The 121931-nt window shown below is 44.9% G+C and overlaps 1 protein-coding gene across 7 annotated transcripts; it reads left to right on the top strand.

Annotated features, from left to right (window-relative positions):
• The first annotated feature begins 464 nt into the window (after window positions 1-464).
• On the top strand, window positions 465-79074 carry BEND7 (BEN domain containing 7). Of its 7 annotated transcripts, none has more exons than XM_032425774.1 (9): window positions 465-539; window positions 2803-2886; window positions 26215-26517; window positions 29033-29155; window positions 32970-33235; window positions 44354-44579; window positions 65144-65263; window positions 73382-73432; window positions 75071-79074. In XM_032425774.1, the coding sequence occupies exons 1-9, from the start codon at window positions 479-481 to the stop codon at window positions 75082-75084; spliced, it is 1248 nt and encodes a 415-aa protein (XP_032281665.1). In that variant the 5' UTR covers window positions 465-478; the 3' UTR covers window positions 75085-79074. The 7 variants fall into 7 exon arrangements, with proteins under 7 accessions (XP_032281665.1, XP_032281664.1, XP_032281663.1 ...); XM_032425773.1 differs by having other exon boundaries at window positions 73379-73432; XM_032425772.1 differs by lacking the exon at window positions 75071-79074 and adding an exon at window positions 74914-75045.
• The last annotated feature ends 42857 nt before the right edge of the window (window positions 79075-121931 follow it).

Genomic DNA, 121931 nt, shown 5'->3' with positions numbered 1-121931 from the left:
AACGTCCCCGGGGCCGCGCTCGCCGCCGCCGCCGCCGGCGCGCCCGGAGCAGCGCCCAGGCCGGCCCGCGGCCAGCGCGCAGGGCGCCGGCAGCACCCGGCCCGCCGCGCCGCGCCCTCCCCGCCCCCAACTCGCTCCCCAACGGAAAGTTCGGCTCCGGCTGCGTGTGGCACAGAGACCGGGAATGAGAAGGGGTCGGGGGGCGTGCTGAGGGGACCGGGCGGCGGCGGCGAGGCGGGGGCAACTTCTCCCGGGAAAGCGCCTCCTGCCGACCCCGCGAGCCGCAGCCCCCGAGTGGGCTCGAGGTGGTTTTTCCCTTGCCTTTGCCTCCCCCTGCGGATTCAAGACACGGACCTTGGTCCTGGTGCTCCCGCTGCCGGGTGGCAGGAGCCAGCGCCGCCGCCGCCGCCGCCTCGGCCGCCGCTCCCTCCGCCCGCCGGCCGCCCCCCGGCCGCAGCCCCTGCCTCCTGCCAGCACCATGGAGTTCTCCGAGAGGAAAAGGAGCAGGAAATCCCAGAGCTTCAAACTGGTGAGCCGAGGTAAGCGGCGGGCCGCGCCGGGCCGGGCGGGGGGCGTGCGGGCGGCGGAGGGAGGACTTGGCGCCGCGTAAACATCCCCGCGCCCGGCCCGCCGCCCCTCGCCCCGCGCCGCGGCCGCGCGTCCCACGCCGGGGGTCCGGGCTTCCGGGACCCCCGAATCTCCTCCCTCGGGGGCCGCGGCCGCACACGCCGCGCGGCGGGGAAAGTTGTGCGGTGGGGAGGCAGGATGTTATTCAGCGTAAACAAGTCGGAGGGCACATCAGGAAATTAGCAAACAATGACACTTGGGGAGCCGAGAGCCTTCTTTGGTATTCCACTCCTGTGGCTAGGTTGGGGGTTGGGGGAGAACTGCCTCTCCGGCAGGCCGTGCACACACGGATCCCGACCAATGGTTGTGGGTTTGCTTTTTTTCCCCCAAACAGTAGCAAAAAAGGTGGTGGTTCTTTTAAGAACCAGAAAGAAGCTCATTAGGTGTACGAGGCCAAATGAGAATTGTTGACCTCCGGCATCTTTTCTAGAGACGTTATTTGGGTTGGAAAGGTGTTTTGGAATAGATCCCTTATCGGTCAGAAAAGTATCCCTATTTAAAAAAAAAAAAAAATTCCAGCCGGTTGCTGACGATTTAACAGGTGTACACCGCGGTTTTCTGGCTTGGGTCTATTTTATCAGGGGAGGGGAAAGTTGAATCGCCTTGCCTGTGTTCAGTTACTTGTCAGAGGCTTTATTTTCCTTACTGGACTTTGTCAGAGACGATGAGAACTTAAGAGCAGACATTAAAATATGTCTCTTAAAATGCATTGTGTCACCTTAAATGAGAGGCAGGTGACTTTTTTCGTCCTAATGTCACAAATCCTGATATTGAGTTTAGAATCACCCTGTTTAAGTATCTTCTTTGAGTCAACTTGAGGTCAAAACCAAACCACAGAACCTGTCCTTTTTCTTCTGTTTTATCTAGCGTTGGCATCAGAGAGCAAGGCGATTGTTTCAACAACCTGGGGAAGTCACATGTGAGGTGATGAAAATTAGAGGGGGATTCCAAGTAATAGAGCTTTTCAAACTAAGCTGAGCTAACTATGATGTAGATTGAATAAAGCCTGCTTTTGGCTAGCCTGAAAATGGTTTGACTATAGACATTTTGAAGATCTGCACATATCTGTTTCCCCTGATTTAGTTTGGATACTGTTTAATGAAAGAGGCCTGAAATAGTTTTACGTATTCAAAATATATGGCTCTTCCCTCTTTCTCCATGTGGATTACTCAGTCATTTGTACTTTAAAAATCTTCCATACGTGACTGGCCTGTTGGTCTATTGATTCATTCAGGAATGTAGGCTGCTTTCTTATTTATGACCTCAGGGAACTTAACTACTTTATCCGAAAAGTGAGAGTAGTTTTGTAGACCTTGTCCTGTCAGGTCTCCTGCCACAAAAAAGGGAATGGCTGTTAAGAAGGAACCTCTATTTTCTTACCTAGACGATCCTACTTTTTAGAAATAGACCATTGGCAAGCCCAGCAGCCTCCGTAGAGAATAAGGAAGCTCATAAAGTACTGTATTTTAAAGTTTGACTGACATAGCAAGTTTTTCATTTTCCTTTTCTTTAAATTATGGGTTTGATTCTTCTCTCTGCTCTGCAGGTGCATTTTTCGCAAATAAACTATTGCATATTAAAGTGCAGTAGTTGAATGCAAAAGATTGTGTGAAAGACAAGAATCTTGCTTTCTTATCTAGACTATACTATATTTGAAATAACAAATCAGTATTTTTCGTGTGTGCTTTCCGGTAAGCTGCTTAAAGGCTGGGATTTTGCTGGGTAAACTGAGAAAACTGAGTGTTGGATTGCCCTAAAGCATGCTATTGATATACTGTACTCATGGAAATGAGTTGTGGAGATAATTTTGGAATCACCCCCTGGCCTATGATTGGGCAAGGTTTTTCTTTCCCTTATAAACATACTTGTCATTTGAAAGCAAAAAGGCCTAGTAATTGGCATCTCTGGGCCAAATTTACTGTGAAAACCATGTGATCAGCAAAGCTGTTTTCTAAAGTCAAGGTAATATTTCAAGTTTGTGTACTTCTTCAGAGTAAGCAAAGTTTTAGGGATTATTAGTGACTACGAATTCGGTGGTTAATCGAGTTATTGGAAATTATAATTTATTTAAGTATAGATTCTACATCTTATATATAATGAGAGTCTAGTTTTTATTGTTTATTCATAACTTGCAGGTCATTAGAATTTTAATTTTTGGTTGTTTTCTCATCCCAGATTATCACCATGAGGTATATAAGATCTCAGAATTCAGCAACGATGTTAATGGGGAGGCCAAAGAGACCCAACCCATTTATTTAGGTAGGTTCCTATGTCAGTTAATTTCTCAGCAAAACAGTGTGGCCATTTGCAATTAGGGGGAAGGGGAAAAAAAAAAAGATTGTGCCAGAACGGGAAATGTCTGCCATTGCTTAATGTATGACATTCTTTTCAAGACCTTTTATTTTACAGATTGCCAATATATCCCTTATTAACATTGCTAAAAGTTGTAATTTCAGACATAAATGTTTATTAGTGTCTACACACAGCGCTAATTATCACTCACTCCCAGAGCCAGCTGCTGACGGTGCAGGTTTGTCGCTCTGTGCTCACCCCATTTACATTGCATATTCGCTGGCATGCTTCACTAGCAATAGTCTGTGTAATTGGGGTATTACATCTTTGACATCTGGATAACAGAAATTCAGTTTCCAGGAAGCTGCTATTTGTTTGGTTTTGCTTCTGCCTTGGGTGGGACAGAGGATTAATATGCTGTCTTATTATAATGTCCCTTCACCTCTGTGGCCTGGTTGCTAATCCTGCCATGACAAAATTAAATTAAATCTACAGTCAAAAAGCGTAAGGAAAATCAAAGTGTGATTGTCCGCCCAACCACCTCTTGAGAGTACTAGCTATCATTTTCCTGGCCTTGTGTGCATCTCCCCCCAATATCTGTGGGCAGAGAGACTAGCCATGCTTTGCTCTTACCCTCCTCATTCCCAGCTCACCTCAGGGACAGGCTGAGCAAAAGCAGTGTCTGGGAGACCATCCGACAAGGGTAGCTGCATGATGAATAAGGAGGTAGTCAGAAGCATTGCCAGTCTCTCCAAGTGCAGCTTTTGGTACAAATGCCGTACATGAGGGATCTTGCATGTGCAGTTTGTTATTTGCAGACCATGAACTCAAAATCAAACAACCTGCGATTTTGCCACTAAGAGTGAAGTACCCATAAAGTAGGAGAAGTAGGAGAAGTAGGAGTAGAGAGTAAACGGTGGCATGTGGCTTCCACCTTGCCCATCCTGCACACTTCCCCACCCCCGGTAGTAGGGTGAGAGCTGGGTGCTGCGCGGCAAGGCAGCAGAAAGTGGGAGACAGGGCAGGAGTGATGAAAAGCAAGGGCCAGCTTTGCCAGCTCTCTGGGGAGTATCGAGGGCTGAAGGAAGTAGGATTGCTGCTCAGACCCAGTGTGCGTAGTACTGCAAATCCCAACAACGTGAAAGCCAGATGGTGGAGTACTCTGTCACCAGGATCTCTCTTTTTGGCTTTGAGGGAGAGAAACGGTGGGTTGCGAAGGACTGAGAAATCAAAACGGATACTTGATAGAGGTGAAACAGGAGGGAAGGCTCAGCATTTCTTACATAAGCGACCACTGAAGGCACGTAGATCTTTGCATCGAGCAGACTGTCACTGAGGCCGGCAACTATGCTCAGCACCTGTTTACGGTTAAGAGAACTAAAAACCAAAAAGTGAATCATCAAGTGAAATGCTACAACCCAGAAGAATATTCTTGGATTGTACTCTCTTCAGTTCCTTAAACTGAATCAATTGGAATTCTGTAGTTTCAGTTCCCTAAACTTGATTGGTTGGAATTCTGTATCTAAGTACCCCTCGTCTTAGTCATTGGAAATGAGGAATTTGCCTATTAGTAGAAAATTTACATTTATCATAAAAATGGAACATCATGTCCTTGGTTGAGTTATTCTTCAACAAAGCAGGCTTTTTTCCCCGCCGTTCTGCTGTGTATTTGGAAAACAGTAAGGATGCTATACAGTGAAGGTAATTCTGGATATGACAGAGTAGGGGGATGAAGAACAGGAAGATGCTGGTGCTCAGAATTCAGTAAAATGCAAACTCTTGAAGGGGGCACACGTTGCTGCTTTCAGTTTTCCCAGCTTGAGTCCAGGAAGATAAGAGAACATTAGCCAAAGACCAGGGTCAGGATAAGCTTTTCAAGTTGCTGGTTAAGACGGCCTCAGACATCAAGAGACCAAAGATTGAACAGTGCAAACGTGTGCCTAGCTTACTTCTCAGTCTTGCTCATTCTGGGGGAAGTGGGATATGGTTCCCAGAGAACATTTGTGTTTTGTGATTTCCAGGTCAATTTTTTTAAAAACTGGAAGAGCAAATGATTACGCTAACGTAATTTCTAGAGCAGTTGGGAATAGTTACTGAAAACATAGCAAATTAAGAATTTGGTTGTTGACAATGTTCTAAAACAGGCATTTTTAGTTTATAGGTACTCTTCCCAAAACATAGATTTAAAGCATGTTTGTTTTATAAATTGCTAGAGTCTATCCATAATGTTACTTGCTAGGGTGTAGAATTCAGTGTGAGGTTTATGACATCCAAGGGAGTTTGTTAGCAAAACGCCAGAAGAACTGTTTCAACTATAATCTGAGTCCTAAAACATGGCCCCTAGGGTGTTGTATAAGATTTTCTGGGTTCAAACATATGTATTATCTTTAATATTATCTGCACCTATAAGATTAAAGTTCATGTCTCGGGAAAAGAGAGTGAGTGCTCTGGGTTTTGGCAGAGTTCCCACATGAAATCTATTTCTCTGGAATATTTTTAGGCTGTTGACTAATGTAGCACATCCAACATGGTAGGATAGCTCAATAGTGTGAATGGCTTGGCTGAGTGCTTTGGGAGTTACTCACACATTTTTAAGGTGATAATAGGGCCAGAGGAGGTTACTTTGCCCTGTGGATGTTGACATTGTCAGGATGGCTGTGACGGGCTACCATAAAAATTTGAGCCCTGTTTGGAGAAAAACAAAAAATTGTTTTAATCAATCCAACAGATGTTTTCTGAGAAAAGCACCCAGCGCTTTTCTGGAATGGGAGTGGGGCTGGGGTAACCAAAGAAATGGAAAGGACAGAGACCTTGTTCTCAAAGATTAAGTCCAGTTGGGGAGATGGGACAAGTTCAGAACACAGTTAAGAAGCAATATTCAATAATCATAACAGCTCCAGTCATTGGGCACTCTCCACGTGCACGGTGTTGACTTGAGTACCTCACATGAGTTATCTCATTTACCTCTCAGGGCAAATCTGTAAGTCATTGTCATCCCCACTTTGTACATGAGACTTGGATGTTTGGTAGCCTGCCAGGGCCTCTCAAGTAGCAAGTGCCATAGCTGGGATCCTAGTGCACATTGCCTGTGCTGGAAACACCCCACTGCATGCCTCTCTGTGTGAATGATAATTAACTGACAAATAGGAACCACTAGGGCAATGAGCAAAAGCTGCGTTGGAAGGGAAGGATCAAATGTAGGGTCAAGTGGAGAGCTCTGGAAAGGCTAGACCTCGAACTTGGGGACGATTTGGATAGGCAGAGGGGAGCTGGAGAAGATCCAGGTGGGAAGGGTGCCAGAAACTACAGCAGAGAGGGAAGGGTCCTCAGAATCAGACGTTAAGTGAGCATCGCCCGTTTAAAAACTGCTTCCACGCCTGTCATCCTGTGGTTTTTACTGTATTCCTGTAAGGTCACTGGGGCAGATGTCCTTATTCCCATTACCTAGAGGACAGAACTGAGGCTCAGAGTAAAGCAACTTGCTCATAAATAGTGGAACCTGGAGTAGACCCATGGCTCCTGTCCAGAGATCTTTCCCCTCTACCATGTCGGGCCAGACAGTTCAGGGATCATCAGGAGACCTTACCTGGTATAGCAAGGCACTTTTGGAAAATATTTTAGTGAGATGGTGAGTTTATTACTTGTAACAATAACACAGACATTTGATAAAATCTCTTTTGAGACATTGGGTTTTGTTTTAGATTTACTGTCATTATATATAAATTTGGAACATGTCTGATTTTCAGGCGTTCGGTCTCACTCATTTATTCACTCGACAAATATTTATTGAGCTCCAATTACATGCCAGGCCCTGGCCCTGTTCTAGTTCCTTTTGATCCTCAGTTCTGTTACACAGCTTTCAGAAGACAAAGCACAGCGTATCATAGCCATGCCAGTTGAGCAGGGTCGAGATGTCTGAATTTTGAAATCTTCTTCAGTGGCTTTGCTGATGACAGCTGCCCCCACCAGGGTCCCCAGAGTCTCCTCAAAGATGACACACTCAGATAATCCCTACCCACTTTTCCAGGCTAGGGAGTCAGCCTCTCATGGCAATATAAGTCTCCTTCCCAGAGAAGTGGGCAGGTGCATGTGTTAAATGGGGGTGCTCTTTACCTAGAGTCAGGAGGCCTGGGTCCCGCCTGCTTCCTGTTTCCTCCAAGAGGGAAGGGGCCCCGATGTGTCACCTCACCTGTGGCTGGAGTTCCATGAGTGAGAAGCACCCTCAAATAACACGAAGGTCCAAGTGGGCCTGAGTGTTTCTTGGGGTTAGAAACATGGCCAATAATGGTAGGTATCATTTTGGGAGAGCTGGCTGTGTGCCAGGCACTATGGTAAGAACTTTGCATGTTATCCCAGGTGACACGTCCCACCTCTGCCTCCCCACCTCTGCGGGCGTCTTGCACCTTTTAGGGTGTCCTCGTCCCCATGGAAAAACCTCTGGTCTGAATGGTTTCTAAGGTTTCCTACAGCACTAAAAGTAGGCCTGCTCATCCTCTAGGTCCACAAATGGCTTCAAAACAATTGCAAGTAAAGTCAAGGTTGAGAGAGACTCTTGAACACTGATGGCTTCCTTGAATAGAAGCGCACGTGTAAATATGCTTCTGTAGCCGTAGATGCAGACTTAGACGCTATTAGATGTCACTCACTGCCTAAAGTTCAGGAGGTGTTTGCAGTTAGGCCGGTTGCGTACTTGGATTAATCATTTAGCTAATATCTCAACTACACTGTGAGGCAGGTGTTATATCTGTTATGGAGACAGGAAGCTGAGCTCGGAGGTGAAAGTGATTTGCGCAAGGGCTCACGGTAATTAGTAGTTGAGCATGCTTTAAAACCAGGTCCCTCGACGTCCAGTTCTGCGCTCTCTCACCATGTCAGGGCTGCTTGCTGTCCTGCCTTCCTCTGCCCTTCTGGTCACACAGCCTGAGCAGGGTGTGTGACTCCTCAGCCTGTCCGCGGCAGAGCGGGGCTCCAAATGTGACAGGGGGCACCGTCTGGCGGCAGAAGGGAGGGGCGGACAGAAGCTTCGACTGGGCAGAGCCTAGCACCCACTTGGGAAGAAAGGAAGTAACGTGGCTTGAACATCTGCTGTGCGCGGGGCACTTCCTGTACTGGAGGAGTAGTGTTATTTCCATTTTTAAATGAAAAAGAGATGTCTTTGGAAATGTCAGTTTGCCCAGGGTCAGAGAGCACGCAGAGGAGAGCCTGGCGTTTCTGCTCTGCCATAGCCTCTGAGAAAGCCAGGCCCCCTGTCCTCCTCCTTTTGCTGTTCGTTGTCTGCTCCTAGTTCACCTTTCTAGTCTTATCTCCTTCTTCTTCCTACTAAAAACATGTGCTTATGTCAGCCTGGTCTCTTAGCAATCCTTCTGGGAGCACCTTGCCCTGCCCACGTGTGTGCCTCTCACCAGCCTGCTCTCTCCAGGCACTCCCATGTCTTCGCCCTTTTCCAGACTCCATCTATTACAGTCCTATCTCCTATTGGTTTCTAAAGCCCAATTCAAACATTACCTAGGCCTGGAGGCCTTCTCAGTTTGTCTAGCACAGTAGAGAGAAGTCAGGTTTAAAGTCAGAAAACCTTGGTCTAAATCTCAGGTTAACAGTTAATAAATAATACCTTGCCCAAAACTCTTGAGGGGTTTTCTTTATCTTCTGTAATAGAAAAGTAATGTTGGCCCTGACCTCCCCAGCAGGTTCCCCTACGGTATATAGGAACCCCAAATGACAAAACACTTTTTCAAAGTAGGAAATGCTGTATTCTTATTTTTATTATCCCTTTGTCCCTTCTCCTTCTGGAAATAGAATTTAAATGTTCTTCTGAACGTCTTAGCACTAAATAATAACATCATTCTTTTATGGCACTTACCACGTACTACCTAATACCTACTTATTTTGTACACGGCTTTATTGTGCTCCAAGTTACCCTGCAGACACCCCCATTTGCCCCCAAACCTGAACAATTACCACATTGAATTGTGGTTGTTTATTTGCACCATCTCTCCTCGTGTAAATTGTAAGATCACAGAGCAAGTGTGACCTGGATTCTTTTTCGTATCCTTTGAAGCACACAGCACAGTGTAATGTTCATAATAGGTACCCAGATGATAGGTACTCAAATATCTAAGTGCGTGAATATGTTGGACACTGTCGTACAGACCAATGAAGAGTTGCTTTAATTTATTTTTTAAAAAATTTTATTTATTTATTTGAGAGAGAGAGCACGCACAAGTGGGGGGAGAGGGAGAGGGAGAAGCAGGCTCCCGTTGAGCAGGGAGCCCGACTCGGGACTCGATCCCAGGACCCTGAGATCATGACCTGAGCCGCAGGCAGATGCTTAACCGACTGAGCCACCCAGGCGCCCCTGAAGAGTTGCTTTCAAATACACCACTCTGTTGAGATTTTGGAGACATTTAGTGAGCCAAACTAAAATATGCCACATTTAACTGGAAGAATCTTTTATAATATATTCAACTAGCACAGAAATTTGGGATTTCTGATGTTGATTTGTGAGATACAACTTGAAATCTTTTTTTTTTCCCTTCAAGTCTAGAAAAGACCAAAAAGGAGAGGCCCTCATGTACGAAAGCCAGCGACATGTTGAAAATCAAAACAAAAATGGTCTGTGCTCTCCTGGCTCCGTATTGTGCTGTAACATTGGTGTACCCTCTTAAGGGTGCTTAAGAGAGGACTGACCTGTTTATCAACTGCTTTTTGGCATTGTCTGGTTCTCAGGTTCCAGAGGAAGCGATTTTCCCTACCTAAATTTCAGGAAAACCAAAAGCCAAGCATTCAAGAGGCCTTGGTGCGGGTCACACCGTGAGGGAGCGCACACGCTATGCCCGCTCACCAACCCCCTTACGTGTCCCGAGAAAAAGTTGCTTCTTTCTTTTTCTCTTCAAGACTTGGTGTGGTTCAGGAACCACCCTCGGGGTAAAATGTACCATACGTTGTGATCGTTTGCTGTTCCTACTCTGATCATGACCAAATCATTAGGAAAAAAAAAACAAAACAAACAACCCTCCAAGAAGGACAGGCTCAAAGGAGATGTATTAACAATTTAGCCTCTCTGTTCCCATGGGAATATGGATTTTTACTTTTGGAAGAAAATAACATGGCCATCTATAAGATAAAATAAAGATTTTGGAACAGTATGTTTTGCATCTCCAAGTTAAAAATAGATCTAGGACATTTACAAAGGAACTCTGTTATTCTCATAAGTCACAGATTACTGGAGAGAACGCTACCTGGAATCGAATGTGCCCGAATGCGTGTCTGCAGTAGTAGGGGGTGTGGACCCCGCAAGGAGCAGATGCCCAAATCTGCAGGGATTTATCCAGGGACTAGGCCACTTGGGTTGCTCCTTGCCTGGATGTCTTCATTGTCTGCGGCTTTCAGGTTAGGACTGAGACCCCTAAGCCTGACAGATAAGACTCTGCATGAACTGCCACCTGTATCCTTGGAGCTTATTGCTGATGCTGTCCTTCCAGCTCCCAGGCGTCAGCCATACCAGACCGCTTTCATTCCTGCAACAGGAATCCGTCCTCGCCTTTGAAGCCAGGCACTTTCTCACCCTGGTGGCTGCACGGAAGCCACAGAAATTCCTCTGCTTGGAATTTCACACTTGCATCATCCTCCCTCTTCTTTGCTTGGCTTTCTCTTTTCCCTAAAGACTCCAAGTTGATGTAACTTCCTCCAGGCAGTCTTCTCTGATTCCCCTCACCTCTCCCTCCGCAGCCTCCACAGTGTGGTGCCATCAAAGCAAAGGCATTGCTGGTTTACTTCTCTCTCTCTCTCCCGACCGGGGTGTAAACTCCCCGAGAATCATCTCTGTGTCCCCACTGCCTGGCACCACGCTGGTCACGTAATAATCATCAGTACACGCTCAGGGAATGAGTGAGATGTCCACTTTTAAATTCAAAGTCAAGTGGTGGAATCAGCCACTTGGAAACTTTATTATTCAACTCTCACCTCTAAGTTCCGCCCTGGCTTCAAGGGGTGAAAATTTACACTTCCTTCTTAGTAGCTAACTGGACCTCACATATCAGGAGTAAAATTTGTCAACACTGACTGACCATAGAAGCTTTATTTTTCATTTCCTATTTTTGTTCCTTTTTGATTAGGTTAATGGCAGGACCCCCTCTTAAAGTTTAACCCTGAAAGAGGACGAACCTCTATGCCTGTGGGTGTATACCAGCCCCCAGCCCCCAGCGCCCCACCGATAGACCATGCTGTGTGGGCATCTCCGGGACCTGCAGTCCTGTGGGCCTGGCGTCTGCCCTTGCTGGGTTCTGCCTGGTATGACCTCTACCGCCCTGTCTCTCTGAGCCTTCATTTGTCCAGTCTCAGCTTGAATTCCTGCAGGGCAAGACTCCGTTGACCGTGTTCCTAGTACACGATACTTGACAAAGTCGATTCTCGGTAACTATTTTTGAACAAACAAATGAGTACCATGTTTAAAACATGTTAAAAATACAACTTGCTGCCAATTATCAGCTGATCTGAGTGGGACCGTCTATTGCAGCGAGACGGTTTTCTTGTGCAGGACTGTCCCGCATGTTACAAGAGGACTGAATGTTGGCAGCATCAATGTATATAAATGTCAGGAGCACCCGCCCCCTACACATGTCGGCTGGCACGTGGTCCTCTGCAGGCCAAGGCTGTGGAGTCAGTTAGCTTTGAGCAGAGAAACGCTATTGCTTGCTCTAGACTAGACACCCCTTCACCTGGCTCTCTCCCAGATGCCCGTGTGAAGGGGGTAGAAACAAGGGGCCAAGGTGGACCCACTCAGCCGCATCACCATACCCAGGGCGAGATCAAAGGGCACATTCCATTCATGGTCAGGTTACTGAGCCTCCTTTCTATACAAAGGACAGCTTATTACATGCATATTCGATCATACATTTTAAAATCATTAAGAAGTTTAGACAGATTTCCTTTCAGTATTTCAGACAATCAGTATCCTTGTAAATAAGAATCCATACAATTGTTTTCTTAGTATTGGATTTTTTTCCAAACATGTCCAGATATACTGTATCATTTGAATTGCAAGGGTTTTACAATGTTTTTTTACTTAGAAATCAAATTTTATATCTGAAAGGTTAATGGAGAAAACTAATTATGCTATCTGGTAACCAAATGGGTGATGAGACATTTGTCTCTGTAATTAACAGCAAGGAACTTTTATAGTTTCATAAAATCGAATGCTACATAGAAGTATTCTGTGAGCATTTGTTTGGATGAGGTGTCCAAAACAGAGATGTTTATGGATGATATAAAGTTGAACTGAAATGTAACACAGGTGTCTCTGTATCTCACGGCATTTCTCATTGTTGAAATGGAAGCCAGAAGATTAATAACTTTCCTTTGTCATGATAAAATAAGTAATGTGTTCTTGGAACAGTGGTACAGTACATAAGTTACTCAGTAATTCCAAGAATTTATTCTGTTCCAGGAATAATATCCTTAATTTATTTTTACAGAAAAAGTTGATGCAACATAATAGCCTTATGAAATTGCTTGTATGGCTAACAGAATTATATCTCAAATGTGACTTTACACCTCCATATAAAATGTAAAGAACCCCACAAAAATGCAAGGTTAAGGTACAAGCCAAAAGTAAAAAGTCAGGAGATGCAAAAGTTAAGGTTCTTCTGTTAACATTAACTCATGTTCATTGTACATATATAATTTTTTCAATTACTAGCAAGACTTTAATGAGTACTGTTATAAGCATCGTGTGAAATACGGTTGAAAAGGAGTTGCTGCAGGAATGTTAGCCTTAGCTTTCTCCGTACGTTCGTTGTTCTGCTGTTTAGCTCTACTCTGGAAGACAGAGCCTGCTGCCTTGAGCAACACGGACATGCGCGGCCCAGATCTGACTTGCCTTCCTCTGGTCTGCTTTGGTCATTCTGGGCACGCAACTTAGTCTTATCCTTCGTTAAGTGGGGCACGTGAGTCCCTGTGTGTCACCTCTGATGAACTAGGAACACGATGAGGATGAGCTGTGTTCCTTTGGGAAAGCTTTCATAGGAAGACACGATTGAATTTAGGCACCAAGTGGCCTCTGCTTCCAACCCTACACACTCCATGGAAATGAGAATCTAAGACAACACAGATGTTGATCTACGTCTTGACCCGTCAGTGGTATTTTCCTCAACTGCAGCTTCTCGGCATATCTGATCCCAGAATTGACTTATTCTTGTGTTCATTTTGTGGGTGTTTGGTGAGTAGCTAAGAGATTTTGAAGCTCACTAGGTTGCGATAGGGGGATGAAGGATTATATGGGAACACAGAATGGGGAGGGCCTGGCCAGGCCTGGGGGATTAGGGGATATGGGCCTTGAGACATGACATTTCAGCTGAGACCTGAAGGATAAGTGTGGGGTGGGGCTGGAGCTGAGGCTGTGTGAAGGCCAGGAAGTGAGAGCGCTTCCAGACCACTGAGAGACCTTCCTTCTAAACGAAAGCAGAGAGCCCTCCGGCTATCCATTACAGCCACTAATTGGATTGGTATTTAATTGTCCTGAAGTGAGGCCTGGGCGCCGGTATTTTTACAAAGTTGTCTAGGTGATCCTAATGTGCAGCCAGACCTGAGAGCCACCAGTTTAGAATAAGGGAGGTGGGGGTCAGGGAGGGAACGTGGCAAGAGCTGACTGGAGAAATAGGCCAGGAGATGCAGAGCCGGGCTCCTTCCGGAGGTGGCTGGCATCCAGTGAGGTGTGTCATGTAATGAGGTTTGCATGTTTGAGAGGTCACACTGCCTTCCGGGTGGAAGAGGGATTGGAGGGAGGGGCGCGACACTGGAGGCTTTTGGCAGTAGCCCCATCAAGAGACCATGGGAACCGGCGGATGGAGAGAAGTGGAAGGATTCAGAATTCACAATCAGCAGGACTCTGTGATTAATTGGCTGTGGGAGGGCAGGGAGAGAGAGAAGTCCCAGGTTTCTGACTTGGATGGCCGGGTTGGTGCTCACGGAGAGTCAGCATTAAATACAGTTTTGGACATGGATTTAAGGTTGCTGTTGCAAGTGGGGCTGTCCAGTGGGCAACTGGGTGTGTGGGTCTGGAGCCCCAAAGTAGGATCAGGGCTGGAATCCTCACATACAGATGGTCACTGGAGCCAGAGAGAGGATCGAGGGTCCAGAAAGGGTGTGGGGAGTGAGAAGGCTGCCCAGGCAACATCCTGAAAACCTTCGACATTTAAGGCAGGGCTTTTCAGACCAGTGGTTGTGACCTGTAAGTGGGTCATGAAATCAATTTAGCAGATTGTCACCCACATGAGCTAACAACAATAACAGTAATAATAATAACAAAGATAGAGTAGAATAGAAAATGTCAGAGTGCATTGCTCGCAGGAAGGATAAATTCATGTATCTTTTTTTTAAAGCTTTTTTTTTTTTTAAGATTTTATTTATTTATTTGAGAGAGAGAATGAGATAGAGAGATAGCATGAGAGGGGGGAGGGTCAGAGGGAGAAGCAGACTCCCTGCCGAGCAGGGAGCCCGATGCGGGACTTGATCCAGGGACTCCAGGATCATGACCTGAGCTGAAGGCAGTCGCTTAACCAACTGAGCCACCCAGGCGCCCTTCATGTATCTTTTTTAGTTACGTATGTAGTGTGCATGTGTGTTTGTGTGTGTGTGTGTATGGAAGTGTGTGAAATCATCATGAAAAATGTATTTCTTGCTATGAACTATGGTCAAAAAAGTTTGGAACCCACTGACTTAAGCCATGATTGCCTTACCCCTGAAGATTTGTCATTAGTCTCACTCGAGAAAGACTACACTCTCCAGGTGCTTTTGGACCCAGACTTAGCGGAGTTCCCTGAAATCCTTGGAAGAAAAAGGTGCTGTGAATATGATCCATTTCTCATCATCAGTAACACTATTTACTTTGAAGATGAGACTATACAACAGCATGTATATTTAACTTGGAATATTTTAAAATTTTAAATGGCTGAAGAAATACAGTATGGCCAGTACTTAATCACGTTCATATTTAACTGATGCGTGATGTGGATGTGTAAATTGACGGCTCAGTGAGGGGAGATTTGCACGTCTGTATTAGCATTCTTTTAGAAATTTTCTGTACAGGAAGGCAGAGGATCAGCATTTCAAATTCTATCAAAAAGGACTGTCTCTTTCCAGACAGTAAATTATGAACATTTTATCCCTTATTGAATGAAGGCAAGATTTTGGTTATGCTACTATAGGAATATGGAAGCAGCTCTTAATCTACAGTCTTGTTATATTTAACCTATGTGTATTGCCACATTCAAAGACTTTTGCTGTGTTTCACAGAATCATGAACATAAATAAATTGATTGCATGTCTTCTAAGTGTTAATATTTGGCTTCTGTAGAACTCACAGGATTCACGTGAACCGTGCTGCCAATTTAAAAAGAAATATCTGAACCTTATTCTCCTTCGTTAGAAACTAAGTTGAAATCCATTGTTTCTACCGTATGTTTGTTAACCTAGCTGGGTGGTTAAGGTGCTAACTAGTTCAAACAGCACCCAGTGTGCGTCTGACAGCTTCCTGGATACCATGCGGCTGGATTATTTTGTGAATGGCCTCCTTCCTGCCAGTCAGCCAGTTCCTTGAGCACTTTAGTAGGGTAGCTCATGGACCTTGGCGCCTGATCTACCCAGTTTAAAACTCTAATCTCAAAGTCTCTGTTATTTCCTGGGTAAAATGTATTCATCAACATTCGAACCTCTTAGCTTGTCATCAGGATTGAAAGTTGGCAGAGTTTGCCGGAGGGCCTGGTATATAGTGCGTGCTCCGTGAATGGTGGCTGTAACACTTCCCCCCAAATACTGCCAAATTACTTTAAAAAAATACATGGGTTGGGGCGCCTGGCTGGCTCAGTTGGAAGAGCGTGTGACTCTTGATCTCAGGGTCGTGAGTTCGAGCCCCACCTTGGGTGTAGAGATTACTTATGTACATACACACATACATAAACAAACTTGAAAAAAAATAAAGAATACATGGCTTGTATGAGCTTCAAGGAAAAGTAATCTTAGGCCTGTACACCAAGAGTTGCAAAATAGACCGCACCCCAGCACCCTCTTTCCTTGACTTGCTTCCAGTGCTCTCTCTAGCTACCTATTGCTCATTCCTGTCCGACTTCGTCTTTCCGGGTGACATTGTAAGCTTTCACGTCCAAAGCTGCCACTCTACCCAGCATATCATAGGGACAAGATTGTATATAATTCTCCTAGGTCATTTTTTCTTACAAAGAAATAATACGTATTAATTTCAAAACCATTTTTAAAGTTAAAATTGAGAAAGGTGAAAAAAAGGTATCAAGTAAAAAGGAAAACATCCCGTCCCCATCACACTCTCCAGTAACAACCACTGTTAACAGTAGAGTTGTTTTTGCGTGCGTTACAATGCAAGGAAGATGGGATCATGCTATATAATGTTTTGTAACTTTTTTGCTTAACCGAGTCTCCACTCCAAGAATTGAGTGGCTAGTTTGAGACAGGCAGTCAGCCCTGGATATAAAGTAGTGAGTGAAGTCACTGTGATATCAACTGTCACGAGTTTACAGTTTATCTTGTGCATACCTCCAAATGCCTATAAAAAGGGCTATTTCGTTCTTTACAAGATATGTAAACATACACCATAATTTCATTACACCGACATGCCATGACTCACTTATGTCATGCTCCATTGATAAATGTTTGGATGGTTCCCAGAGCTTCACGAGTACAATGATGCCCTTGTGAATATTTGTATATATGTCATGGGTACTCACTGTGATATTTCTATAGGATCAGTTCCTGGAAGTGGAATTGCTGAATTTCCCTCCAGAAAGGTTCCCTACCAACAGCATATGAGAGTGACTGTAACCCTACACCTTCACCAAAAATGGGTTTTATGAATCTACAGTCTTTGCCAAATTAATAGACAAAGAATTTCACATTATTTAATTTTCATTACATTAATAATTATGGAGATTAAGGGATTTAAACTCTTCCTCTTGTGAATTACTTGTTTATGTCCTTTGCCCAGTTTTCTATTTTTGGTGTTTGTCTTCCTCACTATTTGCAAGACCTTTCTCTTGTATTTGGGATTTTAACTCTTCGGCTCAATTATTCTTGAACATTGCTTAAAGTGATGGCTTCTGACCTACTCACTTAATGATGGCTGGAATTACACATCCAAGGAGCATTCAGTTGGGCAGCCATGTTATGTTTATTATAAAATAAAAGTTCATTTTCCATCATATAAGAACGTTTGAGGGAGAGATAAGCAGGCCCTCTCTTGGAATTGGTTGGGGAATTCCAGCTACTTTTTATATATCCTGGTCTCGTGGAAAACCTTTGTTGACTTCCTATCATTTGCAGGATGAAGTAAAAGCATCAAGGTCCTTCTGTTCATTTTACCCACTCAGTGCCTCAACTCCAGCTAAGTTAGCTTATTTACCATTACCCATTTTGTTTTTCTCTGCGTTCAGTCTTTGCTCGATACCGTTCCCTCCTTTCTCTTCCCAGAAGGGCCCGTGGAAATGCTAGCCATCTTTGTTCACCAACTCACATCTCACCATCTTCATGACACGGGCCATAGTCCTCCCAGTTTAAAATGGTCTCTTCCTCTCAATTCCTGAACACTTGTAATTCATGCAATGTCCAAGGCATGTCCCATGTAATCTCTTGGTTTTGTCTGTTCGGCCGTGGACACTAGATGTGTACTCCTAGAAAGTCGCTGGGGGCATTCAAAAGCCGGACTTAAAAAGCTGAGCCGTTGGCCTTCTGTAACCATCCAGCCCTCCTCCCTCTGGCCAGTGCATTTTAAACTACGGACTTGTAACTAGTGCCCAGCGTTGTTCCACAGGTTCCAGGAACCTGTACATCTTGGTGGGTAGAGAGCAAAGTATAGTATTGGCATTCATTTTTTAAGGTAAAATATGAAGACATCAAATAAAATTATTCCTTTTTTTTTTTTAAAGATTGTATTTATTTATTTGACAGAGAGAGACAGCGAGAGCAGAAACACAAGCAGGGGGAGTGGCAGAGGGAGAAGCAGGCTTCCCGCTGAGCAGGGAGCCCGATGCGGGGCTCGATCCCAGGACCTTGGGATCATGACCTGAGCCGAAGGCAGACGCTTAACCAACTGAGTCACTGAGGCGCCCCCGCTATAAGACTCTTTTTTTTTTTTTTAAGATTTTATTTATTTGACAGAGAGAGCGAGAGAGGGAACACAAGCAGGGGGAGTGGGAGAGGGAGAAGCAGGCTCTCCGCCGAGCAGGGAGCCTGATATGGGGCTCGATCCCAGGACCCTGGGATCATGACCTGAGCCAAAGGCAGACGCTTAACAACTGAGCCACCCAGGCGCCCCAAATAAAATTATTCCTTACTCCCCTTTTAGGACTTTGCCCCCGAACTTCATATAGGTGTTTATTCTCCTTTGTAGGTGTTCTTTGAGGGACACATTTGAGAAGCAGCATGACAGCCCATTTTTTATAGCTGTCCAATTGGTTTTATTTATTTTTTTGAAGTATAGTTGACATACAACATTATGGTAGATTCAGGTGTACAGCATCGCGAACAGACAATTCTATACATTACACGGTGCTCACCGTGGTAACTGTAGTCACCATCTGTCACCATACAACGTGATTACAATATGATTGACTAGATTCCCTATGTTATACTTTTCATCCCCTTGACTTATTTTACAATTAGACATTTGTACCTCTTAATCCCCTTTATCTATTTTGCTCATCCTCCTACTCCTCTCCTCTTGGGCAACCCCCAGTTCTCCGTGTTTAAGAGTATGTTTCAGTTTTGTTTGGGTGTCTTGTTTTTTAGATTCCACAGATAAGTGAAAACCTATGGTATCTATCTTTCTTCGTCTGATTTATTTCACTTAACATGATACCCTCTGGGTCCATCCATGTTGTTGTGAATGGCAAGATCTCATTCTTTTTTGCTTTGAAGGCCTGTTTTCCATCTAGGATCCATGGCATTCTTTCTCGGTACCCGTCCTGGCTTCACATGCTCAGTCTTAGGTAAAAAGAGCTCCAGCCTCCCACCCTGGCTTCAGGTGGCTTATCCTGGGTAAGCCTGCCATTCGTTAGAAGAGGGGCATCGTGTTTTTAAAATCATTCATACATTCACGTGTCTCCCTTGCTGGACTGCACACTCCTGACGGGGAGCCACTGGAGCTTCTATCTTTTTTCTTTTCCTTTTTTTAGTCACACGGTATCTCATATTTAGTAGTAGTACAGTAAATATTTATTGAATGGATGAATGAACCTGATATTCTCTAAATAGATTTGAAAGGAACTTAGTTGCCCTTTAAATGGAAATGCCATGTATATACTGAGCTGCTTCATTATTTGCACTTCTAACTTTCAGTTTAACAGGGTCCTCGCACACGTGCCAACACACACGCAGTTGGCTACTCCTTACCATAGTGCTTGATTTGAACAATTAAATGATTCTGTAGATGCTCTTTGCCTCCTTCCATCTCAGTGGCATATAGACTCTGTTGTGTGGTGCCCACAGAGTTCCTGAATGCACTCCAGGGACTGGTCCAGGAATGTGGGTTCTGGCATGCTCTCTAAAGCAGGATTTACTCTGCTTTATTTATTGGGGTTCCACTGAAGTTTGCATCAGAGAGAAGGGCTCACTTGGAAACCATTGCTCTACAAACTAATGCTTTCCAGACCATTTTTGCTGAGGTAGAATCCCAGTCTTGTCTGTCCCTTGTCAACATGGCTCTCAGCCCTGAGGGTGGCCAGGTGGGGACCTTGATAGCATCTGCATGTCAGGATGGGCTTGGACTGAGGGTGTCGACCTCAGGCCTCCCCACAGCACGGAGTCTGCTTCACATTCCTCTGCTCTGAGACCCGTTTGTTGAGATCTGTGCTGAAGAAAGCTGTAGCATTGGCAGGAAGGACCCTGTCCCCTTTTCCTGTTCTCTCTCTCACTGCTGTCATTTGACCAGCTGTGGGTGAGTCTTTTCTACAGCATGGCTCTATGCTGCTTCTACTGGTGTTTGAGAAGAGAGAGTTGGACAATTTAGTATCAGTCCGGGTCATCTTAGTATTTCTTACTGATGCTCTCAACTTTTTTCTCTTTTAACATGTCATTACCTGAAAAATGCAAAGAGTTTTAAAACATTATTTTTTAAGTATATTCAGTGTTGTGCAACCACCACCACTATCAGTTTCCAGAATTTTTTCATCATCCCAAACAGAAAAGCATTCTTGTCCCTCCTTCTGCACATGTTCTCAGATGCGTCTTTGCTGTGTGGTTGGCGTGTATGAGCTGGAAGGGTCAGCTCTTGAAGACCATATGTTGCCCAGCCTCCTGCCTGGAAGCTACAGTTCGATCCATTTCTCCTTTGGTCATAAAGAACAACGTCCTACCTGTAACAACCCATAGTATAGTCGAAGACAAGTCACTTGATAACCATTTATTTCTCAGTGAGACACCCAACTCCTGGAGCCTGTCCTTGTCCCTTTAACCTTTCCTGTTGGCTTTTCATGACCTCCTAAAGACTCTCAACAACCTCTTTAAAATAGTACAAAACTGGACATGATAGTATAACGAAGGTCAACCAATACCGAATATGGTGGAAGTGTCCCTCGGTTCTTTAAGATTCTGTCAGTCCTCCAGGTGAGGCGTGTTTCCACGGGTGGTGGCACCCCTGCGGTGGGCTTGATGTTGGGGGCGGGGGGAGCGAGGGCTTGCAGATGACTCACTTCTGACCAAGGTGACCGCTGCTTGCCCCAGGGGTAGGGAGCCCAGGAGGAATGGGGTGACCCACTTTGCCAGCTTGGAAACAGATGAGCTCATGGCTCTTTTCCTGTTGAGATGGGGGTTTTGCACTGTCTTCACGCTAGATTGATGGGAAACCTGGCATCTCTGTATAAGGTGCCCTTCCGCCCCTGGAATTGTTAGTGAACCCCAGGGGCTTACTCAGTCCAGAGGGCCCGTGACTACTGGTAGTGGTAGCAACTACTAACAGGATGGCTCTGGAGTCGGCTCTATGTCCCAGCCATGAACGCGGCTGCATTCCCACTCAGTCGCCTGCTTATTACGGAATTTTCTTTGTCAGAACTAGGCTCATTATGACCTCACTCCGCAGCAACCTTTTTTTCTAATTCCCTGACTGGTGTTAGTATCCATCAGTCACCCAAGCTAGAAACCTTGGCGTTCTCTTTCCTGGGTTCCCGTCCTTCACCACCCCCACCGTCCCCATGTCCAGCCCAGCACCAGGTCTATCTGCTGAAGCTTCTTCGGGGTCTCTCTCCAGCTGCACCCCCCCCCAAGTCCTGGCACAGACTGTCAGGTCCTTCACTCAGCCTTCAGCAATGACACTGTAACTAGTTTTCTCTCCCCATGCCACGTTCCCCATAGTTTTGCCAGAATTATTTTTCTACAGGATAGACCTGATTATTTACTATCCTTCTACTGAAAGAGATATGAATCTAAAATTACCCGGAGTAATAACCCAGTATCTCCAGTGTAAAATTATTCTTCCTTCGCCTGGCGTGTATGGCCCTTAATGGGATGACCTCGCTCTACATTTCAACTTCATCACCTGTCCTTCCCCTTAGAGAGCTTGAACCCCTGGCACACAGAACTGCCATTGAGGAAGAAGGGGGAAGAGGCGATAGCTCTGGGGCATCAACTCAGACAAGACTGAGCTTTCTCCTGGGGCCGGGAGTGTGATGTTTTGGGGAGCCACCATCCCCAGCCCCAATGGGAGGTGAACAACTTTCATGCTGGGGCTTCAGGAAAGCAGGACTGTCAGGGAAGGTCTTTAGCTCTAACAGGAAGCAGAATCATCGGCAAATAGTAGGACAGTTTGCTCACTGAAGTCCTGGGGCACACAGTCAACAGAGTTGGGGTCAACAGGCCAGGAAAAATCAGGACTATTTTTCAGAACAACAATCAGTATAAAGCAATCTGGGTAAAAAATGTCAAGAGATTTGGAGAGGGGCTATCTTTTAATTGGTACCAGATGAGACCCAGAAAGTGCTTGATAATGTTTGTTGAGCAATTTATTTCTGCTACTTTTTCACTCCACTCTATTAATATATTGTTTGCTTATAACGTTAATATTACATTTAATTCTACTGGATTCATTCTGGTTTCAAAAAGCCATTTCTTTCATCCACTTAGGAAAGTTTTATGGAATACCTACCATACATCTACATTAGAACATTTGTGGGGCAAAGATATGATGACTGTTCTTCACGAATCTTCATAGTAAGACATTTAGAGATAGACATAAGATGTTTACATACGATCTCTCACTATATGTTTGTACGTTACCATCTTTTTCTTTTATCATCCCAGACTATGAGTAATCATGGTCTGTGTAGCATATTCTTCTCTCCTGGCTAAGTTAAGAGAGATCGTGTATGATGACTTACTTCTGTGTTGCAAGACTTTGTATGTATTATTATGCATAACCATCATATGTATAATAGTTATTATTATATACCTGTATATTGTTTATGTAAAAAAAATGATCTGGTAGAGTCTGGAAATTTAGCCAAAGTTAGATTTCATTCTGCGGTTTTTTTTAGACCTTGTCCAAACTCTCAAAAGGATTTCAGTTAAGGTTGTTTTACCTTTTAGTAAGATTTCTTTTTGTCTTTCCTAAAAAGATTCAGCCTCTTGGAGTTGAGTGTAAGTAAAGACATAGATAGATTTGGAAAGAAATGAGGAAAGTGCACACATTTCCATATGGAATCATGTTTGTGGAGCTTCCTCTTCCTGGCGTTAAACATGGCGAAGACATTGATCCCAACTGGAAAGACAAGTAGAAGTCAACTAACTCTTCCCATCTCAATCTCTTACACACTTTTCACCATTTCTTTTTAAGTCAAAGAACTTGTGTCCCTTCAATTAAAAGAAACAAAAGAACAAAAAACAATGGGCTCCCCTGGGAGGACAGATTAAGCCCACTTTTTCTGAGAAGGATACCTGTGACTTTCACTCTGTTAACCTCTTGTAAACCAGCATCCCTCTGCAGCTGCGTCTGTGTGCCCCTGGCTCAGACCTTCAGTGTATGATTCAGGAAGCTGAAGTCTGGGAGTTGGACGTTAGCACAGTTGGGAAGGGGGTCCAGTGCGGGCCTGTCCACTGAACCACACCAGCACCTGCTGGCCGAGCCTCCGCCCACCCTCCCCCCGCTCACCCTGCTTGCTGCGTTCAGCACCCACTCCATCCCAGTTTATGTCTGTTCATTTGGATGCTTTTGTAATCCCTGCTTTTGGTCTCCAGCTCTCATTTCTGACGCTCTGTCCCCTCTGCCCCCACCGGGCAAGGCAGCGTTTCCCCTCCCTCTGCCCAAGACCCCCATCGCCTGCATGTGTAGCGGGGCTCCAGGACTTCTTCCCAGGTGGCATTTTCAGGGCTGCCCCCGGCTTCTCTGGCCAAAGGAAGGACAAGTTCAGTTACCCCGACACCATTTGCACGCATCCCTGGTTGTCATCTAGGGACGCCCGGCCTGTCTCTTCTGAGGAGCTTTCTGAGATCAGCCTTCCTCAGCCTTGCCCTTTGATTTCCCCTCATTGACTCCTACAGCTCTGACTTCTGCAGTTCTCTGTCTTCTGTCCTTTGAGATCCCTCGCAGGCAGATAGACTGTGCATGGTCTCCTGAGTGAAGCCCGTCGGGGCTGCCGTGGCCCCGGCTATCCTCCTTCCTTGGGCCCCACCGGGTCCTCATTTGTTGTAGTTTGGTGGGTTTTTGTTTTGACTTTGGAAGAAATGTTTCTAAACATTGCTGGGATGACCCTCAACCAGAGGCTCCCTTTATACTCTCACCTCCTCTTCTGGACTCAGGTCAGATGCTGGTCCTCCACACAAACGTAGAAAGCATGTGAAACTCAAGTGGCCTGTTCATTCTGGTAATTTTCAGAACTAAGAGACTCAGGTCGTGACAAAGCACATTTGCTTTTAGCAGGTTCCCGAATCCTGTGACTTTCTTTCTCTCCCCCTGAAGACAGCCCTTTATCGTAGAGCTCGATCTCCAGAGCAGAGGGGGAGCCTTTAGCTGGAGGTGTCAGGGTCCGTGTGGAGAAGTGGGTTGGCACTGGCTGGAGAAGCAGGCTGAAGGCGGCCGAGCGGGCGCCCGGTGGAGGGGATGTGGCAGCCACCAGCCGTGCCCGCTGAGATCAGCGCGCTGCAGCCTCTGATGCGTGCACAGCTTCCCGCAGGGAGAACATGGAGGATGAAAACCCCACAGGAAAGAAGCTTCTTGCCCAGACTGGGCTGTTCCCCAGCCGGGAAAGTGTGTGTTTGGGTGCTGAAACTGACAGCACATTTGCGTGCAGCTTGCCTTCGGGATCCCTCCCCGAGCGCTTCCAGACACAGCCCGTGCCATAGACCTCCTGAGGAGGTCGTCGATTCTGCTGGCTCTGCGTTATTTAAATCGTGCTTAGTCATTCATTCTCATAAAATCTGGACTATCACTTACTGTATCTGTGTTGTCATTTTCACAGGTGTTTGATGTAAAAATAGTTTCATTACGAATGAAAATATTTCTCCTCTCAGGCAGATACCAACATATAACAATATTGTAAAGTTGGAAATCTGTGTCATTTGTGTTCACCCGTGTGAGATATTAAAGGCAGAAGTAATATTTTTATTACCTTTTTAAAAATTGGAGATACTTATTTCAAAGCAGTATATAAAAGTTTCCTTATCTTCAATAATATATCCGTGTATTAATTAGCTAAATATCTAGCTGGGCAACACAAAATACCTAGATTCATTATACAGTTACCAATTCTACAGAGAAATCTGGCTTTGTACGATGCTAAGTGCATTAAAACATCATTATATTAAATGTGCTGTATTTATTTGCAGGAGCTGTGCTTTTCCTGATAGATACTTTCTGTAGGCCTTTTCTTTTTATCATAGTTTAAATTTCAAGCATTTAATGGCGTGACTGCGTGAGTCTTTTATTTTAACACCCAGATTAGAGAGAAAAAAATTCTGGCATAACACTTTCCCTTTAACACCCAGGTTAGAGGAAAAAAAATCCACTCCTCTCAATCTTTGGGAAGACACCAGCTGACGCATAGTGTAAAAAGATAGGATGTTCAAAATAGCTCCTAATAGCATCCTCTAATGTTATTATTTATGGAAAATATTTTATATCTGTATAATTTTAGAGTTTTCTTTAAGTAATATTTATTAAGTACTCCCAGTGCAGTACAGAGATACTTTAGTTCAAAAACAAAATCCCCTTAGGGAAAAGGAATCTTAAAGTCATTGTAAAGGTTCTGGAGATCTGTTGCACAACAATGCAAATATCATTAACTGAACTGTGCACTTAAAAATGATTAAGATGGTGAGGTGCCTAGTGGCTCAGTTGGTTAAGCGTCTAACTCTTGGTTTTGGTTCAGGTCATGATCTCAGGGTCGTGAGATCAAGCAAGCCCTTCATCGGGCTGCCCGCTCAGTGGGGAGTCTGCTTGAAGATTCTCTCCCTCTGCCCCTCCCCCCACTTGTTCAAGTGTGTGTGTGCATGCACTCTCTCTCTCAAATAAACCTTTTTAAAAAAATGATTAAGATGGTAAATTTTATGTTACGTGTTTTTTAACCATAATTGGAAAAAAAAAAAGAAGGCACGTAGTTACAAGGTGGAGATGGCAGTGGCTTTGGTCTGGGCAGTTCCAGGGATGCATAGTTGCAGGGACATCTCCCCCGTGAGTCAAGGCTGGAGAAAGACAAAGCCCTCTCCTCCACCGCCTTGGATGTCTCTCTGCTCCTACACTGTCATTTCTGAAGTCGGTGCCTCCTGTGCCAGCAGCCCATCCTCAGAAAGCTCTGCATCCCACCCGTGCCACATGTTCTTCCTGGTACTTGCATCTGCCGGCCAGGTTGGTGAGCAGGCCAGCTGGCCTCCACGTCCCTCCCAAGTGAACGTCTGCGGCAGATCCAAGCCCAGGCTTTCGGCCCTGTAGTCCCATCATGGGGGGTCTTTTGCCTCAGCTCATTTTCTTAGGACACCCTCACTCAGAGGGAATTTAAGGTGTGTTCTTCACACCTTAAGAGATGAAACCCGCTCAGAAAAGTTCTTTTTTCTTAAGAGAATTTAGCCAGAAAGAAAGTTAAAATGAGATGCACCAGGAATATGATGGGTTTCTTCAGACCATAGCCAGTTTTCTTGCCTTTAATTTTTATAGATTACTTAAGTTTCTGAAAGCTTGCATTTGGACTCAGGAATCTTTCCCATTTCCAAAGAAGGGGTGTGTTTTTTTGGCAGTGGATTATTTTTTCTTCTGCTCATGCACAGTGATCTCTTTGGCCCTGTTTCCATTAGGAGATGAAAGCATGGAAATTAAAAAACAAATCACAGGAATGAGAAGATTACTGAATGACAGCACTGGGAGGATCTATCAGCGTGTGGGCAAAGAAGGAGAAAAATTAAAGGAAGAACCCCAGGATTTGGATTCAGTCTGGCCTCCACGTTTGAACTCCTCTGCTGAGGCCCCACAGAGCCTCCACCCTTCTTCACGTGGTGCGTGGAATGAGTTACCACCCCCCAGCGGGCAGTTCTCAGGGCAGTATGGCACCCGCTCTAGAACCTTCCAGAGTCAGCCCCACAGCACTGGGAGCTCCAACGGTATGGTCATGATGAGACATTGAGAATGCTCGTGGGGGCGGTGGTGGGGGGGGTGTCCAAATGTGTTCTACTTCTAAGTGTCCACCATGGTTTTGAGTTCAAACCCAAACATTAAACCCTCCCCTAGTCCCCTGCCTTGGCTGAGTAACACAAAGAGTATAAAAACCAGAATTGAGAAGCAAGACTAAGGCTCTATATTAGAAATAATGATTTCTTAGAGGGATTTTAGCCCTTTAGAAAGTGAAAGCTATCATTTGCCAACACACCGATACTTTTGTCACAAGAGACTGAACATTAGGGCAGAAGATTTGTCATCAAAGGGAGCTTCTGGTCATATGTGTATCATTAATACATCCTCTTGCTTACTTTTTTGCTTTTCTTCATGATCACAAGGGTTGTGGTGAACGGGGGGCAGGGTGGGGAGACACATATCCCAGCATCCTAGTGACACCTTTGCTTTTATGGCACATTCCAGTAACTGCAGCAGATGATCCTTGTTGTAGGGCTTCCTTCATTAGGGCTGAAAATTATCCCTTTAGAGTAAAATTTCCTTAATTTAAATTCCTAACTGTTCAGGGAAAAAAATTAAAAGGTAATTTTTTTTTTCAAAGCTTAAAAAAAAATTGATAATTTTTTTCTGGACATGTTAACTTACCATCCAGGAAGCTTGGATGTTAGTTGTCCCATAAATTTTATATGGATGTGCAGATCTGTAGTTTTCAGAAAGAGAACAAGAAAAAGCAAGACTGCATTTTCAGTTTCCTTGAAAAGTTAAGGATTTTCTTTTTCCATTCATTATTCCTTCAAGAGGAAGAGAACTGTTTTGATTTTTTTTTTAACACAATTTGCAGTAACCAGTTCAGAGGCATGAAAAGCCATCCCGAGACACTGCTGATGAGACAGGAGGGACCCCAAGAGACGTACGGGAGTCTTCTCTTTCTCTCAATATTGCATAAGCCAGATCACATTCATGTGCTGGCATGCTTCCAGGTTAGGGGGACATGGCTCTTTAAAGACTCCTCCATAAAAATGAGAAGTCAGTTCTCCTTAAAATTAGAAAATGATTTATAACAAGTTGGAAAGGGTTGGTTTTGTCCTCTAAAAATGACAAAGACAGTACTTACAATAGTGACTAGGAATATTCTTTAAGGCCCTCCTAATTCGACTGCCATGGAAGAAACGGTAAGAGAAATAGGACACCCTCAGGTGTGTATGAAGTTAATTCACCCCACATCAATAAGTTTTGGGTGAAGAGCATTCTGTTTTCCAGGATGCAACAAGGATGGTGGATTTACTTGGGAAAATGTTATTAACGTTAAAAGTTACAAACATAAATTCCCCCATATTGGTTTGAAACACATTTTTTGTGTTTATTGTTTGCTTATTTTCAGTAGAAATTCATCATATACAACTGTGACTACTTCGAATTTCATTGAAATTATTTGCAGTTTTAAAAGTTGTAACATCTCAGTTTGCTGCAACTTTGAGTGTAAATAATTACGCTACTCCAAGCATTAAGTTGTCCGTACGTATTTTGTGATTTTGCTGTGGTGAAGTTTTTTATAGTATCCACAAACAATGCATACTGTGGAATTAAAATTACACTTAATGTATAACAAAAGATGCAATTGGATCCATGCCTTCGAACTTTCCCCTTGTGCCTGGGGACACCCTGAGTGACAGCACATTCCAGTTCCCAGTGGTCGGGTTGGACACAGACACCAGAGGGAACGCTGCAGGGAGAGGGATTTTCCAAATGTTCCACTGTATCCCAAGGACAAGGGGACAACCTATGTTTAATAGGATGGTTTTACTAAGGAAAAGATACTAAATTGAAACAGAGATAAGGAGGCTAAAGCGAGGGAAACGTAAGACATGGGGAGGGGGAAAAGAGGTGTGAGGGTCTCCTTCACTAAGGTGGAGAAAAGCCAGCACCGAATATAGCCTCCCACGTACACTCTGCCCCCCCGGCTCTTCCCCACCCCAGACGTCCCACTCCCAGAGTGTTCTAAAAGTTTTAATGTCTTGACAGTTCTTAATTTGGGGAAATACTAGAAAAACTATTTTTTTAATAGTTAGACACATTTGATTTTTAACGTGAGATTTTAGAACGTGCAGCTACCGGGTTTTTCTAGAAGGCCGTTCTTCTCAGAGTTCGTGTTTTTCTGCAACAGAGTGTATGTTTCTAGTGAATTTTTATGGTGCTGTCACCTGAGATGCACTGGTGTGACACTAGGGAGGCCTGCCGTGACCGCGAGCGTGGGCACACGTCCGTGCGGGCTCCAGCGTCCCGCGAGACGCACGCACCTTACGGCGCAGAAGCCTGGATAATTAGATCAAGTCGGCCCCCGACATTCAGGTGGTAACAGATATCGGGTACATTTTCCTTAGGCACTGTTTCATAATAACCGCACGTGCTTCAAAATGCTCTCAGGATACCTTCCTTTCCCCCCCACCCCCTTTATAATTTTGTTGTTGACATTTGGAGTGTGCCATTCTTTTCTTTGATGCTTAGGAGAACTTCCCACCGTGAATTCGTCCGTTGGATCCAACTGCTGTACTTGCAACTGCCAGTCAACGTTGCAAGCCATCCTCCAAGAACTCAGGACCATGCGGAAATTAATGCAAATTCAAGCAGGTACTGACCCCAGGCCCCTGACTTTTAATGCCTTTGACCTCTTCAGTTGGGCCGTTTATTGTGCTCTTGGTATTTGGTTCTTCTCACCTTGCTGTCTCGCTGTGCTTTTTCAACACGTTTTTCCTTTAGCAAATCTAACAGGTTTCTCATTGCTGATACTACTACTCATACACTCGTGTGCGCGAGCCACAGAAGTGTGGCTGACTCCTCTTACCTCCCGAGGTGCTCCATTTGGGGGCTGCCTGCATGTCAACAACCCCTACACCCGTCCCTGCCCCTTGTGGGGCGCAGCGTGACAGTAGGGAAGCCGCGCATTGTCGTACAGGTGTTGCAGGGCCCTCTCGGGAGCGTGGGCTGTCCTGGCGGAGACTTTCAAGAGCGTAAGCACATGAGGTGCTGCCTCTTAGGCCCTGCTTGCGGCTTGTCTCCCTAATATTCAGCATATAGAAGCCCGAAGACACCTCGTGTCCTGTCTTCCTTAGTTACATGACGCCTCTTTTGTTCTCACTCGTGTTAGTCAAGTGGAAGGATGGAAGAGCCGTGAGTCTGCAGGTTGGGGTCAGCGTCCCTGTTGTCCTCATGAGGCTGTGTGACTTCTCTGTGCTCAGATTTCTCATCTGGAGCTGGAGCATTAATATCTAACTCACAGGATGGTTTTCTTTTTTTTTTTTTTTTTTTTAAAGATTTTTTTATTTATTTATTTGAGAGAGAATGAGAGACAGAGAGCACGAGAGGGAAGAGGGTCAGAGGGAGAAGCAGACCCCCTGCTGAGCAGGGAGCCCGATGTGGGACTCGATCCCGGGACTCCAGGATCACGACCTGAGCTGAAGGCAGTCGCTTAACCAACTGAGCCACCCAGGCGCCCAGGATGGTTTTCAAAATAGAATGAGTTAGTAAATGTAAATGAACTCTGTAAAGCATGATACAGGCAGAAACTATTTCGTTAGTGTTGTTCTAAAGACCAGGAGCGGGTTCATAGAAGTCTGGGTCACCACCACAGCGAGTGTGGTGTCTAATCTCAACTCAAAAATGCAACTTTTTGGTCACAGATCCAGAAAATAATAAATCATTTCATTAAGGCCTCCTCTGGTGAGGGAAGACTGCTCCTTGAGCAGGAAATAGCATAGTCATATGTGGCCAGCATTCCCATCCCTGCACTGTAAAGAGATTCAGGAAGGTCATCGTTCAGAAATCGTACTTGGTGCCATTTAGTGAATTCTAGCAAAATTGTAATATACAGTGATGTGGTTTTGATATAAAAAGCTTAATACGTAAACACACCATCACCCAAGAGCGCAGGAAAGGAAGGTGAACAAAAGGCCCTCTGAAAAGCAACATCTAATTGTATGTGCTGAATTTGGTTTTAGCCCAAGGAAACAATAAGCATTTTGGTGAGGCCAGTAAGCGTTCACTCATCTTGTTCCACCACAACAACCCATGTTCTTATTGACCTGGCAAAAGTTAACATCTCTTAAATGAGGAGCACAGAAAGAAAGTCTCCTTCATGATGTACAGATTCTTTTCCTGGAGGAAGAATTTGTTAGCACTTAAGAAAATATGCATATGAAATTCTAATGATTTATTTTGTTACTTAAGCTCCTTACTACCGAAATGGCAAACTACAAATTGCAACCATTTAAATCTTTGACTGAAGCCCTTTTGGAATCTATTAAGTAAATGCCACTTTGTCACCGTGTTTTCTTTTCTGAACCTTTGCAGATTAGGGCGGTAAATGATTCCAGAGTTTGTAGGAGAGCAGAAAGGATAAACCAAAAAAATTACTCTTCTTTAATTTCCTTAAACTTAAGAATCTGTGTTGTGTGGGTAGATTGACTTAAGGCTTATTGCCTATAACATGTAGATTTAAATTATATTTAGAAAGTTTCACCTTTACTTGAGGAAGAAGACAAGGAATACGATGAAGCCCTAAGATCTGGAAGCAAGAGAGGACTGCTGTGTCTAGACTTGCCAATGGAGGAGAAAAAGTCAGATAGTCCCTGTGTTCTTTAAACCCAAAGCATTTTCACTTTTACTTTAGAATAGCGAAGCTTGGAGAGGCGTGAGTCCTAGACCATTGAAAACTGCTTCCCTTGTCTGTTTGACTTCGGGCGTGGAGACCTGGCCTTGTGTGAAAATCCAGAGAAGAAAAATTCTCCACTCAGGCTTGTACACTGGAATCACTTGAGGAGCTTTGAAAAAGATCTCAGTGCCTGGGCGCCACCCCTACAAATTCCAATTCAGTTAGTCTGGGGTAAGGCTGAGGCACAGACTTTTCTTTTTTTTAAAGCTCCCGGGTGATTCTAACGTGCAGCCAAGGTCAAGCACCAATAAACTAGACTAGTACTGCACAGGTGGTTAAAAACCTTTTCAGTGCTCCTATGCAGTGCAAGGAGTTGTTTTCTTTTTTTTTTTTTAAGTAATCTCTGCACCCAACGTAGGGCTCGAATGTACAACCCCAAGATGAAGAGTCACATGCTCCTCCAGCTGAGCCAGCCAGGCACCCCAAGTAGTTCGTTTCTAATACTTGTAAATTTCTTGCCAGTCTAGAGATGCAAATACCAAGTTCAAAGTATAAATAGCCTTTATTTGCAAACTGATAGGAAATGATCCATATTTATATGCATTTAAAGATCTTTAGTTTTCATTTGGCTTCTTTCTATAAAAAAGCAGGCATATCCAATGATCATATTTAGTAAGCCATATTGATACATGAAGATTTAAATAATGATGCCATATTTTTCTCTAACACTTTCCATCAGAATATTTCTAAATGGTTAACAAACATGACTTGCCAAAGTACATCTGTGAAAACTATACTTACTATCCTTGATTTCCTTAAGTGTAGATTCAGTACTGATACTTGGTCTTTGTTCAGTGCTTTTCATCTTTGGAACTCCACCTGTTTCCAGATTTTGCTGGTCTTCTTGACTTGCACAGAACTATGTCATTCCTATTTTTCAGCTACCTAAAACCAAGGTATGGAGGACAGCCTGGTCAGAATGCAGTACTGAGTGCAGTGCTGCAGAGATGGTTTGTGTGTGGACAATATGGGTTTGTGAGGAAGGAGTAACTGGCCCTGATAAATGAGCAGCAGGCTTTGCCCACGGGTGTGCTATCATTCCAGACTCATTCTTTAAAAAATGATCATCATTGCTCAGTCTTAGTCCATTTTGGTGCCTGTAGCTTGCTAGCAGCTGATCAGCTTACCCTCAAAGGATGATTAGATAATGAGGAATAGTGGATAAGAATCAGGTGTAAGAAAATATGACACAGAACGCTGCTGATTTCATTATATGTTTTGTTCTGTCTTTTTAACCATTCATTTATACTGGTTTGATAAAAATACAAATTAAATTAAAAACATAAAACCAAAAAAAAAAAAAAAAAAAAAAAAAGGATGATTAGAATATTCCTGAGTTTGGCTTACCAGGAAGCACGGACAGCTACACCTGAACTTAAGTTCCAAGTTCCCATTTATATAAAAATGTCCTGCGACTTGTAAGAAGACCCTCAGATGTTCTTCTGTGGCTCAAAATCGCTTTCTTCCACAGAACCCAGTGGTAGCAGTAAGTGTGATGATTTACCAGCATCGGGCACAGAGTTTTGTCTGGGTTGCTCTTCTGCATGTAGAACTCGAAAGCACTCCAGAGACGACATTGGTGTCCTACAGGTCCCACAGGAGATTGACTTTGGTCTCCTTCCTTGACTGAACCCCATTTCAGTCTCAGCTTGTGGAACGTGTAGATGGACGGGTGATAACTTCTCCCAAGTAAGACTCAGGTGCCTGTACCCTATTTTTGTTCATTTTTCACAGTTGGAACCCCAAACAGACAACAACCCCCGATTTCCCTTATATGCTCCCAGCGAACTGCTGTCTCACGCAAGAGAAATAAAAAGAAAAAAGTGCCCCCAAAGACTGTTGAACCTCTGACTGTGAGGCAGAAGCCTGGCGTGTTAGAAACGGAGAAGAAGACAGCCGGGGCCTCAGAGCAGCCTGGCTCCCAGGCGGCCGAGGCCCCCTCGGCTGGGGAGAACCGCGTGCTGGGATTTGGCATCGTCCTGGAGTCGCCTGCCTCCGATGTAAGTCCATGTTCTCTGGCTACTGACACAAAACTGATGTCACTTGCAGGAATTTTATAGCACTAATACACTTTCCCCTTAGCTCGTTCCTCCCACGAACACTAGGGGAACTTGCAAAAGACATGTGAGAATGAGGAAAGGAAGACCATTAATAATTTCCTTGCCTAGAATTTTCACTTCCCAAAATCTTCTACCTTCTTTATTTGAACGTGCCTCCATTCTTTATCCCTGCACGAAGAAGGGTGATGGAGTAAATAATCTGCTCACTAATTTCTTTAACAGTTTTAATTCTGAAGTGGCCATTTTCAATTTCCTCAGTGTAGAGAGCTAAAAGAACGTAATTAAATCCTTTGTAAATGGGCATAAATGAACAGAACCTTACAGATAAGGTCACACTTTCTAGAAACACAAACTAATAATAAAAAAAGAGCAGTAGTGCTAATTCTGTTTTATAGATGCAAGCCACACTGCAATTAGGTTGCAGTGCCATGCCACTTACTCTGTGTAATGATAGGTTAATGCTCTGCAACGGTTTTTCTATTTTAATATCATAGCTAGAAAGTTGGTGCAGTCCCAGATGTTGGATGACATCTAAGATACCCATCCAACTAGCCATTTTATAGCCATATGACTATAAACTGATGTCTTTAAGAATATGCTATCTTTGTAACTGCGTACTCTATTTACAATATCTTTAAGTACATTGATGCGAACCCCTCTTGTTGGGGGAGTTCTTAAAATAAACAGGAGTGAGTGATCTATTATTATCAGTTTGCATAGGATGAGAATCCTGCTGAGAACACCCACAGGCCTATATGGGATTGGAGTTTGGCCCTACCTTTTAAACTTTAAATAAAAAATAATTGCTATTTTTTAAAAAAAGTGTTCCCTTTCAAATTGCAGAAAGGCAGTTTGCTAGCATGTATCCATGTTGGGTCTTTACCAAAGGGAGGCGACATTTTTAGGCTAGAAAGTCATTTGAACTTTTATCCAGTCCTTAGTGTGAAAGGGTTTTCTTGGTTTTTTTTACCTTTGAACACATGCTAAAATTATGAAGCAGTTCTTCTCGACTCAAAACTTAATTTTAAAAAAATCATTAATGATGATAATGTTCTACCCCAGGCCAGTCCGCTGACTTGATTACATCATATGCTTATTGCAACTAAGGCCCTGGTTTCAAAACCCAGGTAGATCACATATTTGGAAACAGAGGTGAATTATTCCACAACACAAAGTACATTCAATCTTAAGCAGTTTTCATAATACTTTTATATTTTTCTTGAACTTTCTAAGGGTTCTTTTCTGATAGACATTAATGTATCAGGAGCAATCATTTGAATTGTGTAAATCATCTCCTAAATGGGTCACTCTAGTGCTAATAACTGAACTTTCTCCTTTATTTTTAAACTCCAAATATACTTCAGAGATAAACTGAGGAAGATCTGATAAAGGCCTTATGTACATTAATAAAACAGAATAGAATTTTACTGATATCAGCATTATAATTTTGTTTATATGCCAAATAAAAATAAATTGCTTTTTATTCATGATTATTTTTGCTAACAAGAGCTGTTAAATGTAACAAAGCACATTCAGAATTGTCCATGAAAACTCAATTAGGTGCTGATTATCTTTGACGGAAGAATAACGTGCTTCTAAAAGCAAAAAATAAAGATAATTATCTTTACCTTATCCAGCTGATACGCCATTTGATTCACCTGTTCAACAGAAACTGTAACCGCACCTAGAGGGCTGTGCAATGAACCCCTTCGTTGGGTGAGGCAGTTGTGTCCACACGTAGTGCTCACTGGCATTAATGAGCCCGCTTCCAAGGTCCCTGGGCAGGGAAGGAGGGGTGTGTGGACTGACTCCCTTAGGTGATGGAACCGTCAGTGCAAAGGCATCCAAATTTAGGTGCCCTTCTATTCTTTATTATTTCTTAGCCACAGTCCTTTTAAAATTTGGTGGAAGTCCAGAGGAGAAAACAGGAAATATTATAATAATCTTGTAGGAATTGTTCTATAAAATGGATTTGAGAAAACATAATATAACTGGATACATATAAGTGGATGGGAATTCTGCACTTGTGTATTTGAAGATGGGCCCTGGGAAGTACCCAGCATTGGGAGGATTAGGTCCAAAGCTGTAGGACTGGGCAAGTGGTCCAAGGCCGCTGGAACAGCCGTCTGGCCAGCATTGGTAGCTGATGATGATACAAAGGTAGGATGGGGCCAGGTAATGAAAGCCCAAATATGCCGAGCTGATGCCCTTGACCTTCATCTGTGGACACTAGGGAGCCATTGCAAGTTTGAAGTAGAGGAATGATCATACTTGTGTCTTAACAGAGTGGCAAGTGGCATTGCCTTGTGGCTGGTAGAGAGATGGAGAGAAAAAAGTAGAGACAAAGAGACCAGGAGGAAGACAGTTACAGTCGGTCGGGTGTGGGAGGGTCTACACGAGCAGTGAGCCTGCAGAAAGAGAAAGGAGCCATTTAGGAAGTGCCCACACAGAGGACTTGGTGGCTCAGTCGAAAGCAACCCCCCACATTTCTCTCTTGGAAAACCAGGTTAGGCGCTCGGTTAACTGCGGGGGCGAAGCAAGGGCAGAAGCAGGCCTTCAGTTCCGGATGGGAAGCACAAGTAAGTTTAGGATCGCAAAATGGTCCTTAGATGTTTGGAGGGCGAGAGAGATCAGAGCTAGAAGCAATGAGAAAAAGACATGTAAAACCTATGCTTTGTCAGGTGTAAAAATTCACATTAATTTCTTCTAATTCACAGTGTATTAAGTCTTTGTTTTGCACCGTGACTTTTAGGGTCACCCGAATACAGATTTGTCTAGGGGCCATGCAGGGCCTTGCAGGGAGACCACCTGTCATCTGAGCGACAATGATTACCCCTACTCAGATGTGGAAAAATACTGCGCTCTCGTCAAAACCAATTGCACTGACCCTCAGAGTGTTGTAAACACTAAATGATAGAGAGCAGGTGAGACTGTCCTCCTGCAGTGCCTGGCACATAAAAGGTACTCAATAAATGTGATTGAGTCTGCAGATGACAAAGCGTCTGCATTTGCATGAAGCACAATATACAAAATAAACTTTTGAAACTTTAGGTCTAGGGCTCAGCTTTAATTAGAAACCTCTCTTCACCTTAACTCCCCATTTCCTCATTCTCTCCTCATTACCTCTCTCAGTACCCCTGCCCCCCGGGCTCCAACGTAATTCTTTTTTTTTTTTTTAAGATTTATTTATTTGAGAGAGAGAGCACATGTGCTTGCATGGGAGTGGGGGGCAGGGCACAGGGAGAGAGAGGGAGAGAATCTCAAGTAGACTCCCCACTGAGCGCAGAGCCCAACGTGGGGCTCAATCTCACGACCCTGAGATCATGACCTGAGCCGAGACCAAGGGTTGGACGCTCAACCGACTGAGCGCCCAAGGTGCTCCCAACATAACTGTCTTTTATAGAACTTTCTATACTTGTAATTATTTATATGATTTTCTTCCTTCCAGGAAGGAATGCCAGTTTCTCCAGAGCAGGGGCTATATGAAAATAGTGGTATTTGTGTGCCACACTCTGCTCCATAATTTTATATTGCTTTCATCCTCACTCTCTGAGGTGTCATTACTGTCCTCGTAGATGAGGACACTGTGGCATAAACGGCTTACGTAGCCTGCTCAGGTTCACAGCCAGAAAGGTAGAGCTGATTCTCACACCCAGGTCTGCAGTTGCCCTTATCCACCGAGTGACACACTTGGGCGTCCGTTCTAGCTCCGTTCCTGTACATGAGCCACGCTCAGTAACCAGTCACAGGATGATCGTTGTATGAGGAGAACCGAAAGGTTGGACTAAGGCAGTTCACTCTGTTTACTTGGAAGGTTCTAGGAGAGAAGTGAATGGTTAAATGTGCAGGCTCTGAAATCAGGCTGCCTGGGTGAGAAGCTCAGCTGGGTAACCCCTTGCCTCAGTTTTCTGTCCATAAAATGGGAATAACAGTAATGCTGACCTCCTAGAACTGGCCTGCGGAAGAGTTAAATGAAGTAATCTACATGAAGCACTTAGAATAGCTCCTGGTGCATTCTATTTATTTATCTATTTTTTTTTTAAGATTTATTTATTTGACAGAGAGAGACACAGCGAGAGAGGGAACACAAGCAGGGGGAGTGGGAGAGGGAGAAGCAGGCTTCCCGAGGAGCAGGGAGCCCGATGCGGGGCTCGATCCCAGGACCCTGGGATCATGACCTGAGCCGAAGGCAGACGCTTAACGACTGAGCCACCCAGGCGCCCCCCTGGTACATTTTAAACACTCAATAAATATTGGTTCTTTTTTAAACTGTAGCAGTCCTAGCTAAGTACCTTATAGGGACAAATCTCAATGTTAAATAAACTGAAGTGTACATATGAATGAACAAATACACATGAATAAATAGTGTTTACAAAAATAGAGTGGCCAGAAATATTTCTACTTTGGGGCAAGATTATTTGACCCACTTTAAATTAGCACATTAAATAAAATTCAAGCCTAAATTCCACAGAAGCCAAACCAGGAGCCCAAAACCCAAAACCGAATTTCAAATTTAAATATAATGTTTCCTTCTTTCTTTCACAACTCCATGCTCTCCCCTCACTCAGACAAGGCAGCCATGAATTTTTTGCAGTCAGTTTTTTCCTACTTAGTTGGACATACTAAATTGTGGTTTTCAGGGTAGATGTATGTGGCTTAAGCTTGTTTCATTGTTGTTGCTTTTGGATTTGGCTTGTTTTTTGGCTTTGGTGAAACACTCATCAATTTTTAAAAATATATTTGTGAGGGGCACCAGGGTGGCTCAGTCAGCTGAGCGTCCAACTCTGATCTCTGCTCAGGTCTTGATCTCATCAGCGTCATGAGTTTGAGCCCTGCATTGGGCTCCAAGCTGGGTATGGAGCCTACTTAAAAAACAAATATATATATATATGATACGTATGATAATTATTAATAGTAGGACACTTTTTTCTCTTTATTGGAATTATTGTGAATATTTTCCAGTAATCCTAGATTATCCAAATTTAAAAGTTATCAGAAGATAAATCTATGGCTACCCATCACCTGAAGATAATTTCATTAATGTTTATACTAAGTCATTCTTCTAAAAATAAATAAAATGTATTGCTCTCAACATAAGTAACTTCTGAAATCAGAATCTGTTTTCTTAACACCTTCTTAGCCCAATAAATACATCATCCACTGGGAACTAGTAAAGCAAATCAGCGGAGCAGGCGACTCTTTATTCGCTGACCCGCTGAACTTAAGGCAGTATATGCTTGAGAGAGGAGGTTCCAGTGCAGACTGATTGGGTTCAAATCCTTACTTCGTCTCTAATTAGCTGGATAATCTTAAACAAGTTACCTGACCTTTCCAAGCCTTAGGTTTTGCATCTGCAAACTGGGGATAATAAAATAGTCACTTCGCAGGGTGAGGGTGAAGTTAGAAAAACCCACTTCACCTAGGTTAGCCTAGAGCCTGGAATATGGAGTATCAAGTAAATGTTAATGACATCACCATTTTCCGGGGTGTACCTAAATGAACAAAATAGTCCTTGCCCTGCAAGAAGCATAGGAGGAAAACACATAAGCAATAGTAACAGTATAATAGGACGTTAGCTCTAGTTGTGGCAGTCAGAAGATGGCAGGGGAGCCTGGAAGAGCAGGACTGGCCCTCTGCCAGGAGGGTCAAAGACAGGAGCTCCGAGGAGCAGGTGCACTGGAGTTAGGATGGAAAAAGCTGGATGGCAGTGGCTAAAATCTTACGTCTTCAACATTTGGGCTCAAATATCTTTAGCATAAATCAAGCCATAGTGCTTAGAGCCATTAATTTACCACCTGAGGAAGGAAAAAGCTAAAAACATCTCTAAATGACTTTGGAGTATCTCATTATGCAAGTGCATGGAGAAATTTCAAGGGGTCGAGTTGTATTGTATTTTCTAGTTAAATGCTTAGTTCTACCAAAATTTTGTCAAATAAAAAATCTATAAAGGCTTGGCCCTTTAATGACTTCTTGTCATGTTTATCCAATTCAACCTTAAATATATGCTAGTATATAGACTGTAATAGAACTTTTGCCCAAGCATTTTTTACTTACTACAGAACATCCACCTTACAATCGAGTCTTGATGGGGGCACCTGGGTGGCTCAGTCGGTTAAGCGTCTGCCTTCGGCTCCTGTCATGATTTCAGGGCTCTGGGATCAAGCCCCACATGGGGCTCCCTGCTCAGTGGGGAGTCTGCTTCTCCCTCTCCCTCTGCTGCTCCCCCTGCTCATGCTCTCTCTCTATCTCAAATAAATAAATAAAATCTTTAAAAAAAAAAATCAAGTCTTGATATAGTGCATCCAAGGTGGAGACTCTGCCCCATCAACACTGAGATCCTCAGCTCCCAGCGAGACCTGCTACAGCAGGCCTGCCTTGTGATCTGGTATATTCTTACGAGTACCCACCTCCCTGGCCATGATTGTGGCATTGCATTTAATAAATAGTAATAGTGGTTCCTGCTATATCTACCTGGAACAGACCTGAGTTATAGGAAATGATTTCAGTTCTTCCCAAACAGAACCAAGAGCATGTTTGTGAGCAAAACAAAATCCATTGTGAAGGGGTTTTGTGGTTTTTTAAAATTTCTTTTCATAAACTAAAGCTCATTTTCCTAGAAACACATCTAACATACTGCAAAATAAATACTAAATGAGAATAAAGGATCACTGTATATGAAAGTATTAGGAGCAGAAAGACTAAATTCATAGTCTTTAAACAGTCTTTAAAATTCCGTTATGTGTTTTCAGCCCCAAATCAGTTAGTCTTATTCCACAGAATCCTGCCTCTTCATGCACGGTTTTTCTCTTGAGCCAACTAGCTAGCCAGTGGAGTATACCAACTATTGTGTGTAATTTATTAATTTGCAATTGAAAATTTGAGGTTAATTCCAGTATGAATATTCATGCAGGTTTTTTTTTACTCTTTTAACCAGGAACCACATTTAGCTATTTGCATGTTTTACTATAATTTGGCATTGATAGTACCTTCTGGAAAATAGCCTCTATCAGATTTGTTCCCTCTGTGATTAATTGATATGATCTCTTTAAAATTGTTTTACATGTTTTTCTTTAGATTATACAGGGAATCAAATGATACGCTTGCTCATAGGGACTGAGGGGGAAATCTTTTAATTTACCTGGTTAGGGGATTTCCCCACCCATACTGGATCTTGACCCCAGCTTCTACTAAGCAAAGGAAGGCCTTGACTGAAATGCAAAGGGGAACAGGAGAGTTAATGCCCACAGGCCTGAGTCCGTGAACATTTTTAAGGGTCATTATGGCTACACGTGGTTTTTGCCTCCAGAGCTTCCCTGGGTGTAAGACATGATGCCACTGCATAAGGAAAATTCAACGTTTGATATACTCTGGTGCTAAGTAGCTGCAGTTCCGAAAATGGGCAAGACATTCATGAAAATCCAAATTTATAGCACGAATTCAGACTCTTAACTCGTAAGATGAGGACTCTAAGTGTCGTAAATTCCGCCCCACACTTTGGATGTTGTCCTTTAAAGATCGAACTACCTCAGTAAACAATAGAATCTGTCAGTGTATTAGCGATCTGTCTTTGCTTGAAGAGCAGAGAATGATGCTGTCAAAGAAAGTCTGGTTTGTAAAATGATATTCATTTGGAATAGTGTGGTTTCTATCACAGGCATCCTTAGTAAGCAGAGAGAGCTCATTTAAACTAGCACTAGTAAACAAAAAGAGGAGATTCAACGATACAATTGGAGTTTTAACCTGTTTTTAAATATACGTGCAGATTATAGCTCATTACATGGTAGTAATGCACGGTGATTTTATTTACAAAATGGAGGAAATCCGAAGGTTTCATAGTGGAAATTTGAGATTAGTTTTCTCTATGTTTCAGAAAATAAAGCGACCCTCTTTTTGTTTTTAAGGAATTAGTTTGTTGCTTTGTGGCACCTGGTAGATAGAGCATTAGCGCTGCGCTAGGAGGAGCTAAGGAATCTGCATAAGAAAAAGGGCCTGGAGAGCAGGAAGGGGGCAAATATGAGTCACCTTTGCTCTTACTGCTATTGCCTCAAGTCCTAAAACCGACTCCTTTGTAAGAGGCTCATAACTGGGCAAGTTCACGTTCCTTGATCTGGTAAGAACACTTCAAAACAACAGTATTTGTCCGTCGGTAGAAAGTGGGCCAGGAAGTACTGACAGTTTCTGCATTAGGAGAGCGTCTCAGAAATCAAGACACTCTATGATCCCATAGGGAGTCTCCTGGCTCCACAGACACCTCCCGATATTTAGTTTTAGGAGTCGCAGCAAATGCTAGAAACACCAACTGCCTCTCTTGTCTCCTAAATCCTGCCGTAAGGCCCTCATAAAATGCTGTCCTGACCCCTCCCCAACCCCTCTCGCCCCTCACCCGCCAAATGCTGCCTAGTGCCCTGAACCTCTCTTGTAGCATTATCGCTTTGTACTTTATATATAGATATTTGTGTCTATATCTCATCCAGGGAGCCCGCCCTGAAACTCCTTGCGCATGGAGTTACACACACAGTAAATACGTCTGGACTCAGTCAGTTCAGTGGTCCCCGAGCAGTCTGCTCCTTGAGTGAGCGTGAGTGCTGCCCCAGGAGGACTGGCACGCTGAGCCACCGCATGGCAGACTCTCAAACACACTCCCTTTACATTGGGCCAAAAGGTCTCTAAATCAATATTGTCTTTGAATGAATGAATTTTGAACAAATTCTTACATAGTGTTTTGCTTATTCTGACAAATACCTATTGGGCAGTGACTGGGCATTTGGCTGAGTACAAAAGAGCGCATATTCTCATGAGAAACACAAACTCCCAACCAAATAAATGCAGTGCGGAAAGTGCTGGAAATATAGTTGGTAGAAAAGACTGAGTCTGTGAAGAAAGGAGGGGCTCATTTTTGCCTGATGTTTAGATGAGGTCCGTAGTCCTCAAACCAGGGTGAAGTCCTCCAGGGTGGGTCCTGGGCAGGTTCTGGAGTCTCAGGTCAGGTGGCTGAATCTGAAGCACCTGGTTGATGGCACCAGAATTCAGCAGGGATATATAAACGAGAGCAGTTGGTGTCTTCCCCTTTTGACCCCTGAACATTTAAAAGCTTCTATACCCCTTAGCGCCTCATACAGCTACAAGCAGCTGCTTCTATAAAGTAAATTGAGATTACTTTTTTTAATGGCTTTTTGAGTGATACAGGAACACTTAGCAAAAATCTGAGATCAGTAGATTTAGAATAAGGTCAGAATTCAGCCATTGATATGCATAGCAAAATTCTGGTTATGAATGAAACTTCATCTTAGATGATGATGGTAAAATCTCTCCATCTACTATTTCCACATCGAATCATTCAACAAATATGCATTGAGCACCCGGTGTGGGACAGGAGACGAGGGCACAGCCTCTGGCTCCCAGCAACGCCCCTACACACCCTTTACCAGCAGCATGACCCAAAACTCAGCAACCAATCTGACAGCACTCTTCGGTGAGCAATGTTTACCAAGCATCCAGGGACCAAAAGTTGAAAGGCAAAGTGAAGCAGAGAAATGCAATGACTTCGTGGATAATCCAGTCAAGAATAGCATTTGGCAAGGGCAGGGCCCAAACTTCCTGCATCATCTGAATCATTTACACCCTCTTTACTCTGACCGCAGTGTGCTAGGCATTTTGAGAAGCACTAGGACAAACAAAAGTAAAAATTCCTATTCTCCAGGAGAAAAACTAATCCCAGATCCTCTTTTCTAATGTGGTTTTAAAAATCTAAAGTAGCACCAGGTTTGCAAAGTGGTAAGTATGATTATCCAAGAATCAACTTTTATAATACATCTTACTTAAGTGAGATTTTCTTCTTTTTTTCCTAATGAAAGTTTACCGACTACGTTTCTTCATATTAAAGTTATTATTTTAGAGTTATGTTATAATCAACAGTAAATGACTTAATAGTTTAGATTATGACTAATGAACTTCTATCTATTCAAGAATTTATTGAGTACTTACTATGTGCCAAGCCTGAGAGATACAAAGTCTGAGTTGCGGGCATCAGGAAGGGCCACAATCTAATAAATAATTATACAGTATAATAAATGCAGCCATACGAGTATGTCACATTAAGAGCAGTGACAGAGTGCGTGGCCGCCTCCACAGGAAGGAAGGAGTTCGCAAAGGCTTGGAAATGCAAGTGTTCACTGGGTTGCCGGAGGAAAAGACAAGCTAAGTGTCCACAGAGTGCTAAGAGTCTATTATTACCATCTGAGCTCATATTCTACTACGTAGAGTCCAAGTTGAACGGTACCTTCCAGGTCTTCTGCTCCAGCATCCCAGGCAGAAAATCCCTGATGGGGAAGCAGGGTGACCAGTGCGTTGGTTTTCGGGTGCTCTGGGACATGGCTTCAGATTCTCCTCCCCAAAATAGGGGCGAAAGATAGAGTTAAACTGCCTGGGGCACCTACTCATCCTTTCTACTTATTTTATGGGTTAGTTTCCATAAGTTTTCACTGGAGGAAAAAAAATGCAGTCCCACAGCTGAAAATCACAGGCAGAGTGAAAAGAGCCATGGGCCTCTGTGGGTAGCCCCGTATTCGTGTGCTTAGGCAAATGAAGTGAAATTATGTCATGTAGGAGAAAGTAATCTGTCAAGTGTAATGCACTGAGTACATTCAGATTATTTTTAAGTCATTTTGTTAGGATCTCTTTGGACCTTAGTTCCTTCATTTCAAAAAAAAAAAATGAGGGTATTTCACCCAGAAATCTCAAGTTCCCTGTAGCCCCACAGTTAACATGCGTTTGTGATGACCTGCCTTCTCTTGACTGTTTCTGAGGACAAGAATGCGTTTGCAGCGTGCTCCTGCTCGTTGCTTTTGGAGAGACTTAATGCTGGAATTAGAGCGTCTTATTTTGTAAGAACCAGTCACTGGTTTTATAAACTGCAAATACTGGCGCACAAAGCTGAAACCACATCGTTTGTAGGATAAGGACATTGCAGTAGCTAGTGATGGTTTTTTGTTGCACATATGCCCAAAGTCAAATGCTTCAAATGTTGCTTTTAATGAAATATTTATGTTCTTTTGGTAGCCAGAAGTGCAACTTGCTGAAGGCTTTGATGTGTTCATGCCTAAATCACAGCTGGACTCTATATTGTCAAACTACACTCGCTCAGGAAGCCTTCTGTTTAGAAAGCTGGTGTGTGCATTTTTTGATGACAAGACTTTGGCTAACTCCTTACCCAATGGGAAGAGGAAAAGAGGACTCAATGACAACCGAAAAGGACTAGACCAAAATATTGTGGGTGCAATAAAAGGTTGGTCTGCATCATTTCATTTTATGGGTTCTTTGTTGAGCTTTGCCTTCGTTGCATAAAGATGCAGCTGAAACTGTGGTCACCTAACGAGAGGCTAATTGAATTTGCCCTTGGCAGTTTACCCATTGGTGTGGCTTTGGGGCATGAGCTCTGTAACTCAGCACCCCAAATATCACTAGAATTTGGTATTTCAAGGTGACGTTGGCTTGTTAAAATCATGATTTCAGAGCCAGTTTGTTCTGCTGCAGAGCCAAAAAGTTTTTCCTTAATTGTCTCTTAAGAAAAAAAGTATCTTTCCTCTTAGTAATTTCTAACTAAGAACTTCAGCAAAATATGATCTTGACTTAAATTTTTAGTTGTCAATAAGAATAAAGCTATGATGCTTTTTGGAAAATAAAGGAAAACAGTTCTCTCCAAAGTTTGGAAGCTGCTTTACGTAGGTCATGGCTTCTAGAGACATTTTAAATGTTAGTGAGCCCACTGTGAAGCCAAACCCTGCGCATCTCCACCCATTCCTGGCCTGTTCTGCTCCCTCTGTTTCTGTGTGCGGAGTCACGCGAGTTACGTGCAGAGAAAACCGTGAGTCTCTCCCACTCAGCCCTGTGAACACATACCCGAGCTCCACTGCATTACAATAGCCGTGCAGGTGCACGTATGAGTAGCTGTTCATTTATATCCAGTTCCACATCCTTAACCTATTTCTTCACTTTAAAATGTCCTTATGTAGAACTCTGATAAACATAATTTCAGGTAATAGAAGTCCTTATATGTTATTTTCAAAAAAGAACATAAATGAATTCTCAAATATAAACACAACTACCATGAAAATGGAATTTGAGATCAGGCCTTAATTTACACTCGAATTGCTCGTAAGGACGTTCTTCACTGCCTCAGTCCCTGCCTTGCTTGGGTTGCGGCCTGGGACTGGACGCGGAGAGCCTTCCCTCCCCACTCCTGCTCCCCGTTATCTTGCAAAATGAGTAAATGAATTTAATAGCGCTTAAAGGATACTTGGAAACCCACAATTAACTTTACAAAATAATGTGACTTTTAAATGGAATTAGCAAGTACCAAACAGCCTTTGTTCGTGGCCAAAAGGACATAAGCCTTCACTAACAGAACATTTCTCATTCTCCAACAGAATTTTTTCACTTAAAGGGACAGTTGAGTTGTATTAAATAGGAAAAGCTACAGAGATACCACAATCTGTGTCATTTCTGAAAAGAATGATTCACCCTGAAGTGACACTAAAAACTAGATTACTGAATTTGAAAAATGGTCAGTGATGTAACTGAGACCAGCGAAAGTCAGGAAGGGTCCCATTTCGATTTAATGTGGCTGGAGCCTTCTAGAAACACAAAGGTCAAGGTTGACGATGCTTTTCATGCTGAAGCTTTTAAACACATTGAAATGTCGCCAGGAATTGTTTTAATTTTCTTTTTTCAGGACAGTGTATTAACAGTATGAAAGTATTTGGAAATTAGGGAACCCATGTTCCATTTTAATGACAGTAAAGGAGTTACTTTAATAATAGATGGTAATGAAATATGTCATTACAAGTAGAGTGATAGGGATTTATTCTACCATTTTCAGTTGAGACTGGTCATCATACGATAGTTTGAAAAAGTATATTACACGGAGAAATAGAGAATATGCCTTCATTTCCTTCATGGCCCTCCTCTTTAGTTAGAAGTAAAAATGGTAACAAGTCTTCTGCTCCTAATACCCAATAAAGCAGATTATTCAAATCAAAGAAATTAAATTTTCCATATACTTCTTTTTTAAATCTGGCATTAAAATTCTGTTAAAACAACAAAAACACTTTAAAACGGAGGGAAATCCAACCATAAGCCACCAACTTAAGTCAACAAATACCATATATTCACTTGTTTCCTTGCAGTATTTACTCATAAACGTGTATATTTCGATCTAGATTTTTCCCCTAGTTACAAAACTAGCACATGCTTGTAAAAATTCCAAACCATAGAAATGTATAGAAAGCTAAAAGGCCTCCATAATCACACTCTTCAGAAGTTACTATCTACATTCCTATATTTTTTCCCCCTGAAATCTTTATTCAGAGTTTGACTGTGGTATCAGATTTGTCTTTCTTACAAGGACATTCTGTTTGTAATGGTCAGCCAACATTTTTACCTGGTTTATTCTGATAATTTCTCATAAGCACCCTGAGGACAAGCTCTGTCTTAAATATTTTTTATTACCTTTTGTGCTTCACTAAGAGCTTTACATATAGTAGGGTTTCCCATCAGTACATGTTGGGTGAGTGAACAGACATGGGTTTTTATTTTTATTTTTTTTTTAAAGATTTTATTTATTTATTTGACAGAGAGAGACACAGTGAGAGAGGGAACACAAGCAGGGGGAGTGGGAGAGGGAGAAGCAGGCTTCCTGCCAAGCAGGAAGCCCGATGTGGGGCTCGATCCCAGGACCCTGGGATCATGACCCTAGCCGAAGGCAGACGCTTAATGACCAAGCCACCCAGGTGCCCCTTGGGTTTTTATTTTTTATCTTTGACTTTGGCCTTCATTTATTGACAAATGGCTCTTATACTAAATACCCATCCTTATGTCTTTTCCCAACCAATTTGAAATAATTGTGAATAATGTTGTGAATTTCTACCAGTTAATAAAATGCCAATGAAAGCAAAAAAAAAAAAAAAAAAAAGGAAGCCAAAATTCAGTATAAATTTGGGTACAACTCTCTTAATTCCCTAAAACCTTTTTCCTTTACATACATAACCATACTTCCACCAGCTAAAAGTTCATTAACCCACACATTACAATATAAAGTGGTCTTTGAAAGGAGCTAGTAATTGAAGGTCTTATAATAGAACTCTCCCAGTTTTTCATGCTGTTTATTGGTAGAGATAAAAAGGGAAGTTTACTTCCCTAACCCAAGTCTTTTGAATCAGAGTCATCTGGGAAAGTGATAAAATGGCTTCTTGTACATAATGGAGGCAGAACCACTCATGTCATTGCTGGTGTCTGCCACGTACTTTGACAAGATTTTACAAGTATTAAATACTTTCTTCCTCTATCCTTTCAGTGATAATACACCAAATACCGTATTAATTTCAAGAGTCCTACAACCTAGGAATTTACAAAGACTGGTCAATTTTATAAAATATTAAAATTAAAAGTAACAGCAGGGGCTGAATTTTGTTTCAAATGAAGTGATTAGGTTGCTTAAAACAGGAGTGGGGGGGGGGAAGATGAACGAAAGTCTGTAAAATGCTTATAAACAAGAACAGACATGGACTGAAAAAGAGTTTATTGTGCGATTATTAACAAGGCTCTTTGTAGTGATAATTAATATTCCCCATGAGAGTATCTTGAAACTAAAATATAAGTCTCTTCGTAGAGATCACACTTTTCGCATATTTTCATCTGTTTCCTGGTGGTTAACACTTATTGGTAATAATTCATTAAAAATTCATTTATAAATATGACACAAAGTATTGATGATGAAAGGATCTTTAATTAGAAGCAGTCACCTGAGCACTTTGAGTTTAATTCTGGAAAGAAGCAACTTAACGATCTTATTAAGCGGAGCCGTAGATTTTAGGGCTGAGGATAGTTTAGTATCTTGGATTGAATTCAGAATTGATTTCATGGCCAGAACATAGAGTGGAGGTCAGTACCCAGGTACGCTTTCCTCGCATCATGCTATACCTGCTGAAGATCAGCTAATTCTTGATATCATAGGCCAGGAGACCGTACAGTTTGCCTCAGTGAGAGTTATCTGAATACTGATGTAATCCTCGGATCTCCAACGCTTCTCAGAAAATGGAGTTGCTATAAAGCAATTTTTAGGACCTGGGTTCTAGTTTTTAATTCAGCTTCATGGTGATTAGTTGGGAAAGTTTTATTACTATCAAACTATACTAGATTCTCAAATCTTCTTGCATTCAATGGAAATTCTATACGCCTGTCCAATGAAAGACCCGACTGACTGCTCTCAGTTTACTCCATGCAAATACAAACACACGTAAACCCAAACTGCGGCTCCCCGGCGGGCAGTCAGCGCTGATGGTAGCCGTGGGGGTCACAGCCTGCCTGTGAGGGAACTCTCCTTGGCTGGTGGTCCTCCAAAAACTTAACTATGCCCCTAGCAAGACTAGAAAGCCTGACCAGAGTCAGCAAAGCCCTCTCAGAGACTCTGCCAAGGTGACCACCAAAACCTCATATGTTATCCCAGCCACTCTGGAGACTTGTAGGGTCTGTAGGAGTCCTTTCAAAATACTTCGATTTTCCATTTTTTTGCAGATCATTCTGCTTTCGATTTGACCCCACAGAGACGTAAATTAATATAGTTGGGGTGGGATTTACCTCCGATTTGTTATTTATTTCTTGATACTTTTGTGTATCCTGAGAACTCTCTGTAAGATCAAGGATGGGCCATCAGCTTGGGTTTGAACACCCTCACTGTGTCGGTGATTTCATCTTCACTTACAGGAGAGGAAACTGAAGCTCTGAGAAATTGAGTAACTTAAGGATAAACCTGTAGTAGGTGGTAGAGCCAGGATTTGGCCCTAGGCCTGTCTGGCTCCAAAGTCACCGTCTAGCACAGTTCTTTCCTTCTCTGAGGAATATCTGAAGGGAAAGAAGGAAGGTGTCCCAATTTTAAATTTCTGTCTGAAAATTTAGCATTTTTGGATTCTTTATAAATTCCACTAGGAAGGTGGCTATACTAGTTATTTAAAATGGCCAGTCGGTTACTGTGTATGCAAAGCATATTCAAAGTGAATTTCTGGGTAAAGGGTTAACTATAGCTCAGTTTACTCAGCAACTTCAAGGGCAGGTCCTCCCTTGAAGCTAGTGAGAATCGGTCCCATCGTTGCTAGGGAGAATCGAAGTGTGATCCCCTCCCTAAGGAAAAGAGACACTTCTGAGACTCTTCCAATACATGGAGCTTGGAAGTCACACTGCATGTAAGTAATTTTTCAAAGTTGTCTGTAAATTAAATTCTAGCGGAACTGTTTGGCAATTGAAACCAATTGATGAATGCTTTAATTCAAGAATCCTTTTGGAAGATGCATAATCATTTGTTAATTTATCTGTTCATATTTTTACATAACAGATCAGCTTAAAACAGGATAAACTGCATAATATATAACAGCAAAATAATGTGTAACAACTCTATAATTATATCATATACATAGCTGTCTCTCGGCTCGGGAACTCTTACGTAGTTGTTGTTGTGGTTGTGGTTGTGTTGTTGTGTGTATTTTCCCACTTTTTATGGAGGCCCAGTGACAGATGGGCAATATTGAATCTTGGCCATTTGATGTGTAGAGCCCTGTATGTTCAACCCCTTCCATAGCGAGTCTCATATTTTAGTATGCATCAGGATTACCTGAGGTATTGGTTCAAAATTCAGATTTCTGGGTCCCATCCTCAGGGACTGATTCAGTAGATGTAGGGTAGTCCCAGAAATCTGACTTTGGACAAGCAACAGCAGGTGACTGACTGTTGTAGGTGGTCTCATACCACCCTTGGGAAGCCACGCCATGGAGCTTCTGATGCTGATGGCTGATTCTAACATACGACAGCCCTTCTGTGAAACTCTGCCTCCTTCCTCTGTTCCTTTTTCTGAAGGTTGCCCTACTTCTCTCTTGGAACAAATGAGAGGAAGATAGCATGTGTCAAAGGCTCTCATCCTTTGAACCTCCGGGGCTGGAAACTATTCGTATCTGTTGTGTGACGTAAGGGTCCCGGTTTCAGATACGCCGGCAATGCCTCCACAGGACTTCCCTGAATAACGGCCTCGTTTACCAAGCTGGCAGAAAGGCCTTTCCAGACTTCAGCACGACTCTCACATCTGGATCACTAAACAAAGCTGTATAGTTTTCCAGATGGCCTTCTCGTTAAGGGCTTGAAGAAAGCGTGGTCTCCGTTCTTGGCAAGCTCGTGGCCCGTCTCCTCGATCACAGGTTTGGCGCACTTGTGTAGCCAACTTCTTTACCATGTGTGACACCGTGGTCCTTGCTGCTTCTCCAGCACCGCATAAGTCACGAGGACACCAGAACCTCTGCAGTATCATTGACCTCACAAACGCAGAAATCATCAGCAGGCATGACATTTCCATTAACAGCACCAGCTTGGGTACCCACCCGCCAGGCGCCAGGAACCGGTGACTTAGACAGGAGTAAGGCATGGCCTCGGACCCTAAGAAACGTGCAGGGCAGTGGAGCTTCAGACACATGAACGGTGAGCCATAGCACAGAACCATGCTCCAGGACAGAACAAAATAAATGTCACAGCACCCACTACTGAACGGAGAGAGAAAGCACAGAGGAGGGACAGCCCTGGAAGAGAAGGCCTCGCCGAATAGGTGACTCTGAACTAGACCATGAAGGATGAGAAGTGTATCAAATGCAAAGGGGATGGAAAGGGTTAACTACAGGATAAGTTTAATGAGGCCGAAATTAAATAAAACATTGGGTGGAAGCCTTCTGCCCCCAGAACTGTTTGAAGTCTGTTCTGAGTTGATGGGCCTTGAGTCCTCACCGACCTGTTTTCCTTAAAGTGTTTAACTCCGTGAATGTAGATGCCAGGGAAACACACCCCAGGAGTTTTCAGCCAGAGCTGCGCTTCTTGAAGTTTCTTCCTGAGCTTCTGAAGGCCTCACCCCAGGCCTGATGAATCAGAATTTGGGGCGCTGGGGCCACGGCAAGTCAGAAGTCTGTCCTTGCTTTGTCACCAGTCTTCCATAAGCTCAAAAAAGGAATCTCTCCTTCCTCAAAATTCCAGATCCATCGGCTTGCTACATGTGGAGCAAGCGGAAATGGGGAGAGATTTGCTAAGAAGGTTGCGGCTTCTCGTGGCTTCATTCAGCCTCTCACAGAATGGACGGGAACTAGTTGTGGGCTAACCTGCAAGGATTCAACTCTTAACTCCCAGTCACTGGATTCTTAAAAACCTGCATTTTAACACCGCTGCCTGGGTTGACAAAACCAGCCTCCTGTCAAAAGAGATAAGTTTCTGTAGCCCAAACAGGGCCACTCCAGCGTGACTGTGCATTGCACAATGTTACGGGCACCCTTCCCGTTGTTGACATTGCTGATTTGTCTCTTTATTATGACAGTTTTCTGGCAGGCGCAAGTGAAATGTCCCGAGGAAGGGGCGCCTTCCTGGTTTGCACGGCGGCACCATACGGGCCAGCCGTGGCCCCGGAAATAGAAAGCGGTGTTTTCGGCGTGGCCCATCACCTTTTTGTGTGGATTCCTCAATAGCATGGCTGATCCACGATGCTCACCAGCATCATAAGGCAATAATGCCACATCTCTGTTTTCTTTCCCACTGTAGGGGAGAGGACTTGTACGAGAAGCCCACAGTTGGTCAAATTACATTCCTTGTAGCTTTCCTCCTGGACCTGTCGTGGGTGCCAGTAATCTGACACGAGTTCCAATTCCGTTCCATAAACAGTTATTGAGTATCTCATACAAGCTATACCTCAAAAATCTGAGAGACGCAGGAATTGAGACTCGCTTGAATTTCTGCCCTAAAGGTGCGTATGCAAATGATCATGGAGTACTTCTGGTCCCTGTAGTACCACACAAAAAAACTAAGGGTGTATGTCAGCTTCCATTAAGAAAACCCCTTGAAAATCCATAGACTTTCATTTAAAATTGAACTGAAAGCTGTCATCGATTTTGGCCGCCTTTAAGACATCTTTGACTAAAAGCAAGCATGGCTGTGTCTATCCTGTTAAAAGCACCCTTAGAAGAGAGAGAGGCTGCCTCTTGGACTAGTCCGGTCTTCCCACGGGCTGCTCCTGACACTCGAGTCTCCTCTTACACTGACTGTGTTTCCAAGTTCTTCTTTCTTGCATCCGGCTCTTGGTGAGATTTTGACGCCTCTCCATGGCCAGCTCCTGGTATTTCTCAGAACCTTCACCTCTCCTCATCAACCATGTGCCTTTGATCACAGAACAAATCCAGTATTCGTTATTTTAAGTACATCCTTCCCACTCCTCTTCATCACCAGCCAGACCATCAGTTTAGCCATGTGCAGCTAAGTGGGGGCCAGTCCTAATTAGAAATGTGCACAGAAGCCAGGAGCAGGTGAGATAGTTGAGAGTGAGGACGAAGATATGCAGAACATTCCAGCTTACTCGCAGGGCTTGGGGCCTGGCCTGGCCTCTCTTGAAAGAGTCAGGTGTGTCCTTCTTACCCGCACAGCACACCCCCGAACAGTGGCATGGGGCTTCTGACATAACACCCCCTCACAACCACATTGCTGGCAGAGGCATCAACATTCTGCTTTTTATGTTTGAACGCTCAGAATCCTCCTCGGTGCCTTTTTGCCTTTGCCCCTAGTCCTGCCTACTCACCCAGCCCTGTGAGTTCTTTTTGTCCTCGCTCCCTCGTCACTGGTCTCTAGCTTCTCTGACAGCATCCTAATCCAGCCGTGCATCACCTTGTCCTTGATGGTCTGGAAAAATCTCTGTGAATATCCTCCCTGCCCTGCGTTTCCGCCTCGAGTTTCTGCTGTTTTAGCATGTGGCGAAGTAACACTTACTTGTAAACCAAAATGTCCTGCCATTTCCCCACCTGACCCATCTTTGCCCATTAAATCAAGTCCAAACTCGGGCCTCTTCCAGACTCGCCGTTACTGGATTTCTCTCTCCTCGCAACTACATGTCCCAGTGCTCCTTCCTACCAGGTGAGCCAGCCCAGCATTGACACTGTTCCTCAGGCATCACATTCTCATCATGGACTCTTGAGTTACGCTGTGTTCCGGAGCTGCAACACTCTTCTCTCTTCTCTCTAAACAAATCCAACTCTTAGTGGTCTGGCCACATCTCATGACCTCTACTGTGAGACTTTCCCCAGTGTCCCAGCCTGCCCTGATTTCTCCTTTCTCTGCATTCCTATAGCACACACTACCTTTGTGTAGTTTACCGATAAATAACCCTTTGCTTTGCTACTCATGGTTTATGTGGAAGATGACAGTATCATTTATTTCCCAAACTATGACACTTTGGAGAGTGAAGATGGTGCTCTTGATCATTTCCCCAGGAAAACAGGCATTTTGAACCATCCTGGACAAATCAGGATATGTGGTCATCCTATTTACGGTTGGAAATCCTGTCTTCTCAACAAGACTGCAAGCCCCTGTGGGGCGGAGACCACCTTCTAAATTTGCTTTGCATGGTCCTCGGCGTGTGACATGGTGCCACACACATAATCAGTGATAAATAAATACAGGAAGGAAGGAAAGAGGAATGGAAGGAACAAGGCAGTCAACGTATCTTCATGGAAAAAGGTGGTTTCTTAAAAATGCCAACACAGCTCTGCTACATTGGATGTACACGGAGCACAAATAATGGGATAACTACACCACTTCTCCATGACACCTCAGAGGAGGGCAGCTGAAATTCCAGAAGGCAGAATATAAGACTGAAGATGAGAAGAAACAACACCAACAGACGAGTCAGATGGTGCACAATAGTCGAGGCTGGGAGAAATCTCGTCAGTCAGAAGCATCATGGGGATCCCGAATATCAAACCCGCTTTGTCCAGTGGAGGCCCAGAAAGCTCTGACTTGTTGAGTGTCACAGAGCAGCCTCCTCAGTCCGCAGTGTGGAAGCATGTTGTACTTTCATTCATACCAGAGAGCAATCCTCTTCCAGTGTTACGTATAATAATGATATTGTGGGACTGTGATTTAAATAAACCCCACAATGGAACCCATCAGCAGGCTCAAGATGCCGGTTCCTGTTTTTGCCATCTCAGAGCTTCTTGAAACCTCAGTATGCTTATCCACCCGTGTGTCTTTTCAGCACTCATCATCATGGCGACATGGTGCCTCAAAGACAGTACCAAAGAGGAGAGCACTTCTATACTGTCAGCCTCAAAACTCCCCTGTAGCCGATCTCAATTAGAGGGGGTCGTCACCATTAAGAAAGAACGGGAAACAAAAGCCTCTGAGGCATCAGCCTGTCCTGACACCCGGGGTCATCACCCTGATGTCACACCACCACACAACGCCCACAGGCCGGGAGCGGCAGGGATGGTGGCAAGCGTACTGATCCAATGACCTGAGCCCCGTAGGGGAGGCCCTGTCACTACCACTGCCCTCCTAGCTCATCGCTCTTGTTCTTCTGACCTTAGCCATCTCTGAGTATAGGTGGTGGTGAGGAACAGGATGGTACCTGAACTTCCAGAATGTTCCCTAACTTACTCTGGTACTGTGGGTACAGCTTCCGAATTTACTGGCCAGGGTGTGAAGTCAGCACCTCATGGAATGACTTCGAAAGTTCATATTGCATGAAACCTTAGCTTTGTTTATTTTTTTAAGATTTTATTTATTTATTTGAGAGAGAGCAAGCGAGAGAGCATGAGCTGGGGGAGAGGCAGACAGAGCAGGAGAAGCAGACTCCCCACCGAGCAGGGAGCCTGATGCAGGACTCAATATCCCAGGATCCTGGGATCATGACCTGAGCCGAAGTCAGATGCCTAACTGACTGAGCCACACTGGCGCCCCAGAAACCCTAGCTTTAAAAATTGAGAGAAAAACACAGTACATTGCCCTCATCATTTATATGCAGAGCAAACAAACACCGCAGTGCCCCGTGCAGCAGAGCTTGGGTAGAGGGAGGATCTGTCACTTGCCTGACTTCTTGAACCAATGGTTCTCTCAGGTCTGATCTAGAAAATACTTAAGTGAGTTATACTATTTCCAAGATGCCTTCCAAGTAGAATTTCTATAAATCTGTGATTTTTGAAACATTTTTCTTTGCCCAAAAAAGGGAGTAAATAGTAAAACACCATGACATCAAAACTGGTTATTATCCAGACCTTAATATTTCGCAGATACAATTTATTCCCTTGAAATATACCAAACACATTAAACAAACATGTGTTGTAGCAGCGAGCCAAAGGAAAGTGTTAATCATATCTCCCACTAAGTTGTGTTATAGATGAGCTCTGCTGAGGGTTCTCTTGAATCGAAGTAAATTTAAAATTAACTTTAATTTGAGAAACCACTAAAGGCACTTTCTTTTAGACAGAGATGCCATTGTAGCAAAAGGAAGACAAGGGATATTGTTCTTTTCCCCCAGACTGCTCTGGCCTCAGATCTTTGAGGATCGCTGTGATTAAACAAGATTGCCCAGACCTCAAAGTCCCACCAGTTTGGGGATCATGAAAGGAGCATTGTGGGTGTAGACTCACTCCTGACACTGCCATTAAGGTCTTGAAACACTACCTTCTCTTGGGGTTGGGGGGAGGTGTGGGTTGGCTAATTTTTAAAGTCTCTGCCAGTTCTGAAATTCTATGGTTCAGTAATTTTAGTCCAGATTCTCAGAAGTAATCCTAAAGAATTAAATAAATATGACTGGGAATCAATTTTATGGATACCTAAGGCCCTTTTCCTTACAACAGCCAACTGAAAATTACAGCCCTGCACAGGGATCAGCACTAGGGGACAAAGAATTCGGTGGTCATTATGGTAACCCTTCACTCCGCTTGACCAGCTGACTGCCCTGCAGTCTCCTGCATAGATAATTCGGGAGGATCTTCTCATTTCATCAATGAATGCATTATTGTTTGCATTACTGTATTTTCTTGTTAACTTTAAAGATTTCATCTTTAGGTGCATTAGTCGATGAACTGTGCTGAATCTTTTGGTTAAATGAAATCCCAAATGAACTTGAGGGCTTGGTGTGATCTCAAGACCTGTGGCTATTTACTGAAGAAATTCTCTAGTTCTTTGAAGTGAAGTCACAGACCAGAGAAAACCGTTTCTCAGGTTTATTCTTTCACGAACTGCTGCCTGACATGGGCCAGCCACCGTGCGTGAGGGAGCCACCATCTCTGGCCTTGCCAAGTGCAGTCTTAGTGATCGCTACATGCTGTTATTTTGAAAACCACTGGTTAAGGAGTTCAGGGGGGCCTTGCCTGAGAAGGTCGCGTTTATTTCAGCTGAGAGCGGGGGAGGGGGCAGGTGATGGACTGATGCCTTCCCCCTGCTGCTCTTGGCAGGCAAAGTACTGGCGTCTTGTCGGGGGCTCCCCCCCAACCCCCGAGAGTGGATGTAAGCAGCAGACTTGAGATCAGTCAGAATTGACGTCCCAGCATCGTTCTGGGAGAAACTCTCTGACTGGTTCATAGGCTGACGGAAGAATGGCATTTGTCCTTTGTCCCCATTAGCAGTGGTTGTTAGGCCAGAAGGGGACATAGAATTCCTCTCCATCTTGAATGCGTTGAAGACATTTTCCAAGATTCATTTTCTCTCCACCTTACCACTGAGGTTTAAAACAGATGTTATATTTACTTCATACCCCCCCTTTTATTTTTTAAGAATCAAAATATTCGGGGCGCCTGGGGTTGGGGGGGGGCTCAGTCGGTTAAGCGTCCAAATCTTGATTCTGGCTCAGGTCATGACCTGTGTCTGGCTCTGCTTTGGGCGTGGAGCCAGTTAAGATCCTCTCTCTCCCTTCCCTCCCTCTCTCTCTGCTCCTCCCCCTCCTTAAAAAAAAGTGAAAATGTTCTTCTACCATCTCCTTTCTTTCTCCCTCCCACTCCAGAGTAACCTGAAGTTGGTGTGAATCTTTCTCCCTTATGTTTTTCTACATTACTGCTTAAGTGTGTGTCCATAAATCACCTGTACTACTGTCTTGTGAATTTATGAATCTACACGCACAGCCTCATACTGTACTTTTGCAACGTTGCGACCTTTTTTTTCAAGATTTATCCATATCAATACATTATAAATCTTGTTTATTCACTTTAACTGCTAACCACCCTATAAACACAGCGATTTCTTTCTGCAGTCTTCTGTTAAGGGACAGTTGGGTGGTTCTTCTGCACGGTTATCGATGGCGACAGTCACTTCTGCGTTTCCTGCGGCTCGTGTAGGAGTTTCTCTGGGGGATGCACCGGGGAACTGAGGATATGAGCATCGTCAGCTTCATTAAGCATTTTGCCAAATGGCTCTCTCATGTGACACATCACTTACCTATCCACCAGCAACGAATAAGAAATCCTATTTTTCCTCATTCTTGCCAACATGTGATTGGTGTTAACAAACTTCAATTTTTGCACATCTGATTGGTCTCAAGCGGCACCCCAGTGGTGGATTCCCTGATTATTAAGAAGGTTGACCATCATTTCATATTTACTACTATTTGGTTATTGTCCTCTGTGAATTTCCATCCTTTTCCTATCTCTCCAATAGGCTGCTGTAGTCTTATTGACATCTATGAATTCTTTTGTCAGTTGCATCTGTAACAAATGTTTTATTTTCTCACCTGTGAATACTCTGCATATGACCTCTTTTATCACACCAAAGTTTAGATTTAACAACCAGATAGACTACCTTATGCTTTCTTTTTTTTTTTTTTTTTTTTGGTGCCCGTTTTAAGAAATTCTCCCTACCATGATGATATATAATGGTATTCCTGATTTTTTTTCCCCCAACAAAGTTTTAAAGTTTTATCTTTTATATTCAGATCTTTCATCCCCTTGGAATTTCCTTTTGCCTAAAATGTGAGGGAAGGATTTAATTTGTTTTTCTCTCTGGGCACTCAATCATTTTAACACCATCCTCTTTTTTTACATGAATTGTAATTCCCTCTCAGTGCTATATTGAGCTCGCACTTTCCCTGTTCACACTTGGTCTTTTGTCCCCCTCTTAGCCAGTGCTACAGTTTTCATTAGTTTGGCATTGCAGGAGTTCCTAGTATCTCCTCCCCTCCTCCCCTCTGTGCTCAGTGCTCTTCTTCCTTAGCTATGACCTATAGTAATTATTTGACTGAGGGTCTGTGTGGTGTGTTATTTCAGTCTCTGTTCTGATCATTTCTCTATTTCACCTTCACTGATGAATGATGAGGAGTCCAGTGGGGTACTGTGTTCTAGACTGAGGGTTGTTTTTGCAGAGCAATTTGAAAACATCCCACTGTCTTCGAGATTTTGTTGCTGTTTTCAGTCTGTGGTTCTTTTGTAGATAACCTGTCTTTTCTGTCTAGTTGCTTTTAAGATCTCTTTGCCTTTGGTATTCTCTGTTTTCTTTATTATAAGTCTAGGTATATATTTTTATTAATTTGCTTGGTTGCCTAATTTGTAATTGTGATAGTAGGGCTTGGTAGTCATTCATGTATGATCGATAGTGGATTAAGAATCAGGCTTTGCTTGAGGCACCTGGGTGGCAGTAGTCGGTTGGGCGTCCGACTCTAGATTTCAGCTCAGGTCTTGATCTCAGGGTCGTGAGATCAAGCTCTGCATTGGGCTTCACGGTGGAGCTTACTTAAAAAAGAAGAAGAAGAAGAAGAAGAAGAAGAAGAAGAATCAGGCTTTATTCCAGTGTGTATAAAATGTTCTCTGCAAGAAGGCTCTTTTGGTCTCAAAACACAGTGTCACTAACACTCCTTTAGGAAGAAGCTGTTTTGCGAGGCTGCAAAATAGAAACGCTCTTGACCTGCCTGCTCTGCCTCCCTTCCTCCCAAGCGACACTTGCCAGTCTCTCTGACTCCCTTCTCTCTGCACATCTGTTCCGTCTCCTTACCAGCTGGCTTCCTCCACTTGGTTTCTGCCCCCCACAATTCTGGCTTGCAAGGTGTGTCGGGTCCACTCACGCCGTGAGGTCTCAGCTTTGCCCACTACTGCTCAAGCCTCATCCTCTCATTGCTTGCTATTCTGAGAAGCTCATCCTTTTGTGTAGTCCGTGGCCTGGCTTCCCTTAGGCCAAGTGCCCATCACTGCTGTGGCCGAGCTGAGGGCACAGGTATGAAACATTCCTGCCCGCTTTGGCAGTAGGGGCTGGGTCGGGGGGGCGGTTTCCCAGAGGCATCCTTGAGCTTGGCCAGCCCCACACCATCCAGGTGCCTTTGCTTCAACTCAAACCTTCTGTTGAGTTTTTCATTCTAGCACCTTGATTCCAAAAAGTGAGAGTACTGAGTTATGACATCAGATGTTTCAGATACTAGAAAGATAATCCCCCCTTACACATTAATTAATTGCATCGTAGCTTATTGATCAGCCCCTTGTAGGTTTAGTTATTGTGAGCAGGTGTCTCAGGCATGAACCCCTGGGTGGTCTGATACAATCAGAGTTTTGAAGCTACACAGCCGAGAGCCCATTCCTACACCAGTAGAACTTGCCCAAGATCTGGAGCATCAGAACACCATGCACTATCCGCCCAGCCCTTCTTCTAGCTCTTTCTCTTTCTCTCCTACTACCTTAACTTTCCCATTTCTTGTGACTTTAATAAATTAATGAAATGGGTATCAAGCCTATGACTTGTGGATTTCAGCTGTCCCCAGGAATTTGGGAAATGAAGCACTATATTATCATCAAAGAAAATATATTCTCTATTAGATCCATATAAAATTTGGACCAAAGTCCTCAGTCTCAGAGTTGAAAATACCTGTAGACCCATCCTCCCCAAGGCCCACTCTCCTTCTCCCTTCCTTGCCTCAGGCCAACCGATCCCTTTGATCTGGAGGGGAGGTGATCTCACAGACCTGCCTTGTCCTCTCCCTTCTTGTCCCCGTGCTTCTGTTTTGTGTAGATGAAAGTAAGACCAATGTTCACAACATTAACTTAGTTATTGATTTGCTTATATTTAGAATTCAATCATTATTCTTCTACAAAATCTATGTGCTCATATATAACTTTAAATTAAAAATTAAATAATTTATGTGGAAAATAATCCCTATTAGCCGTGTGGTCTGGGACCGGTTACTTAACCCGCCTGTACTTTGATTTTGTCTCTAAGGCAGGATCACAACACCTGCACCATCAGGTTACGGCGACCATTAAATGAAATAGATCTATAACGTGCTTAGCTCATGGGAAGCTCCACATAATAGTTTTAAAAGAGTAAAGGGAAGAGGGGGCCGTGGGAGGGTGCTGGTGGTCTTCGGGTTGCTCACATGTGAGGAGGGGGGACGTGGGCAGCCTGCAGGGAAACCTCATCCGCTCCCCCTGCAGGCTGGCCCCAGGGTTCCCTTTCCTTGGCACAGCCCCAAGACCCGACCACAGAGAGAGCTCTTTCCACTCATCCCTGGCCCCTCTCGTGCTCTGGGAGATGGGCGGGGGCCGGGAGGACCTGGCGCCTTCAGTTTGGCTTGACAGCCACCTTGATGGCCACTTGTCTGTTTGACCATAACTTAAAACTGCGTCATCAGATCAGAACTTGGGCTCTCTCTGCTGGCAGCTGTAGCCTCGTCTGAAGGTGCCACAGAGAAACTGAAGCTCTGCAGGTCTCCTGCTTCTCCAAGTATCTGTGCGATCCAGTGACTTCCTTTAAAAGTCCACCCCATGTTCTGCTTTTCCCAGCATAGGGAGCCAGAAAAATCCAAAGGAAAGGTCCTCTAGGAACCACCGCGTGAACAGATAGCTGTTTGGGGAACGCGGCCAATCTACTGTGTTCTCAGCATGGCACATTCAGACACGCCATACACCCGCTTGTTCATTGGTGATTACATTAAATGCTGCGTTTCCCAGGGAAGGATCTGCTCAGCCACCACCAGCTTATTCATTATTTATATACAATTAAAGGGCACGGTTCACATGAACACAAGCATATGAGAAAAGTCATTATTCATGTACAGATCAAATTGAACATTTGTCATTTCCCTAGTGACTTAACATACTCTTTGTACCTTGGGACCTCAAATTATATTAAGCACAAGAGATGCTTTAACTCTTTTATTTAGTCTAATTGTTGGCTTTAATCCGCTTGCTCGGATTATTCAGACTTGTTTAAAATTAGTCCTTGCTTCTCCTTAATATATGAAAATAGAAAAAGAGGGAAATTTCTTCTTAGTACCTATTGCATCCTAAGAATGAATGCAAATTGTTCTATGATTCTTAATGACCCACCATTAACATAGTAGGAAGCCCAGTGCATTAATGCAATGCCTCTTTTCACATCATTACTCCTAATGGAACTGTTACCAGGATAATAGCTTGACCTTTAGCTGTAGATTCAGACAGCAAAATATATTCTGCTTACTCGATACCTCTATTCACATAGCATATTGAGCATTTTCGGATCAATACAATGACAATCTTTTGGCCTTGTTCTAAGGTCTCATCTGCGCATGTAACAGAGAATAGGATTTCATCTTCAGTAGATAGATCCAAGTTAAAAGTCTCTTTTAAATTTGAATGTAATCCATGAAATAGAATGTCAGTAATACGCCCAGTGGAAATATTTGTTGGTATAGGTATTTTCCGAGAAGCCTAATGCTGTGCCTTCAAAGGTCTTAGACACAGACCCAGAAGACAAAGATTTCCCTGGCTTCTTTTTATTGTAACCGGATAAATTTTAACTGAAAGGAGAAAGAAGAAATAGAAATTATTGCCTTTTTAGCGGGTGACAGAATATTTGAGCCCAAGATAAGCTTAGAAGGATCTGCTTGCAAGTCCCTCACAGAGTGGGAGAAAACATTCCAGAGCCTTCCCTTTGGTTCTCCTAAACTTGGTCATTGACATGCGTGGTTGCTGGGAGTCATTTTGATGTTGGCATAACCCACAGTGACTTTGTAATTTCGAACCACTGTTTTCCAGTGTGTGCTAATTTAGACACATGCATTTCACAATCTAAGAAAAGAGGGGTTGCTATGGAAATTAATTATACAAATAAGGTCACAGGGAGGGAAATGTTTACCTGGTAAGATGATATATTCAGTCATTTTTGTGGTACACATTTTCATATAAACTAACAGTGTGCTAAATACAATTATTTTCTTTCTGTTAAAATAGAACTTCCAGAACCTTTTGGCAGTTCTCTGATCAGCAAATGTTATTGTGGGCATTTGGATGTAATATAGCCTTTTTTAACTGTATTCCATGAATTAAAACTTTCTAAGTAGTCTAAATTCATGAGCTATTGTATCTGCTGCCATTAGAAACAAAACTGGAAAATATGTGTGTTCATCAAATATTTATTGACTTCTTGCTTAGTACAGGCCCTGTGGTCGGTGCTTTGAGGGAGACAAGATAAATGAGGACGCTTGAAGTAGTCTCTGATCTGGTGTAGGAGATTCAAGAGCACACCTGCCCCTGGGGATATCACTTCGTCTGCCTCCCTCCTGAGTAGAGACCGCCAGCTTGCTCATGCCCACAGGCCATATACTGGACAGCCAGGTTGACATTCTCCCCGATCCTCAGTTCTGCTTCCTAATCACCTCCCTTCCTCTGCTCGGCTGGGGCTGGGGTGGACCCTTTCCACCAAGGCTCTTATCACAGCTGCACGCTTTCCTCTCCCTCCCAGGTCCTGCTGGCACCTTGAGTGACTTCGCTGTCCTCAGGAAAGATCCTGACCCCCTAGCCGCCTCACGTCCAGACCTCATCCACAGTGGCCACACCGTAGCATCCTCAGACAGAGCTGCTGTGCCGCTGATGCCTTCCGCTCCAGCGTGATACTCTCAATTGCCCTCACTCTATGACACCTCCTTGCCAACCTCACTGATACTCCATTCCCTGATCCCCTTAAGTTTTTCCAAGCGTCTGGGCCTTTTTCTGGCTTTGCTTCCTTCCCAGATTTGGGTAGGGACGGGGAGTGAAGAAAGCAGAGGTAATGAAGGCCAGCTGGCATCTGCAAGCACTTTATGTCCCTGTCCTCCTGCCAGAACCGTCCAGCAGAACCCTGACCTGGACCAGTCCTACCATCCAGTGGCGCCACTCCTAGCTCAGAGCTGCAAGGCGCCACGGGCCTGTTGCCACCACAGGCGCGTAGGCTTCTCTTCTGCTCGGCATCCTCACGTCCTCAGTCTGCTGCTCTCCTCTTCCTCTTCTTCTCAGAGGCAATCCCAGACATTGCCCACACTCTCCCTACCCCTTGCCACTGAGTCACTGAGGTCCCAGGAGTGACTGCTCCAACCTAGACCACTTCTAAATCCACCCCAGCTCCCATTCCCTCTGGGCACAGAGGGGGAAGTCTTCCTCTTGTTCAAGGGCAGCCCCATTTCCAGATCCTACCACCTCGGTTCTTCCGGCGTGGTTCCTGTGACTGTCTCCTTCCTTCTCCTGGATCCTGCCTTCTCCAGAATGTAAACCATGCTCACGTCTCCCCAGCCTGCAGCGCCCCCCACGGGCCCCTCTTCTCTTCCTTCCCCCAACTGAACCCGGTTTTTCTGGAATGTCATGTGTGGCCGCCCCACTTCTCCCTTGAGGAGCTCCAGTGACACTTGGCAAACGGCTGGGCCTGACCCTCTCTTCTGTGCTTCAGACTGTTGTCCCTTGTCTTCGTTAGGCCACTCACTGGTCCTTACGAGACCGCACTTCCCGGTTCTCCTGACCTCGCCAGTCCTGTGTCTTCTTCACTTTCCGGCTGGGGTTCCCTCTGGCTCTGTGCTTGGCCCAGCACTCTCTTCACTCCATATGCTCTCCCTTTCTCCCGTATTCACCAGGTCACAGGATACCGGGCCAGTCACCCCCACCACTTTCACTCTAATGTTTGAATGGGCCTGGTCCCCACTATTTTATCCATATAAAGTATTAGCTTTTTAACATTGTTTTTCTGAGTTAGTAGATATAAAGTGTGTTTTGCAGTTCTTTGGCTTATATATTGGCTGACCATTTCTCCTAGATACACTTTGTCCATTTGTCTATAGAGACTTTGGAAGTTGTTCTTTCATTTGAATGAACTTTTTTTTTTTTTTATTTTGGTGGTAGATATTGAACCTCTTTGGTCGTATTTAGCGCATCCAGCTTTTCTCATTCTGATGAAATGCTTCTTTTTCATTCAATAGAAGTTTTACAGTTTTATAGAGTTGAATCTGTCAACATTTTCCCTTGCCCTTTCTTTTTAAAAGAAACCCCTAAAACATTAAAACTGCCAGTATTTCAAATACCACGAAGGCAGGGTGAGTTGACCGCATGCTAGGTCTCTTGCTTGCGGGGAGCGAGTTGCACAGATGGGGTGTGAAAGCGCCCAGGACGGAGGGAAGCAGAACTGTCCACAGCAGCGCCAGGATGGGCAGCCACACACTGCGCGCCTTTCGAGAAGGCCACCGTCCTGTCTCCCTCGTGTCCTGTCACGACCCCCTCCGTGGTCCCCCACGCGCTCACCGGGCAGCATTCCCCTGGGTGCTGGCACAACATGCCAGAGGCTGACTCGCTGTCCAGCTGGGACTCTAAGACACATCTGCATTATTAAGCGAGTACTGACTGAGTTCATAGGAAGCACCATGGGAATGCCATCTTTTTGTGTCATCTTGCATTGTGTGTGATCTTGCCTAAGATTCAATTTACCAACAGTAATAATCCACTGGCTGAATTTTGTCATGGTGTCAGCGGACCCCGAGGAAGCACTTTCTCCTCTGCCCGTAAGACATATATACACGGATGTGGAACAGATAGAAAGAGCGGTTCCATATAGCCAGTTGCGTTCTGAGGCACCATCCAGTGTATGTGAGCGGGGTCCTGCCAGCCTCCATCTTTACCAAGGGAACATCGTAATATAGACGTTGAAGATAGCCACTTTTAGAAATACACTTTTTTTTTTCTTCTTGGGATATATTCCTATTTCATATCTGCATGGTTTTATTTGTGAAAGTGTTTAACAATATTTCATATTTTCTCTCAGTCTTCACAGAAAAGTACTGCACTGCTAACCACGTGGATAAACTTCCTGGCCCGAGAGACTGGGTGCAGATTCTGCAGGATCAAATCAAACTGGCCAGAAGAAGGTTAAAAAGAGGCTCAGGTATGGATCAGCTGCTGGAAGAGAGTCACCAGCAGCCCTTTCCTGAATTCTCAGATGTGGCAAAGTACAATCCTCTGCTTTAGGGCACTTTTTTGTCTTTTGTCTTTTGAAGGAAAAATTCTATAGAATGTGCCGTGGTTTTGCATTTTAAAGCCTTACTCCATTGAGTTTTGAAATTCATCTGAAGATTAAGTAGTAAACATTATTATGTCAGGCCATTTACGTTTTACTAGTACAAATGAAGAAGACTGCTCATCTTGTTCATGGCCTTGTGTGTCTTCCCTGTGAGGCTGGGTCTCTCTTTTGTGATCCGCTTCTATTTGCTTGAGTTTTGTTTGTTTGGAGCTGCGTGACTTTATAAAAAGTACCAGTTGCTTGAAGTAAAAAAACAAAACAAAACAAACAAACAATAATTCTTCTACCAGCAACACCACATGAAATAGACAAAGGGGTTTTAAGTCACATAGATATTTTTCAAATCTGGCTTTGGCAGTTCTGAGATGATTTTACCCAGGAACGTGAAGACCAGTTGAATTATGACTATTTACATTTGGTCATTTGAGGTCTCAAATGACAGTGGGCCGATTTACCAGTGAAGCATTCCTTTGAGGTCAGTTTTCTGCCATCGTGTAAGAATCATCTCTAGGAGGCCACAAACCTCTAGATGTTATTTTTTAAACCAACAGAAGATTCCAATCAAACCTCAGGCCGCCTGGCCTGCTCAGAGCCTCCGTGCTTCTGTAGCGGGGAGTGCGGGTTTCGGGGCAGCTTCCAGATGCTGCCTGCCACACAGCTGGCTGGTACGGAGGCCCGGAGAAGAGCAGAGTAGCAGCGCACGCGCAGGGGCTGGGGTCTGCGCCAGACCCCGCGCGTGCGCTCCCAGCGTCCCCGGAACAGTGACGGGCCCCCGGGGAGAGCTCCTGGCACAGGCTGGGAACGCCCTCAGTGCAGCGAGACACAGGCAGCAAGGGACCGACCGAGTGCATCTTCAGGGTGAAAAACCTTACAGCTCTCTCTTCTGTAAAGTAGCTATCACGACTCCAAAGTATTTAGCCACAGATGATTTTTTTTTTAATTAAAATCTTCCCTTCCTCTTTTTTTCCCCCATTTGCTCCCTTTTACATGCATTGACGCTCTTCATAAAGAGCAGTGGACTACTGACATTTGTCGGTGGTAGAAACGTAGTGTTGCATCAGGCAGTAAGTTGTAGTGGAGTCCAGACCTGGCTTTCGGGTCTCTCCTCTGCTCCTCAGCAGCCCTGCACCTCGGGCAAGTCGCTCCAGCTTCCCAGTCCTCAGTGTCTCTATCACGAAGGGACAGAAAAAGCCTGCTTCGCAGTTGTCACGAGGTTCCAGATGTATGTTCTACGTTAATGTCTCCATAAACAAAACTAGTGTGCCCCGCGGTCCCCCCGCTCCTGTTGTCCCTGTGTAACTGCTAGTTATGCCCTTTGCGCCTGCGCAGGTTTTCGGGCTTGGATAATAAATAAATCATACACTCGCCCTTCCCCCAGGGCTCTCCTTTTCCTCTGCCTTCTTTTTCTTAATCGACAAATCACCGCAAATGAACGCAGCGGGGGCACTCTGCAAAGAACAGGTCTGACTTCCCAGCTCCGATCTGCCACTTCTGAATTCCTGGGACCTTAGCTGAGCCTCAGGCTCTCCATTCGTATAACAGGGCTAATACTTGTCTCAGGGCTGTTTTCAGAGTTAGAATCAGACAATGTAAGTATTGCCACTAATATAGAGCTGACACGTAATGCTCAAAAAATGTTCATGCCCTTACCCTCCTTCCCTTGGCCAACCCCAAACAAAGCAGAACTATTCCTTTATCCCTGCCATTTCTTAAAACCACCACTGTCTCTTTCTCTTGGACGGTGTTGGTCAGATTTCCTCCCAAAGGGTTTGCCTTGCCTGAGTTGGCTTCCCCGTCCCTGTTCACTTCAGAACCCATTACCTTTGCCCTCTGGCCCCACCCCTGTACAGAAACTCCTGCTGCATTCGGGTGGGATGATCAGATTCACTTTCTGTTGACATTAACACTCCACTTGACCTGCTTGTTGATTTTGACTCCATGGGATCTCTTCCCTTGGGCTCTGGGGCCTCCCTGTCTTTGCTTCTCCTCCCCGTTCTCCCGCACTGCCTTTGGGTTAGTCCACAGCCCCCACTTCCTGGGCCCACCTCCGAAACCCAGCGGCTTGCTTTCCATTCTTGGTGCTGTTGTTATTCTAACACCTCACCCAGGACTTGAACCGTCCCATCATCGATGGCTCACCAGTGTGCAGCTCCAGACGTGTCCGTGTCCCAGGACCCTAGACTTCATTCTCTGAGAATTAGATACTTCCTCTAGCTTCCGGTCTTCCCCAGCTACAACCCCTTCTGCACACCCCCTTCAGCATGGCAGGCGGGGTCCTTGACAGCCAGCCCCACCCTCCTTGCCCACTTCCTCCCCTGCCATGGGCCTGGAGGCGGGCCCGGCCCTTCTCCTGCCCCCGCCTCACCAGACGCCTCCCTGTTCTTAACCGTGCTGGGCTCTCTGCCTGGGAAACAGCACCTCCTCTTGTCACAGATCTTAAAGGACACTTCCTCCTGGAGCCTTCATAGGTGGCCCAGCTCTTTGGTCTTCTGCCACCAGAATAATGGCACTCCTGTCTCCTCCACCAACCCTGAGATCCCCAGGAGCAGGGTACATCTGAGTCGTGTTTCCATCCCACGCATGTGGCACATCGTGGACACACAAGACTATTTGGTGAATGAACAGAACAAATCAGTCAGTGGAAAAGAAGAGTCAGTAATCCACAACGAAAAGGTTTTATCGTTCAGCTCATCCTGGTCACATGAGATCTTGGATAATATTCTATCAGTTCCTTACTTGACATTCAAATACTTATTCCATGGCCCCCAGAATCCACAGGATGGCAACATCCCTGAGCTCTGTCCCTGGGGACGAGGTCCCTAGGATTCCTGGGGACCCATGTGGTGCTCACATGGTCGTCCTTGAGTTCCCCTTCTTTCCTCCTCCTCAAGCGCGTTCTCTCATTTCCTCCTCTGCACCCTACCTCCTTAGTCCCCTCATGATTTCCTCTCTTCTCCCTTCCTCCCCCAAAGGTTCAGAGTCTTGAGTCACAGTGGCCTGACCTCACTCAGGGTAGATTCATTGAATAATACTTAGGAAGATTAACTCCCCTGGTGGGTCTCTCACCTCTTCTTATGCTAAAGGTTTTCTGCCTCAGCCTTACTTGCCTCACAAAGGCCCCTTTTTATTACTTCAGCCTCCTTAGACTTTAGGCTCCAGGAAAGGGTTGGGGGGAACGGGTCACAGTTGAATGATGGGTGTTAACAATGACAACTGTCCAGTAGAGTACACAGCAAATCACCCCTTATTGAGCCCTGATGCCCTGTTGGGTGCTGTGTCTCCTCTGTTTTATATCCCAAGTGAAATTTCATTTATTAAGCCTGAATGGTGTCTTTGCTAGTATACAGTATTAAGTTGGTCTTGTGTTACTGAAATTCTACCTTGGCGATCTTGACTGTTTGGGTATGTAGGAACTTCATTTGCCTATTGGGGAAATTGTTGAGGCCCAAAAAACAGAGACGCTAAGGAGAACAGTCAGGCCTGAGAGAAATCTAAAATTTGCCATAGTGAAGAGACCTGAATTTAATACTCTGTAAGCCCAAAAGAGAGGGGAAGGGCCAAAGAACCCCAGGAACTGGCCACTTGGCTACCTTTTGGTTCTTCCACGCACTGGTCCCAAGAATGACACCAACTTCTAGCCAGAGGTGGGTTAGTATGTTCGTGCGCTTCAGTTCCTCTGCCTAGAACCCACAGAAGCTGCCTGGTCTCTGCCTCCTCCACAGCGGTGGACAGAGGAAATGGGAAAATGTGAGAAATACTTGGAGCAACTTGGGAGCTTGAGGGAAAAGAACTGTATGAATCCAGAGTACCGGTGCTACTAATTCAGGAACGACAGAGCCAACTCCGAGGAAGGAGGAAGGAAGAAGAGGGCTTTGTGTTACAGAGCATGTGCCTCCAGCTGAGGAGAAGGATTACAAGTCCCTGGGGGACCTGAAAAGCTTAAGTTTGAAGAGGAACCTTTGAAGGTAGAAGACATGAAAAGGAGGGAGAATATTGAGTATATATCGAGTGTATTCCGGAAGGCTATTTTCAGAGACACAGAAACAGCCTTTCTGGTGTTAAAAGGAGAACCACAGGCCCAAAATGGAGTCTCTTGTACTAGGGCCACATCACCAGACCGGGGCGTAGTACCTAACCTGACTGCACTTTCAACCACCCCCGGGAATGTGCTCTTAACTGGTCAGTCAGGAATTTTCTGGTCAGCACCAATAAAGTAATCTGTCACATGGACCCTCTCCATCTCCCAGAGCAAGATGAGGTAATCCACCTAATAAGACCCTTTTGTCCCCAAAGGAAGGTGGCCTTACCCACAATAATCCTTTTTCTGTTTATGACTTTCTCGTCCTGTCTTTTAAAACCTTCATGCTTTGCTGGAGCCCTTTGGAGCTCCCTCTGTTTGCTCAATGGGATGCTGCCTGATTCCTGATCACTTCATAAAGCCAACTAGATCCTCACGTTTACTCAGTTGTATTATTTTTAACCCTGGAAACGGCCTACATGACTAAAATAGGGAGTTTGGTTTAAATTTCGTTTCCTCGTTGTAAGGTAGTGTGGAAACATCTTCAATGTATAGCTTTCGTACCATTCATTTTTTAACAAGGGGAAAATCCATTTGTAAGCTAGTTGGGAAAAAAGTTGATCTTGATATAAATTTATATTTGATAAAAAAAATTTTGTTTCCTCATGCTATATCTTTTATACATAAGCATACCTTTTTTTTTTTTTCCTAGTGTCAGGTGCTGAGACCAATTATGATGAGCTCCCTTCCCTGCCTCCCCCCAGCAAACACACATGCACACAGTGGGCACTTTCCTCCACGTTCCTGCTTCTGTTTCCCACAGACTGGCCAGTGAGCACATTTCTTAACCATCCCAGCATCTGTATTAGTAAATCACAGGACACACACATTTCACACAGACACGCCTGCTTCTGCAGAGTGGGATCCAAACTGTGGACAACTCCCCTATCCTTCCCTTCCCGTGGGAGCCTCTCACGGGCTCAGATGTTGTCTGCCCTGTTCCCTAGTCAGCATCATATTCGACTCAGGGCATCTTCACGTCTGACCACTGGGTTTAGACGATCCGCCTAGCTGTTTGTGATGGGCGCCTTGACACTTCTCTGCCTTCTTGGCAAGTTCCTTCTGCATCTGAGAAGGGGAGGTGGCTCCAGGGTAGACCAAGGGACAGCACATCAGCGGTGACCTGCCAGATAGGCTTTCTCTTCCAATTTTGTCAAACACTGTTACACTTCATTCTCCCCAAGCGGCACCAAAGTGGGACCCTTGCCTTTCCTTCCTGAGGCTGATTCAAGGAATGAGAGGCCTGGATCAATATGTTGCTCCTGCTCATGTTTTTTTGTCTTGATTATTCCCAGTCCAAGTGGTAATACAAACAGTGTCTCATAGATGTTCCACATCTTCAACCTTATTTATCATATTGGGCACCATTCCTGGAATTAGGTACAGACTCTAACTGGGCGAGCTCATCAGCTCGCTGTGGCGGGAAGCCCACCCTGCCCCACACAGAGCTGAAAGGGGGTTCTGCGAGTTCAAGTAGAAATTCATTTGGGGCTCTCGTCACATGTAATAATTTCCTCCTGTAACTGGAATGATTCCTTTCCCAATGTGGATTTTTAATCATTTTCATTAGGTTATTTCCTCAGAGCTTGAAACCACAGTTTTTTATTTGTGTTAGATCCAAGAGCAAAGCTTTCACTGCTATTAAATTTTTATTGGACTTGCTCAATCTTTTCTAAATTTCACAACTTGACTGTCACCTGAGAAGAAAGACTATGAGCTTGTTGTTACAGACAGATGTTATAATTAAATTTAAGGAACACAGCTGTGTCCTTCACCCGTGACACTTGGCCCTGTTCATGCAGCCAGCATGCGCTAATTTGCATACAATAATTTGTATTTTTCAGATGTATACATTCCGTTTTTATTAGAGCACAGGATTGCATAGACCTGGTTTTTAAAAGTGAGGATGGCTAAATTACAAAGGGAGGGGTTTTGTTATAACTAAAGAGAAAGTCATTATACATGTAGAGAAAGTTACTAAAGTATAAAATGAACTAGAAGTTGAAGATTTTAAAAATTGCTCACAGTGATGCATGCAATATATGTCTGGACTGTTAATAGCAAAGAGATTAAGAGCGCAGGCATGAACCTGACTCACAGCCTTGGCTACTTACTAGCTACATTCTCTTAATCTCTCTCTCTCTTTTTTTTTTTTTTTTATAATCTCTGTACCCAGTGTGGGGTTCAAACCCACGACCCCAAGATCAAGAGCCACACACTCTTCCGACTGAACGAGCCAGGCGTCCTGTATTACCTTAGTCTCTCAACCTCTGTCTGTCTCCTTTGTCTCTGTTGTTTCCTTTGTTAAAACGGGCATAATAACCAACCTACCTTGTAGGATTTTCTAAGAGTTGGATGACATGATGTGTGTAAAGTGCTCAGTAAATGGTAAACATTTAATAAATGGCGGTGGCTCTCGTTGCTAGTATTATTACTGAAAAATTTTTTAAATCCTAGACGATGATAGGACTACCATGTAGCTCATCTCCCTAATCAAATTCACTCAGGCCAATTAGAAGAAAACAGTGTCTTCTCAGTATAAAGATAACGTATGTTCATTATTTCATAAATATATACAATGATTTTTAAAACTCAACAAAATTTTAAATGCCTGTACGCCTTTCATCCAGATTGAAACACTGTTAACATTTTAGTATGTCCTGTATTTTGTCTGTAAGCCTATTTTAAAAATTTTTAGTCTTATCATTTATCCTCACACTTGAATCAAATGTTTTTGTTATTACATAGTCACCTACAACATGATTTGAGAGGAGAAGAGCAGAAACTCTTCTCCAACCCAAACTGGTCTTGACTATTTTGTCTCCTCTCAGCGTTTTCTCTGCGGTGGATTTAGCGGGTCCGCAGACAATGGGCCTTTCACTGATGCCGGCATGTAGCGATCTGGGGACAAGGTGTCAGAGAATGAACCGGAGTGGAAGCCTTTGAGTGTTTCTAGCTATATCTGCCCCCCCGATTGTGTTTAAAGCCACAGCAATAAAAACAGGAGCGGAGTATTACTTTGGCTTCCCACCGGCTCAGCCTTCCAACGTGATGGCAAATGGCAGCCCCCATGTGACTGGCCTCACACGCACCTGCCAAGGGAACCAGCCCCGGGACGCACAGAGCAACTAGCAAAATTATCCAAATGGCCCTGATGAAATGTTTTGACCTGTTCCCAGCATGCTGGGGAGACTGATGAGCCCATCAGTTGTCGGGAGACATAGGAGCACTTTCTTTTTTGTACTTAGTGGAAGGTTTTCTGTGACTGAAGGAGGTACCTTTGGAAAACTCTTAAGGAGATTAAAACATATCAGGCATGAGCAAAACCGTTTGCATTTTGAAACACAGACGTGACGAATCTTTTGAAGATACACTTATTCCTTCTGATTTTCTTTATGGCTGAACTGATGCCAGTTTTAGACGGGCAGCGCTAGGATCTGAGTTTCCAATCTTCTCCAAAGAAAGGCTGGTTCTCAGAATTTCCTAAGTCTCCCCCACAGGGATGGTTCTGGGGATGACAAGGGAAAATTCTACCACAGGGATTCACTGACCTCTGTCCTTCCATGATCATACTTAAGCAATTCCCCCCAGATTCTGGGTGGATATTTAAGCATAGGCAAACAAGGGGAAATGAACTGAAATCATCAGTGACTGACAGAATTAGGTTCATAAGATACCAAAAAGAAATTTAATGCAGGGAAAAAGATTTTATATCATTATCTTAAAAAAATACTTTAACTACTGGTACTGACGTCTGTAATGTGAACCAACTGAAGCTGCAAAGGGGGAAGAAGGTTGAAACAATCATGCATTACTGGAGTTTTTAAATTGTATTACTGGATTCAGGAAAATGAATGTGTTCCCTGAAATTAATGAGATATGTGTTTTATGTTTGTAACCAGCAGAGGTAGCTGACGGTGATGAAAGACTGGACAGCATTTCCCTACCACCAACAGGTAAAACACATTTACATTTTCATCACCCGCTGGAAAATACAGCACATGAAAACATTTGCATTGAAAATGTTTGTAACGTCAGAGATCCAGATGCTTGAGCAGACGGCTTCTGGCCCAGACCCTAGTAATCAGAGGTTCTCAGTGCCCTGTGTTGAGAGATATTTTTACACTGAGTCTGAAAAGCTCCGTTTTTCTCACACTGTCTCATATTCTCAAGAGCCTCAGAACAGCAAGTTCTAAGAACTTAGTGTCACAACATCGTGCCTCCCAAAACCTGTGGACGTTAAGAGGACTTTAACGTGAAATGATATTGCTGTCTAGAACAAGGATCACCAGTTTCATGATAAAATTCATGTCCGGTCTGTCCTCGTCCACCTCCCCCCAAGGGGGTTTTGAGAGGCAGTCATGGCTCTTCATATAATGGGCACACATTATATGAAGAAAGGCTGGTTCCTCGCGTGCGAGTGACTGAATAAGCCAGTCCCTCTAGCATGGCCGCGTGATTCCCTGTTCTAGAAGCAGATCAGCCTGCAACATCTGCTACAGCGGGAAGCCACACACATAATTCCGACTTCACAGTATTTGACTCCGACCCCGGCCTCCTGGCTCTGTGTCGGCTTATACCTGAGAGCCCGAGGGACGGGGCCCCATCCCTGGGCCATGCGACAATTTACTCCCTCAGTTGCTGGCAGGACTCTTTATTGACCACCCTCCAAAGTCAACCTGACGATTTTCTGCCCACAAAACCCAGACACCCCAAAAACCTTCTAAGGGAAAAAGCCCAACTCCAGATTTAGGGTGACAAGTTTTAAGTAAAATCCGGCCAATAGAAGTGGAAGAGCTAGTCCTTGTAGGAGCACTGCTGAGCTGCTGGGTCGCGTGTTCACCGCAGCACCTGTCCCAGGACGGTAAGGAGAGCAGAGTTCCCAGCCGTGGGACAGGCACGGGTCAGGACAGTGAGAAAGCCCTGACTGTGTAAATGACGCCTGGCTTTCCCGGTCACTCCGTAGCTAAGCAACAGATGGATGGTCACATAAAGGAACTGCGGCCCCTAGTACAAAAAAGCCCTGCTTACCTCAAGTCCTTACCAGATGCGGCCCTCATACGAAAGGGAATCTAAAACTCCGCTTGTTTGGCTATGTTTCCACATTTATGAGTTAAGATAACAGAGATGCATGATCTCTACTGTTCCTTCCCCTAATGTCCTTGTCCGTCAGGACAGCTCGCATTAGCCTTGTTCCGATCACACTTGGCCCACTCCCAGCAGACCCACGAACTACTACTCCCAGTAATGGCTCCGTGCATTTCAGGAGGCGGTCTGGAGGAAGCCCACCTTCCTCCCCGGCGCCCCCAGGGCAGAGGTACTGCCCTTCCTCACCATCTTCCTGACCCTGTGGGCTTGGTTATCATTAGCGGTACTGCTGTTACTATTTGAAAGCCATTCCCTTTGAAATAATACCTTTGCATTTTCCTGTCTGAAGATGGAGGCAGAGAGATGTTTCAGATGAGGAAATTGAACCCGGGATGGTAGAACCACCTCATGGAACTGAAAAGAATTTCCAGGAATCTGAGAAAGAAGGAACGTTAGTGATCATCTAGTCCCCTCCCTTCTTTTTATCCAGTCCTTTTATTTTACAGGTAAAAAAGCCTGAGGCCCAGAAACCCTAAATGACTCTCTCAAGGTCTCACAGCTGGTTGGTGGCCTGGCCGGACCCCCGGCCTCTCGACTTCCAGCCCTTCTACCGCATAGCTTTCTCATACCTAAGCCAAAGCCAGCTTTTCTCTGCATGTTTCCTAAAGATCCTAAGAGTCGATGGATGTACTAATCCCTTTAGGATTCCATTCCACTGTCTGTCTTCACAATTAGAATGTCTGTCATAAGCCTACCTGAAGTCCTCTGCAGTTGGAACTCACTCACTGCAGCTCTTTCTCAGTTCTTGCCCGAGGTTGTGAGGTCCTGACGGACACAGTAGGAGTAGCCAGGTCTCTTCACTAGACTCTTGGCGTTTGATGCAGATTACTGCACAGCATGATAAATCATACCGTTTATCACTTAGAAAAGGGGAAAAGAAGTCGCAGATTGGTGCTCAAATGTCACAGTATTGGAATTACATCATCTTGGTTAGAGTAGCGTGTCTGGATCGCCTCTAAAGTAAAATCCCCGGTCTGGGCAGCGTCTCTGCAAAGAGCACCACTGCTGGCCCTCCCTCCTCACCTCTGCCGCAGGAGGCCGCCGCTGAGGCGAAGTGCACCTCTCCTGCACCGGTGGCTTCACCCCTGCATTTGAGACTCACTGGTCAGACCTTCCTTCTCTGGTTGATCTCAGCTGGCGACGGTGGGTCCTTTTGAAAGATGTAGCAACACTTTTTTATTACCTGTTTTACGGTCTTTTTCCTCCTTCCAAATCCGTGTGTGTTGGGGAGGGGCGGGGAGAGGGGGGTAACCCTTAAGCGCGTCTACGAACCGGGACTGAGCAGGTCAGGGGTGCGGTCAGCCAGGCCGCCGATGTTTGATTCAGTCGCTGCACTTCAGCAACCTTCTGCGGGTCTAGTTTTAACAAGAATAAGAGCGGGTTTTCTTCATTCCTTTTCCCTCACAACCCTGTCAGTAAGCGTGTTGGAGCAGCTCCCAGGAATCAGCGTGGTTAGGTTCTGGAAACCAATACCCGCCCTCAGGGAGCCCCGGGCCTGCGTGGGGCAGGCAGCGTGAGCAGCGCGCTCTGATGGCCTGAGACCCGCCCACGACAGGGGGACACGCTCTGCTGGGGAGGAAAAAAAAGTACAGAGAAAGTAAAATTGAAACAGTGCTTTCTAAAATTTACAAAGGAGGCTTCTTCATTTGAAAGAGGGTAGCGCAGAGCTCACCTGGGCCTAGCAATTTTTGTCATAAATTGGCCATCTTTGACATACTTCTAAACAGTTAATGAAAAGTAAAGGAAGAAAATATAAATTAATTTTACCACTCAGACAACCATTATTGGGTATTTTTCCCCAGACTTTTCTATTTTATTTACACAATGGAGACCCAAATACGTAAAATTTTTGTTTCCTGAGGGTTTTTTTTTCCTTTTTTTTAACCTCACAAGCATTTTCCACTTTTCACAAATCTTCATACACATCATTTTAATAGCTGCATCATGTTCTCTCTTACAGGTAAACTGTGTTTTATTTAGCCATATTCTATTCCTGGACAGTATGTGGACATACTCCAATAGTAACACACAGTCATGGACTTTCCTGTAAAAATAATCAGTACAAATTTCCAGTGGCTAACAGTGCTCACAACTAAAGCCTTGGCTGCAAAATTAGTGGCTTAAATGTGAAACAGATACTTCATCAGCGAGGGTCTCCACCGAGCCAGCCTCCTTGCCTCTAGCCCCGTCATAGAAGGTGTACAACTCTCCTTTAGAGAAGCGGCCCCCCTTCATTGTCTTGTCTCTGTTGTAGGTCATATATTTGACACCAGGAGAGAAAACACAGAAGACACAGAGCCAGATTTCACTGCCTAGACTTTCCTTTTAGTGACACTGTTCATTAGCACATGTAACTCCTTCCGTTGAATTCCCTCAGAGATCCACGTAGCATTTCAGGTTCCTGCAAAGTGTGGGCGTTCTGTGAAGTTTTCCCGTCACATTTGAATAGTTTTCGTATACTTTCTTTGTCGTATGTGATGATCAAGCCTCCAATTTAGTGTTAAGATTTTTAGAAATCATTTTGAGAGTTGACTCGTTTGTTACCTTTTAAAAGTCCAGCGTATGACCAGTGAGTTTATTGTTCACTAAAAAGAAGTTCTCTCTCGTTTTGTTTTTTTTTTTCCATAAGCTGAATGTGAATATATAGAGTTTTGAAGCATACTTATTTTAATGTGCACGCCTTAGATGCAGAATAAAGGAGAACAGCTCTTTCCAGTACTGAGGGAGCAGTTGGGAAGGCCAACGTTAATTAGGCCTTCAGCAGCTTAGAAGATGAAAACGCTGTTTTGGGAGACAGGATAGCTCTGACCTATTAGATGAAATCATTTGTAACATCGGTTCCTCCAAAGATAGCCATGTGTAGCTGAGTAAGTGCAAATGATCTATGAACTCTTAGGGAAGAAAGACCTTTCACAAAGACGTGTCAACACAGTGACAAAATGACTAATTAAAAGGCGAGAAACTCAAAGTAACCAGTGACCCACACGACACCTAACAACGGTTTGCACAGAGGATTTTAAGCTGCGGGGCCCAGGGTTTTGGCACCGTGTGGCCACCAGCCACAAATGGACTTAATATTATATATTTCATTTGGCTCCTAGTACACGCGCCCTCCACTTCGTATGAAACCAACATACGAAAATAAGGGTTTATACTAAAGAGATAGCTTGCCATGTGGGTATTTGTTTTATAGAAATATTTACCTCCAGATTCCCTTCTCCAAAAAGATGGTGAATTTAAAAATACCGTTTTACTTAGAAACATTGCATGTAGACCTCATTCACTGTATAAAGCAAATTACCATAAAATCTTTGGCACTTGACCCAAAGGCCAAAAATCAGCCGGAAAGAAATTTGGGCTGTAGACATGCCGAGCCAGAGGGGGAAAGAATTGTTGCTATTTCCCTAGCTCCTGCTTTATGAGGTCCTAGAGCATTAGAGCTCAGAGTTCTTGTAGAGGCACCCTGTCCAAAGGACTCGTGCCGTAGCACACCGAACCGCTCCACCTGAGCTCGGAGGGGAGCTCGGGGGCGATGCAGGGGTCCACCGAAGGCCAGCTCATCAGCCGAAGACGAGAGATGGGAGGCATCCCTGAAATGTGACAAAGCTGGTCCCAGGCGTGGCTTATAGAATCAGTCTCACTGCTAGAGAGCTCCATCCCATATCCGTGTGTCTTTTGCCTTATTTCTGAAGTTACAGGGAAGGTTCAGAGAAATGGTTTCCGTCACATCCTATAGTTATTAGCGTTTTACATTTCTAGGCCTGTTTGGAATCCCTTCCCTGAAACTGGTCCCATTGGTCAGCAAGTGGCCCTGATGAAGTCCTACATCCAGGGCTTTTGTTTTTCTGCAACGTATGTTTTAAAATTTGTCTTCTGCCCCCCAGCAGGAAATATTTCTCAAGGGAATTGAAAAGATTAATTAGTGACCTTTCAACTCTATTACAGTGAGATGAGTATGTTGCCAATAAAGGTAGAAACATTTACCTTACCACTGTGGGATCTGTTAAATATGCATCACGAACCTTCGAAAGCACTTCCTTCCAAGACTGGGTGACAGCTTGGATTTTTCAATACTTGAGGAGGGGTGGGGATTGCTCAACTCACAAGTACGTGCAATGCATCCACAATTTGGAAATACATATCACAAAACTGCAGCAGTAAAATCATATTTTGTACATTAAAATTGTATTTGTGTTTACTTACTGTGACTACTGTTCAGACTTTATTCAGAAATCCTTTTTATAGGCTTTCTTAGTAAAAAAAAAAAAATATTCCATATCTATGGATGATGTCTCAATCTTCTGTATATATGTTTTATTAATATGTAAATATTTAGATTTTTTAAAATTACTATGTTCTTTAAAAAGAATTTCAACACAAGGCTAGATGTGAAATGGTGTATAACATTGTGTTGTGATATCAATTCCCAAGATGCTCTTTATGTCCGTTCCAGAAGAATACAATAAATTACTTTAATTGAACGTGCTGTTTTGTGCCTGTGTGCCAGTCCTCCGTGTGTTTATGAAGAGGAGTCAGGGCTAATCATTAATTAAAAGGTATTTTATTAATACTCGGGTGATCTTACACAGAGAGTTACATCTCCTTAGGAAGCTAATTTTTAAAAAATAAACAAACAAACTAGATTGCCACCAGAAAGAGTGTCTTCAAATACAGAAAGTCTCAGGCTGTGCCTGGCAGTCCGGTGAACGGCTGTGGCCGGTCCCCGTGTACCACTTGAGCATTAAGTACGGATAGGCTCGAAGCCTAATTTTAAATGAATGAGGTAGCTTTATAATCTTCACTTAAAAGGTTAAGCCCTGCTTCTATGGAAACAACACATCAGAAGGACAAATCCGTCTTCTTTAGTGCAAAGTGGCTAGTCAAACCTAATTGCTTTATGCTCCTCTCTGAACACAGGAGGGCGCTGCTCCTCATTACCCCTCCAACCTCCTCCCGCCTCCCCCCCCCCCCCCCCGCCCCGGCCTGGAGCACCCCCAGGCGGGTCTGTCCGTTCTCTCCTGGCCTCTCCTCGGGGTCTGGGGCCTGGCTTGGGAGGGCCCGGAGCTATTCTGCAGCTGCCAGCGAGGTGGGCGTGGGGTGGGGAGTGGGCAAGAGCGACCACAGAAGAAAGCAGCTGGGTCGCTGGTGAGAAGGCGACAGGGCGAGGGGCTTGCAAAAACAAGAAAACCCAAACTAGAGCCAACTGGAGCGTCTCACGTACCCACACCTCCTGGAAGCTGGGAGCCCGACACCAGCCTGCCCCGCTACGCTTCTAGACGTCCGTGCGGCCCTTTGGGCCGCGGAACGATCTGTGAGGGGCCCCGCATCATGTTATTTGGCCCAAGGCCCTAGGATGCCCTCGCTCCCACACATTTATGTGTCACCCGACCGACTGACAGCCCTGAAGGGTTGCAGTGTGAGGGGCCCAGGTGCACCACGGGAGGCGCCACTGGGAAGGGGACTGTGTCCTGTCCCCGTGGACGGAAAGCTCACACGCTGCCTCAGTTGCGCCCCCCCCCCCCCAAGGAGTGACTGGGAGCGGCGGCTGGCTCCTTGCCCAGCTGCACCTTGAGTCCAGCTCAGCCGTTTACTGAACACCCACCGAGGGCAGGGGCTCGGAAGCAAGGGAAAGAGCAGTGAGAGCCGAGGCTGGGAAGGCTGGCCAGGTGCCAAACATGCCAGGCCGCGTAGACCATCCCAAGAAACTGGGAAGACGCAGGGCAGGAGGGGGTGGGGGACGGGGACCACTGAGGCCCCCTAAGAGATCTTGATCAGATTCATATGCCGTATTGACCTGTCTGGCTGAAATATGGTACATTGACGGGGCAGGGGCAAGCCTCAAGCAGGGAGTCCCATTGAGAAGCTGTGGGAATAGCTAGGGATAGATGGAGCTGCCATGAGGACACAGCCCCAATGCCCAAGCAGAAGAAAGAGAACCAGCGGGACTCGGTGACTCACTAGCTTGGGGTGGAGAGGGAAGTGCAGCTCTAGGGAGGAGGGGGGCTCTGGCTGGGGAACCTCAGTGTCCCTTGTGCTCCCTAAGGTACGGAGCGTGGGGAGGAGCCATCGGGAGAAGAGTGACAGACGCGTTCGTGTGCGAGGTTACTCCATCCATTCATTCATTCACGTGTGTGCTGAACACTTGGGATGGGCCTGGTGCTGTTCTAGAGGCCAGTAGAGCAGAGAGCCAAAGTCCCCGTGTGCATGGGGCCCCACCAGGACCGTCACAAAGTGTGAGCCGGGAGGAAACACCAGCAGATAAGGCACAGTGTGCGCCTGAACTGGAGAAGGAACTTGAACTTGGAGCTCAGGCCCAGACTAGAGGCAATCAAGATTTGAAGCACCCTTCATTCAGCGTAATTCGAGTCTCAGCGAAACATCAGCACAGAGCGAGTCCTGACTGGCGGCTTATAAGCAGCCACTGGTCCCCATCAGGTCACAGGCTCAGTGCATTCTTGTCACTTACCACTCTCTGACACTGTCTTGCTTAACGACGTGGTTGTTTATGGCCTGCTTTCCAGCAGCATCTAAGCCTCACGAGGTCAGAGACCTTACCTGTAAGACCATGAAGGTTTCAGGCCCTGGTGAAGACACTTTCAGGACATCCCTCTCCCGGAGAAAGGGTGGACTGTGACAGATGAGGGATGTTGGGTACTGCACTCTCCCTTCTTCTGTCCCGTAGTCTTAGACCCCATGCCCTTCCTCTGTCCCTGTACGGACACTCTTCATCAACAGCGGAGAAACTGTGTCAGTAGTCCCACACAGGACATGCAGGGTGTGGCCCATGAGAATTTGGTAACTCAAATGATTCAGAGCAACGCTTTGAATTTACACAAATCAACTCCGTCTGTACTTTGTAACCTCAACAGTATGCAACTGCTCATCCCCCTATATATGAAAAAGCCAAAGAACAGTCTGGAAACGAAGCCCAGGTGGGATAATCTGCAGTATGCTGTGCGTTACACATACTGATGTTCCAAACAGACTTGATACTTAAGGGCCTTTTTAATTGTGTGGGGTTTTTGTTTTTGTTTTTGTTTTTGCCATTTTTATCTGTTAATGCTGAGAAACTGAGGGACATTTTAAACCTAAAGTTTGAAACTAAGCTACTTTAGATAATTCCTTTAAAATGCTTTCCCAGAATGCAGCTGATGTGAGCCTGTGAGATGGAGGAGGTGACCAGAAACTAGCTCTCTTGACTTACAGTTGTTCACATTCTCCACCACGACGCCGTAACAGATTCAAAACGTGGAGGGCCCTCGATGTGAATATGGAGTGAAAATCAATTTTACAAAGGAAATTGAGCGTCCTAAATTGGTTCAATTAAGTGGTGGACCAATTGCATATTCTGGTAGGAAAAACAACTCTGTGCTGTACTCGAGCGAGGGGGAGAAAGAGAGAATACATTATAATAGATGGCACTTGCTCTGTGTGTTACTGAATGAAGCATCCTCCAAAAGTGATGTGTTTCTAAGCACTGGAGACCAGAAGCAACTCATGGCAAGCGACTCATGCCAAGCCCATCCCCCTCTTGTGAGGAAGACGGTGACAGTGCCCAGTTAGGGGAGTGGTCTCACTGTGTGAAGCACTCCCACCTCCTTCCACTCACTCCTCTCGCCGATTCTCCCTGTAACACAGACCTACAGCCTTGACTCTCATCGTGAAGATTCTGTTTCTGTGGTTTGTGTCACGTATGTTCAAGTATGTCTGTCCTACCACCTCCATCGTGTCGGGGTTCCTTGGGAGCGAGAACCACAGCTCATGGGACTTTGTCCTCATGGGACTGGCTCACCAGTCATGGTGGAGTGGGCGTATTTCAACCCCGGGCTGCTGCCCCTATGAAGGGAGAGGAGCCAAAATGGCCCTCCATCATGCCTCAGCTAGCATTAGAACATACAACTTTAGAAAATAGACACACTCTCAAAGACCAAGAAATGACTTTTGATTGGAGAGTACCCAGTGACTTTGCAGGTGGGAAGGAGGAGGTGGTAGAAGTTGACAAAATTAGTCTGAATTCATTGGACAGATTGAACGCAGGAGAAGAGCCAAGAAATGCTTTAGAAACTGTGACAGGGACTTACTCCCCTCCCTTCATTCCCTCACTTAAACATATTATAAAACTACAGAAATTGAAGCTGTGGTTTTGGTATAAGAATAGATCAATAAACTAGAATGGGAATTTAAGGAAAACCTTGCCTATAGAGACATATACAGCATACATTGAAGGTATTATAATAACAAGAGGCCTAAATATAAAGGGGCTCAAATGAAATACAGATTTTTTTTTTTCTCTAATTCAGAATAGCCCAGAAGCGGGTGGGTGGTCCACAGTGTTGGTAGGTAGCTCTGTTCCATGAGTTCATCTAGAAACCCATTCGTATCTTATTGTTCTCTCACCCCCTAAGAGATGTCCAGGTCCATGTGGTCAGAGCTGGCTCACCAGCGGAAAGTCTACATTTGAGCCTATGGGAAGGTGGAAAAAAGTTAGTGGAGGGGCACAATTTCCTTATGAAAACATGATCTTGGGGTTGCATAGATCACTTCTGCTACAGCAAAGGAAGAGCGAGGAAATATATCTCTAGCCGGGTGGCTATGTGCCCAGCTAAAATTTGGATTCTGTTACTACCAGGAGGAGTGGGAGAATGGATACTGGGGACATTGAGCTGTTGGTTCCACAAATGCCATTTTAAATGGCAGGAAAGGACAAATGATTCGGTAAATAGCGTTGAGGACAATTGGCCAGCCATTTGTAAGAACAAAATAGACTCAAAATGGATCTTAGACCTAAATGTAAAAGCTAACACTATAAAACCTGTTGAAGAAAACAGAGAGGTAAGTCTTCACACTCTCGGGGCAGGCAGTGGTTTCTTAGATAGGACACCAAAAGCACAAGTGACCAAAGAAAAATAGATAAATGGGACATCATAGAAATGAAACACTTTTGTGCTTCACAGAAAGTCAAAAGACAACTCACAGAAGGGATGAACAGATTTGCAAAGCATATATCTGATAAAGAATTTGTATCTAGGATATATAAAGAACTTTTACAACTCAAAAATAAGAAGATAACCCAATTTAAAAAATGGGCAAAAGATTCCAACAGACTTCTCTCCAAAGATATCTAAATGGCCAATAAGCTGATAAGCATATGAAAAGATGCTCAACATCACAGTCATTAGGGAAATGCAAATCAAAACTGCCAGATACCACTTCACACCCACAAAGAAAGCTGGAATCAAATGACAGACAACAGAGTGTTGTACGAACGTGGAGAAATTGGAACCCTCAAACATTGCTGGTGGGAATGTAAAATGGTGCAGGCTCTTTGGGAAACAGATTGGCAATTCCTCAACAAGTTAAACATAGACTCACCGTAAGACCTAGCAGTTACACTCCTAGGAAGAGACCCAAAAGAACTGAAAACGTGTACACAAAAGACTTCTACATGAATGTTCAGAATCCAGTATGTGGATTTTATGTATGTGAATTCTATCTCAACGAAGAGGTCATAAAAACTCCTAATAAAGTTAGACCCTCCTACCTTACCCTGGATGTGGCAATTGATTCCAGGTATTTCAAGGATTCAAGCAAAACAAATAATAAAAATACTAGGAAATTTTAAATTCATATTTTCATAAGCTTGAGGAGAGAAAGGATTTCCCAAACATGAAGAAATTATCAAGTAAAAATGAATTCATTAACTAAAAATGTTTAAATCATACTTTCAAAACTTTACCAAAAAAATCTTTTTTAAGATTTTTTTTTTAAGATTTTACTCATCCATTTGGGAGAGAGCGAGCACACACAAGCAGGGGGAGGGGCAGAGAGAGAAGGAGAAGTAGACTTCCCACTGAGCGCGGAGCTAGAGGCCGGGCTTGACCCCAGGACCCTGAGATCATGACCTAAGCCGAAGTCAGACGCCCAAACCAGTGAACCACCCAGGCACCCCTTAAAGATTTTATTTTTAAGTAATCTCTACACACAGGGCTCGAACTTACAACCCCAAGATCAAGAGTCACATGCCCCACCGACTGAGCCAGTCAGGTGCCCCAAAATTTTACAAAATTTAACAGCAAATGACAAAATAAGAAAAATATTTGCAGAGTAAATGGTTGTTAAGAGTATACTTATTACATGCCCAACTCAGAAATCAAATGGCCAATAAATACTAAAATGCTAAAATGAAACCAAGAAATACAAATTTAAATAGTAGCAGGAAATATTTTGGTTATTCATCCAACTGGCAGAAGTTGAAAGAAAGGTAGCACCAGTGTTTCTTGTAATGAAAGGAACTTAGACACGACTGATAAGTAGGTTAATTAGTACGGTATTTCTGGGGGCGGTTTGGCAACATAAATCAAATTTGTTTAAAACCTTTGACCCCGCAATTGTGCCTGGAGGAGTTTTTCTGAAAGCAATAAAGATTTACCCAAAGATTAAGCCACAAAGCCACAGCATGTTCATCACACATAGTTAAAATAATAAAACCAACCAAGACAATTTACAATGTCCAACAATAGCTTAAATTCCAATACCTCCTTAAAATGGGATACTATGCAGCGATCTTAAGTAATGTACACAGAGATCCACAATCAATTAATTGAAAAAGAAGCAGGTCACACAAAAATAGGTACTGTAGGAATTTTTTTTTTTTTTTTTGAATGCACAAAATCATAGAAAAAAAAGTCTAAGAGAACATACACCCAACTGTTGATGACAGTTATCTCTGGACGGTGAGATTATAGGTACTTTAAAAGTTTCTTCCTGTTGTTTACCTGAGTTAATATTTCGGTAAAAAACATGCTGCTTTTGCAATGAGAAGGGAAATTAAAGATTTTTTAGTAATGTAGAAAATTGAATGGCGTGGAGAAATGTTCATGATATATTTACTGTTAAATAGTATGTTCAGCCTGATCATACTTCTTAATTTCAGAAACACATTTCTTTTTGTTCAGTTAGAAGTCACGGTAATTGTAACTACAAACACAGACAAATTGCCACATGTCCCCAAAATGTATACCAACAGCCACCTACAGCTTTAAAAAGGTACAGATGATGTTTTACCATCAGCCTGGTCACATTTTGTAAAAGAAATCTGTGTAGGAAGAAAGGGCTCAGTGGTCTATGTATCTATGACTATGTCATGCTTGCCGTTTGGATGCCGTTAGGAACCTGAAATATCAGCATAACCTCTTGTAATACAGGCTTCTGAAATGTCACATGAGCTCCAGTAAAAACCTCAACTTGCTACTCTGATCATATGTCCACTGAACATACTTACAGGAGTCTGGAGGTTAATGCTTTACTTTGAAAGGAAAAAAAAAAAAACAAAACCAAAAAACCATTGCGCAGCCTGACAGGAAAAGGATATCCTCTCCATAGTTTGAAAGGAAACTGGAGATGCTGCTGTATTAAAAATGTATTAGCTGCAAGACAAGAAGAAGCCCTTCTGAGGTAGAAGTGCATTTGACATATCAGTTCAAAAAACAATACCGTCAGGGCCTTTGGGATTTGGAGAATGACTACCTAAGAAAAATAAAACACGGGGTGGGTTGCTGTGGCAAATGGGGCCAAGAATTTAAGCAGTTCAGGAGGTGCGAGTCTGTTCGCTCATTGGCTTCTTATTCATCTGTGCAGTTTTGCACTGACCTGATAGACTTGTAGGTGTCGAGCCCGCATGCAGTATAACCATAGTAGATATGATTATTATCCCCGTTTAACAGGTGGAAAAAAGGGAGGTAACCTGTTCCAGCTCCCAGAACTAAGGACTGGTTTTAGTCAAGATTTGAAACCAGGGAATGGGGCTCCGACTCCCCCACATTCCCATGAGAGAAGCCTTTAGAAGAATCCCGGTGAGATGGGCTTATATGATGTACCTTTCTGCTGCTCTTTATACCTTAGTTTGCCCAAAAGCACTCAGCCAGGAATGATAGCACATGTTCACTGAGGCTTCTTCAGAGCCAGAACTGTCCTCAGTATCTTACCCATACTAATTCAGTTAATCTCCATTACAAGTCCGGAAGTAGTATGATCGTGCCCATTTTACAGATGAGGAGACTGAGTCACAAAGAGCTGAAATAACTTGCCCCACATCACACAGCTAGTATGTGACCGAGCCAGGACGCAAGCCCAGGCATTCTGATCTAGAGGCTGTGCTTCTAATCCCTATGCTTTAGGATGTATTTCTCCATAAAGGTGTTGGATATCTGGTCTATGTCAGTCCTGAAGTGTTTTACTTGAATCATTTCATTTGAAATATCTCCAACATACTGCTGAGAAGTAGCTCGTGTCTTCAACTTGACGACAGATTATTAAAAAGTTTCCAAGAGAACACAGCAGAGTGGTTAAAAGAAGGAGTTTTGCAACCAGAATGACCAGGGTTTAAATACTGGATCTGCCATTTACTTAGCTCTGGTATCTTTTTATCCCTGATTTCCTCCCACTCTCCACTGTCCATCTGTCCACACAGGAATCGGGGAGACTAAATGGAAGGCAGGCTATCTCCAGAATGAAGAAAGCCTTGGAAATCACTGAGAACCCCCTCCTTTAGGAAGGAGACATTTCCTGCAGGTGATGCCAAAAGCCAGTGGTCCTCAACCCGGGATTCCCCAGAGGGACAGCACTGATGTCATCTGGGAACTTGGTGGAGCTGCAAATCCCCCAGAGCTGACCCAGAAGCTCTGGGGTGGGGCGCGGTGGGTTTAACACCCCGTAGCTCCTCCTGACGCACGCTGAACTTTGGGAGCCACAGCCCCAGAGCACCTGGGAGGTAGGCAGGGCACCCCCCCGCCCTCGGAGCCAGGAAGGAGATTACCAGTAACTTGTGCCCAACGAGAACAAGGTGTGAATTCGCTCCCTCAATGAATTAGAGCAGATTCAAAGCTTTCCCTGAGATAGCATCACTGCCCTTTACCTTCTGACTGGAGAGAAGTGGGTGGCAGTCCAGAAGCGACTGGACGTGCCCAAATCTCCAGGGATGCTGTTGGAAGGCTTTATGGAGGAAGAGGGACCGGAGCCGAGTCCCGGGGGCGTTGGTCGAGGGGGTGGGGGAGAGCAGTGACAGTCACACCTGCAAAAGGGCCAGTACCAGAAGGCTGGGCATGAGAAAGGGCCGCATACACGGAGCTCATAGTCCGTTATGTTGGAAGGCAGGGAGTCTGGCAAGCGTTGCAAGTATATGTAGAGACGTGGGGGGTGAAGCTTAGAGCCAAGTGGTCAAAAACCTTGGAATTAAAATGTATACTATAGGCCATGGTTTCCCAATGTGTGTGTTTCTCATAACATTCTCTTTGCGGAATGTTAACAGATGTTCTGCGACTAAACGGGTTCTGGTACCAATTCCAGTGTGGGGAGCTTTCCCACACCCACAAGCAATTATGGGGACACCAGCTGCATTTCCTAGAATTCAGCAGTCCTGATACCATGTATCTGGGGGCCGAATCAGATCCCACAGAAGAAGAGCTCCGTCCCGCAGGACTGCTCTCCGCGCCCCCCCACCCCCACTTCAGACGCCAGTCGCAGACACACGTTGTCACCCGTACTTCTGACTGCCCGGCCATATATCAGAGGGTCCCATGACTCCCTCCTCGGGTTCGATTAATTGGTTTGAGTGGCTCACAGAAGTCAGAAGCATTTTACTTACTAGATGATCAATTTATTATCTAAAAGGGTAGGACTCAGGAACAGCCAGATGGAAGGATGCACAGGGCCAGGTGGGGGGAAAGGTGAGGAGCTTCCACGCTCTCTGGGCGCACCACTCTCCCCGAATCTCCCCATGTCCACCAATCTGGAAGCTCTCAGAATTGTCTCCTTTTGGGTTTTCACGGAGGTTTCATTACACAGGCATGACTGATTCAAACACTGGCCAATCTCCAGCTCCTCTCCCTTCACCGAAAGTGGAGGGGGGCTTCTTGGGGGGGAGGGGGGGCAGGTCTGGTTCTCCTGCCAACCAGCCCTAACCTTAGCTGGGGTCCAAAAGGCACCTCCTTAACATAACAAACGACACCCTTGTTGCTCTCATCATTGAGGAAATTCCAAGGGTTTGGGGAATTTTACGCCAGAAACAAGGCCAAATATGTATTTCTTCCTATAAACCATAGTATCATGGGACAGAACAGTTTTGCAGTCTCCTAGGCCTTACACCTTTGCACAGTCTCCCAGGTATCTTACCTGCAGGACCTCTTGAAATTGTGAATCTTGAAGAGGGAGATGGATGCGGCGTTTTCCAAACTTAGTTCCACATGGAACCCCTTTCTGGTGATGAGGGCTCCAGGTGAGAAACTCGGTTCGAAGATGCCCGGGGGTGGGTGGACCTGTTCCTGTTGTGCCCTCCTTAGGAGCTTGTTTAAGAATGCAGCCCTCCTCGGAGGTCTTGACAGGCCCTCAGAGGCAGAATCACTGCCCCAGGTGAGTGCTATGTGTAATCAAGCTTGGGAAAGACTGGTTTCCATTGTTGCAGCTGAATAAGGTGGGAGGAAGCGGAAGGAATAATGAACAAAACCCTGTGGCTTGGATACGGAGGGGCTGAGGGGGAGGGGGCCCCGAGGCGAGGAGGGGGTGCTAATGGGTAAGTGAGGATGCTGAGGGGGCACAAAGGTACAAATGGTCAGGAACAGAGCAGAGGTTGGAAAGAAAACCTCACTTTATAGTATAAACAACCTCACACCTGTGCAGGGGCTCCTGGTTTACAAAGTATCTTCCACAATACCAGCTCTGGCTTCCTTACAAATCCCATGAGGCCGGTGGTAAAATTATCTCCATCGTTCTTGGTTTAAGGAAATCAAGGCTAAGCAAAGTGGACAGGTGCTGGTTTTCATTGCCCTTCCTGCCTGGGGCGGGAGCGACCACACGTCCCTCCCTGCATCCCTTTTCTGTCTAAATTAGCCAGAGTAGGTCTCCATCACTTCCAAGAAGCCTGATTTGAATCAGAAAGGTTAAGTGTGGGCATGAACTCTCCTTTCAAGATTCAACATTCAGCACATCTTCTGCCGTGCCAGGCTGTGGCATTGAAAAGTATAATGAGTTCGATTTTAGTCATATGACAATGTCAGTGATGAATATCCGAGTGGGAATTTCCAGTGGGCTTTTGGAGATGGAGGACCAGCAGAGGGGATAAAAGTCAAGGTAGAAGTGTGGATTTATGAATCAAGTCTATTGAAATCATAGGTGTTAATGAAATATCTTGTAACACAGGGCAAGTTGTGACAGCAAGGACTGGAAGTACCCTGACGATCCGAGGAGTGCAAAATAGTTTGAAAAGTCCTCCTGAAGAGCTTTGGAAAGAGAAGAACATGGCAAGAAATGTGGAAAGGCCAGACATTTGGGAAGATTCAGAGGTAGAAGTCACTGAAGTGTAGAGGCAATTTCCTAATATAGAATAGTAATATTAAGATAAAACTTCCACTCAGCAGTATGCCCTGTATGATCCCATTTTATTTTTTTTTTAAATGTGTATATTTGCATGAGTCTGAAGGATCTACATCAAAACACTTGCAGTGATTATCTCTGGATGCTGCAATTTTTTTTGTTTCCTTCTTATCTTCCACATTAAGAATTCAAAATTTTTTTCCCAGAAATAATTCATAAAACTAACCATATTAAAGTGTACAATCCAGTAGTTTTTAGTATATTCACAAAGTTGTACAACCATCACCACTACCCAATTCCAGAAACCCTACACCTGTTAGCAGTCATACCCATCACTGCTCCCTGACCCAACCTAGGCAACTGCTAATTACTTTCTGGTCTCCCTGGATTTGCCTGTTCTGGGTATTTCACATAAATGGAATCATCCACAGTGACTACACTTATTGAAGTGATCATTTCAGAATGCACGCACAGGGTGAGTCACTGTTATACACCTGAAACTAACAATGTTGTATTAAAATAATCACAAGAGGGGCACCTGGCTGGCTCAGCCGTTAGAGCATGCGACTCTGGATCTTGGGGTTGTGAGTTCAAGCCCCACATTGGGTGTAGAGATTACTTAAAAAATAAATAAATGATTTTTTAAAAAATCAGAAAAGAAAATACAATTCGCAAGTGATAAAAATAAAACTTCTAAATCAAAAAATTTTTTAAAAAATGGAATCATACAAGAGGTGTTTTTTTGTGAGACCTGGCTTCTTTGACTTAGTACAATGTATTTATGGTTTATCCCCATTGTAGCATCTACCAGTGTATCATTGCTACTTTGTGCCAGATAATATTCTATCACATTTTGCTTATCCACTCATTAGCTGATAGATACCTAAGCTGTTTCCACCTTTTGGCTATTGTGAATAATGCTGCAATGAACATCTGTGGACAAATTTTGTACAGATGTATATTGTTGATTCCCTTGGGTATATATATACCGATAGGAGTGGAGCTGCTGGTCCATATAGTAACTCTGTATTTAGCTTTTTAAGGAACGACCAGTTTTCCAAAGGGTCTGACCGTTTAACACCCCACCAGCAACACACAGGCTTACTAACACTTGTTAACATCCTTTCTTAGAACTGACACAGCACATGCATTAAGGGGGCACAAGACCTACTTTGTCGTTTTTCCAACAAATTTAATCCTTTTTGTAATTTTTCTGCAGGTGAAATATAACTAGGAAAAGATTCTCTATAATAATAATGATACAAAGGCTGACACTTATTAGGTTCTTAATCCTGGGAGGGCTCATGTATGATCCCTCTGAATTTTGCAGAAAGCCCTGAGTTTGGAACCTACTGGAGAGATGAAGAACACGAGGTACAGGAGTGAAGTGACTTCATGAGCTTTATAACACTGCCCCACAGCCGAAATTCTTAACCATCGTTGTGACATCTAAAAACCTGCCTCTCCCTTCAGGCTGTTCATCTGAAGAACAGTTTCAATAAACCACCGTGTGTCATCTACATATTTTCCTGCTTGGAAAAAGAAAAAAAAATCCTTCTTGAGATGATTTTTCACAAGTCAGTCAGGGACAATTTATCATACTCTGAATGCTAACAAATTCTGGGGATGCAAAACCTATAGCATGTGTATAAATAATTTGACTCAGCGGCGTAGACATTAATTCAATGCTTTTTTTAAAAAAACGAACAACCTTGTTTCCTTGAGTTGTTGATACTTCTTCTCTCCTTCTGGATTTTTTATTGGCTCATTGGCGCCAATAGGAACGGGTTCTAAAACTGATTAGCTCCGAGAAAGACTTTGTAATCAAATAAATCTAAAGTAAGGCATGCTTTCAATTTTGTTTAGAGGGGAGATTTTTTTTTTTTCTTCCAGCTCTGCTTTCTTTCCCTGAGAAAGCTTAGTATCTTTTGTGTTCTAAAACACGTCCACTTCTGTGATTTCAAAGGAGAGGAGAACAAATTCTGTTTGTAACTGGCCAATTTCAGCTCCTGAGAAAGACCGTGGAGGAAGTGGTATGTGAGTAAGATCTGAATAAAGCATATTATTAGATCTCAAAGAGAATCAATAGAATCTAATGTAGTTTTCCTTGCATCGCATCAATAAAGCAACGTTGTTAGGAAGGCATTACAATCTTGTCTTCTCTTGTTGGTTTGAAAGCTTGTCTTTTTTGTTGTGGTGGCTGATTTGCCCCTGGGTCGTCTGTCCCAAGGACTAATTTGTTTCGTTTTGTGATGCATCATCCCTGCAACCATACTGAAGGCTCAGAACACCTGGGGAGAGAAATAGATGTTATTTTTATTATCTGTGCTTTATAAATAAATTTTAACCTGGAGAGATTACATGGCCTAAGTCACACATTCAGCGGCGTGGGAAGGCTGGGGCACAGTTCTGCCCGGAGATGTAATCTGCTTACGATCAGGCTGAGTCTTGGGGATTGCAGGCTCGCCCCTTATTTCACTGCTGGCAAAATTTATTTTCTCACAGTTCCGGTGGTTAGAAATCTGACATCAAGCCGTGGGTAGGGCTGGTTCCTCCTGAGGCTGTGAGGGAAGGGTCTGTAAGAAAATACATTTCTGTTGTTTAAACCACTCATCCCATGGGGCTTGGTTAGGGCATCCCCAGCCAACTAATATTGGGGCTGTTGCTACCACTTTACTGATGATGACAGAGAGACGCCTGGTCTCCTGACAGTCAGCCCAGGGCCCCAGGATCACGCCTGTGGGGCTTTACTATACCGGAGCCCAGAAAGCACAGCCATACGAGCCATTAGGTGCTCACAAGCTCCATGTTTAGCTTAGACATGGAGTAAATCCACAGCTCCACTCTCCTCTTTGGTCAGCAATTATTTTTTTTTAAAGATTTTTATTTTTTATTTTTTTAAGATTTTATTTATTGATTTGACAGAGACAGAGAGAGAGCATAGATAGGCAGAGCAGGAGGCAGAGGGAGAGGGAGAAGCAGGCTTCTTGCTGAGCAGGGAGCCCGATGCGGGGCTCGATCCCAGGACCTCGGGATCATGACCTGAGCTGAAGGCAGACGCTTAACGACTGAGCCACCCAGGCACCCCAAAAGATTTTTATTTTTAAGTAATTTCTACACAGGGACTCAAACTCACAACCCTGAGATCAAGAGTCGCATGTTCCACGGACTAAGCCAGCCAGGCACCCCTGGTCAGCAAATCTTAATGAGAGATTTGCAATTTGGTCAGCTGGTTGGAGGTTGACTTGATATCCTACCTCTCCCTCTCCAGTTCTCTTGCCAGGAAAAGTTTCTGCTGGGAAATGTTCACTCCTGTCCAGATTCCCAGAGGCTTCCGCCCACCCAAGACCCCTCTGTTCTGACATCCAGTGCTTTTGGGCAAGAGGACCCCTCTGTTCTTGTCAAGCAGGTTGCTCTGTCCTCTGGGGAGGAGTCTTGCATCTTCACTGGGACCCCAATGCGAGTCTTTGTCTCTGGAAGTGGTGGCGTCCCACTGACGTGGGGGCTGACAAGAGTGTATCTCATGGGGCTCTAGGCAGCGGCCCTCAGAAGGTGGCCCACGCAGGAAGCCTGGTTCCTGAGAGGCTCGGTGACGGCTCCACAGGGAGATGAACACAGAGGGGACAGCGAGCCTTCAGCAGCATCCACACCAATTTAACAGCAGTGCTATGTCAGTGGAATCTAAGAATAAAAAAAGAAATGAGCTCGTATTTCATGTCTTTTTTATGCAATAATGTCATCTTTCTCATCACACATCATGCCCTACTGCAAATAAGAAAACTTCGCCAAGGGTAGTTGGAGAAGCTCAGCCCAGAGCTCAGCATGACCGACGGAGGAGGCACAAAGATCATCATAGAGAAGCACAGAGACCAGGGGTTAAAGACCCATGCCCGACCCTTCACTTTGATGGTACTTGGAGGCGGGGCCTTTGGGAGGAAATGAGGTTTAGATGAAGTCGTGAGGGTGGGGGGTTCCCATGATGGGATTAGCGTCCCTAGGGAAGGAAAAGAGACCAGAGCTCTTGCGGTCTCGGCCACAGGAGGACGCAGGAAGGAGGTGGCCGTCTGCCAGCCGGGGAGATCCTCAGCAGGAACTGCATCGGCCGGCACCTGCTTGACCTGACGCTTCCAGGCTCTAGGACCGTGAGCGGTCAACGTCTGTGTTGTTTAACCAGCCAGTCTCTGGGGTCTGCTGTGCCAGCCCGGACAGACCGAGACCCAGGCTCCGCCACTGACAAAGCAAGGAGCCGTGGCTTCCCCGGGGTCTTTATCAAACTTGGCCTGGGTTCCCATGCCCTGGCATGACCAAGCCAATTCCCCGGGACACAAACCTGCCCGTACAGGTGCTCTGTTGGAAGGCGGGTCCCAGGGGCGCCTGGGGGACTCAGTCGTTAAGCGTCAGCCTTCGGCTCAGGTCATGATCTCAGGTCCTGGGATCGAGCCCCATATCGGGCTCCCTGCTCAGCAGGGAGTCTGCTTCTTCCTCTCCCTCTGCTGCTCCCCCTGCTTGTGCTCTCTCTCTCTCTCTGTCAAATAAATAAATAAAATCTTTAAAAAAAAAAATGAAGGCAGGTCCCAGGGCACATCACACCCCAGTCCCTTCCTATTGCCTGATGGGGCGGCCACCCCACAGGTTTCTAAAGGAAGGGCTGGTGGCCGGCGATGCCTTCCCTCCCACAAAGCTGGTCCCACCTCGAGGCAAGGCTTCCTTTGGGAAGCTCATCTACTCCTTCCTTAGCAACTTAAAGCTTCCTTTAAACTCCACACAGCAAGTTTTCTCCTCTTCAATGTGAATGGTAAGTTCCATTTTTCTACATTTGTAAAATAAATCTGTATCCAGAAAAATGGCATTTGTATATAATACAATCTGCACAAGACTTACTTTTCTCGTTGTTTAAAAAAAAAAAGGTCCAGATGCTCTCACGTTGACGAACAGCATCCCAAGCCTTCACAAGCCTAGGCCTGCAGCTTCGGTCATTCGTTTCTCAATTATCTTGGGAGAAGTAGGTCAGAGATGGAAGCAGGCCCAGGAGGCAGGGAGGTGTGGGAGAAGGACCCCGGGAAATGGCTCTGCCATGGACTAGAGTGACCTTGGGCAAGTGTACGAGCCGCCTGGCACCTGGCACCCCACAGGGCTGGGAGAACTGTGACCCCGTGTTTCTTGATGTGTGGTGTTCCACAGCGGCCCCTCCTGTCCCTTAGATGACAGACGCGCCGCCACATGGCCTGGACCGAGCCTCCTCCTCGGCCACCTTCCCTCTCCAGGCCGGCCTGAAAATGGGATAGCAGCCGAGGAGAAGGAGCAGAGAAGAGAAGCCAGGGGAACGGTGGCTTCGGGCTCCTGGAGTTTGCTAGATCTTGTCTTTGTTACTACTCCTGGGCATGAAGCTGAGTTCCTGGCCACTTCTCTTTCCTGCTCAGCAAGTAACTGCTTTCCGTCAGCCTCCTGCTACTCCCCTCCCAGAGAGCCCTGCTTCCTTCCTGCCCTGCCAGGGGCTGCAGCGGGCTCAGCCCCCTCCCCTGCATCCCTGCACACCCCTCCGTCGGCCCTGGTTCTCCTGGCCCCGGCAGGTGACACAGCGTCGATATTTACACAGCATTCACGGCAGACAAAGCATGATCTTCCGGCACTAACAGGACTGCTGATTCACTGGCTTCTGAACAAAAACCACCAGATCGGGGGGCGGGGGGCCTGAATGTAACCCCCCCCACCTCCCCTGTCTGCCCAGGGCCACTGTAATCGGAAGGGCTGCCTGCGGAGGGCGGTGAGGGGGTGTCAGGTGCTTGATGTAAACATGCGTGACCTCCTGGGAGCCTGGCCAACCCGGTGCGGTGGGTGATGGTTCCGTTTTGATGCACATGGGAAGTGAGGTTCGCTGAGATACCTGGGTGCTAAGGTGATGTCCTGGTGTGCCAACCGGTCTTAAAAAGAAACTCGGTCACGTGCTGACTCAGAGCCAATGCAGAGCTGGTAAGAGGCAGACCCTGTGTGGTGCTAAGGCCCCTCTCCTCCGCCGGGCATCCCCGCTCTGGTCCCCTCCCCACCCTCAGCGGTGTGGGCTCTAGGATGCCCGAGCAGTTAGGGAAGGTGGCGACCTGGAATCTGGTGGGGAGGGCCGCCGCCTCGGAAGGGGAGGGGACAGACCATGAGAATCTGGGGTAGTTCTGTCCCCTGGGAAGTGTGATGGGGTGGTAGTTTGCACTGGGTAGGTTTGGCCCAGTAATTTGCGTCTGGATACTTAGTGGGGGTGAGGACAGTGACTCGTCGGTCCTGCTCCAGATGCCGTGAAGGATCACTGAGCCCCTTCAGCTAGCTCCTTCTTTTGCATGCGCTCCCTCACTGTCTTGCCAATGGCCCAGAGGATAAGATCCAGCGCTTCTGGGGTCCGCTGCCTGCTTTTAGGCTGCTGGAGGAGCAAGGCATTCAGAAACCCGTGACCAGGCCTCTCTGTGCTCGGGGCTTTTAATCTCCTTAATTGAAATTGATTGGCCTCTTGGGAGGTAGCTCTGCATCGGCCCTGAGCTTCAGCATGTGATCAACTTTTGCTTCTTTCTTTTAAAAGACCAATTGACACAGCAGGGCATCTAATCTTATCCCTGAATCCCGGGCCCCCTTCCAGATGAGAAGCAGAACCAGAAACAAGCACACTTACAAAAACAGCTCAGGAAATAAAAGCGCCTGATAAAAATAAGGGGAGAATATTCTTGTCCCATTGTGGCTTCGCATGCTACAAAAGGCCAGTCAAAACCCCATTACCAAGGAAAGATGTAATCACATGGGGAAGGAGCCATGGGAGTGGGGGGGCGGGTGCGCCTTCTGAAACTCACAAGACCAACAGACTGGGCTAGAGCATCTCTAAGAACCAGCTGCAAAATAGATAAAACGGGAAGAAAAATGTAAGCCCCTCTTCAGTTAAAAGAAAACCAGACATTGAGAGAATTGTTTGAGCATCCAGATCTGCGTTCATCCAGATGGACCAGAGTCACCCCAAAGTGGCTGCAGCTGGTTGACAAACTGGTCTGGCAGGTCGTATCTCTTGGTAAAGCCTCTGATCGGGGCCTCTTACTTACCAGACTGATCGCATATCTTGGGAATAACCCTCTGGGGGCTCTCCTGTGCCTCCTGGGGGTCATTTCACCAACTGGACACGGGGCTTCAAAGCAGCTATGTTGGGGAGGCTCGGGCCACTTCACGAGGTCCAAGACTGGGCTCTGTCCCAGCAATAGTGGCGTGGATTAGCACCAGGACGCAAGGAGTACCCTGGAGGCAAGGCAGCACGGCAGTGACAAGTAATCATTATGAGCGACAAACTCATTCTAAGAACATCTTGCTGCCTCGCCTTCTAAAGATCAAGTTGGGGGCGCCTGGGTGGCTCAGTTGGTTGAGTGTCGTACTCTTGCTTTCAGCTCAGGTTATAATCTCATGGCTTGTGGGATCGAGCCCCGCCTGGGGCTCCGTGCTCGCCGGGGAGTCTGCTTGAAGATTCTCTCCCTCTGCCACTCCCCCAACTCACATGCATGCTCTCTCTCTCTGTCTCTCAAATAAATAAATCAATCTTTTTTTAAAAAGATTGATTTATTTATTTATTTGACAGAGAGAGAAAGAACACAAGCAGGGGGAGCTGCCGGCAGAGGGAGAGGGAGAAGCAGGCTCCCTGTTGAGCAGGGAGCCCGACTCGGGACTCGATCCCAGGACCCTGGGATCAGGACCCAAGCCGAAGGCAGACATTTAACCGACTGAGCCACCCAGGCACCCAATAAATTAATAAGTCTTTAAAAAAATGAAGATCAAGTTGAAGGGGATTAAGATATATATACCACCCCAATATATGCTACCTTGGCATAAGGATTATTTTAAGCTGAAGGCATCTGGGAATCAACAAAATGCAGGAAAAATTCTCCTCCCTCCTCTTTTTTGCCTAAAAGCAGGACATAAATTTCCTTTTGTGAAGGTATCCCCATCTCCCATACTAGGAAGAGAGTAACTCTTATTACCAAGAGAGTCATCACGGAGATGAGTCTGCATTAACAGACCTTACTAAAAAAAACCCTTCATTTTCCCATACATATCCTCATCACTTCACAGTGTATGGCCCCTTAAAGCCCAAATCTCCTTTCCTTTGATAAAGATGGCATATAAGCCCCCAAAATAGTCTAACCACCTCTTTTCTGTGAACTCCTGTGCAAGAAAAATGTTAATAAAATTTGTATTCCTTTTCTCCTGTTTGTTTGTCTTTTGTTGGTTAAATTTGCAGGCCCCCAGGCACTGAACCTAAGAGGGCAGAAGAAAAGTTTTTCCTCCCCAACAATATCAAGACATCCAGATCGAAAAAGCAGAGATCTAGCTTGTTTGCTGGAGAAGCTCCATTTTCAAATAAATTCAAGTTGAGAGGGGTTCTTTGTCTCTACCTTCCCTAGCAGCAGGAATGTGATTTAAGGATGAAGGAGAGGGTGAGCTCTATAAAAATGAAAGATGTATCTGTCCCAGTCATCACGGAGCTAGTGTCTAAGGGTGCTTAACACATGGCAGGCATGCAACATATCAATGGATGAATGGATATCGGATGAAATATCCAAAATACGATTGGAGCAAATGCATAGTGTAGAAGGTAAAACTGCAGTTTGTTGAATACGGGCTCCCATAAAGTAATACCAAGACAACCTGTTGATAAGGCACAGCTCTTGGCATGAAGAGAGGTCACTTCTTGGCTGTTTTTTTTTTTTAACACTTTATTTTTAAGTAATCTCTACACCCAAAGTGGGGCTCAAACTTACAACCCCAAGATCAAGAGTCACACACTCCACCGGCTGAGCCAGGCAGGTGTTTTCTTCTTAGCAGTTTTAATAGTGTCTCCAAGTGGGGCTCACTGGTGAAGTCCGGACATTCATCATTTATGGTGGGTGTTTCGGTGTGGAGTGGATTAGGATTGACTAAGGCTCATGATATAAAAGTTCAGGATTGTGGGCACAGCAAGGTGAGTTAATAGTCATTTACTGCTATCTTTTGAAGTTAAGCAGTTTCAAGTGGGTTTGGGTAAGTTCCTAAAACAATAGCTATTTGCAACTTTTATCTTTGGCAAGTGTTTCTGTAATAATAAAATTATATTGGTAAAGACAGTGGAATTAAGTCACGTTTTTAGTGAGCAGCCACATCGCTGTAGACATATGTGAGCTAAGTGGGAGTTGGTGGTTTCAGTCCTCAAGCTAAAGAGCTTACATTAACCATTCTCCTTCTCGAGCACGACATAAACAGACAAGTAGACCATGTTTGTCCACAGGCCCTAGGATAGGTGTGGTGGCTAATTTCTGGCTATAGTGGGCTGATAACATATTGAACCACCCAAGGTGGAGAGGTAATTCGGGTATGTCTTAGACTGTGATATCCTCTGAAAATAGCCCTGAGAGAGGACCAGGTGCATAACTTGAAGAGCCCAGTGCAAAATGAAAATGCAGGGCCTCTTGTTCAAAAACTAAGAATGTCAAAGAGTTTGGCAGTTCCTCAAAAAGCTAAACACAGAATTTCCATGACCCAGCAATACTATTCCTGGGTGTCTACCCAAAGAATCGAAAACAGGGACTCGAACACATTATTTGCACACCCATGCTCAATGTGGCATTATTCACAATAGCCTAAAGGTGGAAACAACCTAAGTGTCTGTCAAAAGAGGAATGGATAAACAAAATATGGTCTATACATACAATGCAATATTATTCATCCATAAAAAGTAATAAAGTTATTTTTTTAAGATTTTTTATTTTTATGTAATCTCTACACCCAATGTGGGGCTCGAACTCACATCCCCAAGATCAAGAGTCACAGGCTCTACTGACTGAGGCAGCCAGGAGCCCCAAAAGGAATTAAGTTCTGACACATGCTATAACATTGATAAACCCTTAAAACATTATACTAAGAGAAATAAACCCAACACAAAAGGACAAATATTGTATGATTCCACTTACATGAAATATCCAAAACAGGCAAATTCATAGAGACAGAAACTGCATTAGAGGTAATCAGGGGCTGAGGGGAGGAGGGGAGCCGGGAATGAAGGCTTACTGCCTAATGGCTTTAGAGTGGGTATTTGGGATGAAGAAAAAGTTTTGACAACAGAGAGTGGTGATAGTTGCACAATATTGTGAATGTAATTAATGCCATTGAACTGTACACTTTAAAATGGCAAATTTTAGGGGCACCTGGCTGGCTCAGTCAGTTGAGCGTCCAACTCTTGATTTCAGCTAAGGTCATGATCTCAGGGTCCTGAGAATGAGTCCTGCACTGGGCTCCACACTGAGCGTGGAGCCTGCTTAAGATTCTGTCTTTCCCTCTGCCTCTCCCCACCCCAGCTCGCATATACTCTCTGTCTCTAAAAAAAAAAAACAAACAAATTTTACTACCCAAATGTCCATCGTTAGACGAATGGATAAAGATATGGTATACACACACACACACACACACACACACACACACACACACAATGGAGTATTACTCAACCATGAAAGAATGAAATCTTGCCATTTGTGACAACACAGATGGAGCTAAGTATTATGCTAAGTGAAATAATACTGTATGATTTCACTCATATGTGGAATTTTAAAACCAAAACAGATGAACAAAATAAAAAAGAGACAAACAAAAAACCGGACCCTTACCTATAGAGAACAAATTGGTGGTTGCCAGGGATGGGGGATGGGTGAAATAGATGATGGGGATGAAGGAGCGCGCTTGTTGTGATGGGCACTGGGTGATGTATGGAAGGGTTGAATCACTGTATTATACACCTGACACTAACATAAACATTGTATGTTAATTATACTGGAATTTTTAAAAGTGGCAAATTTTATGATACATTTTATTTTTAATTATGGTACAACCCTGTTATATATATTTTACCACAATAGAAAATTTATTGGGGCACCTGGCTGGCTCAGTTGGGGGAGCGTGCAACTCGTGATCTTGGGGTCATGAGTTCAAGACTCACATTGGGGGTAGAGAGAACTCAAAAATAAAATCTTAAAAAAATATATACATATATATACTAAATAAGAAAAAATAAGAATTTCAACACGGCAGCAATGGAGCATTAATCAAGGGCAGGTCCCTTCTGTGCCTGGGGTTCTATGTGAAGCCGGCCCTGCCCCTAAGAGGACAGAGACCCTCAGATTTCGGGGGCATGTCACATTCTAGAGACTAAGGGCCTACATCTGGGCCACTGGAAACCTAACAAAAGACAGACGCCTTGCCACCTTTGCCACACATACCTTAGATTACAAGCCCTTGGTCTGGGGTTTCCTGAGCAGAAAGAATGCCCTTCTTTTGAGCCAAACCAAACCTGGGCACTAACAAGGTGAACCTTCTGAGCCCTGCAGCCATCTCTTGTAATACCTGCTCGACAGGAGGGTGGGGACTCTGCTTCCTGGCAGGGGACAGACCTCAAACAAGACATTTCACATTGAAGTCCTACATAGTTCTCTGGCTCTGCCCCCACCTGCCACCATAGGGTAACTCGGTCACCACAAGACCTCTCACATCTGGGGATTTCTGTGCCCTCTCACAGCCAGGCGGCATGCCCTACCTTCTCCAACTACAAGGAGAGGTGCTATCCCAACCCCCAGCAAGGGGCCTCACCCTCGTCCTGCCTCCTGTTCACGTGTCGGTGGTCAAGCAGGGGCTGCTCGGCAACACCCCGGGACAACGATGCCGCCCACCTGCTGGTACGCCTTCTCCCTCCAGGAACGAGAACCCTGGATCATCACCACCTCCCCCCGTCCCATGTTGGGCCCCTGTGTAGGTTTCCAAGCACCCTAAATTCCTTGAGGAATGTCCAAGGGGATGATGGGTGGCCTTGCTGTGTTAAACACTGCCCTTCGGGGGCACCTGGGTGGCTCAGTCGGTTAAGCAACTGACTTTTGATTCTGGCTCAGGGTCGTGAGATCGAGCCCCCCGCCAGGCTCTGCACTCAGTGCCAAGTCGGCTTGGCCCTCTCCCTCCCCCTCTGCCCTCCCCTCGCTCTCCCTCTCTCTCTCTCTAAAAATGAATAAAGAAAATCTTAAAATAAATAAATACTGCCCTTCAGGGTTGGGGGTAGGGCTAGGATCTGCCCCACCAGACCCACAGGCAACCCCAGATGAGGCCTGAATCCTGGAGATTTAAAGTTTGGTCAGCAACTCTCAACATACTAGAGGTGTAGGGCCCACGGGTGTCACAGCAGGGAAAAATCAATATATTTCGAGTCCTCTTCTCCTTCTCCTCTGAGAGGATACCTAAGATTTAGCATCAGAGGGATGAACCTGGTTGGGAGACTGGAGCATAAAACTACACCACATTCCACTACATTTGTTGGGGATTTTAGAGTCAAACCCCTCTTCTCTCAACCATATATCAAACAGAGCTGCTTTTTCTAATATATATATATTTTTTAAATCAAAAGACACTACCTTTGGAAAATGTTTTCTTAATAATTTACTTTTTTTAAGATTTTATTCATTTATCTGTCAGAGAGAGAAAAAGAGAGAGAGAGCACAAGCAGGAGGAGGGGCAAAGGGAGAAGCAGACTTCCTGCTGAGTGGGGAGCCCGATGCGGGGCTCGATCCCAGGACCCTGGGAATCATGACCTGAGCCGAAGGCAGACGCTTAACCGACTGAGCCACCCAGGTGTCCCTGGAAAATGTTCTGAAATAGCTCCCCCAATAGAGGGGGGTCCTCCACTGCCATACCCTACTTTCATATCCCCACCCCACCGCCATTCACAAGAGCCTTCCTTCAAAAAAAAATGTACCCTTAATAAATAATAATAAGAGCTCCCAAGCACTGAGCACGTTTCACATGCCTGGCAAGCTCACATGATCTCATTTGATCCTCACAACAACCCTAATAGAGAATTATTATTATTATCCTTTCCCAATGAGGCACATGTTCAGGGAAATGAAGCGACTTCCCCAAAGTCACAGAGCTTGTTAGAGGGGGGCCCAGATGCTTATTTCTCCACACACTGTCAGGGTCCACACCCCGTTTTCTCTTTTTAAAAGATTTTATTTATTTATTTGACAGAGGAGAGAGAGAGAGCACAAGCAGGGGGAGTGGGAGAGGGAGAAGCAGGCGCCCCACTGAGCAAGGAGCCCAATGCGGGACTCGATCCTAGGACCCTGGGATCATGACTTGAGACAGACGCTTAACCGATGGAGCCACCCAGGCGCCCCTCACATCCCGGTTTTAATTCAGAAGAACCACTGGGCAGATTTCAAATGTGGTAATAATAACAGCTAATATCTAAGTACCTACTGCACGCCAGATGCTTTATGTCTATTCTTTCATTTGACCACTGGGTATGATTTGTATTTATTGCCATTTTACAGATGAGGATCCCGAAGCTCAGAGACTTTGAGCCATATCCTGATCTTATGGGGGAGGCATGGACAATTTGGGATCTGGAGTCCCATAGCCTGGGTTCAAATCTTAACCCCCCTATTTACTAGCTGTGTGACCTCAGACAAGTTACTTCATCTCTCTGAACCCTCATTTCCCCCTCTGTACAATAAAACATCAATAGTGCTTATCTCATAGGATTACGACAAGTCAGTACATGTCAGGTGTCATTAGAACCATGTCTACGACAAAGTCAGAAGTCAGCAAAGGCGAGCTATGATTATTACTCCAGGGCTCATGCTTTTTTTCCCCCACTAGACTGTTCTATCTCCCAATCTTCCCTGAGAGATAGGAACACATTACACACTAAAATAAACAAGATTCTATTACAGCAATGATGCAAAATGCTTAGATAAAGAAAGAGAACAACTGTTCAAATTCATCTATTCCACAGTTCTCCCTGAATATTCTCAGGCCAGTGAAGCCCACGAAATGATGGCCCAGGAAAAACAAGGCTCATGGTGAATATAATGTATATTTAAACCTCTCCTTTTTCTACCCCATCTTCTTCCTTTCCTTTGTCAGCAGGCTCGGAAGGGTAAATGCATCTTTTTTTTTTTTTTAAGATTTTCCTTATTTATAGAGTGCACAAGTGGGGGGAGGGGCAGGAGAGAGAGAATCTCCAGCAGACTCTGCGCTGAGCGCAAAGCGGACATGGGGCTTGACCTTACGACCCCGAGATCACCACCCGAGCCAAAATCAAGAGTCCAATGTTCAACTGACAGCCACCCAGGTGCCCCAGATTCATCTTTTTGACCTTGGAAGGACAAATTCGCTGTAAACACTCCCACTCATACGGCTTCATAGGTTAGTTCCTTGTTTGGTATGGGGAGAAGGGTCTAGAAGTCAAAGTGTGAAGATTTGGAGTGGATTTCTCCCCCACCTTTCTACTGTGTGAGCAGGCGTAAGTACGCTAATCCCTGAGCCCCAATTTTGTCATCTGTGAAAAATCACAAACATGAGGATCAAATTAATAATGTGTGTTAGGACGTAAGATGCATTGCAAACCGTAAATCACACTGCATGGGAGAAGTTGCGTGCCTTCCATCAGCTGGCAGGAACTCTTGGGTCTTGGCCTTCCCAGCGATCACACTCGGGAGAGGTATGAGGTGTTCGGGCACGCTGCCCGAACATATCCCCTAAGAAGCTGCCTAGAAGGCCGCCTTCCTGGGGCAGGCTGGGCTTGGGGGAGGTGTTGGCAGACACTCGCAGTCAGACGCACCCTGCTGCGCAAGCTTTCAGCAGAGGCACCGTGTGAAGGAGGGAACTAAATGTGGGATCCGAGAGGATGGGGCTGGGGGAGAACCCTACTCAGTGACTGGTTTGGAAGAGCCCAGGGCACACGGGGAGGGGTGGGTAGATTCCAGAACAGGTTGGGTACCACACCAAGTCTGAAACAAACTTCTCAGGCTGGGGAAGCTGACCCCTACTTTCGAGAGACTGGAAAGCTTTTTGGGAGAGGACTGAGAGGCAGCATTTGCTTCTTGATGCATAATCTCCCATCTTGGGTGAAGGGTCAGGGCCAAAGACGAAATACACATTGCTGTGAAAATGCCCCAATAATCTGCTCCAGAGCAGCAAGCAAGGCGCTCAGAGCAGAAAAACCCATCGCTTAGAACTTCCTCGCAGGCCCCCCGGACTCTGCCAACAGAGCCGCCACCGCCGATCAGCTGGGATGCTGGGGCTCCGTGTTAACACGTGTTAACAAGACAGGGGCAGAGAGAAGCGGGGAAGCAAGGCTAGCTCTCCCAGCCTGTGCGGGAGGGACGGCGCTGGCAGGACAGGCCCAAGGGTGCAAGAGAGGACAGGACGCGCTGGGGGGGCGGGAAGAGGCTGCAAGGGAACCCCGTGCCATTCCCGCGTCCACCAGCATGGCTGCTAGCATCTTCCCCACCTGCTCGGCCAGCCAGCAACGTTGCGTAAAAGACAAACTCGCAAAAAAAAATCAAAGAGGGACCTTCATGAAACAGCACATAAGGAAACATGAAAAGTGTATAACAAAATTAAAAAGACTGTATTGCAAAATACAAAATATTTGAATACGTTGAACATGTGTGTAGACTAACGTCAATCTGGCACAAACAACTGATTTTATTTTGTGGGTTGTACCTAAGCACTTGTCTTCGAAATCTCTCCTCCATAGTACTATGCTTTCTCTCTCTCTCTCTCTTTTCTGTATGTTGATTCATTTCCTGGCTTGACAGCACACTTTTTCTTTTTTTGCTAAGATGTCTTTCTTCATTAAGAGAAGTATCGGTTTCCAAATACGATGACGCATGTTTGTACCTGACTTTCGTATTGCACCGTGAAAACCTCAGCATTTTGAAAGCCTCTGCGCTGTTGTTTGTTCTTGGCATATTGTCAGATGTCCATTGATAAATGGTCCAAAGTTCTATGGGAAATGGGGTTCAAAACTTCGCAGCGCTGTATAGACCATTATGAGGGCTAAGATTTATATACAATAAAAATGGGAGTACTGCGTCAATGAAGAAATAAAACCCACTGATGAAACCAACAAACTGTCAAACCAAACGGTCAACCAGCTTTTTTTTTTTTTTAATCTTTTACAGGAAAATCGCCTTACGGTCAATTAGTTACCCAGCAAAATGGCTTGCAACAAAGATGCTCACGGGGGAACTACCTAGAACCACCAAAGGTCTCCCCACACCATACCTTGCCACAAAGTCACCATGATGCTCCTCCCAAATGGCTTCCTTTCAAAGACGCAGGAACCCAAACACTCCATGAAAATGTTCACCAACCCAGCTGCCCGACTGGCCGTGAAGTACGTCAGACTCAGGCCCTGGAACCCAGAACCACTCTCCCTCCGAAACACACCTAAGAGGAAAAGGTAGTTCCCACCATCTCTTCATTTACACAAACATCAGCCAGTTACAGAGCAAACACACTCCTGGCCTGCATCAGAGAAAGGCAAAACTAAGAGAGCTGTTCTTAGCAGCCCATCTGTGTAAATGGCCACGAGCAAGCCAAAGTTTTGAGACACCATGGATTAGTTTTCACAGCCTGTCTGTTACTACATTATCATTGTCAGAGCCTTGAGCACCTACAGGAAACTGCACAAAATTAAGGCTTGGGATTCTAAGCTAATCCACACTGATAGAAGGTGCAAAGACCAGAAAGCTACAGAGCTGTTCTTAAAACACTGGGTGATAAAGAGCGGTCCACGTCCAGAATTGAACTGCACGGGATAGATCCCAGCTTCCTGAATTTCCAATCTCTGGGTAACAATCAATACCTTCTGCCTTTTTGCTCTCCCAGCCCTCCCAACAGCTTTAAGACTTAATTCTTTGTATTAAATCCCTCTTCCTTTGAAATAGCTAAAGTGATTTCTGGTTTTCTTGACCAGACCCTTACTGATGAACCATCGATATTTTTTTTTCTTTTCTACATTTTTTTCTTTTGGATATTTGTGTTGACACCCAAGTTTTCGTGTTTGGCTCCTTGTGCTCTGTCTTTGAGTTCTTCGACAGGATCTTCCTGTTGTTAATTTTGTGGTTGCCATTATGTTTCTTCCTACCACCCTCTCAACACTGGCAAAATTGGATGCTTGCCCCTAACTGAGCTTCTCTGCTTTTAGACCCCGTTATATTCAACTGCAAAACAACCTGAAAACACCGAGCAGACCCAATCCCTTTCTCTGGGAACACCTCCAGGTTCCAGTGAAACTTTTGTTCCACCGGGTCGTTAACAAAAAAGGTCTGCCACAGCAGGACTCTGCCCCTGTTGATGGGAGCTATGCATAACTAATGAAGAGGAAAATTGGGAGCAACCCGGCCTGATCAGTCTCAACATGTTTCTAATAACTTCTACATCTTCCGATCTTCATTTCCCTATACGTCTTCTTTCCTTCCTAAATGAATACTCCAAATCCTCTTCAGCCCACTAACATTTTCCAGTCTAGATTTTCTCTCCCTTTCTTCCCTGTCTTATGGTATTTTGTTTTGTAGAGGATTACTTCAGCTTCTTGGTCACATTGTACACATTTTCTTTTTTTATATTTTTAAAGACTTTATTTATTTATTTGAAAGAGAGAGAACACGAGAGGGGGTAGCAGCACAGGAAGAGGGAGAAGCAGGCTCTCTGCTGAACAGGGAGCCCGATGCGGGGCTCAATCCCAGGACCCTGAGATCATGACCTGAGCCGAAGGCAGATGCCTAACCGATTGAGCCCCCCGGGCACCCCTGTACACATTCTAAATACCAGTTGCCTTGGTCTCTAGTTGTGGACATTAAGATGTCACAGATGTCCAGTAACCCGGAAGATTTAAGAGTAGACTTTATCTCGTAGTACTGAAAATACCCCCAAGTGACAGGTCCTAGATTTGTCTCAAATATGAGGTGGTTATCCTTCCATAATGCTGGGAGGAGTTTATTACTTGTCCAGAGCCACAGAGATTATAGGCGGCAGAGCCAGGATTCGAACCCAGATCTTTCTGATGCCATGGTTGCTGGTATCATTCAGAGGTGCAGCCTCCCCTAGTGACAAAGGGAGCCCGGAGAGCCTTCCCAGAGGAGGCGTGACTGCCAAAGAACTGTAGAAAAGCCAAGACCAACATAAACGAAAGCACTCAATTTTAAATTCCAGCAAAATTCTCTCTCTCCTCTGTCAGCATGAGGTACCTCTTGGATGAAGAATTCATTCAAGTGTTTCTTAGCAACCAGAAGCATTATCAAGAAAACCTCCAGTTCGGAAGTGTCTGCCAGAGTTCATTTCCCCTGAGTCACACATATATGTGGAATAGAGTCATATGAACAAGGAAGAAGGTGTGGCAGGATACACAGACAGCGAGAAGCCAGAGTTGACAGGAAGTAGGCAGATAATTAGTTTCACTTTTACACACCTGTGTTTCCCTTGTTATAACAACCACATATTATTTTATCATGTGAAAAACATCAAATAAAAAAAGTTTAGGAGAGGGGCGCCTGGGTGGCTCAGTCGTTAAGCGTCTGCCTTCGGCTCAGGTCATGATCCCAGGGTCCTGGGATCGAGCCCCGCATCGGGCTCCCTGCTCCGCGGGAAGCCTGCTTCTCCCTCTCCCACTCCCCCTGCTTGTGTTCCCTCTCTCGCTGTGTCTCTCTCTGTCAAATAAATAAATAAAATCTTTAAAAAAAAAAAAAAGTTTAGGAGCTCGTGGCAAATACATTCATCAAATCCCACTCTATTTTCTTCTTCCTGCATACATGAAGTAACTACACTTCCCAATCTCCCGCATGCTTAGGTTCTGGTTATGTCACCGGGTTCTCACCGAAGGGATGCGGCGGGAGTGAGATATACCACTTCCACACCATAATATCCCCTACGGCATCATCCACACTCACTCTGCCTCCTCCTTGGCAAACTTTGAGGACATAGGATTAAGATGACACTATGGCAAGATAAACAGAGCCTAGACTCCTGACTCAATTGCTCCAACAAACAAGGACCTATCTGATGAAGCCACTAAGAACATGTGGTCTGTTTGTTACTGCAGCACTCCCTGCCTATCTGGACTAATAGGGTGCCCATATGCGCCAAGACTTTCCAGTGACCCACAGAAGTTCTGAGAGAACCTATTGTCTACTTCACACATGGAAAAAGCCTTGCAGTGTTTTTGCTAACTGGATTTTTTCAATCCTAAGTTTGTATGGGGACATATTTCAGAGCATAGTTCCTTTCCGTCCCTCTACCTCTGAATTACCTTCCCCATTCTCACTTTGTTGTGGTGTGTTTGTCCCAAAGGGAAATAAATCAAGGGCTTATCAGAAAGGAAATAGTACATGCACTTTGCATTCTTGTTTAAACAAGGCCTGAAAGGGAAGGAAATTTTATGACATTTTCTTCTCCTCGGGGACCATTCTGCATTTTACTACCCTAATATTTACTTATTGTTATAGTAAAACCTTAGATAAACCATCAGAGGCTGAGCAGTTCCAGACAAGTGTTTCAAAGAACTAAAGTTTATACATTTAGGCAATAAAATGCTGTTGATTTTTAAATGTTTTGAAGAAAATATTTATGAAGCATATTAAATGAAGGATGGTGACATGTTCTACTTTTCTGGGCAATTCAGGGTTAACCCAAGTTCCTGGAATGCTCCACGCTCCCTTGAGGGGCTTGAACGTGCTGTTACCTCTGCCTGGAATAGTCTTTCCCTTCCTTTACCTACTTAACTTCTCCTCATCTTTCGGATGCCAGCTCAAAGACCAATCCCCTCAGGCATAACTGTATAAATTTCTGAAAATTCATCAAACTGTTCACTTGAAACAGGTGAATTTTGTGGTATGTAAATTATACCTCACTAAAGCTATTTTTTTATTTTTTTAAAGATTTTATTTATTTATTTGACACAGAGAGAGACACAGTGAGAGAGGGAACACAAGCAGGGGGAGTGGGAGAGGGAGAAGTGAAGCAGGCTTCCTGCTGAGCAGGGAGCCCCATGCGGGGCTCGATCCCACGACCCTGGGATCATGACCTAGCCGAAGGCAGATGCTCAGGACTGAGCCACCCAGGCACCCCACTAAAGCTATTTTTAAAAGGCTAACAACACTATCCAGGAGGTAGAGCACCCTCCCCCCTTAAATGTGGGCTGCACATAGTGACTTCCTTCCAAAGATGATAGCATGGAAAGGGAAAGAGGGAAGGGAAGTATGTCCACAATGGAGAAACCTGACAAGAACGGTATCAGCCAAGTGTTCAAGGTCAATATCAACAATGATAAGTCAAGTTAAAAGTCTGTACCCTCGATCCAATGTGTTGAATATGGCACTTTACCCCTATGGTCTTCCTTCCAGACACCATAACCCCAGTCTAACCATGAGAAAAATTCCAATAGAGGTGCATCCTACAATGTAACTCACCAGTAGTCCTCAAAACTGTCTGGCTTATCAAAAACAAGAAGAGTCTAAGAAATTTTCACATCCAAGAGTAGCCTAAAGGAGATACGACAACTAAATGTGACATGAGGGGCGCCTGGGTGGCCCAGTCAGCTGAGCATCTGCCTTCAGCTCAGGTCATGATCCCAGGGTCCTGGGATCGAATCCTGCATCGGGCTCCCTGCTCAGCGGGGAGTCTGCTTCTCCCTCTCCCTCTGCCTCTTCTCCTGCTTGTACGCTCTCTCTGACAAATAAATAAAATCTTACAAAATAAATAAATAAATAATAAATAAATGTGATGTGATATCCTGGATGCGCTCCTGAGAGAGAAAAAGAACATTAGGTACAAACTAAGGAAATGTGAATTAAGTATGGACTTTAGTTAATAATAATATATCAATATTGGTTCACCACACGTGACAAATGTACCATGGTGATGGAAGATGTAAATAATAGGGGAAGTTTTTTTAGAACAGATTTTTTGAACAGTTTTAGATTTATAGGGAAATTGTAAAGACAATACAGAGAGGGGCGCCTGGGTGGTTCAGTTAAGCTTAAGCTTAATTTCCCAGCCCCACCCCTCAGCAGATCAAGTCCCCTTACTGTATGTCCATATAGCAATCTAGAAAGCTAACTAAGTGAATGAACGAATTTATCACCATATGCAATTATGGCTCTGCATTTTGCACAACTTGATAGGTGCTTAGTCATAAACATAGAGTAAGTAACATAAGAATGTAAGTTCCATGGCAATAGGATTTTGTCTGTTCTGTTCTCTACTGGATCCTCATCACCTGGAGAGCACCTAGCCCACAGCAGACACTTAGTAAGAACAACTTCCACCCTAGCTTGAGCCAAGGAATCTCTCCCCAGTGGTTTGAGCTTGGGATACAGATATTTTAGCTCAGGGGCGCCTGGGTAGCTCTGTCGGTTGGGCGTCTGCCTTCAGCTCAGGTCTTGACCCCAGGGTCCTGGGATTGAATCCTGCATCGGGCTCCCTGCTCAGCGGGGGAGTCTGCTTCTTCCTCTGCCCCTCCCCCTTCTCGTGCTCTCTTTCTCTCTCTTGCAAAAATAAATAAAAAATAAAATCTTTAAAAACAAAAAAAGATATTTTAGCTCAGTCTGCATGATTCCTTAATACAGCTTATTGAGGTGCGGACGGCAGCACCATTTGATTGGGCTGCCAGATGAACAGAGGCTTAGGGGATTGGTCTTTAAAGAATCAAGCCAAGACTAAGAGGAAAGGAAAGACAAGGGACAGGACAAGAGGTCCACCTAGGTTCCCACCAGGGCTGTCTTCTCCAGTTCCAGTCAATTGCTGGGACTGTGTGTCCCGGGAGACCCTCCTGTTGTGTACAGTTCAACAAACCCTTACCATCAGATCTTGCTCCTTAGGGATAACTGCACCGAAACCTTATCTGTATCCCGTTTTCCTAGTCTGAGTTTCTGTTGTGAAAGATGTTGAATCAGAGTAATGGAGGGAAATATCACCTGCGGTATGATGAAGAGAGAGAAAAAGACAACAGGAAGCAGAAATGGGGATAAGAAAGTGGAAGTGGAAGCTATAAAAAGCTGATTCTTTACAATAGCCAAGATATGGAAGCAGCCCAAGTGCCCACTGATTGATAAATGGATAAAGATGTGGTGTGTGTAGAGACACACACACACACACACACACACTGGAATTTTATACAGCCATAAAAAAGAATGAAATCTTGACATTTGCAATGATGCGGATCTAGAGAGTATTATGCTAAGTGAAGTAAGTCAGGCAGAGAAAGACAAACACCATGCAATTTCACTCTTACATGGAATTTAAAAAACAAAACAAACAAACGAAGGAAAAAAAGAGACAAACGTGGTTACCAGAGGGGAGGGAGGGGTGAATAGGTGATGGGGATGAAGAGCACACTCATCATGATGTGCACAGAGTAATGTATGGAATTGTTGAATCACTATATTGTACACCTGAAACTAATATAACACTGTAGGTTGACTATCCTTCAGTTTATTTATTTATTTATTTTTAAAGATTTTATTTATTCATTTGAGAGAGACAGAGAGAGCACAAGCAGGGGGAGAGGGAGAGGGAGAAGCAGACTCCCCGCTGAGCTGGGAGCTGGACGTGGGGCTCTATCCCAGGACCTGAGATCATGACCTGAGCCAAAGGCAGATGCCTAACCTACTGAGCCACCCAGGCACCCCTATCCTTCAATTTTAAAAAATGGAAAGCAGAGGAAGAACTAGAAATACATGAAAATGACCTAACAAGTATACAGGAACGAGCAAGATCACAGATTCCAAGGGTCATGAATTCATTCATTCAGCAAATATGTACTGAGCCCCCACTCTGTGGCAGGTTCCATTCCCGGTGTTAGGAATATAGCACCCAACAAAACGATGGAAATTACTGCCCAGAAGAGCGATCAGAGACTGGTGGGGGTTTACACAGCAACTGAAACTAGAAAAAGAGAATGATGGAGCGGCCGATTTATATCGGTTGGTCAGGCGAGGCCTCTTTAAGAAGGCAATATTAAATTGATATCTGAAGGGCAAGAAAGCACTAGAAGCAGGAAGGTGCTGTAGGATATGGGGGCGATGATCTAGACAGAGGGACGAATCACTGCCCAAGGCTGCAAGGAAGGGTTCTCAAGAATATGGACAGTTTGCCCCCCAAGGAACATCCGGCCATGTCTAGACTTTTTGGTAGTCACAACATGGTGGTAGAGAACAATGCTACTGGCATCTAATGGTTAGAGGCCAGGGATGCAAATAAACATCCTACGGTTTGCACAGGACAAACCCTTATGCAGAGAATTATCCAAAAAGTCAATGGTGCCGAGGTTGAGAAACCCTGCCCTGAGGCCATCACAGGCTTGGCACCTTCAAGGTGTAGAAAGCAGGACACCACTCCTGGAGAAGAACAGAAGAGAGAACAGCTATGAAGTCAGTCAAGGAAGTGGGTGGAAGCAGACGGTATGCGCCCTTGTATGCCATGGCAAGAAGCTGCCATCTTGTTCTAGGTATGACAAGGAGCCCATGTTCTAAAAATGGGCCGTAAACATGGACTAATTTATTTGTGGACACAATGACCCTGGCTCTTATGTGGAATGTGGTGGGAGGGGCCGATGTGAGGAAAGGAGAGCCGCTGGGTGGTTTGATAGAAAAAGAAGGTGGTGGCTTGGAGGTGGGTCATGACAGTAGAGACAGAGTAGCAGAGGGCTGAGATTTATTTTACAGCTAGAACTTACAGATCCTGGTGACAAAGTGAATTCGGCGGGTGAGGGAAACAGGAATCAAGGATTCATCGAAGGTGGGGCCAGCTACGTGGGCGCATGATGAGTGCAAGAGCCGTCCCCACCTCGGGCTGGCAGTGACCTCAGTGGAGGGCTCTCTGCCACCCTGGATCCAGGGGACTGAGCACATCCCAGCCTGCAGGCTGCCAGCTAGCCCTTGCAGGTGGCCCATCCACTGTGGGATGGGGCAACAGACCGGTGGAAAGAAGGAACGGACTTGCCTGCCCGGCTGGGGCACTAAGTCTGGCAAATTATGAAGCTGGCCCTGCTTGAAGGTTTCCAGCTTGAGCAACTAGATGCTTCATTACTGCCATTTACCAAAATGGGGAAGAGTAGGAGGTGGGGTAAAAGGTTCCATCTGGGACTTGTTTAATCTCAAGATGCCTGTGAGACATCTCCCTGACAAGACTGAGTAGGCAATTGTGTATATCTTTCTAAAGCTCAGAAAAGACCTAACGTTGTAGGCATAGAGCTGGAATTTTTCAGCCCGTGGTATATAAAACACGAAAATGATGGTGCGGCTGCTATGAAAAACGGTATGGCGGTCTCTCAAAAAAATTAAACACAGAATTACCACATGATTCAGCAATTCCATTTCTGGGTATACACCCAAGAGAAGTGAAAGTAGGAACTCACATAGATATTTGTACACCTGTGTACACAGCAGTATTATTCACAACAGTCAAAAGGCAGAAACAACCCAAATGTCCATCAATAGATGAATGGATAAAAAAAAAAATGTGTCTATACATATACAATGGGATATTACTCGGCCTCGAAAAGGAAGGATATTGGGGCACCAGGGTGAGCGCCAGGTGGGGCTCCCTGCTCAGCGGGGAGTCTGCTTCTCCTCCCCCTCTGCCCCTCCCCCTGCTCATGCTCTCTCACACACTCTTTCTCTCTCAAATAAATAAATAAAATCTTAAAAAAAAAAAAAAAAGGAAGGAAAGGAAGGAAATTCTGGCACCTGCTATCACATAGGTGAACTTTGAAGACGTTATGCTAAGTGAAATGAGCCAGTCACAATAGGACAAGTATTGTGTGATTCCATTTATATAAGGAACCTAGAGTAGTCGAATTCATAGAATGGTTACCAGAGGCTGGGGAGAAGGAGGAATGGAGAGTTAGTATTTAATGGGACAGAGTTTCTGTTTGGGAAGATGAAAAAGTTCTGGAGATGGACGGGGGTGATGGTTGCACGACAATGTGAACATACCCTAATGTCACTGACGTGTACATTTAAAAATGGTTAAAATGGTAAATTTTATGTTCTGTATATTTCATAACAATAAAAAAAAGAACTTATTTATTATTATTTATTGAGTGCTTCCTATATGCCCAGCACTATTCTAAGTCCTTTCATTATTTAAAACTCATATAACCCTCATAAAAGTTGTTTTTTTTAAGCAATTTTATTCATCCATTTGAGAGAGAGAGAGAGAGAGCACAAGCAGGGGGAGGGGTGGGGGTGAGGGAGAAGCAGACGCCCCACTGAGCATGGAGCTCGGAGCCACATATGGGGCTTGACCCCAGGACCCCAAGATCATGACCTGAGCCGAAGGCAGATGCATAACTGACTGAGCCACCCAGGCGCCCCAACCCTCATAATAATCTTTAAAGTAGATACCACAGGGGCGCCTGGGTGGCTCAGTCGGTTAAAGTAGATACCACATATAGGCAGTCATCTCTTGGACATCAGCCTTAGCAACATATTTATGGATCTGTCTCCTCAGGCAAGGGAAACAAAAGCAAAAAATACACCACTGGGATTACACTGAAATAAAAAGCTTTTGCACAGCAAAGGAAATGATTAACGAAACAAAAAGGCAACCTAGTGAATGGGTGAAGATATTTGCAAATGACATATCTGATAAAGGGTTAGCATTCAAACTATATAAAAAAAACTTACACAACTCAACACCAAAAAACAAACAACTGATTAAAAAGTGGGCAATGGGGGCACTGGGTGGCTCAGTTGGTTAAGCACCCAACTCTTGGTTTCAGCTCAGGTCATGATCTCGGGATCATGAGATCAAACCCTGCATCAGGCTCCGTACTCAGTGAGGAGTCTGCTTGAGATTCTCTCCCTCTGCCCCATCCCCTCTCTATTTCTCCCTAAAATAAATAAATACATCTCTAAAAATAAATAAATAAATAAATAAAAATTTTAAATGGGCAGTGGATTTGAATAGACATTTTTCCAAAGAAGACAACCCATCCAGATGGCCAGCAGACACACGAAAAGATGCTCAACATCACTCATCATCAGGGAAATGCAAATGAGAACCACAGTGAGGAATCACCTCACACCTGTCTGAATGAGTAGTACCAAAAAGACAAGAAATAACAAGTGCTGGCAAGGATGTAGAGAAAAGGAAGGCCTCGTGCACTTTGGGTGAGCATGTAATTGTTGCGGTATTATTTACAATAGCCAAGATATGGAAGCAACCCAGGCACCTGGGTGGCTCAGTCGTTAAGCGTCTGCCTTTGGCTCAGGTCATGATCCCAGGGGCCTGGGATCGAGCCCTGCCTCAGGCTCTCCACTCGGCAGGGAGTCTGCTTCTCCCTCTCCCTCTGTGATCTCTCTCGCTTTTGCTCTCTCTCAAATCAATCAATCAATAAAATCTTAAAAAAAAAAAAAAGATATGGAAGCAGCCCAAGTGTCCACCCATAGATACATGGATAGAGAAGATGTGGTGTACATACACAGTGGAATATTACTCAGCCATAAAAAAGAATCTTGCCATTTTTGACAACATGGGTGGACCTAGAGGGTATTATGCTGAGTGAAATATGTCAAAGAAAAACAAATACTATTTGATTTCACTTATATGTGGAACCTAGAAACAAAACAAACAAACAACGACAACAACAAACCAGAAGCAGACTCATAAACACAGAGAACAATAAAAAAAGAAAAGAAAAGAAAGTAGGTACAATATCATCAACCCCATTTTACAAACGAGAAAACCAATGACCAGAGTCGTGAAGTAATGGGCCAAAGCTCACGCGGCTTCCAAATGGCCGGGCTCAGATTTGGATTCAGGCAGTCTGGTACCAGAGCCCAGACATTTCTTTTTTTTTTTTTTTTAAAGATTTATTTGTTTTACAGAAAGAAAGCCCAAGCGCGTGCACGTGAGTACGGTGGGGGGAGAGGGGGAGGGGGAATCCTCAAGCAGACTCCCTGCTGAGCAGGGAGCCTGACATGAGACCCCATCCCAGGACCCCGAGACCATGACCTGAGCCGAAATCAAGAGTGGGCCTCTTAACCGACTGAGCCACCCAGGTGCCTCCCAAACATTTTTTTTTTAAAAACCGACTGTATTACCTATCAACAGAGATTACGTCATGTAATAGAAGAACACATTTCACAATAAAAAACAACAACAAAAACAAAACCAAAACCAAAAGGAAATGTTTCCAATTGAAGGCTGACTTGATAGCTCACAAGCAGCTAGGGACTGGCCTTTCACCATATTTGGACATGGTTCCCAGCACAGGGCTGGGCTGCAGAGGGAGGAGAAGTCAGCCAGCAAAGGAAGGGGGGGGACGATTTACACGCCACCTGGTTTCTGATCTTTTCATCGACAAATCATTTCGTCGCCTTTGGAAAAATTACTCTATGACCAGAGACGTCCCAAGAATGTGCTGCCAGGAGGGCATCCTGCTGTGCGAGCGAAGGTCAGGACGGCCCTCAGCCAGCCCGCAGGGTCAGGAGGGGCAGAGCCCCAATCCCAGGCCGGGTGGACCCGGGGGCCAGGTCTGCAGTTCCTCGGTCTTCAAGAGATGGGGGTTACTGTGCTATTTGTAGGTTGCTCTGTGGTGTTATCAATCAAACTTCTCAGACAGAAGCCACGCCAAAGCCATGGAAACTCCAGGCTTACAGCTGGGGAGATGCCATGGTTGGACCAAGGAAGTCAGAAGTTCCTATTGACGAAGCCAAGTCAGAGCCGGCTGGCGAAAGGGAAGGTGCAAAGCATTCATGTGGATCCCATTTACAGACCAGAATTCCCTCGCTCAGAAGCACATCCCAATCTGTCAGGAATCCACAGGACCGCTGGGGCTCTGGGCAGGCTGGGTCACTGAAGTGGATGAGAAACGGCTCGATGACAGGGATGCAAAATGCCTCCCTCACTCAGGTCCTCGTCAGGGGAAAGAGCCAAGCAGCCCGAGATGTGGCAAGAGATCAGAAGGCAGCAGAACCTCACAATCTGAATGACCCGGGGGGGGGGGGGGGGGGGAACGGGAAGGCCCAGGCAGGGCCAGGCCCCACAGCACTGAGACAGCAGACCCCTTCCTCAACTTCCTGTTGGGTATGAACCCCACCTGCCTTGTCCCCAAGTCTGAATTTAACCGGCTCAATCACCACTGCCTTTGACATGGCCATTGACCTTACCTTTCAGGCCTCTTCTTGCAGTGGGAAGGCCTTTGGCCCCAGGGACAGGGGCTGGGTGGGATGGTCCTCATGGGCAAGTGTGCGGCCCCTGGCCATGAGTGAGGTGAGGGACCCGGCTCACAGGAGGAGCATGGGAACGGGGATGTGGAGCCCTGCAGGAGGAAATCCGAGGAGAGCAGTTTAAGTTCTAGTTTAAAAAACACTCCACATCTTCTTGCTTCACTGTCCCGAAGCACAGGGCCCTTACCTAAGGCATGTACGCTTCACCCCCTGCCCACCCTTCTTCCTACCTCAAACTACTCCGTAACTATCTCTGCCCTGAGGTGTTTGGGATCCTCAATAAAGGACACAAACACATTTTAGTGTGTGTGTGTGTATTGCATAGTTTGCTAGATCTGCCATCACAACATAGACTGGGCGGCCTACACAACAGCAGTGTATTTTCTCACAGTTCTGGAGGCTGGAAGCCCAAGAGTGTGGTGCCAGCTATGTGGGGTTCTCCCTCCTTGACTTGCTGACGGCTGTGTCTCATCGTGTCCTCCTGGGAGCTTCCCTCTGTGCGTGTCCGTGGGAGTCCGTTTGCGTTGCTATAACGAAAGATCAGAAACCAGGTGGCGTGTAAATAGCAGACCTGTATTGCTCACAGTGCTGGAGGCCGGAAGTCCCAGATGAAGACACCAGCAGATTTGGTGCCTGGTGAGGGCCCACCTCCTGGTTCTCCATGTCCTCACACAGTGGAAGGAGTGAGGGAGCTCTCTGGGGTCTCTCTCATAAGGCACCAATCCTATTCCTGACGGTTCCATGACCTAATCACTTCCCAAAGGCCCGACCTCCTAACAGCAACACCTTGGGGGTTAGGATTTAACCTATTCTGGGGGGCCACAAACATTCAATCCATAGCAGTGTCTGTGTCCTAATCTCTTCTTATAAGGACGCCAGTCTAACCCATATGACCTGATTTTACCTAAATCACCTCTTTAGTTTTTTTAAAGATTTATTTATTGATTTTATTTTATTAAAGATTTTATTTATTCATTTGAAAGAGAGAGAGAACAAATTGGGGGAGGGGCAGAGAGAGAAGCAGACTCCTCGAGGAACTGGGAGCCTGACTTGGGACTCAATCCTAGGACCCTGAGATCATGACCTGAGCTAAAGGCAGATGTTTAACCAACTGAGCCACCCACATGCCCTATTTATTCATTTGAGAGAGAGAGCACGCACACACACATACACACACGCACACGAATGAGCATGGGTCAGGGGGCGGGGGGAGCGGGGGCAGAGGAGAGGGAGAGAGAGAATTCTCAAGCAGACTCCCCGCTGAGCACGGAGCCCCAGGCGGGGCTCAATCCCAGGACCCTGAGATCATGACCTGAGCCGAAATCAAGAGTCTGACGCTTAACCAACTGAGCCACCCAGGCGCCCCTAAGTCACTTCTTTAAAAGTCTATCTCCAAAGACAATCGCATTCTGAGGGACTGGGGGTTAGGGCATCACCATATGAATCTGGGGGTGAGGGACACAATCCAGCCCATAACGGTAGGTAAGGACCTGGGAGGCTCTGCTGCACACGGCATTAGCACAAGTCCAATCAATAATGCTTTGTTTCACTTACTGGAAATAGCTCAGTTTTTAGCAAGGGAGGTAGAGAAACAGCATTGTTTGGTTATCTTCATTTCTACTCTCACTGCTTGTAAATGAAAACAACACCTACAGTAGTTCAAATCTCAGAATTTGTTAGCTATGGTTTTCTCCTAGATTTTTTTTAATACTTTGGCTCTATGATCCATCCCCAAAGCAAGGCAGATATCAAAAAACAACCCCGCAGGTTACCATCACCTACAGTAAGGAGCAAGATGCGAGCAAGGGCCGCCATGGGCGTGGTTGACCGCCATCATCCAGAATCCCACCACGAAGGAAAGACTCATGGTCACGTGTGCTGTATTCCCTTCTTCCTGTTGTTCCATCCACTAGTATTTCACATTGTTGAGAGCATCCTTTATATTGAAATCAGAGTCTTGCCTTTTTCTGTTACATTTTATCATACACTTTTCCAAACATCATTAAAAAGGATCCATTGATGGGGCACCTGGGTGGCTCAGTGGCTGAGGCGTCTGACTCTTGATCTCAGCTCAGGTCTTAATCTCAGGGTCATGAGTTCAAGCCCCACAGTGGGCTCTGTGCTGGGTGTGGAGCCTACTTAAAAAAATTTTTAGGGGCACCTGGGTGGCTCAGTCAGTTAAATGTCTGCCTTTCGCTCAGGTCAATCCCAGAGTCCTGGGTTCAAGCCCCACGTCAGGCTCCCCACTCAGCAGGGAGTCTGCTTCTCCCTCTCCTTTTGCCCCTCCTTCTGCTCGTGCTCACGTGTGCTCTCTCTCAAATAAATAAAAATTAAAAAAATTTAAATAATAATAATAATAATAATAATGATAAAGGATCCGTTGACATGTTGAATGATTGCATAATATTGCATGGTGTTTCAGGCCACAGTTGACTCAACCATTTCCAGTCATTGGACATTTAGGTTGTTTCCAGTTTTTAACAATTACAAATAATGCTGACAAACATCTTTGGCCTACACGCTTGCCTGCATTTCTGATAATTTCTCTCGGCTACATTCCTACAACATGGACACGTTTGCCTTCAAGGCTTTTGGAGCACAGGAAAACCGCTGTCTTTCCAAGCCTGTGACTTCATGGGTCAGGGAAGAACTGGTTGGGGCTTCCCCTGATGCTAATCCAACATTTGGTCCTATGTTCCTACCAGGGGTACCTTCACCCTCTGCCCACTTTTCCACCCAAGCACAATTAGGACTCCCCGTAATTACAGGGTGCTGAGATAGATACAGGGCATCAAAAGGCAAAACAGCTGCTAGTAGGGAAAAGGTGAGGAGGGGCACAGAAATGCTGGCATTTACCAAGCGCTTTTCTTCCAAAGGGCTCAAAGGTTTCCAGAGATACGGTCTCATTAATCTTCACGGGTCTGTGATTTTTCTTTCTGATAGAGACCCAAAAAGAAACTGTATTTGTTGGTATGTATTTGTGCATTCGCTATGCTCCTGCTTTCTTGCTGTTCCCTAAAATGGCTTTTATATTTGGGACTTCTGATTTGTGCAGAGGACAAAAAGTCCCAAACTGAGTCTATTTATCTCTTACCCTTAAAACTCATGGGAGGACAGGAGGAAGGACAGTTAGTCACATTTTAAGAATGAACAGAGACGCTAAGTAACCCAGCACAGGGTGTCCCCACCAAAGTGGTGGTTCAGGGCAGAAGCCCTAAGTGAAAGCTGCACACCAAGCAGGTTTCTTTCTTTCAAAGTTGCTTGCTTTCACCTTTTTGCAAAAATACATTCACAATTTCTGACCTTGTAGACATTTTTGAAAGGAACGGTGATAGAGTAATGGCTCCCCCAAAGATGTTCACATCCTTTCGTCAAAACCTATCAGTAAATTACCTCACAAAGGGATAGACCTTGCTGATATGATTACATTAGGGATCTTGAGATGGGTTATTAGGTATAATCACAAGGATCCCTAGAAGAAGGAGGCAAAGGATACCACCAAGAGAGTGAAAAGACAACCCAAGAATGAGAGAAAATATCTGCAAATCAAATGTCTGATAAAGGATTAATATCCAGAATATGTAAAGAACTCTTACAACTCAACAACAAAAAGACAAACCACTCAATTAGTGCATGGGCAAAGGACTTGAACAGACATTTCTCCAAAGAAGATACACAGATGTCCAACAAGCACATGAAAGGATGCATCTAATCCCTCGTCATTAGGGAAATACACGACCACAAGGAGATACCATTTCACGCCCACTAGGATAACTGGAATCAAAAAGACAGACAACCAAGCGTTAGCAAGGGTGTGGAGCAATTGGAACCCCTGTACATTGCTGGTAAAGTGATGTAGCTACTTAGGGAAAACAATTTGGCAGCTCCTCAAAAA

Source organism: Phoca vitulina, unplaced genomic scaffold (assembly GCF_004348235.1).
Source record: "Phoca vitulina isolate PV1807 unplaced genomic scaffold, GSC_HSeal_1.0 scaffold33, whole genome shotgun sequence".
NCBI classification, from domain to species: domain Eukaryota; kingdom Metazoa; phylum Chordata; class Mammalia; order Carnivora; family Phocidae; genus Phoca; species Phoca vitulina.
This window is presented reverse-complemented; position numbering and strand designations above follow the sequence as displayed.

Coding starts and splice junctions, on each gene's coding strand:
- BEND7 (XM_032425768.1), top strand. CDS start 479: ATGGAGTTCTCCGAGAGGAAAAGGAGCAGGAAATCCCAGAGCTTCAAA. Junction 33,236..44,353: donor TGGAGTCGCCTGCCTCCGAT/GTAAGTCCATGT, acceptor TTCTTTTGGTAG/CCAGAAGTGCAACTTGCTGA. Junction 44,580..65,143: donor TATTGTGGGTGCAATAAAAG/GTTGGTCTGCAT, acceptor ATTTTCTCTCAG/TCTTCACAGAAAAGTACTGC.